This window comes from Tasmannia lanceolata, unplaced genomic scaffold (genome assembly GCF_043159265.1).
Source record: "Tasmannia lanceolata isolate RefF3 unplaced genomic scaffold, GAP_Taslan_0.1 ptg000003l, whole genome shotgun sequence".
In the NCBI taxonomy this organism is placed as follows: Eukaryota; Viridiplantae; Streptophyta; class Magnoliopsida; order Canellales; family Winteraceae; genus Tasmannia; species Tasmannia lanceolata.
In genome coordinates, this window is record NW_027518680.1 from 18935697 (window position 1) to 19079875 (window position 144179).

Genomic DNA, 144179 nt, shown 5'->3' on the forward strand with positions numbered 1-144179 from the left:
AAATACTCAAGAGGGGGGGTGAATTGAATTTAACTCAAAATTAGGCCTTTTGAAAATTACCTATGAACCCTAATTGGAATTTTCTTCACTTAGTTAAATATTTGGTTAGTGTAAATAATTAGAAACAAAAAGGAAATGTCAAACCAAAAGTTAATAATGGAAATGCAAGACAAGAAAGAACACACCGATGTATAGTGGTTCGGGCAAAGCCCTACTCCATTCTTCTTAAGATCGTCCTTAAGGATTTCCACTATTGGAGACCTCCACGATGCCCGGCTCCGAGGCGGTTACACTTCCAAGGGATATTAAATGAGGATGCCCTTACACCTTTACAAAGACTCTCCTTCTCCGCCGAGTTCTAAGCGGTTGCTCTCTAGGGAATTAAAATAAGGAATGCCCTAGCCACCTATACAAGGAATGAAGATTGAATAGCTTGGCTTCTTCTTGAAAGCTTGATGCTCTTTGTAGATCCTTGATTGCTCTTCAATGATGGTTGCAAGTGAAAGCTCTAAAATCCCAACTCAAATAGATTTGCAAGTTGCAAGGCAAGTTTGGGGAAAACAAAAATCTCAAGCAATAATAGGTTGCAAGTTTTCTTTGATGCTCAAGGATGTTTTCAAATGATCAAGAGAGTGAGAAAAACTTCTCTACATATTGTATTTATAGCCTCTCCAAAGAATATGACCGTTTGGGGGTGGAAATATCAAAATACAAGAATTAATTCAAATCCCAACGGCTATATTCTGAGCTGTCGCAGGGTTCTCGGAGTTCCGAGAATCATTCTCGGAGTTCCGAGAATTCTCGGAGTTCCGAGAAATATTCTCGGAGTTCCGAGACAACGGCCAGAAGAAATAAAATTTCTACTGGACCATTTCTCGGAGTTCCGAGAAAATGTCCAGACGCTACTGGACCTTTTCTCGGAGTTCCGAGGGAACTCTCGGAGTTCCGAGAAGCCTAAAAATCCGCAGATTTTGATTTTTATTGCTTGTTTGATTTTTAGCTTTTGGAACTCAACTCCTATGGTTATTTTGGAATGTTTATGAGGGTCCCAACATGTTGGTCCACCACATAACCATTCACTAATCCATTTTAAGTTCTTAAGTGTTCTTTGAAAAACAAATTGAAAACACTTTGAAAACGTTTTGCCTTGACTTGAAAATCTAAAGAGAAAGGATGTACAATGATACCTATGCAATCTTCGATCCCTCTTTAGCTTTGGTCTTCAAATGATCTTCCATCTTTGGATGCTTGCTTGAGTGATGATGTGAGCTATACTTAGCTCCTTTGGCTCTTGTTTGGTACACCTTTAAGCATGACCAAGTTGAGTGTTGGTTTCTTCAACGATCAATCCTATCTTAAACACAATACTTCAAAGCAAATTAATTAATATTCAAAAACACAATCAATTATGTTTAGAATCATCAAAACAAGATAGGAGAGTAGACCCTTGGGCTTACATTATCCTTCAAGCCGTATGGTGTATTAAAGAATCATGGGAACCACAAGTTCAAGAACATGTTTGAAGACAATCTCAAGACAAGGAGAAGCTCATGCAAGCACCAAAGAAGATTGAAGATCAAGAAGACTCAAGGTTCATATGTTTAGAATGCATAGGAGTACTCTTGGCATTTAATGTGTGCATGTTTTGATATTTTCAAATCATCTTTAAAACTATTTTTCTAAGGCATTAATGTTTTTGAAAACACATGTTTAAAGCCCAAAGACCAAGGCCCAAAGTCCCTTGCACAAATATTTTTTAAAAATAAGATTTTAAAGCAAGGCCGGTCGACCGGGCTAGGCTGAGCGACCGCAGGATGGAACCTAGAATTTCAGGACATCTCAAAATTTATCGGGTCGGTCGACCAGGCCAATCCGGTCGACCACGGAATGATTTCTCAATTATGAGAAATCATCCAGGTTGGTCTCGGCGGACGACCGTGACCCCCTCGGTTGACAGCGAAATGTTTTCGAGCCAAAACTTTCAAATCTTGAATTAGCCCAGGACGGGCGACCGCCATAGGTCGGTCGACCGCGCCAATGTTTTTGCGGGAAAACATTTTTAAACAGGTTGTCCTCGGCAGGCGACCCCGGTCGATCGCAGCGGTTTAAAGTTTTAAAAATAAAAAAGGGCGCCCAGTACGGACGGGCGATCGCCGTGGATCCGGTCGACCACGACGGTCTGGCGATAGAGCCGTTTGAATGTGATAGTGGTAGGTGTACCTACCCCACCTACCCAGTTTTATTATGGATTTTCCATTGAGGGTTTCAAAATCATCCATGGGTATTTTTACTTCATCGAAAACCCTATTTTATACCTTTTGAACATTTATCAAATCCTTGTGCTCTCTTCTTTGAAACTCAAAAGGATTCGTCTTCTTCATCTTGAGCATTAATCACTTGCATCCATTATTTGTCAAGATGTACTCCCCTAAGTACTTAGTTTCAATCCTTGGGAGTTTATTGTGAGCTTGAGAGTTGTATATGCCTTAAAGAGGCTTGAGTGCTTTTCATTCATTTTCTTCTTTCCTTATTTGTATTTGGAGTTGCAAAGAGGAGTTTCTTTCTTCAAGGTGATGGTGCAACGAAGAAGAACGTCCTCGGAGGCGGTTTGTATCCAATGGTGTGTCCCCTTGTTGAGGTGGTGATTGTTGTATACGCTTTGTGAGGCAGTGTTGAGGAGTCTCATTGTAGTGGAGAAAATTCCAAGGAAAGACTAAGTACTTAGGTAGTGGAGTAGGTCAAGTTGTGACCGAACCACTATAAATCATTGTGTGGTCTCCTTACTCTTCCCTCTCTATCTTGTGGTGTATGGTAATCTCTTTCCTCTTTCTATTTGAATATAATTTTGAACAAGGGTTAGAACTAACTAGGATTATTTCCCAAGCCCTAATCCTTTAAGTAGAAAATTTTTGAAACACCCAATTTACCCCCTCTCGTGTGTTGTCCTTCGGAATTTCATTAACATTGCTCGATATTAGGTTATAACCGAACTAACCTAAAAACCGGATTTTTTTCAGTTTCGGTTCAGTTCGATTATTGTAGAATTCGGTTGCGGTTTCGATTAATTTCAGCAAATTCGGTTCGGTTTTAACCGAATGAACAACCCTAGACGGAAGCCCCATCCACTGACCGAACACGATTTCAGGGGTTTAATTTGCTCTTGAGACCGATATTTTTCCAATTTTTCCTAATCATCAAACGACATAAACATACTCGTTTCTCGTCTGATCAAAGCGCGGTAGGGCACGCTGGAAAAGCTCGTGACGCAAGGTTTCCAAGGGGCACAATGAACTCGCTGAAGATCTTCTGAAAATGAAAAGAGGGGAAAATATCCATCTTAACTACCCTAATCTTTGTAAAATCATCATATTTGACACATCTTAAACAAAACTCACAATTTAAGTCTATTTCTTACATCAAATTAGTTCCTCTGATGGTTGGAATCATCTCTAGCAGCACTTGATTGCTCTCCTCTCTTTCACCACTTGTGTTTAGGTTTTCTATGAAGAAACTCAATATAAACTGAGTATTTATACTCAATTAAGGAGCCCTAATCCAGATTTTGAGTAAATTAACCAAAATACCAATTTTTAAAAAACTTAATTATGGTAGGGGTATTTCATTATCCCTTTGGCACAGGAACCACTAGTCGTAGCTTCCTTTGATTTCTAGGAGCAAAAAATACAAAATATGGAAACAGTAGGGGAAACTTTTCTTTTGGAAGAAGTACAAATTCTAAACTTTCATCTATTCATTTATTATGATTCCTCAAAACCGAACGAAACCGAAACGTTCTGAAACCGACATTCTCAAAATTTACCAAATTTCGGTCGAAATTTAGTTAATTTGGAGAATTTTGTCGAAAATTTGTTATAAAATATTTTTTTTATTTTATTAAATTTCAGTCGAAATTTCATCCTACAAAAAGGCATTTCGTGTGTTAGTACCAAATTTCGGCCTCAATTTCAGGATTTCGGCTGAAATTTCAGTTTCGGATAAGTATGAAATTTTAGCAGAAACCGAAATTTAAAACCATGCTAGAAACTAAAAGAGGAACATATTAGTCCAACACGTAAAAAAACCGCTTCACACAAGCTCTACAAAAAAAAAACTTAACTTGGGTGGGCCCTACTAGTTTGAATCATTCTAGCACTACCTTGACTTTGAATTAGCATTCTAATACTTCCTTCACTTGAGCCCCAGTTGGTGCAGCGAGTGCTGTCTTGGTCACGTGGGTGGAAATGTTACTTCTTTACCCAGAAAAGTTAATCAGATAAGACAAACTCACTTAGCATTAGAACACAATTTGCATTCTAACACTTTCTTGACTCGAGCCCCTGTTGGTCAAGGCAGGGACTGCTGTCTGGGTCACTTGGATAGAAATATTACGTCTTTATGCAGAAAAGTATATCAAATAAGACAAACTCACTTGGATAGAAATTGAAAAGTGCCGGGATAGAGCCTTTCGCTCAATGGTCAAGGCTCTGTCCTTTGACCTAGAGGTAGGGGGTTCAATCCCAGCTTACCTGCCCAAAAAAAAGTTGTCAAAAGCCCTACAACTGTCTGGAAGTATAAGCCAACTTACCTAAATTAATAAGTCATTTGAGCATTGTTAAAAATTAAATCCTAATAATTTTGATTCCATCTTGAAACACCATGGGAAAAATTAAATCCTAATAATCGTGATTTGATCTTGAAACACAAGGGAATTTTTGGATTATAATGCCTAAATGCTTAGTTATCCACTTACACATAACTTATGTACATGCATTTCCTTCTATTCCCTTCGAGCACAAGAGTTAAGTATTTCCTGGCGGTGCAACTTGGGTTGAGTGAGGTTGAGCTTTTTCTAAAAAATGAATTGGAATCAACGTGAACCCGACCCAACTTTAAGGTGAAAGCTCAACCTGAATTCCCAAAATATGACCCGAGTTGCACCCCTACCATTTCCCCAGCTTCCTTGACTTAAGTTGCCATCTGTGAGAAGGCACGTTGTGTTCTTTGGTCATGTTATTGTCGAAATCGGGCTCTGTACTAAAGCATTATTCATACTAATTTGGTAGCTAGTACAAATTCTAGCAGCCACTACCATGGGGGCCCAACAAATAAACGGTTTGGATCTTCCAACAAAATGGGTCCACCTTGTTCGAGGGACCAAACCGTCCATTTGCTGGGGCCCAATGTAGATAGGCCTTTGTCCAAAAACCATCTCCACATGATGATCCTAGGTCATGGTGAGAAAAGATAATTTATGACTTTAAATTGTTTTTTTATGGTTCAATTTTTTTTACACCTAGTCATTGTCATTTTACCCCTCTAAATTGCATTCTTAAAAACAAATAATACGCAATGTCATGAAAAGGGTAAATTTACCGCTCTAAAATAGTTCGTACCACTCTAAATCAATTACCACTTTAAAATGACTTCTTACCACACTAAAATGCATCTTAGAAATAAATGAATAAGTAATGTTGTAAAGGAAGCAAATTTACCGCTCAAAATTGACTCTTACCTATTCTAAATTGTTTCCATGCTAAACATGCAATTTAAAACAACTGTTGGGGCAAAATCTGACGCCCAATGGCAAGCCAACATATGGTGCTAGCCTTAACTTACTTTTCAATATTCTTTACTGACGTATGCATTCCAATTTAGCCCACCCCGTTTTAAGACAGAGTCTTGAACAACTAGTATTCCTCTCCAAAGAAAAACCTAACTATACTATGACAAATCAGCAAAGAATGTTCCAAAGAAAGAGAGAGGTGGTGTTACGAGCTTAGATAAGATGTAAAAATTCAGAGCAAGAGCAGAGATTTCTGAGGAAGAAGAAGAAAAATCTGTATTTCTTGAAAGGAAAGAAACTACATTGACTGGCTTCGAGGCACCAGAATATCCATAATACAAGAAAAGTAATATCACATACTCTGCTTTTCCCCTTTTTCTACATTTATAGCCATAGTAATACCCTCAACTGTCTCAACTACTTCCTAACTGAATTCTGTTAATGACAGCTAAGCCCTCAGCCTTGCTGGTAGTTCCCTCTTTCTACTACTACTAGCCCTCTTGCCTAACTCAGTAGTCCTTTGGCTTGTAACAGGTGACATTATCAAGAAAATGAAATGCTGATATCATTTACTGTGGCAAAATTGCTGGTGAGATATTTAGATTTAGAAAAGGAAGTGGTGGACGACTTTTCAAAGACTCTAAATGAAGAAACGACGGTCGTGAGTGGTAGGTTTGAAAGTGAATACACACTCTCTCATCACTATAAATACCCGTAAGAGGGTATTGCTCTAGCTATCCATCTCCACCCTCTTCTAGCTAGTAAAAAATGGCTTCCAAGACTATTATTGTTTTGGGTATTTTCTTGGCTGCTTTTTTGCTCATCTCCTCGGAGGTGAAAGGACAGGAAGGATATAGTGAACCTGACCCAACACAGGGAGGAGGTTACCCTGGTGGAACTTATGCAGTCGTAATCCCAGGATCTGGGGGAGGAGGTCACCCTGGGCCTGGTGGGGAGGTTCCCGCCGCCCCATAACTAAGAACCTAGTAGCATTTGTATTGTTCGCCTACGTATGTACTATATAGATTTATGTAATAAGGCTTGAATTTGAGGAGCACATCTTGGTGTTTCCCAAAAACTAGCTGGGTTTTTATTCTACAAATACTTTAATGGTTTTCTTTGCATAAACCGTGCTCTCTCTCTCTCTCTCTCTCTCTCTCTCTCTCTCTCTCTCTCTCTCTCTCTCACACACACACACACACACACCTGATATGCTTGTATTGGAAAAGAATAATGATTCCTTCCCCTTTCCAAGAGATGGTTTGGGTTAGGATAAAGAAAATGAAAAAGATCTACTACTTTATATTAGAATTTGGGGTACCAGCATAACCATGTTTTTAATAGCATGTATCTTAATGTGTAGGATATATTTGTAATATTGCCCTCATCTATGGGTATTAATGTAATGTTGTAACTATAAATGTGACATAAACAGAGACGACACTGAGATTGGCTTTTTCAAACTGATATTTCAGTTTTTTTTTTTTGAAATGGCAATAATTAAATATAGCAAATTTAGGAAGCTGAGATGGACCACCCATATCTACAATAGGAAGCAAGAAAGAAACAAGAACGAAGAAAAAAACAAAATACAGAGAAAACTCCTTCTCAGGTAGGAAGGTGGTCGAACCACATAATAGAACCACCGGAGACACCACGCTTAGCTAGCGCATCCGCCTTATCATTTGCCGATCTTCTAACATGTTGAAAGCCGATAGCGGACCCTGCAGTTAAGTCCTCAATCTCATCAAAAATGGAATGAAATCTCATCAAACTGATATTTCAGTGTCTTTATGGTATCAGAGCTTCAACGATCCTCTGACACTTCTTCACAACCGATCCTTCCAAATCTGCGAAATCTTTTATTCCAAATTCCCTAAAACTTTTTTACCATTTCACGCCAATTTTCTCTCTATCTCCATTTCACGCCAATTTTCTCTCTATCCTTCCAAATCTGCGAAATGTTTCCTGCCCTATTTTTTCTCCCAAATTTGCTAAATTTTTTCTGTGTCTTTTGCTAGATTTTTCTTCCATCTTCCTTCATTTTTTTAATGGCTTCTCCAACTCTTCCGACCGATGATTCTTCATCTCTTGATCAAACTAACCCTCCTCCAACTCTTTCTTCATCTTCTTCACAAAATTCTTCTCATCCTGTTTTCGACATCTCTAATATTAAATCTTTCATTCCTATAAATTTAGATCAAGAAAATTTTATTTTATGGCAAACTATTTTTCTCCCTATTCTCAACAGCCATAATGTTTTACACCATGTTGATGGAACTTCCCAACCTCCTTAATCAACAATTCTTAACGAAACTGGACTTCCAATTGCTAATCCTAAATATCTTCAGTGGAAACGAATTGACGATCGTGTTGTCTCCTGGCTTAATGCAACTCTCTCAACCGATGTCCTCAAACACATTCTCAAACCTTATCAATCTCTAACCACTCGTGAAACATGGACTTCCCTAGAAAAACTTTTCCATGATAAGGCCAATGCGTGATACCTTCAATTAAAAACCGACTTTCACGACCTTAAGAAAACAAACAAAACAATGGATTTCTTCCTTCAAGAAATAAAAAATATTTCTGACTCCCTTAGTGTAATAGGGCATCCTTTAGAGGATGAAGATCTTGTCATGCAAGCATTAAGCGGTTTAACTTCGGAATACGATAGTTTTGTATCTGCAGTAACTACTCATCCTCCCCTTCCCAAATTTGATCAAATTCGTCCTATTCTACTTGCTCAAGAACATCGAATGGTACAACATTCATCTTCTTCCACTCCTATAGATAAAGCATTCTTCGCAACTCGTGGTCGTGGAAATAGAGGATTTCGTGGTGGCCGTGGTCGAGGTGGACACGGAAACTTCATTCGCTTTAATGACCGTGGACGTGCCAATAATAATTTCAATTTCCCAAATCTAGAATTTCCTCAAAATTGATTTTTTTCTCCTATACGAAATCCTACTAGTAGTATTCTCGGTCGTCCTCCTATTAACCAACCAAAAATTGACATTTGTCAAATTTGCAAGAAAACAAATCACACTGCACTTGAGTGCAGAAATCGTTTTAATCAAGCTTATACTGCAGATCAACTCCCTCAATCCTTTATTGCCATCAACTTTAATGACTCTTTCAACGAGCCTTGGTATTCAGACACGGGTGCCACATCTCATATGACACCTTCAGAAGGTAATCTTTCAACAAAAACTCCTTATTTGGGTAGTGATCGAATTTATGTGGGGGAATGGAAATCTTTTACCCATTTCCCATATTGGTAATTCGATATTTCGGAGTAAAAATCATAATTTCAAATTGAATGATATTTTAGTTGTTCCAAATATTAAGAAAAATCTACTTTCAGTTAAAAAAAAATTTTACTAACAATAATGTTTATTTTGAATTTAACTCTTCTGGCTTCTGTATCAAGGACATGGCGACGAAGAAGTCTCTACTTCATTGCAGTAATCAAGACTCCTTGTATCCTATTTTTCAAACATTTACTATTTTTAAAGCAAAGATGGAAAATCTCCTACAACAAAGAATGAAATATTTACAATGTGACGGTGGAGGCGAATATATTAATGCTAACTTTAAAAAAATTTAGATCAAAATGGAATTCAATATCGTATTTCATCGCCCTACACTCCCCAACAGAATGGTGCTTCAGAATGCAAACATCGAACCCTCTTAAATATGGTTCGATCTATGTTATTTCAAGCAAATCTACCCCCTTCTTTCTGGGTAGAATCCTTGCTTATTGTTGTTCATGTAGTTAACATGTTACCTTCTACAACAATAAACCTTCAAATTCCATTTTTTTTATTTTTTTAATAAACTCCCTAATTATCATTTTCTAAAAGTATTTGGTTGCTTATGTTTCCCAAACCAATTTTCTACATCTACAAACAAGCTTTCTCCAAGATCTTCTAAATGTATTTTTATAGGCTATGCCGAGAATTATCATTCTTATCGATGCCTTGATATTTTAACAAATAAAGTTATTATCTCACGGCATGTAAAATTTTTTGAGGATATTTTTCCATTTTCTACATCATATCCAATGCCTTCTCATTTGACTTTTATTTCAAATTTTCATAATCCGTCTATTACTTCTCCATTTTTTTCTCCTACACAACTGTCTTCTCACGTCAACACTTCTAATTCAAAATCTCCAACTACTACACGATCTCGATCAAATCCTCAATTGTTATCAACTACCTCAACTTTCTCATGTCATTCTCAACCACGTCCATGTTCTAATATTTGGCCGCTTACCTTTCACTATCCTCAACAGTTAGACAACCAACTTTCCCCACGTTCCCAACAATCTACAATCCCATACTCCATCTCACCTTCCCCTTTAACCGTCCAACCACATATTCAAAAGAATATTTCAACCTTATCCAATAGAATAGAAAATCAAATCCAAACCGATTCTCCTTGTTGGAGAAATTTCCTCTATGGTGGTTATGACAAAAGAAAAATGAGAAGCTTCAAGGCGTGTATTCGCTTTCCATAGGACAATATTCGCCCCCACCAGTTGTGTGCAAACGGGATCTGCGAATTGCCTCCAAGATATAATGAAGCCTTGTAGGACAATCCTACAATTGTTTGATGACGCTTTGTACAATCGGAATCAAACCCAAAACACCTTTCAAGAAACTTCAAGCCTTAGAGAAAACTACTAAAACTTATTTCTGCAAAAAACAAATTTTAGTGCTGTTTTTATGAACAAACTAACTTGAAAAACAAGTGAGAGAGATTGTTTGAAAGAGAAGAAGAAAGTACAGCAATAATTGTTTTTTCTATATATTAAAAGACAGATTTTGTGCTCTTTTTATAGAGTACTAGATGTCTATTCACTAAGAGAAGCATATCTTCAAGACATCCATTGGATTGGTTTGAATAATGATCATTCGATCACAACTCTTTCTGATTTAAGTGTTTTGGATCATCCACAAAGTGTCCCTTGTGTTTGAAAAACATCCATGACTGTTGGGAAGCAAAAGACATGAAGAAAAGTTGAAAAACGTAAGTGAAAAGCCATGTCTATTTTCTCCCAACGGATAGTTTTTCGAACATCCGCGGTCGCCCGCTGACATGCTTCTGTTTCATTATTTTTTCTTGATCCAAAGAACTGCGGTCAACCTTCGATACCTTTCTGGAAATCAATCAAGTTTCCAGTAGCCAATCCATGGTCGCCAGGGAAACCCTGGTCGACCGGCCCTGTCTTAAAATTATTTTTATATTTAAAATTAAAACTTGTAAAATTTATCATTTTGAAAATCTCTAACAATCCCCCACCCATTTCGAAATGCAAATATCTTTCTCATTTGGCTTGGAAATTTTATGCATATATGAAGGTATCTTATGATTTGAACCTTCACTTAGTGATGACATATCAAAGTTAGCCAGAATTGAATAGTAGACATATCTTTGAACTAGCTATTATTTTCGACTAACCGGACACATCTTCACACATAAAATTTTGTCTTTATAGGTAGTTTTTAAGAGCCGACACGTCTATTGGCCTAGTATCTGTATCTCAGTGTCATGAGTGGTCTAGAGACTAGCCAAGCCTCATAGGAAGCGGCACCACTTCCACACTCATATAGGTAGGCTTAAGAGTGCCCCTGTAACTATAGCACTCTAACATCCTGTTACAAGCCTATTAAGAGCCAATTGCTCATCCTCCTCCATTACACATTACAAGTACCAAGCACTATCCTTTGCGATGAAAATAATGTATATTATAGTGCTTTTCAATCACTCCATATGATGTACTTGGGCTCATTGAACTCAAGACTTGATGTTTCTTCAAGTGTTGAGTTGAGTTTCCATCATTGGTGATCATTGGTTATTGGCTTTAGACTCATCCCCATTGATGTTTTTAACACCAAATCTCTTGCAAGACCTTTCGTTAATGGATCAGCCGAATTCTGGCTTGATCTCACATAATCTATAGTTACTACTCCATCAGTAAGTAGCTGCCTAATAACACTATGCCTAAGTCCAATATGCCTGAACTTATCATTGTACACATGGTTATATGTCCTTGATAGTGTGGCATGACTATCACAATACACATATATTGATGGCATAGGTTTAGGCTAAAAAGGAATTTCTATCAGCAAATTCCTCACCAAGAGTGAATTTTCATTCACTCGTTGATGAATGATCAACATGCTCAGTTAACCAAGTGGCATCTGTATATCCTTCTAATACAATTGGATACCCACTATAAGATAACCCATAGTCTATAGTGCCTTTTAGATATTTTAGTATCCTATTTATTGCATTCCAATGTAGATTATTAGGATTACTAGTGTGTCTACTTAGTTTTCCTACTGCAAATGCAATGTCAGGTCTAGTACATGTCATAGCATACATCAGACTTCCCATGACACTAGCATAACTTAGTTGAGATATAGATCTACTAGTGTTAGGATATATTCTTAAACTTGAATCAAAAGGTGTAGAAAGTGGTGTGCAATCAAAGTGATCAAATTTTCTAAGTACTTTTTCAATATAATGTGATTGGGTAAGAATAAGGTTACTACATTCCCTAATGATTCTAATACCCAGTATCACATCTACCACACCCATGTCTTTCATATCAAAGTTTAAAGACAAAAACTCTTTGGTTCTTGTGATACTATTAATATCACTACCAAAGATCAACATGTCATCTACATATAAACATATAATGACACATCTTCCGCCTTTGTACTTGCTATATATACATTTGTCTAATTCATGTATCTTAAAACCATTTGATACTAAAACCTTGTCAAATCTTTCATGCCATTGTTTAGGAGCTTGTTTAAGCCCATACAATGACTTAATTAACTTACATACTTTACGCTCTTGACCAGGTATAATAAAACCTTCAGGTTGATCCATATATCCTATGGCTTCTTTATTAACTTTTAATAATATCAAAAGCTCCTCCTCTTGTAGAGGAGTCAGGTTCGCAGAAATAATTACAGGTAAAATACAATTGTTTCCTAAAAAAACATAACGTAAAGAAGAGGGAAGCGGCTTCAAGTCCAGCTGTAGGACCTCCTCAATCAACGGCTTTGGCAATGACTTTGCTAGGGGTCCTGTGGGTTCCATGTCTTGAATGACATATGCATCGGCAAAAAAATCGCTTCCTCTATCACCACCTAGCTCCTCCAGGCAATTTTGGAAACCTGCATCAAAGTTAATTTCAAAATTAGTAAGAATATCATCTAGAAAAGAGTGCAACATATTGATTTCTTCATGAAAATTAGGTTGCTTACCTAAACAAAATACATTGAGATCAACTAAAGTGTTTCCAAAAGACAATTTCATTAACCCATTTCTACAATTAATGAGAGTATTACTAGTAGCAAGGAGCAGCCTACCAAGAATGATAGGGATTTGGTCCTTGTTATTAACAACCGGCTCCGTGTCCAAAACCACAAAATCCACAGGAAATACGAAATCACCTACTTTTACTATGACATCTTCAACCATACATTTTGGTGTTTTAATGGATCTATCCGCTAATTGGAGTATGACAGTGGTAGGTTTAAGGTCACCTAGAATTAATTGCTTGAAAACGGTATGAGATTTACACTAGCTCCCAAATCTAACAAGGCATGATCAATTTGAGTGTTTCCAATAGTACATGATATAGTGGGACATCCCGGGTCCTTATATTTTGCTATCATTTGATGGGACAAAATCGAACTAACGTTTGCGGCCAAGAAAGCTTTCTTGGGCACATTCATTGTTCTCTTTTGTGTACATAGATCTTTCAAAACTTTAGCATATGTGGGGACTTGAGAAATCGCATCAAGCAAAGGAATATTCACATTCACTTGTTTAAAAACATTCAAAACTTTATCAATTTGATCTACCTTTTTATTATTAGCAAGTCTCCTTGGAAAATGAGCTTTAGAAATGAAATCTCGTGCAGGGGGAGAAGTTACCTCTTCTGTACTTACCAGTTTGGGCTCCTCTTCTGAGCCAATGGAGGGAGGTTCTTCACTTACCTCCTTTGGAAGATCTTGCGCATTTTTAGAAGGTTCGGTGCTGACCTCCTCTTTGTGATATTCTTTTTCACTTCTCAAAGCATGAACCGATTGCATTGATTCGCAGGGTCCTGCTGCGGCAAACTAGGTTGCATGGCATTCAACTGATTCACCTGTGGTTGTTGATTCCCATTCATTGCCACATTCCTTGGGTTAGGAATGGGTTGACTTGGCATTTTTCCTTTTTCCCTTTCACTTAAGGCCGTAGCAAGTTGAGAAATTTTCTTTTCTAGGTTGTGTTGGCCCGTCATGAAGGTACTCATGAGAAGTTCAATGTTCTTCTCTAAAGATGCAATTCGTGCCGACTCCCCTTGTTTTTGAAAACCGGAGGGGGCTGATTTGAAACATTATTAATCATGAGGTTTTGAAAAGTAGGAGGTGGAGGGGGTGGCCGAACAAAAGTGGGAGGGAAGGTGGGCCTAGGTTGACCGAATTGGCCTTGGCCTTGGAAATTGGATGGCCCACCTTGACTCCATGAAAAGTTGGGATGATTTCTCCATCTCGGATTATTAGAATACAAAGCACTTACATTCTCATTAGAATTACCAAATTCAGCAAGAGTTGGACACTCTTCAATGACATGGTTCGTGGCTTGACACCAATTACACATGGGAACACTATGTGCAATTTGATTGACTTGTGAAGGTCATTTGACAACTATTGCTTCTAGCCTTTTGATTAGGCTATCAAGATGTGCGTCTTTTGCCACAGCACCCTCTATTAGAAATCCCTTTGCTTGAAGTGGCTCTCTCACCTTGAGTGGATTCCCACTCTCTTGTTTTTTTCGCCAAATCAAGTAAGAAGTTCCATGCCGCGGCGTCATCCGTGAAAGATGTAAAACCGTTATGACACATGGACTCAAGAAGTTGATTTGTTTGGTAATCTATGCCCTCATAAACAATTTGGCATAAGTGCCACAAATCAATTCCATGGTGAGGACACTCTTGGAGTAGGTCTTTGAACCTCTCCATGAACTTAGAAAATGACTCTAATGGCTTTTGTTTGAATTGTAAAATATCGTTCCTAAGCTTATTAGTTTTATGTAATAGAAAAAATCTTTTTAGGAAAGCGACGGCGAACTCCTCCCAAGTGGTGATGGAGTTCGTTGGTAAGCCATAGAGCCACTTTTTGGCTTCATCCTTGAGTGAAAACGTAATAAACCGCAACTTTACCACATCATCGGTAAGTTGTTACAACTTAATCAAAGCACATATATCTTCAAACTCACGCAAAAATAAATAAGCATCCTCCGAAGGGGGGCCATTAAAATGAGGAAGCAAAGAGATAAATTACAATTTTAGCTCAAAATTATTGCCCTGCGTAACCGGCAATCTAATGCAAGAAGGTTGCGCGGTTAGGGCCGGATAGAAGCGATCGCGCAAAGTCCTTTGCGGCTCTTGTTCTTCCGCCATGACTACTTGATTTGGTTCGATGTCGTCCGTCGTCTCTGACCGTTTAGCTCTTTCTAATCGATTGGCCGAGTTACGTACCCAATCTGCACTCATAAACAGAAAAGAGCCAAGTTAGAAAGAGAATGATAGGCAAGAAACCAAAAATAATTCTAAAAATAGCTACTAAACTAAAACACTTCGAATAATTAAGACTCTAATTGCAACTCTCTTCCCTGGTAACGACACTAAAAACTTGATTGTGATTTAAAAAGTAACCACAAGTGCACGGGTCGCGTGTAGTCACTGGTTGAACTGAGGGAAGAGAAATCTAGTTATCAATTCTATTCTTGTACCGATTAGAATATTAGCTATGATATAATGTTGCCTGGCAAAATCTCAGGATTTCCGTGGACTTGACCTCGGAGCCAACACTATATATAAGCGTATATTCTATTCAATCTAAGAATCAAATTCAACTATGATCTTTTTTATTTAAAATCCTAATTTAGGCAAAGTATAACAAATTGTAAGAGAATTGATTAATTATCTAAAATCTAAAGTCTAATTAGAAAAGCTAAACAAAACTAATTTGCAAAAGAAAATTGATTAGAAAGGGGTTTGATTCATTTCATCTCTCTCTCAACCAAGGCTCGATCCGACCGTCGAAAATCCGATCCAAGGCGACACCAAGGAAAAGAAGGAAGGCGATCAAGGATTCGACCATTGCACGAAGGAGAAAAGACTAAGTTCTTCTTTATTTGTTGTTTATTTCCATTTCAATTTGATGTACCATTGTTATTAATTTTCAATTAAAGAAGAGTGGATTGTTTTCTTTTTCTTTTCTTTAGATGGCCATGTGTTATATTGATTTCTTGATTCCTTTTCCTTTCTCCATGAGCAACAAAACTTCCTTGCTTGAGGTTTAGATGAAACCATGGGGAAGGGGAAAGAGTTTTGATAAAAATATTTTATGATGCAAATATAACGTATGTATATATAGGTTGTATAATTGCTCTATCCCAATCATTCATGCCATCAGCTTTCCTCGTTCGTATGATTGATTGTTGATGGGTAAATTATATATATATATATATATATATATATATATATATATATATATATATATATATATATATATATATATAGGGAAAGGTGTGCGTACTCGGTCGAGTAGATAAGCTTATCTACTCGGTCGGGGTTAAAAACAGTGGGGGCCCACATTTTTTGGGTGATCCAAACCATTCATTTGAAAGGCCCTTACCTAGATAGGGTGTCCACAAAAAATCAGCCCCATAGGATCATCCTAACCCATCCAACAGTGGAGGGAAAAATGGGCAGATTTGTGGACAAGCTGTGTTTGTCCATTTTTCCCTCCACTGTTGCATGGGTTAGGATGATCCTATGGGGCTGATTTTTTGTGGACACCCTATCTAGGTAAGGGCCTTTCAAATGAATGGTTTGGATCACCCAAAAAATGTGGGCCTCCACTGTTTTTAACTCGACCGAGTAGATAAGCTTATCTACTCGACCGAGTACGCACACCTTTCCCTATATATATATATATATATACAAGATACAACTTGATTGTATAATTAATGAACTGTCATGGGGAATGAAATCCTTCGATCTTAGAGTTTTATTTAATTTTTAGTGTTATTTAAATCTTTTAAGTCTTCCATCAAAATCACTTAAGTTCTTTGAGTTATGAGCGTTTTAAATAGCCCCTACACATGTATTATGGGAATTTTAAGTTGGGAGCATGTCTTTAAGTCATTCAAGGATATTTTGGCCCAAAAGTGTCAGGTTTATGTTTAGGGGTTCATAACTTTGTAGTTCTCTTCTTCTATATGTATGTACGTATGTATGTGTGTATAAGAGCCTGGGCACATTTCTCTTAATAATGATGATGTGACATTGGATGCGATGGATGGTTGACTATATGAAAATGATTGTTGTTTGCTGCTTGGCAAAATTGTGGGTGTGAAACTTTCATCCTCAAGGTCTGATGCCTTGATTTTATCCAAGGTGCGAAGCCTGGAACTTGAAAGCGATGCCTAAGGTATTCCTAGTGTGATTTGAGCGTAATCTTTATCTTTATTGAGATTCAAAGAAAACTCTTGATTGGCTTCCTTGATATAAGTACCCTGTTTTTTCTTTACTTGAAATCTACTTTTCTCCTATTTTATCTCCTTTTTCCTTGGTTTTTCTATGCCAAAATAATATGTCGGGAACCAGAAATATTCTTTCCCTTTGCCTAAAAGCTTAAAACGTTAATTTGCCTTTTGTTTTACTTTTGCCCATACCATGTCAGACTAGAGCTTGCGCCCCTTAATCTTGCCCACAACCGTTGCCTTCACATTCCCGGCATATGACTGCACTTTGCTGGTACATGTCTGCACTTTCCCAGCATATGTCTACAACTTCTAAATATACCCTAGACCTAGTAGAAATATTTTTTCGATCTTTTTTAAGAATCAAAATCCTAATTTTCACCCCAAACGTTCCTTACATATATCTGTCCTACATCATATCTGGTATCAAAGAGTATTGGTTTGAACAATTTTAATAGACTACGTTTGATTGTTGTTTTTGGGTAGATGGAGAGAGAGAAAGAGAGAGAGGTTGACTCTTTGATTCATGCATGAGCTTAGATATTACTTTAAAATTAATTCCCTTTGATGGACCTGATATTGTTTTCTAGCCTTGTATACTTGTAGAATTTACTTTGCAGGTGTACAACATTGTTATGTCCTGGGCCGTAGGTATGGTTTGGGGCATGACATTCTATTTATCTAGAACCTTATTTTAGTAAGAGTTTGTTTTTATCTAAAAGTAACTACTACTATGTGCTGTAAAGGAAAGTGGACATGTGAAACAATGTGATAGAGATTGCTTCCATGGTTTTGAATTTTTATTTTGTTTCTCAAGTGTTTTGTTTAGCAAATCCTATTCCTCTCTTCTTTACTTCAATTTTCTCTTTTTTCTGAAAAAACACCAAAGAAAGTTAATTAGATCAATTGATCTTCTATTTGGTCGAAAATTTCCATAGTGATCGGTCAGTGCGACTTGTGTGGATGTGCTCGTGGGGTCTTCGCTCCGATAGGGATGGTAAGTACCTCTCGATTGAGTTTGGGGACTACCTATGGCCGAGTGGGAGCATCTCTCAGTGGACTCCACCGAGCTCAGCACCAACTGCCCCTCCTCGCTCTAGTCCAGATTTCAGTATCAACAACAAGCATAGAAATAATAAAAGGGAGAATATTCTCGTTAGAGAAAAACTAGACTCTGATCTATATTGTGAAACTACTAGATGGAAGATTAATAATGTACAAGTCTCTAAGCACCGTTGGATCCAACAGAGAGAAACTCCTACCCGGCTAAGACTTCCACATTATATCATTATCCTAGATAAAAGATTTCTTCTTAGCTTCCTGAGTGCTTGTGAAGTCTAATATTTTTCAAAAAATACAGTTCGGCCCACTTCACAGGATGATCCAAACCATTCATTTGTTGTACCCCGAAAATCATCTCTATAGGATGATCCTAACACTCGGATCTCTAGAGGTTCTCTAATGTGCAGTCCCTCTACAGAACAGACGGTTAAGATTATCCAATGGTAATGATTTTCAGGGTACGTAAGGAGTTGTCAAACAACTTAACAGTTTGGATCATCCTATGAAGTGGGCCCCACTATAATTTTTTGCATATAAAATCTCCATAAAAATACTCTTTTTTTTTGTACGATTTTTTTCACTTTCATCCTATAAAACCCAAGCAGTGTGAGATTTGTGGAATGGGCGGTGATAAATTCACCCTCTCCGTCTGGTTGCCAGTAAACAATTTATCCTAGGAAGTTTTAGTAAAATTTTGGTCCCAGCCCATATTTGGTTGCCTCTTGTAATGACTAGGAAAAATGCATGCACGTGTGTTGCACGTGAGACCCAAATATCAGCTCAAATAGTGCAAAATGAAGTGGCAATCTAATATTGGAGTTGATTAAAAGGAACAACTACTTAGGATCTATTCATATAATAGGGAAAACAGTATTACTTTACCTTTTACCGAAATTTTCATCTAAAACCGAAAAGTCCACATTTCCAAGACGATCGAAACTTAAATTGAAATTTAAAATCTTGGTCTTAAGCATGGTTTGAAATTTCGACCGAAATCCAAATCCGGTCAACCCAAAATGGTCGTTTTGCCTCAAAATTTTGTTCCGAAATTTAACCGAATGTTTAAAATTTCGATCGAAATTTCATTTCCCCCCGAAATCCCGTCCCGAAATTTAAGGAATATCCCAAAAAAATATGAATTTTATCCCTTATTTAATATTATCCTGAAATTTCAGTCAAAATTACTGAAATTTTGACCGAGTTAAATTATCTTTTAAAATGATTTTTATGGATTTCGCGGATTTCGCCTAAATCCGACTAAATCAATGAACGACTATTTTTCTCATATAGAATTTTGACAGAAATTTCGGTAAATAGTGCAAAATGAAGTGGCAATCTAATATTGGAGTTGATTAAAAGGAACAACTACCTAGGATCTATTCATATAATAGGGAAAACAGTATTACTTTACCTTTTATCAAAATTTTCATTTGAAACCGAAACGTCCACATTTCCAAGACAATCAAAACTTAAATTGAAATTTAAAATCTTGGTCTTAAGCATGGTTTGAAATTTCGACCGAAATCCAAATCCGGTCAACCCGACATGGTATGAAATTTCTAACGAAATTTCGTTTTGCCTCGAAATTTTGTTCCGAAATTTAACCGAATTTTTAAATTTTCGATCGAAATTTCATTTCCCCCCGAAATCCCGTCCCAAAATTTAAGGAATATCCCAAAAAAATATGGATTTTATCCCTTATTTAATATTATCCTGAAATTTCGGCCAAAATTACTGAAAATTTGACCGAGTTAAAGTATCTTTTAAAATGATTTTTATGGATTTCGCGGATTTCGCCTGAAATCCGACTAAATCAATGAACGACTATTTTTCTCGTATAGAATTTTGACCGAAATTTCAGTAATTTCGGCTGAAATTTCGGGATCATATTGAATAATTATTAATATTATTTAATATTATCTTAGCCCTCCAATCGATAGAGGTTTCCATAATTGTTGTTCCTCTTGAGGTGCTCGGAATCCGTCAATATTTTGCTAGTGTCCTGGATGAGTAATATAAAGTAGTTGTTTCGTCATTGTCATATGTCTTTATCTCCTCTTGGTATTTTTTTCATAATTGTCATAGACAGGTACCTTGTGTCTGTACTTTTCGTATGTAGATTACGATTTTACCCTAAAGAAAGTAGTTAATATCATAACTTATTATTAAAGAGAATAGGCATGATACAGCTCGGCTATAGATGAGATTTTTGGCAAAGGGTGGAAGAACTTAACCCACGATTCCGCCTTTATACATAGTAGTTAGATTAGATTAGATTAGATTAGATTAGATTGCTTGTGTGGTGAATTTTTTTAATCCCACTCTTATAATGATTGCTTTTTCATCCCATCCCAAAATAATCCCACAAACCAAAATAATCCCAGGAACCAAAAATAAGCTTGAGAAGATTTTTTTTTCTTCCCAACAGTTCAAGCAACCAAACAAAGTTTTTTTTTTTCCACCATAGTCCGGTCAACCAAACATGGGATTTTTATTTTACCGGAATACTTCTAGGACTTTTTTTTTCCCCCACAAATCTCCTTGGATGTTTTTTTTCCCACATAAATCCCAGGAACCAAAATAAACCCGGCAACCAAACATTCAAATTGACTGTAAAGCCCACCCCACAGGATGATCCAAACCATCCATTTGATGGGCCCCAATTTCAATAGGTTGTGCCCCAAAAATCATTTCCATAGGATGATCCCAACCGACTGATCTAAAGAGGGACTCACATTATGGAAACTTATATAGATCTGATGGTTGGGATAATCCTATGGAAACGATTTTTGGGGCACAGCCTATTTACATTGTGGCCCACCAAATGGACGGTTTGGATCATCATGTGGGGTTAGATGTACAGTCCATTTTGAAAAATAAGTGGTGAATTCATCCTAGAAGGGGGTGAATTTGTAACTGCGAATCTGGATCTTGACAAATCTTCGTGTTCTTTACCGAATCTTACGTATTTTTAAAAAAAATCGCCGGTTTTTTTGCCGATTTACTCGTCAGGTGAACCATTCATTGCGAATTTGAATATTGATCCATTCAAAGTACAAATAACCCCGTTGTCCTTGGAAATACCAAAACACCAATCGTCTTTAAGTTGTGTAAAAGGACAAAACTACCCCTTCGTTGCCATAAACAAATACATGATGCCTAACCGAGCATCTTGGCCCCACATGGAATCTGACCCACCGATTCTAATCGTCCAATCAATGAAAAGTTTACACAATTGCTTATAAAGTGGAATTCTTAATATAAAAAATTTCTTATATAATAGAAATCTTGAAATTTTTACTTAATTTTTTGATGGAATGGTCTTAATCAAGGTTTTAAATTTTGGTTTCGGTACCTATTTCGGGCCCCACCGAAATTTGGTATTAAGCTTCGAAATTTGGGACTGAAGTTTTGGAAATTCCGAAATTTCGGCCGAAATTCTGTAACATTTTTTTTTTAAAATGCCATTTTCTCGAAATTTCGGACCGAAATTTGGTATTTGCCGAAATATCAAATTTTGGGAAATTTCGGATTTCGGTCGAAATTTAAATCCATGGTCTTAATCAATGATTTCACCTCATGCATTGAAAGAAAGCTTGATAATTTTTTTCTTGTACTAATAAATTTAGGGCATGTTGGGCTACACCGAAATATTTTTCATTGCAAACCAATTTTTCAAACTTTGAGAACCTATTTTTCTTGGCTAAAGATTTTTATGCAAAATTCTTTCATAAAAAAGCCTAGGAAAAACCATAAGTTAAGCTAAGCTCTTTTTTGTTTTTTTTTTTGGTAATCAGTAAAAACTTTATCTGAAAGCATATTCAATTTTTTTCTAACTTAACTATGCTTACGTAAGGCGAACTCCACCTATTTTTGAGCTATTGAATTAGGCAATCCCAAAAATCAATCTTTTTCTTATGTGGCTCTAAAATAATATTAATTTGTATGTATTTATGTAGAAGTACTTCCTCGAGACTTATGAGTATAAAGGAATTTCAAGAAAATTATTGTTCAGTGAAAGAAAAAGAGTATATGGTCTAGTGGTTTGTAATTTTCCATAAAAATAGAAGAAAATTTCAATTTTGGAAAAAAATCCATAGAAAATGAGTTTACGATAGGAGCAGTTGTCTGAATTAATGGAGAAGGGATTTATCAGGCCCAGTTCTTCGCCATAGGGTGCACTCGTATTGTTTGTTAAGAAGAAGGATGATAGCCTTAGACTATGCATCGATTATCGGCAACTAAACAAGGTTACTATTAAGAATCGTTATCCTCTGCCTAGGATTGACGATCTCTTCAATCAGCTGCAGGGAGCTTGCCACTAGAAATTTCAATTTTCATGGATTTTTTTTTCAATAAAAAAGTTCCACGCATCCCAAAATCTGTGATTAATTCATAGAATATGACTTACCTCTAGGGGTGTAAATGGATATTCGAAAATTCGATTACCGTCCGCATCCGAATCCGTTTAAAGCGAATATTATCCGAATCCGTTTCAAGCGGATATTATCCGAATCCGTTTATGAGATATCCGGCTCTTAGCGAATGCGAATCTGGTAAATGGTATATCCGATCCGTTTAACATCCGAATCCGAGAAGTAAATCCTTTTTATTTATTATTAATAATATCATTAATATTTATTTTTAGTAATGACACACTATCTTTTGTTTCTATAAGAAAAGTGAATATTCTTTTTAGAAAAATAAACATATAAACAAAAATAGTCCAAACCCATTCCATCAAAATAACCCAAACCCATTCCATCATATACAAAAAAAAAAGAAGGAAAAACCCAAAGACCACTACCAACACTATCATCCATCCCCATCGCCTCCCTCTCTCTCTCTCTCTCTTTCTCTCTCTGCCTTTGTTTTAAAAGGAAGAAGAGGATCTCATATATTTTAGGGTTTGAGAGTTAATTTTGTGAAGAGAATGTAGAGGTCTAGTTTTAGGGTTTGAAAAATTCATTCGAGTAAATAGGAGAAAAAAGATAAAGTGCTGCAATAAAATGTTCGAATTTACCGGATAAACGGATACGGATAATATCCGAATTCGAACAATATCCGACGGATACGAATTCGGTAATAGATATTAAATATCCGTCGAATCCGAATCCGAATTCGGATAGTGTATACTGTAATCGAATTCGGATATAGCCATATCCGCTCCGAATTCGATCCGTTTACACCCCTACTTACCTCACAGGTAAAAAAGACAAGAAAAGTTGGTAACTAAATTTTATGTATTCCTAAATCCGGTCGACCATTCCAAGTTTATGCTTATTTCGACTGCACTGAAATTGTAGGAACGATTTATCCCAGGTATTCAATTGTTCCAAAATTAAGTGGTACGTGAGTTGGGTTTATAAAATTATGAGATAGTTCGGTTCCTTTCTACCTTCAATGTTAAAGGGAGAACTGTAAGAGCCAACCCAGCCAAGTACGAGAGGAATGGGTTGGAGCAACCTGTACCGTTTGTTATGCCAATAGCAGTGTCAGGCATCTAATTTAGTACGGAAGAAATGTTATGTAATGGGAAATCCTTCTCTATACAAGTTCTCGTAAGGGGTTTTTTTGTTAGAAATTCGGTATGCGTGAGGTGTAAGTTGCGGCAAGTATGAAGCAATATCTGCATTATCAATAGAATGTACGTATTCAGAATTTCACCTTCAATCCTAGTATGTATGTGAGAGAGTATGCCCATTCATTCCCCAGGTAGTCCTCTACGGACAAGAGGAACCCATGAGTTGTATTTTCATTGAAAATACTTTATTCCACGATTCAAACATTCACTCATTAGGCCTAAGAATGACTCAAAATTTTCAATCACGAAATGATCCTAAATCCTAATTGTTCGACGGTGATGTGCCCTTTAGATAGATAGGAAATGAAAATGAAGGGAATTCTAAGTCGATCCATCCAATGTCTAGCAGATGAATGGCTTGGATTGTCTAAAAGGTGGGCTCCCACTGGTACATTTACTTGAAAATGTATATCCAACCGAATAAAAAATACTATGGGCCTGTTTGGATACCTCCCATTTTGTATTTGGATTTGGAATTGAGTTTTGAATACAAATTGATTAGATCCGGCAGCTCATGTAGAGGGAGACTGAGAGGGAAGGGGTACTTCCTAGTGGAGGGGAGAGGCTGAGGAGCAAAGACGGTGAAGGAAACTGCAACATCTGTGGATTTCTAATTTCTTATTTCCACAGTAAATTTAGAAATCTGATTATTTTCACTGCCAACTGCTGAATTGGAAATCCAAGAATTTGATAAGATCCAAATTACAATGTAAAAAGGGTTGCAAATGTGAGAAATCCAAATCAAAATCTTCTCCGCATCCAAACAGGCCCTAATAGATACTAGAGGATACAAACCAAAGCCTCCAAAATGAGCGGTTCAGATCAATCTTAGGTGGGTCCACTATGACGTAGTGAGAGTGCCTCTTTGATTTACATGTGGATTACTTGGTAACTTAAGGGGTAATTTGGTCATTTCATATAATAAATAATTACTTGGTCCAGAATATGTTCCGTAAATTAACATCAAACGAGGGGTATTTGAGACTTTTAGTGTCCTTTGAAAAAGGAAACTAGTTGGATCCCAGCGGGCAGAGGGAGAGCCGTTTGAGATGTGGGTCCCACTGTTTTGCCTTCCGCATTTCAAAAAAGAAAAGTGATATATTCTCCTCCTTTTCTTCCCGGATACCCCCTTGTAGTGTAAAAAGAGTACTCATTAATACAGTACAGGGGGTGAATCAGGTAAGCAAAAGGGGGCAAAAATTTCACTTCCCTTCGAAAAAATTTCTGTTAGATTTGAAATTTATTGAGAGGGACGAAAGTTCCAGTACGAGCGCAAGACACTTGGAGCCTTTTGACTCTCTCTCACTCTCTCTCTCTCTCTGAGTGCAAGACACTTGGAGCCTTTTGACTCTCTCTCTCTCTCTCTCTCTCTCTCTCTAATTTTTTATCTTTCTCTGGAAACCCAAGATAGAAAACTCAAATATTAGCTCTCTGCTCTATATTTGTTCTTAGCAATTCTTCATCTTCTTCTTGTGTCTTTTTTCTTTGAACCAACCAGGCCAAAAAGGTAGCCCTTCATTGAGATTTCTGTGACCCTGTTTCTTCTCATCTTCTTGTAGTGAGAATGAGTGGTTCAAAGTTCATTAAATGTGTGACTGTTGGAGATGGAGCAGTTGGGAAAACCTGCATGCTCATTTGTTATACCAGCAACAAGTTCCCAACAGTAAGATTATTTTAGACCCACTTCATAAAAACTATTGTTTTTTTTTTTCTTGATTTTCCTTTTCCCATCTTCATTTGTTTGTTCTGGTGGGTTCTGCTGATGGGTTTTCTCTGTCCTGTTTTTTGAGTTATTTAGGTTATTTTTCTTCTTTTTTTCTTGGGTTTGTTGGGTTTCAAATCTTAGGGTACCATATGAATGTTTTTATTGTATGTATCTTGTCTTGAGTTCTTCTTAAAACTTCCTTATCTAATTTTTTTTCTGGTTTTTGCTTTTTTTTTTCTTTCTCTCTCTAATTAGTATTCTATTTTGTGTTACTTTGTTTTGTCTCAAACTTTAATTTCTCTTTCACTTTTTTTTTTTCTTTAGATTCCTGTATGCTTAAAACCCCACATAAGCACCGATAGCCTTTGGATTTTATTCTCAATTTTTTGTTTTGTTTTATGTGCAGGATTATGTACCTACTGTTTTTGATAACTTCAGTGCTAATGTATCTGTGGATGGGAGCATTGTCAACTTAGGGCTGTGGGATACTGCAGGTATAGGGTTTTGTTTCAATGGTTTCTAGGCCTTTGTTCCTTTTTTCTCTTAACTTGTTATACCTTCCATTTAATTATTTTTCTATGTTCAATTTACAGGCCAAGAAGATTATAGCAGATTAAGGCCACTGAGTTATAGAGGAGCTGATGTATTTGTTTTGGCTTTCTCTTTACTCAGCAGAGCAAGCTATGAGAATGTTCTCAAGAAGGTACTCACCCAATATCTAGTTTTCTTTTTCTTCTATTAGGTTTTGCTTGTGTTTAGAGAATTTTTTAAACAAATGGATCATTTGCATTTTGAAATTAAAAGTTGTAAAACCACTTGATCTTTGGGTTGTCTGGTTTGTGCTTTTCTTGATTAATTTCTTAACAAGGTACTAAATACTAACCAGCCCAACTAATTCTTTCTGTTTTATTCCATTTAATATTTTCTTTGTGGCTATGTTTGTGTCATGTGTGAATAAATGACTCATTTTGTTGAAGGCTAAAATCTCAATGTATTTAGATGTATGGTTTGTGCTTTTCTTGATTAATTTCTTAACAAGGTACTAAATACTAACCAGCCCAACTAATTCTTTCTGTTTTATTCCATTTTATATTTTCTTTGTGGCTATGTTTGTGTCATGTGTGAATAAATGACTCATTTTGTTGAAGGCTAAAATCTCAATGTATTTAGATGTATGGTTTGTGCTTCTCTTATACTAGATTTAGTATTCTAATAACTGATTTATTCTTTTATTATTAATCAGTGGATGCCTGAACTACGAAGGTTTGCACCCAATGTTCCAATTGTTCTTGCTGGAACAAAGTTAGGTATGTTAACAATCTGATATATCTGCATTCTGATACTAGCTCATGATATGGGGCAAAAGAAATATATTTGTTATTGGTGAAGCATGATCTCAGTCTAATATGGAAAGTACTGTACACTCTACCTCGACTGCGGCGGTCCCGTATAAAACGCCTTTGGGTATTTTTATACTGGGGGTAGTTTCGTACTTTCATGAATTAGGGTTTTTTCTCTTTATTGTAACGCGTCTTAGAACGCCATATAAAAGGGATGTTCTTATCAGGTGACGCCCTAGAGAGGTGTGAGGGTTTGTAATCTTTTCTTCAGAATAGTGGAATCGTTGGCTTGTCGCTCTGCCGTGGACGTAGCCCATACCAAACTGATTGGGTGAACCATGTAAATCTGTGTGTTCTGTGTGTGATCTTTCGTTTTATCTTTGCATCGTTATTCTGCTGCGTTGTTAATTCCTAACAATATTGTAGGTATATATTGTAATCTACACTTTTAAAAGTTGTAATAATTTCTTAATCTCAGATCTTCGCGACGACAAGGGATATATGGCTGACCATATGGGTTTTGATTCAATAACGTCTGCTCAAGTAAGCAGTGTTTATTTTTATCCTTTGCTCATTATCTCGTGAACTTATCTGCCCTCTAGAATTGGAGAAATTGAACTGATTCAAAATTATGAATCCATATGATATGCATCTTAAGGGAGAGGAGCTTAGGAAACAAATTGGTGCTGCAGCTTATATCGAATGCAGTTCTAAAACTCAACAGGTAAATTTCTTTCAACTACTGAGTGTTTTGAAACAACAAAAGCCTTTGGAGCTCTTTTTCTGTTTCTTCTTTAGGCCCTGTTTGTTGTGGATTTTGAGAACAGATTCTGAGTCGAAAATTGATTATTTGACTCAAAATTAAATTTAAATTTGTGTCCAATAATCAATTTTGGACTCACATTCGGTTCTCAAAATGCAAAACATTCAGGGCCTTAGGTTTTTAACATAGAAATTGTCAACAAAAACTGATTATTTGACTCAAAATTAAACTTAAATTTGTGTCCAATATCAGTTTTGGACTCACATGCGGTTCTCAAAATCCAAAACAGACAGGGCAGTAGGTTTTTAACATAGAAATTGTCAACGAAAACTGATTATTTGACTCAAAATTAAACTTAAATTTGTGTCCAATATGCCACTTTTTGTTTGAATAGAATGTCAAAGCTGTTTTTGATACTGCAATCAAGGTTGTTCTTCAACCTGCTAGAAGGAAGGAGATGACCAAGAAGAAAAGCCGAAGAAATTCTGCTTGCTCAATTATGTAAGTGATGAACTCAATTACAACTCATGGTTATGATTGCTTTTTCTTTCATTCCTTTATGTTCATTGTTCTAAGTTATAAATCATTCCACACATATCAACACACCTTGATGACTTCCCGTAAACAATGACATATATCGGATGGCATCGCCTCCTCTGTTTTTTCAAGTAACATCAGCCTAGATCTCAAGTAAGGAGATGATACCTGCAGGAACAGACTAACATCAATTCACATATTAAGGCGAATTTTTTTAACCATCATTCTAGCCTGAATGTTTTAAACAGCGCCTTACAACTTGTTTAAATGTAGGTTGTTGCGAACAAAACACTGGAGAATACAATTTAATGTTTGTCTAAGTTTGCCTTTTATACTCATGTACTGTGATGTTATTACATTGCTGTGTTTTAGATTTGGGCTATCTTATATATATTTTTTTTCAAGCCCTTAGCGGCTTGAATCTTGTACATTACCTTTGACTATTTACCTAATGTAGAAAATGTGATACAATACTGATTTATATTTCTTTTCATGCTCGCATTTTTTTACGCTCTCTGATCATCAGAGTATCCATGTCAGACTTCCAATCCTCCCCCTTGAGAGGAGTGCCCTTGACTATTTATTAATGTATAAAATGTGATTATGTTTCTTTTCCCACTCACATTTTTTTTACCCTTCTGATCCTTTAATGGATGTATCAAGTTGCAATCCATAACATAATATGAGTTTCTTTTAAAACGGGTATCTAAGAACAAACCATTTAAATTAAGCTCAGTGTATTTAGTCCCCTATTGCAAACTTTATGACAAATAGAAAAGGCCGTAGTTATCTTTTTCTCTACCAAAGCAGATGCCAATTCCTGTGGACATTCAAGAAAAACAGTACTGCAGTAGCACTGTGTGTCTAGTCACATATTTATGGTGAAGAAAAAGGCAGTAAGAATCCGTTTTTGTCTTCCAAAACCGAGATCACAACTCCTGCTATTCAGTAGTTCGTGCTGTCTAGTGGTTCATCGGCCTATGTAGAGATCAAATCCTCACAAATCTTGAGTGCCTCATTAACTCTAGTTGGGAATGGACTTATTTTGGTACAACCAATGGTTGGTAGGATATAACCTATGATATCTGGACACAAATTCATGTGTCAAGTGTCGATGTGGATATGTGGTGTACAACAAAATAAATGTAGTATTCATTTAACAAACTAATAAATCTTAGGATTAACAAACTGATAGTTCCAAAAAAAAAAAAAAAGAGATAATCAAATACAGCGCATTCATCAATCTAATCTAGTTATTTTCAGTCTCCAATATGCATCAAACAAGATCCTAATAGGATACAAGGAATATAAAGCTGAAAGAGTGCTCAATGTTTGAACTTTGAAGTTTTGTTGTGGGCCGTGGTCTCACCACCAACCAGTTGGTTGAACTTGAAATTCAACTTTGATGAAGTGCAAAAGAAACCATTCAAAAAAAAAATGCCAAAGAAAATCAAGGACAAGTAGAGATTGGTGGTATTATTAGAGATCACAACGGGAGAGTAATAATGTCTTTCTCGGGTCCGGCTAGAACGCATGATGCAAATGAGGCTAAGGCAAAAGCACTTCTTTGGGGTTTGAAATGGTACACGAATTCTGGCTTGGTACAACTAATCATTGAAGGAGACAAGGCAAACATTGTGGCTTGGGCCACAAACAAAGCGAATAGGCCTTTAGAAGACAGGATAGGCCCTTAGAAGACCGGGACATCTCATATTATTACAGAAAATAAAGACCTTGCTCGGAGGATTGGCATACAGTTTCGACACAAATTACGCTCAGCCAACGATGCAGCGGATAAGTTGGAGGGATAAAGGAGGGAATACAGTTAGTTATCGGAAGCATTGAGGTAGATGAAGGGGCAGATATCTAAAATTCAGCTTCTTTTATTCTCCAATACAGAAAACGGCATGCTGTGGCAGTAATTCTGCTGGTGATTCCTGGGTAGGTAGGTGGCCAATCCATATAAGGTTCTCGAGGGTAAGAAGTCATATGTGGATTTTTTCATTCAAGAAAAACAGGATTGAGGGAGGTTGTTACTATAAGTTGCTTTGGGAGAGAATTGCTGTATATTGGGTTGATGTAATCGGTTTTAGAGGGTTGGGTGGCCTGAATTTTCATTTTTGAGACGTCTTGTCCCTTGTATTTTGTTTTCTATAATGACTAAATGTCACATTCAAAAATAAGAAAAAAGAGTTAATGATAAAAGATGAGGTAAACATCATATTCGATGATAATGTATATAGATACAATTACTTCTCGACACAAGCCCTCATTAATCCCCACAGTTCTAATAGTACGTTTACAGGTGCCAGAAGGAATGTTGATGCGTATCTCCTGAAAATTCAAAGTGTAGGATAGAAATCATAGGATATAATCTATATAGATTTTGATAACTAGAACCCAAACAAGCTGGAAATCTCTAATCTATACGTCGTGCCAACAGAAACTCCTATTAGGGGTAATGATCTGGTGCAAGACTCCGACACATGGATTTCTTTACTTGTAAAGGATCTTGTGCATTTGAAAGTGCAGGCCACTGACACATGGATTTCTTTACTTGTAAAGGATCTTGTGCATTTGAAAGTGCAGGCCACTGTTTGGTAATCACCATTATTGTACTACCATTTGTTAGTCCAATAAGATTATGCTATGGTTCTCCAACTATCTTTCTTGTAATCTTTTCGAGGCATTCTACTTCTCCAACTTTAAAATTCTTCTGACTCATCTTTTCAAGTGGCCCTTTTGAAATTTCTACTGACTCAGCATTTCAAATTCTGCAGGAATATCATGTGTGGATCCAATGCTTGTGTTGCTTAGGCTCGTGGCCCTTTTGATTTGGATTGCCTGCCCTTTGTGAATGCTTGTGTGGTAGCTGGCACATTTTCACTTCATGGCAACTGTGAAGAATTTGTTTTTTTTTTCTAGTGGGGGGGAATTTTTCTTTCTCTTCTGCAAGAAGTTGTTTCTATTGTTTATTTCTGCAAGTAGTGAGACCTCCACTTAATTATCTTCTGTTTCTCATTAGCCACTTGTGTTTAAATGTAAACATTCCATATTCCCACTCCATTTTTTTACCCTTTTCCTAGAGGCTCCATTTTCATGGAAATTGGTATTTCCACCTGCCTTTTTTTGTTCTGTCCAGAAAATGGAGTCACTTTAGGAAAAGGGAGAAAATATGGCGTATCATGATAATAGGGAAACGATAGATATATCCATGCATTTATATGCCTCGTGTAAAGATGGATGTTTTAACTAACACATTCATGTATTTACAGACCAAGGGTGATGCCACCAAAATTGGTCCTTACATGCAAATAAGTTTCTTTAACACATCTTGATGATCATGTTTTAAGAGAGAGAGAAAGAGAGAGGGTGAGGGAGGGAGGGATGCCTTGCTGCTGCAGGAGCAATGCCTAGGAGGAGCGATGGTGACGGAAGTTGCCACACGTTGATTTCCAAATAATGTCTCGCAGAAAAGATTTGAAAATCAGAATTTTTTGCACTGTTGTAACTGATTTGGAAATTCGAAGGATCTGATCTAGTTCAAAATATCAACTAAATCCAAATCTAAATCTTGCTGGTATCCAAACGTGGCCTTAATTTAATCCTATTACCAAAATTGGCCCTTACTTGCCAAATGAGATTCTTAATTTAATTTTATTGGCAGATGAATGGAAGAAATAGAAACTTTGTCATTCCTAGAGCGATTACAAACTCTTTTTCCGAAGTAATTTTAATTGGACCCTTGATAAATTTTGCCCCGCTAGTCCCAGTTGGGTTCTTCTAACAAATGTGAAAGCTACAAAAGGTACACACACACTCACAACCAGGACAGACTCTCCTCATACAACTGGTACTCTCAACACAAACCCTTGTGGGGGCCAACAATTGAATGGTTTAGACTTTTGAAGAAGGTGGTCTCAGTCTATTTTATGTGCACCTATGTGGGGTACCATGGAAAGTGCAGTTTTAAACTAAATCAATTGAGCCCACATTATTTGAAGATCCAAACTGTTCATTTGTTGGGCCCCAACATAAATAGTCCTTGCCTAAAAAATCATCTCCATTGGATGATCCTAACCCTCGGATTGAGAGATAGAGAACACCTTATACCTCTACAAATTGGAGAGTGAAGATCAACCTATGGAGATGATTTTTGGGTAAAAGCTTATTTATACTGAGACACCCAAGAAATGAACGGTTGGGATCTTCAAACAAAGTAAACCCTCAGATCTGAAGAGGAAATTCACATTATGGAAACCTCTATAGATATAGGAGGGCTAAGATCATCCTATGGAAATGATTTATGGGGCTTAATCTAGTGGCCAAACAAAATGGACGGTTTGGATAATCCTATTGAGTGGGCCATACAGTGCTTTCTAAAAAATACTGGAATATACGGCCACACACCATATAAAGACTCCTTAATTATGTTAGAAAAAATAATAAAATAATCCTATACTAAATAATTAAAAAAAACATGCATGGCGGATAGCTAGGGTTCAGTGGCAAGCTTATTGGCTATGGCGAGAAGCCAGGGACTGAGAGCATAGAAGAAGATCAGCTAATGAGAGAGCAGACAACTTAACAAAGGAAAGAGTAATTAGGGTGAGCATGTTGATCGTTGCTTCCGAAAACTAACTAATGTGGCAGATTTTGTAAATTGCTTTACTTTCCACTAATGTACTTGGTATGGGACATCTTGTCCCCACCCTGATTATTAATAAAATTGCCATTTTCCGAAAAATCTCGGTCAAAAAATTGGAGAATGAGAAGTGTTGAAGAACAAGCCCAAATAAGTCTTCATTGTTTCAAAATAGCAAATAAGGGAATGTAAGGGCTGCTTTCAAAATAAAGAGTTGCCAAATCTCAAGCTAAATTGTTTCTGTTAGTAGGGCATCACAATCAGCTGAATTGTATCCTTGGAAATGCATGTCTATTTCTGCTTATAGAATTTGGCAAAGATGAACAATTCTATAATCTAGCAAATGAAAAACCCAACATAACATTTCTTATTTTTTTTGAAACGTAACAGCAAATTTTATTCCAAATCAAAGCAGTACAAAGGGGACAAGCTGTCCCCCGAAACAGTCCCTGGGTTCAGTGAACGTCCCCCAATTGAAAAACGAAAAATACAAAGATAGAAGGCACAATGAAGAACCCAACATAACATAATCTCTGGGGCTTCAAAAAATATGATAGAAAACCCACAGATGCATTTGCTAAGCTTTCAAAATCAGACAGAGAACCCCCAAAAGACATTATATTATACACCAATAGAAACCCAGAAAAAATTATACTGTTAGGGACTCAAATCTGGAGGAATAAAGAAATTCTTTAGCTAGGTCTTGGTAACTTCAAAGAGGACCAATACAATATTCTGCAAGCAATTCACGCGCATTGTAAAGGTGGCACCCAGTCAACAATAAATGATCGACAATGCCTTGTTCTGATAATGGCAGTACACTCACTCTATTGAACATTTTCTGGATTGATTGTGAACAGCTTTTCAAGTGTTGTAACATGAATTAGTATATAAAAAGAGTTGTGTAAATAAAGAAGTGCAATTAGTATAACAAGGAAGTGCAGATACAAGTATCAACTGTTCCAAATCAAAAGACCAATAATAACATTAAACTTCTTAATCATGAAATCATATGAGTTGTGCCGAGAGAGAGAGAGAGAGAGGCGCCAGAGCCCAAGCAGAGTATAGGAGGAGACCTGTATCATCGGCCCCACCTCCTCCATTGTGGTGGAAGTGAAGGGGGTGTGAGAAGCTCAAGCATGGTTTGCTTTTCCTTGGGCGTCAAGGGAACACCTCTCACCAGGTTCAATGCCATTATGTGCACATTTGTCTTCTGCCTGTGCTTTTGATAAGCCCATACGCCCACAGCCGCCCCCGCAACCAGAAACTGTTGCCAAACAAATGAAGAATTATCACCTTCTGATTAAATGAACTGCATATTACGAATGAAAAGGATCAAACCAATTGATTCTCAACTATACAACATACTTAATAGCATTGTCCCTTGGGTGAATTTCTTGACTTCAAACTCTGACCAACATGATAGACAATGATCTTGGATAAACTAACCTAACGCCATATTGACAAATGTCATTATTGTTAAGCCGACGAGCCAACCCATATTTCTTTGGTAAAAAAGGTTTTAGAAGGGCGAGGATGAGCATTAGGGATTACTACAGGCATTGCCGGGATATCCCCCTGGCGGCTTTAGGCTTTAATAATAATTTGGTGCAGGTCATCTGTAGCTGTGCACTCAACCTGGAGTGCCTAGCGAGCAGAACAATTCCTCGCCTGTGTGAACGATGGATATTCTGCACTGGAGGTGTTTCAATCTCTTGGGGTTCTCAATATTTGCTTTCGGAGATCGCTAATCTCGATTAGTCAAGGCAAAGGTCCGGTAAGATCATCCCCCCCCCCCCCCCCCCAGATCCCACTCTAGATCTTTGGGGAGTATTGAGGAGTGAGATACTAGAGCAAGACGGCTGGATTTTGGAGCCCGAAAGGTCCCTGGGTCAAAGAGCCCCACTGAGTTTAACAGGCATGGGCCATCAAATGGAAGCGACTGGATGTGTCTGAACAGCTGGTATAAATATTTTGGGTCGTGTAGCTCCTGTAGAAAGTGCTTCGAGCCAAAGAGTAAATCTGCTCCAGCCAAGGTATGGAGGCCAAAGCCAGCCAAACCTCAAGGTGTTGAAATTCTGAACGGTCACTCGATGATCGAAGTACCGTTTGAGTTGGTTGTAGAGCGAAAGAGGATTCTCAAAAGCTGCCTTATTGGAATTATGAAGAATAATGCATGGCTTTTTGGAAGATATCTGGGACTGGGCTAAACATTGTTGGGGCCTTCCTCACTTGAATAAACTTTTTTCCATCAGCTCATCGGCTATTTTGTTTTGTTTTGAATCTAACTCCCAGGCCACATCTATCCTTAGGCGTGGCAAGGATGCTTTGGGAGGGTTTCTTTCATCCCTCCAGGCTTGGCTTCCTCTTTTAATACTGGCGCTAGAACTGTTAGAATCAGGTTTTATGATATCCTTCTTCATGCTTGGTCCATACCTACCGTTGAGGCCCTAGGTCAGCATTTGGGTCAGGTCTCACAGATCCAATTATTTGGCAACCATGACCATTGTTTGGCTTATGCTTCTGCACTGGTTCTCACGCGGCTTTGGAAATCTTTACCCCCATTTATCAACCTTCACGTTGATTCTAGCATTTACTCTGTGAAAGTTAAGACGGTTGACGTGGAATGCCATAATAGCATGGACTTGTTGGTGGTGGGAGACTTTAGTGTTAAGAATTCTGTGTTTTTTGATGTGCCTGAAATCCATGCCGCTGGTGAGGGGTCACCGGAGTTGGCCAATCCGATGGAAAACGCTAGAAGTTCTTTTGTTAATCCCAAAGGTAATATTGTCAGTGGCAGAGAGCCGTTGGTGGGACCCTCTGTGGTTTTTGAATTGCCCCTTGTAGTGCCTTCTGAATCGCCCCTTAAAAATTCGTCTGGGAAGTCAGGTAGTAGAAAAGCGTCATTGCGTGGATCGATGGGATGCTGTGGAAAAGAGGCATCTCAGAGATCCTTAAATGCTGAAACACTTGGCGTTCAGGGTAAGGCCAATCGTAAAGATCTCGCTGACAGCTTTATGCTGAAGTCGGCAAAAAACAAGAGGGTGATCAAAATAAAAAATATGTTTTCCAATGAGAATAAACGCAATAAAAGGCGAGGAATTCGAAAACTAATGTCGGACATGGGAAGGTGGATCGCGCCAATTCATCTCGGCCTCACAAATACCTTCAGATTGAGAAGGGTGGGCCAACGCGTAGAAATTCTAAATCTGAAGCTCGTTTTTTGGCCACCAGAGGTGGTCTCTTTTTTTTTCAAAGAAGTCTCCTTGGTCGCATCAGAAAAGAGAAGATCAGGAAGAGTAGCTTTGTAGCTGAAGTTCAAAATTTTTTACAAGAAGTTGATAATCCCTCCTCTCTAGTTATGTCGGACGACGATGAAGGGAACCAGGATAGGAAAAGAAAGTGTAGTCAGGATCTTACCTTTGAAGTAGGTGACTTAGATCTATTGAAGGAATTGGAATACAATGAGAAATTGGCCAGAAAAGAATCCCATAGTCCGAGAGAAATTTCTCTGAGTATTTTAAAGAAACAATGGAAGCAGTTCAATTCGGATGCTAGGGGTAATAATAAGGAGGACTCCATCAGTTTATTAGAAAAGAATGATGTCCACAACGCTTGTGCGCCTCTCTTCAATCTTCCCCATTTCAAGGAAGCCCTGGAAGATGAAAGACGGTCCCGCCAATTTCGTTGGGAAGAGGAGAAGGCGGCGAAAATTCGGAGGTTGGAAAAATTGAAGGCGGGGTCACATGAGGAACCAATTTCTCGTGACACGCTGAATCTGGAGGTTAGACAACTAGTCCGAGAGTGTTTGCGTCCGGAGGAGGACATCAAAGGAACAGGAAAAATGGTGGAAGATAGTTCAGGGTTACTGGAGGATTGAGGATACCTATCAGAAGAGTTCGATGACATGTTATCTATTGGGAACGTTTTTGGGATAGGGGATGAGGAGAATTTAGGAGCAACGAAGGCAATGTTGGAGTCTATGACTGCAAGGGATTTGAAAGAGAAAAAGGAGAAAGAGGCTACTAGGAAGAATGGGGAAGGGGACCTGAGTAATTAGGGGGCTATCTTTATGGATATGTACAAGAGTTTTTAGGTCTTTGAGGTTAGTTCAGTTTGTGAGTCTTTTTAAACCGATTTCATGGATCAGTACCTTTCACTAGAATTTGGGCATTTGGAGTGGTTGGGGTAAAAGTTTGGCGTTTGGGGAGACTACCTTAGGTGCTGAAGTAGAAGTAGGTAGCAATCCTTGTGGTTTTGGTTGTCACCTGTTCTTTATTAGACTGTTCAAGGGTAATACTTTGTGGTGGTACTTGTATAGGAGGTAGGTCAGGTTTTGGAAAATGACAGGATCCATTACAAGGAAAGAATTATAGACAGTAAGGGGGATGGATAGGAGAGAAAGGAGTCCTTCTAAAATTATTGGTCGCTTTCTAATACGCTCCGTTCTAAAAGGCGGCCGCCTAGGCTCTAGGCGCAGAAAAAACGCACCGCCCAGGCTCTGGGCATTTAAAAAAGCGGTCTCACCGCCTGAGCGTTATTAGGCGGGCGGCGCCTGAGCGCTGAGCGTGGGCCTGGACAGGGCGAGTTTGAAAACTCAGATGAAGATAGAGTCTTGATCTTGGAGGGAGAGGATAATGATTGGTGAAGAGTGAAGAAGTGCTTGGATTTTAATCTTTTTTTTTGTCATGGATTTGTGTTGTATTGTTAAATACTTAAATTATTAAGTACTTTATGCTTAATTTCTTATTATGTTATTGACTTTTTGTTATTATTTAATGCTAAGTGCTTATGCATAAAATGGTTTGGATTGTTATGTATTCAAATATTTATATTTTATATAAAAAAAATCCAAGATATTATTAAAATATATTAATATCTAAAAAAAAATGAACAACGCCTAAAAAAACCTGGGCGCCGCCGGGGCGCTGGGAGGTCAGTCAGCCGCCCAGCTCCGCCCAACGCTTTTTAGAACACTGCTAATAAGTGAAGTATGGTTTAGTGAGTAAAATTTAGTTTGCAGATTGAAACAATAGCAGTAGTCCAGCTTGGCTATGTATGATTTCGACCAAATTACAGGCTTGAGAGACCATGATCTCTCGCTTAGTTTTGGTTCTCTTGTTTGGATCCTTCTACTATGCTATTAGTAAAAGAATGTGGAGGTGTTGCTGCTAAGGAAGTCTTGGTTTTTTTGAGGAAGACAATGGATGTAGCTTGGAATGATCGTAGTGTAGGGCAGACGACTGGGCATGATCGGGGAAAGTTTTCTTTTCGAATTGATCGTAGACACAGGAAAAAAGGATCCACATTTTTGCTTTTTTGGTTCAGTCTCTCTGACCCAGGGTATGCCCTGGCCAGTTTATTCGATAGTATGTAATGCCAGTTGGGACTCCTGGTCCCCAATGTATTCTTCGTAGTATCAATGAAAATTTGTCATTTAAAAAAAAAAAAATATATATATATATATATTGTTAAGCGGACCACCAAGCCGTGAGACTTTCCAAGGGGGCTCACACATTCATACATTATAATATGAACTGATATGTTTTATGATATATAATATAAAAAGGCAAGTGTTGGTATGTTTCAAATTTTAGGAAAGGTTTTATTTAAAACCTAGGTTTATATTTGGTTCAAAAAAATGTGGGATACAAAGATTTGTTTTGAAATATCAATTTTCCTTATGGTTTCACTTTTAAGCATTTCAGTGTTTAGAATTTAACCCCACATCAAAAAATTTCAAGAATGGAGAGAAGGTTATAAAGCATTCTCCTTACCCTACTGCCCATACTTGCGTCCCAAACATAGGAAACCAAGCTTGGGCAGAGTGACTCGCACCAAACCGCATGCACGAGAATGCATGGGTGCAAGAGTCCCTTTTTCTTTTGCCCGCAAGCCACTCCCTTCTCTTTTCCCATGTAGATGGTTCAAGGTTCTACTAACCAAGCTCAAAAGCCAAGGCTTAATAAACCAGGACTTAGATGAACCTATACCACACCTAATCCGTGTGCATGATGGGTGTGTGGAAGGTGATGCAGAGCCCTAGCCATGCAACCCTGTGGCAACTTGAGTGTCGGACACCCACACCTCTTCTTGGGTTGGCCATATAAGACATCCAAGGCAAGGGCCAGGGCATTGGAACGCTAGGACAAAAGAAGGGAACCCACATAAAAGAACTACACTAGCCAGTTGCAACTAGTAGAGGGCCATCCTAGGGCCAATGTAGCAAGACAAAACCAGGGCCGAGCCAACCACCTAAACCAGTAGAATACGACCTAGCCATGGATGGACCCGAGTGACCATAATAATCAAGCAGAATAACCTGATTCTCGGACTAGTAGCTGTTTTTCAAAGATATTTGATAATTGGTCTGGTGACCTTGAGTTTGCTTTCGCAAGAAAGGCAGAGAACCTTTTGGTTCTTTCTGTTCTTTTTATCAATAAACCTATATTTCACCAACTATTCTATTCTCACCAATTATTCTGTTTTATCAATGTTAATTTTGAGGATATCAGAACTGATCTAAATAAGGCTACTTCTGATAGTTCCTGATCCAAAATCGGATTTGGATTTCAAAGAATTAAAGTGAAATTGGTTATCAAAGAATCAAAGTAGCTCAATAGCCTTTCCGATTTTATTTTGTGACCCTGCTGTTCAAAGGATCAAAAATACAAATTTCCAACTATTTTTACACTTTTATTGGTTTACTATAAACAAAAGAAAAGAGAAGATAGAGGGAGCCACTTCACCGTCTCCTCTCCTCTACATTCCAGCTATTTCTACATAGCAAAGCAACCCTTCCTAATATTAGGAGTCCTATTCCTAATCAACCTAGAAGATGATGATCTCATCTAAAATATAGGAGAAAACTCTCCTTGTTTCTCTCTTCTATCATACCTGCCGATCCCACTTGTAGTTATCCTCTTGTTGACATGGCAGCCATGCCACTTGCACAATGTGCAAAAATCACGCCACCTCAGTGTGGCCAAAAAGACACTTGCTGCTATGTGTGATACTTCACAATTGAGCCCACGATCCACCTGGATCATGGCTCCCCCTTTTTTGGGGATTTTGCTCCTGCAAAATCAACATTTGAGATGCACAAAGGGTATTGGTCCCCCGCCTTTATATGTCCATTTTGATTGGCTTGGCATGAGTCTGCCTTTTACAATTGAACGGTGCTCAATCCGACCCATCTTGGATTCTATCATGGCTCGTTCAAGGCTTTTTCCTCGTCTCGTCCGACAAGCCTTTGGGATACGCCTTCGCTTCTTTTGCTTTGGACTTCTTTTCGGTTGGATGGGCCGGGTCTTTGGTGTGTCCGTCATTTGCGAACTACTAGACTTTGGCCCTATCATGAGCATCACAAATTTGCCGCTAGCATTCACCAATCGTTTGGCTTGAGTGACAGAGATGAGTGATTTGGCACCTTCTGTTGGCTGATTCGCCTTGATGATATAATCTTTCCCATCCTTGAAGAGGCGGTACTTCCCTTCTTTACGATTGAAGATCGCATCGCGATCCCATAGATACGGACTACCAAGAATTACTTGGCAAACATCTAACGGTACCACCTCACAGGTGACTTCATCAACGTCCTTGTCGGTAATGGCGAATTTGAACGTATATTGACGCGTGATCTTCCTTTCCACGTCTTTTTGGATCCATCCAAGTGGATACGGCCGTGGATGTGGAGTGGTCGTCAATCCCATCTTGGTGACTAGTCCTAAGGAGATTAAATTCTTTTGACTTCCTGGATCGATGATCGCACTGACCAAGTTCTGTTTGACTTGGATCCGAACATGGAAAAGCTCCTCACGTTCATCTTGAACTGAAGGTGCTTCATCAGATCTGGCCATGAGTGTCAGCTTCTCATCTACGGCTGTCATCTCCTGGAGTTCCTCGACTTCTACGGCATGAAGGGTAGCCTTAGATTCTTCCTCCGTGTTTGACGTGTTCCGGAATCTTGTCTGTCGTAGCTCAGGGTGTAATATCCAACACTCCTCGCTTGTGTGCCCTGGCCGTTTGCAATGATCACACCATGCCTTAGGAACTAAGTTGGTGTACTTGCTCGGCTTTGGATCTGACTTGGATTTGTCTCTTATCCGATCATCTCTTTTCTTGTGCCTCCGATCACGTTTCTCAATCGCTATGGCTTTGATGCTTGCCTCCTCAATATCGGCGATGTGGAAGAGATTTAACTCTTCTCGAATGTACTCATGTAGTCCACCTAGGTATTTCATAAAGGTTTCTCGCTCCTCTAGGGAGATCCCAAGCACTATGGCTTGTTTGTGAAACTTTGCGGTGTACTCTTCCACCGTTTGCTCGAATCGTTGACGTAGGTATTGCCATCGTACCCATCGGTCTTTCTCGTATCCGAGGGGGTAGAACTGCTTCCGAATCAGTGTCTGGAACTGCTGCCATGTCACATTTGCTAATCCCTTGCTTCTCGCGTAGGAATTCCACCACGTGAGAGCGTGACTAGTCAGTTTTAGTCTAGCGAAATTTACCTTCTGCGTGTTTGTGTACTGGTAGATTGAGAAATACGATTCGAGCCTGTCAATCCAGTCGTCCAATATTTCCGCGTCAACTTTGCCATCGTACACTGGCATGTCGATCCTTGCCTCCACCTTGAAGGGTGGAAGTTGGATTCTCTCTTGCACGTCGGATGTCTGCGATGCCGGATCTCCTTTTTCCTCTTCTCAGTCATTCTCGACCTCCACCTATTTCGCACGGGTGGTGATTTCAGGATTCGGCTGCGAGGTTGACGCCTCCTTGGCAGACATCAGTTGCGACATCATCGACATCATGATCGCCAACTAGCTCTCGATTTGTGAAAGTCTTTGATCTACTCCATGATCTTCCCCCATATCACTTTGCTCAATGGGTACAGGTAATAGGCCTTCTTCTTCATGTTGTTGTTGTCGTGAAGCGCAGACGTTCACCATTGTTTTGCGGTCCCGGGACGATGGCGGAACCGGAGATCTGATACCACCTGATCCAAAATCGGATTTGGATTTCAAAGAACTATAGTGAAATTGGTTTTCAAAGAGTCAGCAATGTGACCCTGCTGTTCAAAGGATCAAAAATACAAATTTCCAACTATTTTTGCACTTTTATTGGTTTATTATAAACAAAAGAAAAACAGAAGATAGAGGGAGCCACTTCACCGTCTCCTTTCCTCTACATTCCAGCTATTTCTATATAGCAAAACAACCCTTCCTAATATTATGAGTCCTATTCCTAATCAACCTAGAAGATGATAATCTCATCTAAAATATAGGAGAAAACTCTCCTTGTTTCTCTCTTCTATCATAGCTACCGATCCCACTTGTAGTTATCCTCTTGTTGACATGGCAGCCATGCCACTTGCACAATGTGCCAAAACACGCCACCTCAGTGTGCCAAAACATGCCAAAAAGACACTTGCTGCTATGTGTGATACTTCACGATTGAGCCCACGATCCACCTAGATCAGTTCCCGTTTTGAATATTTGAGTATCGATAGGATTAATTGTCCTCGATTGGCTACACTAGAAGATTGAGTTTCAAATTAAGACTTAAGAACGGTAACAGACTTAAAACTGATTAGCCTGGTTGGGTGTCTATACAAGGTGCCAAGGTTTTAGTTGAAAGAATTAAGGTGTTGCCGAAGATTATTTCCCCCAATCAGTGTGCCTTTGTCCATGAGAGGCAGATTGTGGACTGCTCACTAATAGCAAACGAAACAATAGATTTCTACTCTAAAATGGGAAGGAAAGGAATTGTTTGTAAGCTAGATATGGAAAGCATATGGCGGGGTGGAATAAGACTGTTTAGACTTTAGACTATGTGCTTGAGCCTATGAGCTTTGGTATCAAATGGAGATCGTGGATAAGGAATTGTATCTCTTCGGCTTAGTTCTCAGTGCTAATTAATGGGACACCAAAAGGCTTCTTTAAATCTTCAAGAGGTTTAAGACAAGGAGACCCTCTCTCTCCCTTCTTGTTTGTACTGGCATCGGAAATCCTAAGTAGATTATTAAACAAAGGCAAAGAAGAAGGGCTGATCAAGGGGTTCGTATTGGGTGAAGGGCATCTAGAGGTATCTCATTTGCAATTTGTGGATGACACTCTTGTTTAGCTCCCCATTTGTACTTAAAGTGGCAAAAAGCAGTTTTGAGATGTTATGAAATGATCACGGTTCAAAGAACAAACTTTTACAAATCTAGAGTGTTCGGTATCAATCTTAGGCCAAAAGAGATTTCTGGTTTAGCCGGAGTGGTGGGGTGCATGGTGGATACCCTACGATCTACATACTTGGGTTTACCCCTTGGAGCAGGCAAACCAAAGAAAGAAAGTTGGGAACCTATAGTGGACAGAGTAGAGAAGAGGCTTGAGACCTCGAAAAGAAATTTGGTGTCCAGAGGGGGAAGACTTACTCTCATAAAGGCGGTCCTAGCCAATATCCCCATTTATCATCTTTCTGTTTCCAAGTGCCCCATGAGCATCATTCATAGACTGGAAAAGATACATAGGCGCGTTCTTTGGGGAGGAACCAATGCTAAGAAAAGAATACCTATAGTCGGTTGGGTAGTACATGTATGCAAGCCTGTTAAAGCTAGAGGAATAAGAAGAATAAAAGAAACTAATCAAGCGCTTCTAGGCAAGTGGTTATGGAGATTTGGAGAAGAGGGATCTCAATTGTGGGCGAAAGTGATTGATATAAAATACAGGTCTAGGGACATTGGGAACTAGGCAGAACTATATGGAGGGATGTCATGTGCTTCAAAGAGAAATTCGACGAAGGGGTGGATTCAGAGTTCGTGCAGGAGATAGAGTGAGATTTTGGTGAGGTAAATGGTGTACAACCACTCCCCTAAAGGAGGTTTTCCCACAGTTGTTTGCTCTAGCTTCAAACAAAGTAGTAATGGTTAAAGATTGTTTTTGTCGCACAGGAAATGGCATAGTATGGTCTCCTTCCTTTCGTAGGAATTTTTCCAAGAGGGAATTAGATTTGGTAGGAAGATTATTGCAGACATTGGAGAAGTGTTATATAAAGATAAATAGGGAGGACAAAAGACTTTGGGTCTGGAACTCAGATGGGGAATTTTCAGTAAAATCATTCTACCATCTGCTTCTACCTTTCCCCGGTTCCTCCAAAGTAGCCCAAATGTGGGACATTCAAGCACCCCCCAGAGTCTGTCTTTTTGGATGGGTAGTAGGGCTTGAAAGGATTCTATTGACTTTCTGAGACATAGGAGATGTGGGTTTATAGACTATTGTGCTCTTTGCATTGAGGCGGGAGAGACAGTGGACCATCTACTCGTACATTGCAGACTGGCTAGAGAAGAATGGGGTGGACTATTGAACAGATTTGGTAGTCTTTCCAAAAAAAATCATGGAGTTATTTGAAAGTTGGACGGCGGCCCCGTTGAAGAAAAAAGAGAGAATACTATGGCAAGTTGCCTTCCTAGATACTATTTGGGTGCTATGGTAAGAAAGAAATGCAAGGATTTTCAAGGGCTTTACAAAGGGGGCATAGTTTCTCTTTCATAAAGTTATTGCTCTAACTTTTTTTTTGAATAAGGCAGTTTTTATTAAAAACAGAACCGAGATGGTCCTGAAGAGAAACAAAGAGAAAGGAAAAATTACAATAAATCAAGGAGGAAGATAATCAAAAAACTCTAAACCTGCCCTAAAAACACCTCCCCTGGCTAGGGAATCTGCTTCAGCATTGGCTGATCTCCTAACATGGTCAAACACCAAAGAAGAACCCTGAACCAGATCCTCAATTTCCTCGAAAAGGGCAAAAATCTCCAAGGAGGAATCGCTTTACCCGAAAGCCAGCGAATTACATTTAGGGAATCCCCTTCCACTATAATTTTGTCTAAAGCCGATCTATCCAAATACTTGATCCCGCTATGAACAGCTCTGACCTCTGCTTCATTTGAATCTGCTACTCCTATAGGACCCGAGTAAGCCCAAAGAACTTCCCCTTTTTCATTTCTACATAAACCCCCAATTCCTGCTTCTCCAGGGTTACCAAGGGACGAACCGTTGAAGTTAAGCTTCATTAGCCCATCTGAAGGAGGATGCCAGGATTGGATGATTTTCACTTTGCTGACCCCTTCCTTACAGATGTGTGCCCATCCTTCCCAAAGGTCAAAAGCTGAAACAAAACGAAACAAAGGGAGGCTCCGGGCCCAAGAGATGACAGCAGCTATCAGCTTTATATAAATCCAATAGGGAGACCTAGCCTCTCCTTCAAAGACCCGCGCATTCCTCTCTTTCCACAAGAACCACCACGTCGCCAAAAGGCACATCTTCCAGAGTATCCTGCCTTTCTTTTTCCAAGGATTCCACTCCCAACTCCTGATGAAGTCAGCCATAGATTTGGATGGAACCCAACAGACCCCAAAACGAGTGAAAATGAGACCCCAAATGATTCTAGCTACCTTGCAATGGATGAAAAGGTGATCTATTGATTCGCCATCAGATAAGCAGAGAGGACAATGATCTACCAACCACAAGCCACGCTTCCTCAAAAAATCCATTGTCTGAATACGACCACTGCAAACTGACCACCCAAAGAAAGCAACTCGCGGCGGACAATAGAACTTCCATATTGAGGAAGATAAAGGCTCCGCTATACTAAAATTCATGTGTTGATAAAAAGTTTTAACTGAAAAGAAGCCACAAGAGCTCCAAATCCATACGCGTCTATCTGCACCTGCTTTCTTGATGTAGCAAGCTTCTAATAGAGATAGGAATCCTCGAAGATAGATTAATTCTCGATCAAAAAAAGCTCTTCTAAACTTAGGAGTCCAAACCACTTTCGCATTCACTCTTTCAAAGCAGTCCTTAACCCATGCCCCTTTCTGAGACGACACCATAAATAACTCAGGAAAGAGCTCTTTGAGAGGCACAGCCGAACACCAAGGATCCAGCCAGAAACGAATCCTATCCCCCACGTAGACCTTGAAACGAATGCCTTTCGAAAAAAGAACCTCCACCTTCAAAATATCCCTCCAGACCAAGACACCTTTGAATTTATAAGTGTCAGCAGAGCACCAGTTTCCTTTCGATAACCCATACTTACTTCCAATTACTCTCACCCACAAAGAAGACTGTTCTTCGCCAAACCTCCAAAGCCACTTTCCCAATAGGGCCTTGTTAAAACCTTGAATCCTCCTAAGACCCAATCCTCCATTTTTGATAGGGAGACAAATCGCACTCCATTTAATCAAAGGAATCCCTTTTGATGAGCCTGATCCTCCCCACAAAAATCTTCTCTGGATTTGTTCAATTCTCTGAGCTACACTCGCAGGACATTTAAAAAGCGAGAGAAAATAGATCGGAATATTTGATAAAACTGCCTTTATGAGAACCAACCTACCACCTTTGGATACCAAGTTACGCTTCCAGGTGTCCAATCTCCGCTCAATTCTGTGAATAATGGGGAGCCATAAATTTTTGTTTGGTCTTCCCACTCTTAGGGGAAGGCCAAGATAAGAGGCTGGAAGAAAATCGAAGGCACATCCCAAGATACCTGCAAAGGAGGAAGCGTCGCATTCGGGAACGTTGATCGCATACAGCCTGGATTTCGTAAAGTTAGATCTTTGGCCCGAGACCATCTCATAACACCTTAAGATTGCTTTAAGATTTAGAATCTGGGAGACAACCGGAGAGCAAAACAGGAGAGTATCGTCCGAAAATTGAAGAATCGATACTTCTACCTTATTGTTGCCTATTAGAAACCCTTCAAAGAGACCCAACTCACTTCCTTTCTTCATCAATCTGCATAGGGATTCTGCTACTATCACAAAAAGAAATGGAGACAATGGGTCCCCCTGCCTCAAACCTCGAGTCGATTTGAAGAAACCTTTGGCAGAGCCGTTGATTAAAACAGAGAACCAAGCAGAAGCTAAGCAATTTCGGATCCACCATCTCCACCGGCCACCAAAGCCCATTCGACCCAACAGATAATCTAAAGCTCCCCAGTCTACCCTGTCATAGGCCTTCTCCATATCAATCTTGTATAGAATCCCTCCTTCCCCATTCCTTCTATAATAATCGATAGCTTCATTAGCTATCAAAGAACAATCAAGAATTTGTCTTTTGCTTATGAAGGCGCTTTGACAGTTCGAAATAATTGATGGTAAAACCACTTTGAGACGATCCGCCAAAACCTTGGCAAGAACTTTGTACAGGCTACCCACCAAACTAATCGGACGAAAATCCGAAACTTTTGACGCCCCTTCTATCTTTGGAATTAGGGAAATAAAAGCAGCACCTGTCCCTTTGTCAAGAACTAATCCCTCAAAGAATTCATGGAAGAATTTTAGTAAGTCAGATTTAACAGCTTCCCAACATAGTTGGAAAGGCCAAACAGAAACCATCTGGACCAGGAGCTTTATCTTTCGCTAGAGAAAGGAGATTCCTCCAAGCTTAAACTATGAAACGGAGTCTCTTGAGGAATAGGGCGAAGCATCCCATCAGCTGTGTACAAAGACCGGTAAAAATCAATAATTTCCGCTATAATCTTCTCCTTGTCCGACACACATACCCCCTCCACTTCTAAAGATTCAATTCTATTTCTTCTCCTGCGGACGCTAGCCATGGCATAAAAGTAGGCTGTATTTTTATCGCCCTCAGACAGCCACTTGACGCGGGATTTTTGACGCCAAGATATTTCTTCGAGCAGCAGCAGCCCTTTATGCTCTTGGCTTAACCTTCCTCGTTCCTCATAGTCTTCTTCTGACGCCAGACCACACTCTTCTAGAGCATTTAGCTCCAGCATTCTATCCTCCAGGATCCGCTTCCTGCCGTGGTCAAGCTCTTTTTTCTCCTTTGCCCACTCTTTTAAATTTGACTTGAGGAATCTTAATTTTTTGCCAATGATTACATCAGCTGGACCTTCAAAGACGCAATCAGACCACCATCTTACTAATCGAGCCTCCATAAGGGAATCTTCCAACCATGCTAACTCAAATCTAAAAGGAGCCGGTCCCCACGATTCCATTTTAGGATCTAAAAGAACAGGGCAGTGATCAGAAACTGAATGAGCTAGAACTTTCTGAGAGACCTCCGGAATTATTGCCAACCATTCTCCCGAAATTAAGAATCTGTCGAGCCTGCTTCTGATCGATCCTCTGGCCCAAGTTAAAGATGCACCGCCCAACGGCAGATCCACCAACTCATTGATCGCGATGAAGTCAGAAAAATCTCTCATACCAGTAGTGAGTCGCTGGCACCCTAACCGATCCCCTATTTCTAAAATTTCATTGAAATCTCCCCCGATGCACCAAGGGTATGAGCATAGATTTCTCATCTTTGACAATTCTTCCCAAAAAAAACTCTTGTCAGCAGATAATGTCGGACCGTAGACTCCGGAGAATAACCAAACAGAGTTGTCATTCGACTTTCGGAAAGCTATTGAAAGAGAAAAAACTCCACGCCATATATCCTTACTGACCCATTTAACCTTGTCCCAAGCCATCAGAATGCCCCCCGAAGCTCCTTTAGAAGCTAAGAAAGCAAAGTCCCACTCATTTTTGAACCCCATGCTTTTCATGTCGATTCTATTAATATGCTCTAACTTTGTTTCCTGAAGGCACACAACTTCAGGTCTCCAAAGTTTAACCAATTCTTTAAGTTGGAGTCTTTTCTCCAGGAAACCCAAACCATTAATGTTCCACGATAAAATCTTCATTAACAACCTTAAACAGAGGTAGTCTTCCCCGCCTTGACACCGAAGGCTCTTCCTTTTTTTTTGGATTTAGGGCCTTTACTAAGTGACCCTGAATCATAATTGATATTAGATTGTAATCTTACCAGCTCTCTTTCCTTCATTTTCAAATTTGCTTCAGAAAGGGTATTTGAGCTTGGAATACCCCTAACCTCCCTGAGCTCAGCCTCCATGATACTAGATCTGTATTCCTCTTCAGGTCCCGTAAAAACTAAGCCCAATTTAGTACTAATTTGCAAAGTGTGATCCACCATCAGATCAACCACATCCTGATGAGAGCCAGCCCCAAAATCATTCTCAGACAAAGCAGGAGAAAACTCTGAAACTAAAGGCAGTAAAAAAGACCCCGCCTTGCTACACCACCTCCGAGAAGAGAGATGGGAGAAACTTCCGAGCGATATCCTTACGAGAAAGCGAGGAGGATGCTCCCTAGCTTAACCTAATAGACAAGACACCAGCCCTCCAAAACCACTGAAATCAATCAATACCTTTTTGAAACCCAAAGAGCAAAGAAGGAATGAACTGCTAGTAGGGAAAATAACATTTGAAGTCCTAATTTCGCAATGATTCTCCACCAGACTACTCCCCCTCGGACCTTCCTGCTCAAGCGCCTCTTCCATCTCGAAGTTCAGTCTGGTTCGAAGACCCCCCAGTAGAATTAGATCATGAAAATCCCTCTGAGCCATGGAACCCTTCAAGGAAGTAGAATGAGAACCATATGAAAATTCCCCCTCACAGACAGGTAGCTGCGAATGTTCTGCTGGAGAGCCAAAGGTTCGATCCCAGAGTCTATCGAGAATAATAGCCCGGTAAGGGCTCTAACCTTTTTCAAAGCTAAAAGGAGATAGAATATTAGGCCCACTTGCACCCTCTGGATGACACCGATCGCGAGGCCCATCAAGAACGGCAGGAGAAACAGAGGCCCAAGGCTCCTCTGGACTTTTAGGGCCCACAGTTGAAAAAACGAGAGGGCCTGCTGATGAAAAATCGTCTCTTCTAGGAATATTTTGATGGCCCACGAAAGACACCTCAAAGACCGAAACTCGAGCTGCGTCTCGATTAGGCGATGGGGATAAGACAGAGATAATGTCGAAAAAACTGTTGACCAGAAAAGAAGTCCCCTTCCCTGATGCGACATCTCTGACAGGACCACACATACTCCTCCATCTGTAGCTTTCTGAGGAAACGGAATTTTGAAATTCAAAATTTGCGCCAGCTGTAGCACTACTAATCTGCGCCCCATGCAGCGCACGATAGTCTAGATTCGAAAGAACCGCCGGTTCCACCTCCCCTTCCTCCCTATCGGTGATCGCCGGCTCAACCGTCGAGGGAGACTCTTCTTGACTTGCATTGAATACTGCCTTATCCAAGTTAAGAGGATTTTCACCTACTCCATCTGCATAAAACTCTTCATTAGCAGGGTTAAAGGAGACCCACTTCTCGTTACTTCTTTCCAATCGATCAACCTCGGAAATTTCAGAGACCTTGATAATATTCTCTTCTTCTTCTTCCTTTCTTTCTCTTGTCGCTAGAATCCACCTGAGAGCTCCATCAATATAACTTTGGATGGACAGCTCTTTACCAGGAATGCCTTCTGACAAAATCAGTATCCATCCCGCCTCATAACCATACCCCGCATAGCAAGACGAATCAACCTCCACCACCTTACCTATTTTTCCCCCTATTCGACGAAAGTTGTCTACGCACCAGGCTTCAGGCGGAACTCCTTCTATCTTCCACCAGTGAGGATTCCCAGCCTTAGGAAATTTTGCATCCCACAACAAAAGATCCTCAAGAGGAGAGTTAATGGCAAGGTTCCAATCCCTAATTAATTGAAATCTGTTAATGCCCGAGGGTATGGAGATTTGAATTTCGAGAGGTGCAATTTTATAAACCACTACCTCTACCCCAATACTACTATTTCGAGAAAGCCAGGCCTCCATCGCCTCCAAATCACCTTCCCATCCCTCCCTCATCTTCCCCCAAAAGCCTAGATCTACATTGCTAATAGACTTCAAAGGAACCACTTTGAGACTAAATGCTACACCTTCCAAGGTAGCATGGAGTAATTTCTCCACTCTAGCTTTCCCTTCTTCAGGCGCTTTTGGAATAGAAGCAGGCACCCTTCTCACCATCACTTCTGATTGTACTTGGAAGTTGAAATCCAAACTGGACCAAAACTTGTTACATTTCCAGCATCTGAAGGCACATTTACAACACCTCCAGTCTCCAAGATCCCCAGCCTTTCTTCTTTTGGAAACACTTTCCACTCTTCGCCCAGATTTGCTTTTTACTGGAATCCAATCCGCCCCCTCATCTTTTTGGGACCTATTTCCCAACCCAGAAGTAGAGGCAAGGCCAAGCTGTTTCATTTTGGCGCCAGAGACTACAGAGATTCCTCCTTCTGCAGAACTTCTTCGACCCCCTAGAGGAATCAAGTTTGCCCCACTAGCCCATCGAGGTCGAAAACCCACTGCTCCACTTACACCGGTTGAGGCCCACAGAGGGGCTCTCTTGGCTCCACTCAGAGAGAGCAAAACACACTAAAGCCACCTCCTTTCAGGAAGAAATGTGCAGGCCACTAGATAGGATTAGTCCACCAGACTCCGATTCTGATACCCACGAGGACACCGAAATGGAAAATGACACCGAATCGGAAGATACAGAAGTAGAAGAAGCAGAAGAAACAGAAGAGGAGTACGATGAGCCCTACGTGTACAACGTAGAAACCTCTACATCGGAAACTTCAGTTACAGGGTCGGAGAGGGAAGAGTTCGAGCAACAATTTTTTTGTTCATTTCCAATAGTTCCCAAAAAACAGAAAACAGGCAGATTCTAAAAGAGAGTTGTTTCGAGCAATTTTCATGGCAACCAAAAAAGCTGTGATACATTAGTACCTATGTAGCTTGCTTTCTACATCTGTTGCTTGGGAAGCATCTTACACTCATATGCAATTGAGCTAGGTGTAAACTAGAAGACATTCTATTATTGCTCTAACTATATCGTGAAAACATTATCGTGCTTCAGATTTGTATCTGTGTATGATCTATGGCATGGTTGGAGAGTTAATGTGGGGGAGCAACTAATGAACCCAAATTGGTTGAAGCTTGGGCGACTCCACATCACAGGATTCTAAAGTTCAACTTTGACAAATCAAGCATGGGTAATCATGGACCATCATGTATTGGAGGCCTATTTAGAAATGAAGAGGGGGAGTTGATTTGGGCCTTTAGAGGTCCTATTGGTGTAGCAGATGCAAACGAGGCGAAGGTACGGGCCGTCCATCAAGGCATTAAGATGCTCCATAATGTGGATCTGAATAAGGTGGTGGTGGAAGGGGACTCCCTCAATGTTATTTGATGGCTTCGAGGACCAAAGCCAATGCCTTGGAGATTTGTCGCCTTTTTTTATGAAATCCATAATAGAATTGGGGCGGCATCAGTCTCCTACTCTCCTTTAGGCATGTGAGGAGAACAGCCAATGGTGAAGAAAATAAATTAGTATGAGAAAGGGTTTCCAAAGAAAGTCTGGAGCTTCTCGACTTTATTCCTCCCTAGTGTTCTTATATGTATATTGGCTGCTGTTTATTGCTTGTACATCTTTAGCATGTTCCAGGACCTCCTCGGTCTTGGTTCTTATTTAATGAAATCTACTCTTGCCTTTCAATTTTCAAAAAAAAATTGAGACTTGAGTACGTGTTTAATTAAGGGCATTCCTACAGAGACTACGTACTCCTTCAGATTGAGCTCGGCTTCGTTGAATTGTGCGGACATGTTGCCTAATGCATTGTACATTAGAAGTTCCTATCTTCAAAAATCAGCATTGATGTGTACCTCCAAGGCATGATTCAGTTATCAGTGGTGTATCTATGGCCCAGCAATAGCCATTCAAAAAAGAAAGAAAAAAGAAAAAAAAAGCCTATGGCACAGCCACGGCAGCAGAGGGAACACATATTCCCTCCTGTGTGAACACATCGCTGATCCTCTTAAGTAGAATATTAGCTCATAAAAGCAATAGTGAAATGGATTATAACTGTGAAACAACCAGTTACTCCAAAAGCTTAAGCTAGTGGAGAATTTCGTTTTTAATCCTTTTATACTTTAACACTCCGCCTCATGTGTGGCCCCCTCTTTCTTGGGTTGCCTACACGTGGCACATGTGGGCCCTCTTTTGGGTTTGGCCATTGCATGTGGAATTTTGCTATCCGGGAGGTTTGAACTCAGGACCTTTGCTCTGATACCATGTGAAACAACCAGTTGCTCCAAAAGCTTAAACTGTTGGGGAAAGGTGTTTTTAGTCTTTTTATACTTTAACAATAACCAATGAACAAGGATACTCCATTTAGGTCCCCAAAACATTGCAAAGCTAGTAATACTTCTTATTTCAATGTGCTATTTACATATTTACATAGTTCTAATGACTTCCTATTTATTTAAATATATTTCCTATATATTATGTGTCAATGAACATGTATGTATATAAACTATCACTTTTGATAGAATCATATGATTGTACAGACATGTCAGCATGTCAGGTTTTCCAAGGTTTCCATGATTGACACCTACTGTCTGTCATGACACCAGCAGATGCGTCCGTGTCTACGTAACATAAATTACAGCTGCATAGATGATTTTTAGTGGTAGTAACCATGGTTTGAAATTTCGAATTTCGGCCAGGACTGACACCGAAAGTACCTGAATCTGAAATTTCCAAGATTTCCACCGAAATCACTGAAATTTCCGACATTTCCACAGAAATCTTGTAAAATACCGAAATTATTTTCCGAAATTTTACATGATTTCGGCCCGACATTTAAAACCTTGGTAGACACTACACATTTCTGATTCATGCATCTGACCCACCCCCAGTATCTTTATGGGAAATGGTGTGGTATTGTATAAAAGTTCTAAGATAGAAAAGATTAAGAGAGATTTATTTCCATGAACTCACTGGTGATAACCATAAAGCTGCAGTCTGCAGATCAAAACGTGGAACATAGAGAACAGTCTCTCCGAAATCCTCCTCAAGCTTTTTATATATGTCTTTATCACTTCTGCCAGCCCAAATTTCGTCGCGAATCAGCTGTGACAATAATATAAAATATCAGTACAAATATGAAAATAGCCATATTTCAAGTTAATGATGAAGATTTTATGAAGAAAAGAAGAAAATGCCGTAATGCCTCGAGCCCTCAAGTATACTCCTAATCTAGATGTCATGCTAATAAGGCAATCAATGAACCTTGTTGCTCATTCACTACAGATAAACCACAAGAAGAAGAATAAGCAAGAAAATGCCCACATGGCATATTAATAGTAGAGTTCATGGATTATTCTAATAGATAGTATAGGCCCATGCTGCGTCACAAATATCGTTGACGGGAATTTCTCTGCAAGGGAAAATCTCGGGATACATTAAATTTTTTTTTTTTTTCAGGTTTATATCAGGAAAAAAATGATAAAAATAAAATTATTTAAAAAATATATAAATTTAGTAAATTTAAGAAAAAAATATAATAAAAATATCGTAAAAATATCGGGATAATATCGTGACATTATCTCGACATTTTATGATAAAATATGAAGTATCACTATATTTTTAAAATCTCAAGATTATTTTGTGATTTTGTCGTTTTATCAAAATGTCGTGATAAAAAAGCAATATTTTGAAAATATCGAAGATATTTGTGACATAGGTCCCATGGTCTTTTCTTGTATTATTCCATTGAGTTATGTTGTGGTATGGTGCAATACTAATTATATGTCTCAACACTTAGATTGAAACATGTTATTTCCCACTCCATTAGGCTATGGAGATGGCTAAAAAAACTTTCATGACTCCCAGTTGAGAAACTTATATTCAAGATGGAGCAAGGTCATCCAGCGATTAAAAACCTTCATAAAGTGCTTACAAACTCGCCAATTCAACTTGACTCCAAGAATTGGGTCAATTTAAAGGGTGTAACTTAGTTTTCATAACACGAAAATTCCTGATCAAGAGGGAAAAAAAAAAAGAAAAAAGAAAAACTACACTGGGTACCTGAAAATCTCATTTCAGTACTCCAAAAGACTCAACTAATCGAAGAAACAGAGTGCAGAATGCGCTTTTAAACTTGAGAAACTGGGTAGGTACCTGATATGGAGTGGAGACAGAAGCATTCGAAAAAAAAATCTCAGATATGATCTAGATCTGGAAATGTAAGATAAGATCTGAAAATTTCACGAAATTGTGCAGGATTTGAACCAGAGTAAAGAATAAGCTTTTATACTTGAGAAAGTAGGTAGGTAACTGATGCAGAGTGGAGATGGGAGCATTCAACAAAGAAAAAAAAATCTCGGATCTTATCTAGATCTGGAAATGCAAATATCATATCTGAAAATTTCATGAAAGTCTGCAGGATTTTCATTGAAAATCGGACTGATTTGCAAGGATGTGTGGACTGGTTTATTAATTGTGTTAAAGACTGTGTGAGGGTAATTTAGTGATTACTTGTAGTATGATGGGTATTGTAGCCTTTGTACAAGGTTGCCCTACTTTGGGCCTATATATGCATCATTTACATGGGAGAACTGACGCACGGAGCGTGAGAGCGGCAACACAAAGATGAAGATCGGCACAAGAAGCCACTAAAATAATCTCGTGGGGGTTTGAAAACCCATGCCACGGTTTGGAGGAAAACTCCAATATACTACGTGAAAGGAGCAAAGCTCCTTCACCCACGTGAAAGAGTCAATGCTCTCTTCACAAGTGATGTCCCAAAAATCAACTTTATTCAATTCTTCATATTACTCTCACATAGATGCACATGCTATTAAAGTGAAAAGTGTACTAAATATGAGAGATTGCATGCTAGATATGAGAGGTTGCTTGGTCGTACGAGATCTAATTGTGGGCCCTCTTTTGGGATGATCGATCCACGCCAACCATGTGTCCGCCACGTAAGCATGTGCTCCTGCATCAATCGCCCCCTCTAGAAGAAAACTCGAACTCGAGTTTGGTTCAATGTTGTTGACTATTTGGGGAGTGAGGATCAAGGTGGTCGCGACATATTTATGTCTCACTCCAAGTTTGAACTGAAGTCCTTTCCAATTCATTAGGTACTTCCATCAGGCTAGTAATCTAGCTCTTTTTGGCATGCGTTGGGATACCATTCGAATGAAAAGTAAGCCTTCAATATACTCATCGAATTTGAGAAGTTGAGGTAGAAAGAAGCCTTCATTAATCTCCAAATTAATAGTGGGACAATCATCGAGGTGGGGCCAATCTTTATCTTTCAAGTAATAGCTCTTCTCGTCTTCACAATTCTCCAACTCTCGCTCATTAGTTAAGAGTTCTGTCGTAGCCCCGAACTTCCATTGAAGCTCTTGCAATGCTGGCTCCATTTCTAAGCTCAGTTTTTGTTGGGCCAAGGGCTCCTCCTTACTAATCAATGTATACACCTCTCCCTTCTCATCTACTTCCTCCATGGAATTATTAATGGAGCGCAAGTTGCTAGCCTCCCTCGTCGTGGGTTTGATCGGGTTGTTCTCTCCCATAGGAACTAGAGTAATCTGCACATTATCTTTATGAAAGGTGTACGTATTTTTCCTTCCGTCGTGGGTAACACTACCATCAAATTGCCACGGTCTACCCAATAAAAGATGACATGCATCCATGGCAACTATATCACACCAAATGTTAACGAAGTACCGTTTTCCAATTGAAAAAGAGACCAAACAATGAGTGGATACAGTTAACTCATTCCCTTTCTTAACCCAAGAAAGCATGTAGGGCATGGGGTGTTGTTCCGGCTAGAGCTTTAACTTTGTTACCGCCTCTTGCGAGATAATATTCTCACTGCACCCTCCGTCGATGATCAACTTGCACACCTTTCCACCAATGGTACAAGTTGTGCGAAATATGTTGCTACGGAGCCAATCTTCATCGCTTTCGTATTTAGGCACCAAGAGGGTCTTTCGAATCATCAAGGCCTCTCCCGTATCTCCATAGACAAGCTCATCTTCATCAGGCTCATCTCCTTCTTCGCCATAAATAGCATCGCCAACGTCACCAAAGTTTGCACTTCATGCGTCCCCAATCATCAATTGTTTGGCTTTGGCGCGATATTCTAATACGTGATGGCCTGGCTCATTGCATCGAAAACATCGACCCGATCTCGCCGTTTGACAACAATTGCTTAGGCCAAAATTATTCCACTTACTTCCAGAATCGGTTGTAGCGCCTTGGGAGGGGTGTGTAGTTTGTTGTCTCATGTCACCATTCGGCGCTTGGGTTGCAGATTGAATGAGATCACCTCTCGGGGGTGATCGCGGCTTACTGTCCCATGATCCTCCAAACCCAATTCCTCTTCTGGCTAATTGCTTTTCTGCTGCAATAGCCCGCGGATAGGCTTCCTCTACCGTCCAAAGTGAATGGAGGGAAAGCAGGTCTTGGATGTTTTGTCGCAAGCCGCCAATGTAGCGTGAGGCTTGTTGTTCTTCAGTCTCCATCAAATCAGCCCTAGTGATGAGTTCATAGAACTCATTCGTATAATCCACCACAGAACGACTCCCTTGTTTCAAATTTCGAAGGCTATCATAGATCGTCTGCATGTAGTTGAAGGGGAGGGTCTTCTTCATCTCCTCCCACTCGACAATTTTAGGCTTTCCTCGTTGTTCGGGATTCACTTTGAGTTGTTCCCACCAGGAAGATGCTCGGCCACGCAATTTGATTGCGACTAGCTTTATCTTTCGATCTTCAGGAACATCTTTTAAATCAAAGATCCGCTCCACAGTTTGCAACCAATCGATGAAATCTTAAGGCTGAATGCCGCCATAGAATTCGGGCATCTCAATCTTGAAACCCATCTCCCATCGGCGATAATCCATACTCCTATCTTCATATTGTGCCTGTGGTCCTCTCTGCGGAACTTGGTCATGAAGTGGATTCTCGAAGACACCCTCGGATCCAGAGGCTTCATCCTCCTGGATGCAGGCTTTGAGTAGCATAATCCTTTGCGTCAAATCTTCTACTTGCAGTCGAAGTTGATCGTTCTCCATAGTTAGATCCGGTTCGGATCCTGGAGGGGTGGCGATCTCCTCCAAACGTCATGTACGGCGTTGCAGCGGCATCCTTAGCTCTGATACAAACTAACGCAGGGAGCGTGAGAGTGGCAACACAAAGATGAAGATCGACACAAGAAGCCACTAAAATAATCTCGTGGGGGCTTGAAAACCCATGCCACGGTTTGGAGGAAAACTCCAATATATTATGTGAAAGGAGAGAAGCTCCTTCACCCACGTGAAAGAGTCAATGCTCTCTTCACAAGTGATGTCCCAAAAATCAACTTTATTCAATTCTTCATATTACTCTCACACAGATGCACATACTATTAAAGTGAGAAGTGTACTAAATATGAGAGATTGCATGCTAGATATGAGAGGTTGCTTAGTTGTATGAGATGTAATTGTGGACCCTCTTTTGGGATGATCAATCCACACCAAGCATGTGTCCGCCACGTAAGCATGTGCTCCTGCATCAAGAACTCCTGAGTGGAGAATCCTCATCTTCTCCCTCACTTTCTCCTTGTTCTCCTCATTATCCTCAATTCTCTAACATGGTATCAGAACAAAGATCCTAAGGAAGGAAGAAAGGAAAGACTTCCTCTCACCATCTCCCATTCACGTTCTTCTCTTCTCTACTCTTCATCTTCTCAATCCTGAAGACGAGAGAACACCCCCCACCCCCCCGCACAAGATGAGACGAGACTCCCTCCTCCTTGGTTTTCCCTAGATCTATTACCCTAAACCCTAACTTAAACCCTATTCTCTAACCCTAGCTCTCCCTAAACCCTGACCCCTTCTTGTGAGTCCCTAACCCCCCCCCCCCCCCCCCCCACCCCCTCTCTTGTAAATACCATTTGTACATCCATCCACTACAAAAAAAAATAAAAATAAAAAAAATACCCTTTTGTGAATCCCTCCCTCCCTTTCCCAAATCCACATTTCCCCTTTTTCTTCTCCATCCCTATATCCTTTCTTGTTCCTTTTTTTTTCTAAATCCTTAAATCTCTTTCTCTTCTAAATCTATACCCTTGTCGGGTTCTTTCTAGTTCTTTAAACCCCCTTCTTTATGGTTTAAATCCCACTTTCCTTTTTTGAACCCTCCTCCCCCTCACTCCATCTATCTTTGTCATTTCCTTCTTCATTATAGTTGTGTTCTATGACGTTTGTGTTGATCTCAAAGGCGCACACCAAATGTTTGATGAAATACCTAAGCAAGATGTGGTGCCTTGAGAGTATTCTTTTCGTTGCACCCTTCAACTTGAGGGGCAGTGTCGAAGGTTCCATGGATGGAGTATTGTCTTGTTGTAGTCGTATTGTCTTGTTGTCATGGTGTATTGTTGTCGTTTCCGCATGTAGTTTCGTCATCTTTGTTAGTATAATTCCCTGAAGTTGTTCATCCTTCTTTGTTGGTGATTTGTTGGTCGGTTGCTTGCTTCTTCGCATTGTTAGTTGCTTCTTTGGATTTTTAATTGTTTCCTTCCGCTTGGTGTTTGTTTGTGTGTTGTTGGCGGTTCCTTTTATGCTGTTCATCATTCTTTTGTTGGTAGTTCGTTGGTGACTTATTTGTGCATTGATGGTGGTTAGTTGTTGGTGGTGATTGGTTGTTGGTGGCAGTTATAGTGGGTTTGTAGTTGGTATTAGTGATGGTGCGCTGTTGGTGGATGGTTGGTGTTGTCGGTATTGGACGTTGTTGGTGATTTCTTGAAGATGTGTTGTTTGGTTGGTTGGTTGTGGTTGTTTTGGTTAGCGGTTGGTTATGGTTTGTTTGTGATCATCTTTAGTTGGGTTGGATTGTTGGTTGGTTGATTGTGGTTGGTTAATTGTGGTTGGTTGTTGGTGGACTCGCTTTACGAGTCGTGTTTGTTGATGCTTCTACATGGTGAGTGTAGTCGCTTGGCGTAGTTTTCCACCTTTGTTGTTGTAGACGTTTGCGTTACAATCCACCCCGTTGGTACTTCTACACATGTATAGTTGCCTTGCGTGGTTTTACGCATTTGTTGTCGTTGAAGTGGTTTGCATTGCAATCCACGTTGTTGGTGGCTATATACACGGTCGTTAGCGTTTCATTCGGCCTTGTTGTTGTTGGTGGCTATATGCCCGGTCGTTAGCGTTGCTTCCGGCCTTGTTGTTACTGGTGGCTATATGCCTGGTCATTAGCATTGCTTTCGGCCCCATTGTTGTCCGGTCGACATGCTGTTTGGCCGTCGTTCGTTGATAGCGCTAGTTGTTGATCGTTGTTGTGATGGGATGATTTTCTATCACCCTGTTTGTTAGTCGGTTGTAGGCTCTTCTCACATTTCTGGTGGTTGGAGTTAGTTCTTCTATTGGTGATGAGTTGTTCCGCTGATGTCTACATGTGGTGATTCGCTGCTGTTCGTTGTGCACGTCTTTAGTGTGCCTCGTTGGATTGTTGGTGGCACCTCCATTGCTCGTTGGTTTGCGGATTTGTTCGTCGTGCTCTCATTCAGGTGGAGACCCTGTTGTGATCGTTGTCGCCGTAGTGGCAGTTGCTCTCGCCATTACACTCATTGTGGCCGTTGCTCTTTACCAAGCTGGAGTTCCATAGTATATATACTCCAGCTTGAGGGGGAGTGTTAAAGAGTGTGTGAGGTTTAGTTTAGTCATTACTTGTAGTATGAGGGGTATTGTAGTCTTTGTCTGCACGTCGCTCGGCACGAGGAGCATGCAACCTCCATTGGAGGACTTCTCTTCCTCTCTCGGAATCCTCTCCAATAAACTCCTCTCAAAAAATTACAATCTCAAAAACTAAAAAAAACTAACTAATCTCTATCCCCTAGCCCCTATTTATAAAAAATTGTAGCCCCTTAAGTGGGGTAGCAAATAAGAATGAGTTGTCATGCCACCTCAATAGTGGGCCACACCTTAGTGATCCACACACATGTGCTACATGTTAAATGTAAGTAGTTAGTGATGCATATTTGCAAAAGTACACTCCCTATGGCTACTATGAGGATGCATGTTTACGGTGGATAGATGCTAATGATGCAGATTGTAGGCCCAATAAGATGCATCGTTTTTTTTAGAAAATTTAAAAAAAAAAGAGGCATCTTTACCCATTGGGATTTATAGGATTTTTCTTTCCATGTTATTTAGTTTCTAGGATTTTATTTTCCTGATTTTAGTTTTTAAGGCTTTTATTTTCCACGTTATTTAAATTTCGGGAGTTTATTTATTTTCCATGGAATTTTAGTTCAATTGCCTATAAATAGGCCTCATGTATTAGAGATTAGTAGTTTTTTATGAACTGAATATTGATTGAGATCCTCACTTCTTCTCCCCCAAGACTTCTTCTCCTCTTTCTCCTCTAGTCTTCTCCTTCTCCTCTCTTCCTTTTTTCTACTTTTCTCCACCAAGTTCTCCTCTTCTTCTACTTCTAATCTATTCTTCTTCTCTTCTCTTCTCTTCTTATTCTTCTATTTCTCTTCCCTGGCCTACATCAATTTGATATCAAAGAGAAAGATCCAAGCTTCTAAGGAAAAAGTCTGTGTTTTTGTCTTTCTCGCTCAATATTTCGTTGCGCTTCGATCTATGGAGGCTTGGATGGGAATTTTCTGCAGGTTATGGATGTGGAAAATTAAGGAAGCTGGTTGATGATATAGGTGGTGAGATTATGATAAATAAACAAACGGTGGTGACATTATCAGTAGATAAAGATACATGTCTTTTTGAGATAAAGCATAACGAAGGAGAATTCGTTCCCTTGGGCACACCCTTCGCAGATTTAGACCCCCTCCTTTTACCCCTAGGCACTGCCGAAAAAAATCAGAAAAAAAAAGAAAAGAAAAGAAAAGAAAAGGAGAGGAAAAAAATCAGAAGTTTCTCTCCTCTTTTCATCTGATTTTCCCTCTCTTCATTCGGGCCATTCCACTTGGAATTTGGTCTCGTCGTCAACACGAAAGTTGTTTGTAACAACTTAAAGCGTCTATTCAGCCCACTCTTAGCAGCCAGTAGTTAGCGCAAGCACTACTTCGAGCAACTTTCGTCGTCCGTCCATTTTGGTCTAACCGCTGATCTGACCCATCCGGGAGTCCGATCTAAGATGCATGGAAGGCTTTGTGTTCCATTCGACATGACAGACAGATCAGATGGTTGATTTCATTTTTCGACACCGATTCCAATGACTCCACCAGTTGTTCCATATTCTGAAGGATATGAGGATCGATATTTTTCTGCACCACGGGTTCGATATTTCTATAGTTATGATGATTACTACTATCCCTATGGAGATTTCGAGGAGCTATTTTTAGAATGGATCAGGGCACTTGATGCATACCATAAGTACTATGGATATGATCATCAAATAACCATTTGTCGAGTCAAAGATACAGTATACAACGACGCCGGGTTAAAATGGAGATTCTATATCGCAGTGACTTGGCAAGCCACTATTCCATCTATAGGAAGAAGTTTGTTATGAGTTTATGAGAATTTAAGCATATCAATATCAGCAGAGGTCAAAACGTGAGCGAGCAGCGTATAAACAAAGATTGAAGCGTGAAGAAGCCACTCGACATAAATAAGAAACCGAAATTGAAGCAGCAAACAAATGTCTAAAGCATCGCATCCGTGAGTGGGATTTGCAGAGCCACTTAGCCACTTCTTCTCCCCTACCACCTGTTGATGGTATTAGTTCTCAAGAAGGGGAGAAGGAATTTGCTAACAATAATTGAGGAGCCAGATGCTAATGTTGGTGAGACCATTATAGATGTTGAGCCCTTGCTTATATCAGATATAGAGTGGATGATGGCAGATACAGAATCAGAGATGGAAGATATAGAGACAGATAGTCCAGTGACTGATGAGGCATTGCCAGAGCATGGAGAGTACGAGCAATGCACTAAGAATGCCGATTCCATATCATTACGTGAGCACGGTGACAGTATTGATTCTCCAGTAGATGCTCTGATCGAGATGATCGTGGAGGTTGTGACAGAGGATTTCAGTGCATTCGACGATCATCAAGAGATTTGTCAGTCTGACATCACTGAGCCGCATCAGATATCCACAAATGAGCTTATTGGTGATGACCTTTTAGATGATGGTCATGGATTGGTACTGCCCATAGCTATCACGCAGATCCAGGAGGAGTACGTTTCTATCTTTCCAGCCAGTTTACTTCTCTGGAGCGGCTTGTGTTCTTATAATTCTACATGGGCGACTTCTTCCCTCACACTCCATCGGCATTTCAAACGCTTCTCACGGTTGTCACGATGTTACACATAAGGAGTACCTCTGACGGATTACGACTCCTACTCCTTCAGTAGGAGTTCTTTTCAAGCAGGGGAGAATGATACAGATTGTAGGCCCAATAAGAAGCATCTTTGCTCATTAAGATTTATAGGATTTTTATTTCCATGTAATTTATTTTCTAGGATTTTATTTCCCTGTTTTTAATTTTTAGGGATAGCGTAATGCGTAACCACTCATTTCCTCTCTCTTCTTATTTTAACAAGGGATTTTACTATTTTGCCCTTATTGTAAAATTTCGAGTCCAACATAAGGCTTTTATTTTTCATGGTATTTAAAATTAGGGAGTTTTATTTTCCAAGGAATTTTAGTTCAATTGCCTATAAATAGGTCTCATGTACTAGAGATTAGTAGTTTTTAATGAAGTGAATACTGATTGAGATTCTCCCCTCTAATTTCCTCTCTTCTTCTCCCCCAAGACTTCTTCTCCTCTTTTCTCACCCTTCTCCTCTCTTCTTTTTCTCTTCTTTTCTCCCCCAAGTTCTCCTCTTCTTCTACTTCTAACCTATTCTTCTCCTCTTCTTATTCTTCTATTTCTCTTCCCTGGCCTACATCAATGACATTTCCTACAACTCTTGACACACGCCCAAGCCGCTACTTAGGCTCCTCGTTTTTCTTGTCTTGTCTTGAATCTCAGGCCGCTTAGATGGGGCCGTGTCCACATCAGGACCTACCAAGTCCAAGTTGAATTCTGACTTTTAAAATCTTTTTTAAAAAATCAGTAACAAATTTTACTGAAGAAAACTGAAATTTCATCACAGCAGGGGCAAATGAAGAGATTTCCGGGCTAAAATAGCGCGCGCGCCCGCGCACACACACACACACTCATTACAGTCCTCTCTTACATAGGCTTCACCAATGGAAATGCTCTTCCTATCTTTAACTCTGATCTGTCAAGTCTCTCTTTGCCCACGCGTCGGCCATCTCGACTGCCGATCTTGGTTTATGCTCAAGCCTTGGAAAAAGTCTTTCCACTACAAATTTAATTTTAAGCTTTGACAATATTTACATAGAGAACTCTTTTTGCATAGATATCTGTGGACTCTTTTGCATATTTGTAAAGGAAAATTTATGAAACTATTTTTGAACCCATACATTAACCATTATCCATTGGAATTCTGGTTTCAGGAAAACCCATGCTTAGGGGGTATGTACATTCTACAATTGACTCAAGAAAATCCTGGGATATAGAGTCTTATCATATATGCTGTAATTAAAGTACTCTGGAGCGCAGGATTGAAGACTGAAATGCTTTCTTCACTAGCTAATAACTGCTGTATAGTGGTTTATACAAGATTCAACCTTTACAGAATAGAACTTACAGAAAGCTTTCAAACAAAATGGGTCTGTCACAATAAATTTGATCAAGTTGATTATGTTTTGACTTCCCTGCTTTGTTAACTTCAAATTTTACCTTTGTTAACTTTGAATTCTAATTTATTTAACCTAAACTGTTAACTTGGTTAATTTCAGATGAGAACTCATTGTGGAGCAAGGACTCAACAACAAACTAGCAATATGTATGCACTCTTGGTTAAGAAACCAACATTCTGTGACAATTTTTTAGTTCTTGAGGCTGCACTCTGCCAGCCACTACTGCCATTTCATAGGAAGGTGTGTATTCATTTATTAAAATTTGTTCAATATTGCACTAAAAGTTTAAACTGCAGAGACCTTTGAAGGAGATTCATTATTGGGGCCTCTTAGAATAGAGAAATATATGAAACGTAACTGTCATATTCAGTCAGAGGGAAAGTTCAGGTGTACCTTTCTGAGTAGAATGGCAACATCTGCTTGTGAATCTTCAATAGATTGGCTCCCGCATTCAGTGCAACGGACATTATGACTAATATTTCTGGCTCGAGCTTCCACTGTCTGAGCCTTCTTCCCTGCCTCCTCTTCAGGCTCCATTTCAAAACTTATCACGGTATCTTACAAAGACTACAAAAGAGATATCAGGAGGACAACTTAGATGGAATTTTTAAGTAGGACAATGAAAATTTAGAAAAAAACCCTTTGACATAATTCCTTTCCCTATAAAAAAATAATTAAAGTTGTAGCCTAAAAAAAAAACCTAACCCTAAAAAAATTGAAAAGAAAAAGGACTGATGAAGCTATGGAGACAGAGAGAGAGACGGGAGGGAGAGAGAGTTACCTCTGTGTATTTCTAGAGAGACAAGAAGAGAAGATTGATTGGAGGAGAAGAAAACTGAAAGGTAAATCCCGATTTTTAAGTTCGTTTCAGGGTTGGGCAATAGTTTTTGAGGTACTGATATCCGCAAAACCATAATTTGATAGTGACACTACTCATTTTGTTTAGGGAAATGATAACGGGTGATGATAAATTCAGCCCATCCGTAGGATAATTCGGACCCCCTTGAAATGTCAAAAAAAGGGGAAAACCTGCCACATATCCTCATTTACAGTGGTGCGAATTATCCTACAGGGGGTGCGAATGGGAGATGATAAATTTGAACCCCCTTTAACATGCAGACTTTAACCCCTTTTGACGGCCAATCACGTTAACAGAAGTGCGAATTATCGTACAGAGAGTGCGAATTTAACATCATCCATATATATAACCCTTGATTTTCAATTTCTCTGTAATCAGAAATGGTAACGGGTGATGGTGTTGTCAAGTTGGCGGATTTTGGGCAGGTAAATGTTCTGGGATCTCTTTTGGTGTTCTAGGGTTCTGTTTTGAGTAATCTAGGGTTTTGATGACTGTTCTAATGGCTTTAGATAAAATTGTTCTTCTTTTTCTTTTCTTATTTTCTTTTTCTTATTAAGAATCGGATTAAGAGTTTAAGGGCTTGTTTGGATTGCAAGAAAAAGATTTGTGTACAGAATTTAGGAGGAAATGATATGATTATGGTTAATTTAGATGGATATCATTCATAATTCGAGGTTTATCTACATAAAAATTGAATAAGTTTGATTCAAGTTATCTTTTCTCATGTGTAAAAAAAAAAAGTAGATATTTTCTCAAATATTTTACCTTTCCTAACTTTTCCAGTAAATTCTTGCAATCCAAATGGGGCATAAATGAAGCAAAGAATAAAGCATGCTTAGGATACAGAATCTCTCTCTCGCCGAACCATCCACCATCTCATTATATTCATGGATTTGATTAGCCAAGCTTTAAGGTCCTGCCTTGAGTTTCTTGTTGCTAATTAAGTTGGAGAAAAAGTTCCACTGCTTATTTTATAAAATTCTAGGGTTCCCTTGTTGGTAAGTACCATAGTTACCAGTTCGGGAAACGGAAACGGGAAACGGTACGTGAAACGGAAACGTGAAAGTGTGAAACGCGTGAAAAAAATCAAAGGGGAAACGTGAAACGGGAAACGATAGAGAAACGCATGTGAAACGCATTGGAAACGTCTTGGGAAACGTCTTGGGAAACGCTAGGGAAACATTTGGGAAACGCAAGGGAAACGCGTAAAACTTTTTCTAGAAAATTCATTTCCTAAAACATAGAAATTACAGATGCTTTAACTTAAAAACAGGGGAAACGCGTTTCTCTTTTTCCGGAAACACGTTTCACATGAGTTTCACATACGTTTCACACGAGTTTCACATACGTTTCACGTGCGTTTCACAGGCGTTTCCCCGACGTTTCACAGGCGTTTCACAACTTTTTAATATCCGTATCGTATCCGTTTCGGAAACGCGTTTCCCATTCCCCAGGGACGTTTCCTGCTTCAATGGTAAGTACATTGTATGAACTGTTTACTTTGGGGTCTTGGATTGGACTGGAAATTTTGTTTATATATTTGGAATTTTGAATTAGTAGGAAATGGTTTTTCATCTTCAAGAATCATTATTCGAGCATATTCAACACAGCCAAGCAATGTTACCTAAACAATAGGGCCCATACTCAATCATGTCTGATGCAAGCCAGTCACATCAAATACTTATGCTCTGTTGTCTAGGTAATGCTTTTTTTTTTTAAAGGTTTTTGTCTAGGTAATGTTGCTCTCATGTTGCTTTTATTCGATTGGTGTGTAAGTTGTAGCCCTTATCACTAGGGGATTCTAATCATAGAGTACAGAAAAGGCCTGAGCTACTTTGAGTCTTTGAAGGTGGCTAGAAAATGAAGTTAAATTAGTTGAAAATTTTGAAGGATGAAAATTTTCTATTCCCATAACCAGTCCTATAGAAAGATATGCATCTGGATCTCTGTTACGAGGACGAAAGGTATTAGTCTGTAGTGAGCCTGCCCTACTCATGATGGCATGGCCTCTACTCTGTCCTAGGCAAGAAGTAGACTATGATGTAGAGAGACTGCATAGAATGCCAGGGTTGTAACAGGTGCTCTGCCAAAACTTGGTGGGCATATTATCATTTTCGCCATTGGAGGATCTTCTTCACGCACTAAATTCGAGGTAAGGCATGACTAGTGAGCAATGGAGACAAGGAAAAACTATGAGATGTGTATTTAGAGATCTACACTCAATATCCATGTCAAATCGGCACATTGTATCTATTGGTCGCGGTTTCATGGGAAATTTAATATCTTAGGCTCTTTTGCTTTTTCGAAGTGGTGTTTTCCTAGGGAAAATTTACATTCGGTGCCAGCCATGTGTATGTTCAATTGTTTTGGTCATGACAAGATGCTCCAGCTGTGGAATTTGGTGATCTTGGTATGGTTTTGAAGCTCCTTCAAATACCTAATCAATGGTACAACTTTCATCCATTTAACTCCATAAAGGACTAATTTTAAAATTGTCCAAATCAGGTTTCTACTATGGATTGTTTGTGGTTGTTGGGTTCCTATCCTGTTAAGGGCATGTTTTGATAGGTTGGGTTTTGTTTGGTCTTCTAGAGGGCTCTGCAAGGTTAAGGGTTGTTTCCAGCTTTGGTGGGTTATGATGGAACATTTTTATTCCATTTTGATTGTATGGGGTCAATTTTGTTAGAAATATTCTGGTGGCATGGATTTTCTAGGTGTTTGGTCGCTTCCCTACATTAAGGTACTCCGATCATTTTTCAATCTATGTAAGTCGATGTATACTTTATATGATGCTTAGTAAAAAGATGGTGTATGAGCCCGCCATTTACTTACACAATCACTTCATATGATTCAAGATTTTTTCCACATGGAATCAGATCATCAGGATCAAGAATAAGGGATAGAACCTGATTTCTTGATAAAGGTACATGCACTCTTTGCATATCTTATATTTCTTTCTCTTTCTCATATTTCCAAAACCCTAAGATCTCCTTTTCTCTTTAATTTACCCATCTTAAATTTCGTATGAACCAAACCAAAGAAACCTCATTTCTTCCTTTCTTTTCAATGTTAATCTCTTGTACCATCAATTTTCTACCTTATTGTCACTTCCTGGAGCTTTTAGGATTTTTGTCATTCTTTTTTGCTCACTCTTCCCACCCTCAAAGTTGACTTTTCCTTCCTTCATTGCTAATGCGGGCATCACTTAAGTTTCTTATTAGCTCATAACTTAAGTGAGGCTCTAATACACAAAGAGGACTCTCTATCATAACTTAGCTGCATTTTAGCACTCTGCTTAAAATAGGTGCACATTAGCACCCTACACTCGAAAAAGAAAGGTATTCTCACGACTAGGTCTTTGGCTCCCACTGCTTGGGAGATTTTCTCTTCTTATGAGGGTTCATTTCAGTATGAACTAAAATGTTTAAGGAATCTCCCCTCTCCCACTAGGGGTGCAACTCGGGTCAGGTTCAACCCGAACATGACAGGTTCAACTCAAAAAAAACTTAGGTCGGGTCGGGTTCGGGTTCGGGTTGAGTTTTCCCAACCCAGTTCGGGTTCGGGTTGAGTTTTCCCAACCCAGGTCGGGTTCGGGTTCGGGTTGAGTTTTCCCAACCCAGGTTGAGTTCAGGTCGGGTTCAGGTTGTGGGTTTCGGCAACTCGACCTGAGTGAAACCCGACATTTTTTATGAAATTGTTTTTTAAAGCATAAAAACTCAGGTCAGGTCGGATTGGGTCGGGTTGAACTCGGGTCGAGTTGGAAAAAAAAAAAGTTTCCTTGGGTTGGGTTGGGTCGGGTTGAACCTCGTCCAGTTGGAAATCGGACCGGGCAACATTTTTTTATGATTTCGTAAGCTTAAAAACTCGGGTCGGGTTCGGATTGGACAAAAAGGTTCCTCGGGTCTGGTCAGGTTGAACCTTGTCAGGTTTGAAATCGGGTCGTTTCAGGTTGTAAAAAAGGGTTCCTCGGTCGGGTCGACCTGACCCAAGTTGCACCCCTATCTCCCACACACACACAAATACCATTTTCTCAATGCTAAAACCCTAATCCTAACTTCTCATTTTATGGCTAGGGTTTTTCTTCCAATCTTGTATGTTTTCTTCATGTTGCTTTAATCTCTCCTATCTCTTCTAATAGCCTTTCAAACCTTACATTTTCTGATTTTTCTTTCCTTCCAAATCTTCCAATATCTCTACTAAACCCATTTTTGTAAGGTAGGATTTTCATCTATGCTTCCCTCTTTCATTATTGCTACTTTATTCTTTCCAGTTGATTCTCCTTATTTATCTCACTTATTTTCCTTTCTCAATGGCTGTTCTTTCTTTGGGCAAGGAACAATAGAGGGATTAATTCACTAGCCATGGTAGATGTGATTAGAAATTGGAAAACAGACATTTGGGATAGATTGCCTAATCCCAAACTAAAGTCTTGGTGATTGCATAAAGATAACTTGATTTTATTGAAAAGTGAAGAACTCATCTGAAGAATATAGGGGCAAAGATTGCCCTAGAGCTAAAATAATCGTACTCCATCCTTCAGCAATTGATCTGCTAATTGCGCTTGAGCTAAAAGAATCTTATACACTCCCTTTAGCAATCAATCCATTTCACTGTTGGTCTTTCACAATGTTCCAATTCGCCAATCTTCATGGCGTTGAGCTTTTGTAATGCATCCACAATATGCCATTTGGAAGAACCCCTTTAGCAATCAATCCATTTCACTGTTGGTCTTTCACAATGTTCCAATTCGCCAATCTTCATGGCGTTGAGCTTTTGTAATGCATCCACAATATGCCATTTGGAAGAACCGCTTTGACCCCAAGACTCCACTCATCTCATTGACAAAAATATTTATTCTAATAGAAAGCCCACGTAGTTCACCTTCATTAGTCTACCCATCCAATTGGGCAAAAGACTCATCACCTGACCCTTCTCACCTTAAAGATTCCATGGATACCAGTTGGGCCCAGATTTCCTAAAGAGCAGCCTTCAAAGTTCAATCTAATAGTAGAAGGTGGACGTGGTCTTTATTGTAAAACCTTCTTCTTTTTGGGTTTTCAGCCAAAAATAATCTCATTCCTCTGTCATTTCAAAAAAAATAAATTCATTCCTCTTTGTATAGGGATCAAGGGTCGTATCCCCCAATACTCACCACACACCAACGCCCAAGAAAAGACCTAAGCTTGATGCTAGAAATAATTTTCCTCACCGAAGATGACTTACCGGAGATTCTTTCCCACCATAAAAGGAATCATGTCCCTAAGAACATGTGCTCCCTCTTCAAGGTGCTAACTCCTACATTCATCTACAATAAGACAAAATGAATCCTAAAAACATAGTAAACACCAAACCTACCAAGAATTAATCCCCAAAGCAGAACCTTTGATTGCAACTAGTGACAAGACACATAGCAGAACCTTCCTGTTCACTGGGTTTAAACCAGTCACAATAGTTATTGGCTGGGATCTTCTCCTTGTGTTTGATATCATCACTTGAAAACCATTTATGCTGGGTTATTGGTGGCAGACTTGGGAATTCTGCCAGTGTCCAATTCAGAGCTGAGACCTAAAGAGGTTTGGGCTACATGGAAGCCAAACTTTCTTGCTGAGTTTGGTGCAGATTTGTATGGAAGATCTATGGTAGTTCTTGATTGATTTCAGAAGCTACAAGACATTCTTAGAACTTAGCTATCTGCCATTGCAACCAGTAACCTGTTTAAATTTGCGTCATTTACTGTTTCCCCGAGTTCAGTTGGGTACCCACAAGATTTAGATTTGGATTTCTCACCTTTAGCAGTTGAGATTGGATCTGGATCAAATCCTTAAATTTCCAAATCAGCTACAACAATGAAAAAGATCTGATTTTCAAACCTGTTCTTGAAGACATTATTTGGAAATCCATATTTGTGGCAAGTACCTTCACCCTCGCTGCTCCTCGACCTTGCTGCATCAGCAGCAAGACGTCTCTCTCTCTCTCTCTCTCTCTCTCTCTCTCTCTCTCTCTCTCTCTCTCTCTCTCTCTCTCTCTCTCTCTCTCTCTCTCTCTCTCTCTCTCTCTCTCTCGGCATGAGCATGAAGATGATTGATGTATTTTGTATCCAAAACTCAAATCCAAATCCAAATACAAAAACATGAGGTATCCAAACGTGGCCTTTGTGTCAATCACGAGCTATTACCATTTGATGGATTCTATGCTCTTGAGAGACAGCCAGATGCCTTAGTTTGATCCCGTGCAACACTCAAGTTTGCTTCCACGCATTTAAACTTCATCAAAGTGGTAGAGAGCATCCCTGCAATACTAGCATCATAGCTTCCACGCATATACTGCATCAGAAAGACCATTTGGCCGTCCCTTGATCGTTCTGGAAACTCCTACACCTGCGGGCCCGGGAGGTATCCAAACGTGGCCTTTGTGTCAATCACAAGCTATTACCATTTGATGGATTCTATGCTCTTGAGAGACAGCCAGATACCTTAGATTGATCCCGTGCAACACTCAAGTTTGCTTCCACGCATTTACACTGCATCAAACTGGTATCAGAGCATCCCTGCAAGGCTGCAATACTAGCATCATCGCTTCCACGCATATACTGCATCATAAAGACCATTTGGCTGTCCCTTGATCCTTCCGGACAACTCCTACACCTGCGGGCCCAGGATTTCCTAAACTCAACCCGTCAAAGTTAAGCTTCAAAAGCCCTTGATCAGGAGGGGACCAATGAGACGTAGGGGATTCCTTGTTTTCGGAAAATCTCTCTCCAACACCTCCATAAGTCAGAGCTGGAGATAAACCTGAAGCTAGGAAGGATCTTTACCCAAGCAATGATTAGCGATATGATTTTAATAAATAAATACTGTGGGCTTTTAACCAAGCCTCTAAAGATTATATCTTTTCTTTCCTTCCAAGTTGGGAATTTTAGTTTTTTTACCACAACAGGATAAACATGTAGTAAGATAATTTTTTGCACTCTCTTCCCGTAAAATGGATTTCTGGAAACTTATGATTTGTTGTGCAGGTGCATAAACATGCTGTTTCAGTAAATACATGGGAACTCACAGGGAGTTCTTTCATGTATTTATTTAAAATACATTAAGGCCACGTTTGGATACCTCATATTTTTGTTATTGGATTTGGATTTGAGTTTTGGATACAAAATACATCAATCATCTTCATGTTCATGTTGTACGAGAGAGAGAGAGAGAGAGAGAGAGAGAGAGAGAGAGAGAGAGAGACGTCTAGCAGCTGCTGCTGCAAGGTCGAGTAGCAGCGAGGGTGAAGGTAATTGCCACAAATATTGATTTCCAAATAATGTCTTTCAGAACAGATTTGAAAATCGGATTTTTTTTTTCACTATTGTAGCTGTTTTAGAAATCTAAGGATCTGATCCAGTTCCAAATCTCAGCTGCAAATGTGAGAGATCCAAATCTAAATCTTGTGGGTATCCAAACGTGGCCTAATTGAAATGGTTGAATTTTCAACCTTTTCACAATGGAATAGATTTGAAAATCGGATTTTTTTTTCACTGTTGTAGCTGTTTTAGAAATCTAAGGATCTGATCCAGTTCCAAATCTCAACTGCAGATGTGAGAGATCCAAATCTAAATTTTGTGGGTATCCAAACGTGACCTAATTAAAATGGTTGAATTTTCAACCTTTTCACAATGGAATGGGGACTTGGCAACATTGGTTTGTTCTCATCTGGTTGGGATCAGTTGTGTCTGCCTGTAGAATCTATACAGTTCTCTGCCCTAATATCCAACTATCATCTGGGGTATGAGATCTAGATTTGAACACTAGGAGTGGAACCTGTTTGACAATGGCCAGATACCAGCTCTCCAAACATAGGTCAGGAAAGCAAGAATCGCTATCGTGGGTAGTGTTGGAATGTGAAGGTAACATCTTGGAATTTCTTAATCGTCCCAAATTTCACCAATCACCATCTTAATGCAATGCTTCATCAGTGCCGAATAGGAAATGTATGAGGGTTTCTTACATCCCAGTTATGTTCGAATTTTCTTGCTTGCTGCTGCCTTCGAATACCATGGCTTCTACATACTCTCTAATCTTGTCCGAAGGTGGTCATTATTATAGATTTGTGTTTCTTAGGATGTCTTTTTTTGTATTACTGCAAATGTTGATATACCCAACTGCATCAAGTCATTTTTTAGTACAACAAAGGTTTGAAATTGTGAAATTTGGTTTCTTTGATTTGCCAGTTAAGGGTACTTTTTCCAGAGCCTAGAATAATCTCTGCAAACAACTACCCAAAACGGGAATATTATCAAGACGAGAAATTGATACCCCACCAGCCTGAAATTATTCAAGAGGCAGAAAGTTCATGTCCAGAAGGTTCTGAAAACCAGGTGAATGTACTCCAAGACCCAACAGCTATTCATGAAGAAGATTATTTGCAAGAGGTAAACTTCCTCAAGTATAAATACTTGGTGGATGAAACCGAAAAGGAAACAAGATTTCACGATGGTGAAGCGTCCTGCCTCGCTACTTGCACTACGAGCGACATGGAAAATGACCCACTAAAAACCTCTGACTATTTTGAAGTGGACGAGGGTGCCGAAGATGAGTCGGGTGCATTCACTTCCTGTGTTGGAACTTGATGGTTCAGGGCTCCTGAGTTACTCTATGGATCCACTAATTACGGACAAGAAATCAACCTTTGGTCATTGGGTTGCATTTTCGCCGAGCATCTTACTCTTCAGCCTCTCTTTCCCGGGACTTCAGATATTGATCAACTAGGTAGAATCATCAATGTCTTAGGCAACTTAAATGAAGAAACCTTTCCCAGTTGTTCGAAACTTCCCGATTATGGTAAGATTTTGTTCAACAACGTTGAAAATTCACTTGGTCTGGAGGCATGCTTGCCAAATTGTGCCTCAGCTGAGATCAATCTTGTTAAGAGACTCATTTGCTATGATCCTATGAGTAGAGCTACTGCAATGGAACTGCTAAGTGACAAGTATTTCTCTGAAGACCCTCTACCCGTGCCATTAAATGAGCTTAGAGTTCCTTTTAAAAGTGATGGGCAGGATGAGAGCTCCTCAGACTGGTTTAACTATGAGGATCTTGGATCAGATTCTGATCTCGAATTCGGAGAAGGCATTGGTGTCTCCACAACTGATACTGGCTTCTCTATTCGATTTTCTTGACCCTGATCCAGCAAAGAGAGCTCATTTCCTTCTCTATAGAGAGCTTCCACCCTGCACATAAAAAGCTGTTATTTTTATCACTCTCTGCTCTGTAGAGTGCTTCTACTCTGCGCATAAAAGTTGTTATATGTATCAAAGCAAAGCTTTTGTTCATTTCATAGAAAAATAAAGCTTTTGTGCACTCTCTCCCCTGTATTGTGTGGGCATCTGTGATTCTATCATTCTGCTAACTGACACTGAATGAGGATATTCATGTATTTGTATTTTTTACTGTTCATATATGGGGCTTGGTCTCAGCATACTAACATAAACAAGTTTGATTGAGGGCCTCTTTTGATGGCACAAAAAATTATTTATAATTTTCTAATTTTCTATGCATGTAATCTTATATGCAAATAATGGTTATAAGGGATTTGCTAGCGTCCATCGCAAAAGGCATTTTGCAGATGGTCTGTCGCATGTCAGAGAAGCTACCCAGGCTCACTTTTCAGCATATTTGTCTTCATTCATGAGGTGAGGTGGCTGCTCCGACATGCAACAGACCATTTGCGAAATGCCTTTTGCGATGGATGCTAGCAATTCCCTAGTTATTAGTAGTTTTATGTCTTAGTTAATGGCTAAAAATCATGAAAAAGTAGATCATATTTTGAGTAGAGTTTTTTGTTTCCTGTGTTTTTTTTTCAGGCTTTTTTTGTCCTATCCTCACTCAGTCCCTCTAGTCACTCGTGCCCATTGGAACAATGGTCCCGATTATCTATAGCACATCATTGTCAGTCATTTTTGTTATTCAAGAGTCAAGACAAGATCATATTGTTAGTCTCTTTCAAATCAGATAAACTTTTAAGGGATTTGCTAGGGACAATCACCCAAAGCATTATGCGGATGGGCTATTGCATGTGAGAACAGCCACAATGGCTTAGATTTTGTCTTATTCATTTAATTCACCTGAGGTGGCTGCTCTCACATGCAACAGCCCATCCGCAAAATGCCTTATACAATTGTCCCTAGCAAATCCCAACTTTTTATAATCTTCGGGTGATGGTTTTTTCACCCCCCGTAGGATTATGCGCGGCAGACTTTAACGCTTTTTTGACATCAAATCACTTTAAAAGCGGGGGCGCATAATCCTACATGGGGGCCAAAAAATCATCACCCTAAATCTTATTTATTAATAATAGCCAATTTTGCTGGTATCCAAAGGTTGGGATCAAAGTGGCCACCGGATCAACAGTTCTGATCACCCCCACTTGCCACTTGTACGGTTCAATTTCATGTCAATTTCCTTTGTATAATTTATCATCTAAATATTTTTCTGAATCTCCCCGAAACGACAAATCAAGTACATTATGTTTTAAAAAACCTGTTACCACGTCTATGTAACACATCATCAGAACATTAAAGAGAAAACGGTTCCTACACATATGTGTAGAGAGTTCTCTACACACTAGCTTAAAATACAGTGGCGGTCCACATTGTTTGGGTGATCCAAGCCATCCATTTTAAAGGCCCTCACATAGATAGGGTGTCTACAAAAAATCAGATCCATAGGATCATCCCAACCCTACGATTTGTGGAGGTAAAATGGATGTCTTTAAACCTTCACAAATTAGTCAATTTTTTGCCTCCACAGTTCGAATGGTTAGGATGATCCTATGGATCTGATTTTTTGTGGACACCCTATCTATGTGAGGGCCTTAAAAATGAATGGTTTGGATCACCCAAATAATGTGGCCCCCCACTGTATTTTAAGCTAGTGTGTAGATAACTTATGTGTAGAGAGTTCTCTACACACTAGCTTAAAATACAGTGGGGGCCCACATTTTGAAGGAAAAAAATTACTAACAAAAAAAAAAACTCAAAAAGTTGACTAATTTTTTGCCCCTTTCCCCGGCAAAAACCCCGGGAAAAAAAGAAAAAGAAAAGAACAACCATGATGGCTTTTGAAGTGCAATACACTCACCGCCATGGTTTCAAAGTTCGGTTTCGGAATGCATTTCGGTCCTCACCCAAACTGAAATTTCGGCCGAAATCAGACGAAACATTTAAAAACAATATTTTATTTAATACATAATTTCGGCTGAAATTTAGGGAAAATATTATTTAATTAAAGAAATCTAGACTTTTTGGGGTTAATTTTCCTTAAATTTCGTATTTAATACATAATTTCTGCCGAAATTTTGGGAAAATATTATTTAATTAAAGAAATCTAGGCTTTTGGGTTGATTTTTTTTTAAATTTCGGCTGAAAAATGTAACGTTTCGGGTAGGTGTAATTTTGATTTCAGGTTTGACAGAATTCCAAAATTTCAGATTTCGGTTGAAATTTAAAACCATGCTCAGCACTAGCCATTTAGAACAGCGCCATGGGACATCCAACACACGATATGTTAATCATCAAAGCTATCACGCTCTCAAGGTTCTGTTACGTGCTTGGTCCTTAGACCGAGTGTAACAGGCTGCAGCGTCAAAGTGGCTTAGAATATTCTCTTGTGACAAATGCCTAAGCTCTCTGTTGTCACCCTTTTGCTTATTCTTGCCTATTTTGACAGAGTAGATTCAAAAGAAGCAGAAGAAACAATTAAGGGAATAGTTCTTTCGAGGGAACCAACCTCCAAATGCTAAGCATACATTCCAATAATCATGATCAGTTCTTCTGTTTACAACATGAACTCATAAAGACAGAGCATAAGAGAAATAACTGACTCCTGGAGAAAACTACCTACTTCTCCACAACTTAGGGATAAACAACCCCATGACTCTCACACACTCCACTTCCCTACAAGTTAGGCATAACTACCTCCATACACATTGTGAGAACAATCCCACACACAAGGACTCTTCTAGACTTAATATAAGCAAACCTACTTAGACCACTAAGACACTGCCACATAATTATTAGCTTTTACAAAGAACATAACAGGTTCATGGACCTTACAGGTTGATCCAGGCGGATCTTGGCTAGGAAAGGGCTTGACTGGAGGACCCACACATAACGGCAAAACCCACAAGCCCACGGGTCTTTTTGGCCATTGATGTGGTGTGTTTTGGCATGATGGCAAGATGGCATGGCATGGCCATTAGCATGCACATATGCATGCTTTACATGGTTTCTGGGTGGAACGGATGCATTAGGAAAAGGAGTTTATGAGATATGCATTATCTCAGCTCTCCAATATCTTCAAATGGAAAGAAAAGGAGTCCCCAACGTTGGAGACTCTCCATGAGAACGGCACATATAAATGCTGTTGGATTTTTTAATAATTTAATGTCTTTTAAGTCTTTTGACTGTTGAATCAAATTTCAAAAAGTGTACAACAGTTTTTCTATTCTTAATTAGCGTTTATTTCATTTTCAATGTTTCATACGTTTTAGGCATTTGCCTCTTTGTATTATTTTAGTAACTTTTAAAGCCTTTTATCTTTTGCACATTTTTCCACTCTTGGATGCACGTTTTGCAAGCTTTTACTTGCAAACGTTCCAGTGACTTTACATAAAGAGACGTTGGGAGTTGCGGCTTACATACACATCCATAGTATATAAAAAGCATTCTTCTTCCTCTTGTTGGAGAAAAAAATAAACAAAAGGCTCTCACCCATCTCTCTAGTATATACTTGTCCTTTGTCCTTTACAAGTTCTTTTTTTTTTCCCCAATTTCATAAAATTTTCAAGAGCATTTCAAGTGGGCAATTTGTTCGGCATCAATTGTGTTCGCAAGGTCCCAGCCAGTGCGTGCACACCGTCAAAGACAAGTATAGTGGTGTTGTATCCTGGAGATAGGTCGCAAGAGAACCCGATTGCATACCATTCATGGAGGGGGCGATAATCTATCTTAAGGGTAGCGTTAATCCGTAACATGCCTCTACCACTCATCTCTATTTGAAATTTCATTTCATTTTTATTATTATTTTTAGTTTGGTTCTTGCTAACGGGTTTGAGGTTTACATTCAAGATCATCAAAGGTAATTTCAATTTCATTTTTTTCGGAATACATATTGAATAGATTGTTGAACTAATCTATTTACCCAAGATTATTTCTAACAATCTTAAGATAAGTTATTGGATTAGTTCAACATGGCCGGTGAAGATTACACTCGTCCAGAGAAGTTTGACGGATTGAACTTCAAGCGTTGGCAACAACGCTTATTCTTTTGGCTTTCAACTCTTAAAATTGCCTATGTCTTGACCACACCCAAGCCTAGTCCCGAAGAGCATGAGCCCGCTCAATCCGAGATTACTCAAAAATGGGAAAATGATGACTTTTTGTATCGTGGTTATATACTTAGTGCCATGACGAATTCCTTGTATGACGTGTATTGTGAAATGAAGACCGCCAAAGAAATGTGGGAAGCTTTAGATAAAAGTATAAGACCGAAGATGCCGGAGTGAAAAAATATGTAGTTGGAAACTATCTTAGATTTGAGATGGTAGATGGAAAACCCGTCTTAGGACAAGTTCATGAATTCCAACTCCTATTGAATGAGATCCTAGCGGAAGGAATCAAAATGGATGACCGTTTCCATTCGGCGGCCATTATTGATAAACTTCCACCTTCATGAAAGGAATTCGGAAAAAGTCTTAAACATAAAAAAGAGGAATTATCTTTAGAAGATCTCCTAGTAACACTCCGAATAGAAGAAGAACATAGGAATCGTGATCAAAATGACAAAGAATCGGAACTCCTTTCTAAGGCCAATCTTGTTGAGACTACTGAGAAGAAAACAAATAAAAACTTTAGGTCTCATCAAAACAAGAAGAAGATGGAGAACCGAAACCACTTCAAAAGTAACAAAAATAAGAAGAAAGAGGGTTGTTTCAATTGCGGAAAACTTGGACATTATACTAGACAATGTCGACATAGAAAGGGGAAAGACACTTCCCAAAATGTCTGAAACTCTCAAGCGAAACCCGCTTCTCAAGCCAATATGGTGGAATCCGGAACTGTTATTCACGGAACCGAAGTGAAGAAGCTTATAACCGTAGACTCTGAAGTGAACATGGTATTCAATGTGAGTGATTGGTGGGTAGACTCTGGAGCCACTGTACATGTCTGTTGTGACAGAAGTGCGTTCGTCACCTATCATCAAGTAGATGAAAGCGAAATGCTTTTCATAGGTAACTCCTCAACGGCTAAGGTCATAGGGAAATGGAAGGTTGATCTCAAACTCACTTCCGGCAAGGTTCTCACACTGCACCAAGTTCTCTATGTTCTAGAAGTCAGGAAGAACTTAATTTCTGGCTACTTGTTGAACAAGCACGGTTACAAGCTTGTCTTCGAATCTGATAAGTTTATTCTCACCAAGGGTGGGATGTTTGTGGGAAAGGGTTATGCTTGTGGAGGTTTATTCAAGCTCAATGTATCCATCAATGAAATCAATAAAATTTATGATTTTTCTGCTTATATTATTGAATCGTATGATATGTGGCATGGTAGATTAGGACATGTAAATTCACAATCTATAAAAAGAATGGTGAACTTAAGTATGATTCCAAATGTTTCTATTGAACAAAAACCAAAGTATCAAATATGTGTTCAATCAAAAGTTAGAAAAAAACCATTTAAATCATTAGAAAGAAATTCAGAAATTCTAGGACTAGTACATAGTGATGTTTGCAACCTAAAGAACACTATTACTAGAGGAGAAAATAAATATTTTATTACCTTCATAGATGATAAATCAAAATTTGCATTGGTATATCTTCTTAAATCTAAAGATGAAGCTTTAGAAAAAATTTATAACTTATAAAACTGAAGTGGAAAATCAGTTAGAAAAAAGAATTAAAATACTTAGATCAGATCGAGGTGGTGAATACACCTCAAATGAATTTTCTGAATATTGTAGAAAATATGGAATTATTCATGAGGTGACGGCACCTTATTCTCCACAACAAAATGGAGTTGCAGAAAGAAAAAATAGGACTCTAATTGACATGGTAAATGCCATGTTAACTAGTTCAGGGCTACCACTTAACATGTGAGGGGAAGCCTTATTATCGGCTTGTCATATACTAAACAAAATACCTTATAAAAATGAAAATGGAACTCCATTCGAGTTATGGAAAGGTAGAAAACCAAGTCTTAAATACCTTAAATTATGGGGGTGTTTAGCTAAAGTAAGCTTGCCTCCCCCTAAGAAAACAAAGTTAGGATCTAAAACATTGGATTGTGTATTCATAGGGTATGCACAAAATAGTGCAGCTTATAGATTTCTGGTGGTAAAATCTGAACATAATTCCATAGATGTAAACACTATATTAGAATCCAGAGATGCAGAATTTTTTGAGGAGGTGTTTCCTCTTAAACAAACTAGTGTGAGTCAATCTCTAACACCTCAAACAGAAGTTGCATCTAGTAGTCGTGGTATTCCTCATATAAAAAACCAAGAACCTAAAGGAAGAAAAAGATGTAGAGAAGAAGGTAACCTAGAGATAGAACCTAGAAGAAGTCTAAGAGCAAAGAAAGCTACTAACTTTGGCTCTAACTTTTATACCTTCTTGGTGGAGGATGATCCATCTACTTTTAAGGAAGCTATGTCTTCTTTAGATGCAAACTTCTGGAAAGAAGCTATAAATAGTGAAATAGAATCCATTATGTCAAATAACACATGGGAGTTAACTGATTTACCTCCAGGGTGTAAACCAATAAGTTGTAAATGGATTTTTAAAAAGAAACTTAAAATCGATGGATCCATAGAAAAATTTAAGGCTAGATTAGTAGCCAAAGATTTTAAACAGAAAGAAGGGATAGACTTTTTTGACACCTATTCTCCCGTGACTAAGATTACAACTATAAGAATGTTGATAGCTATAGCAGCTATCTATAACTTAGAAATACATCAAATGGATGTTAAAACAGCTTTCCTGAATGGAGAATTAGAAGAAGAAATTTACATGGAACAACCTGAGGGATTTGCAGTTCCTGGTCAAGATCATAAAGTGTGTAAACTTATAAAATCTCTTTATGGTTTAAAACAAGCACCAAAACAATGGCATGAGAAATTTGATAAAGTAGTGTTATCAAATGGTTTTACCATAAATGATTCTGATAAATGTGTATACAGTAGTGTCGCAACAGATAACCAGAGATATAAAAGGTCCGTGCCTGATGACGAATGGGGAAGGGATTAGGCGCCCCCGATTCGCCCAAGTGCGAGCACCTGGTCTCTTATGCCATTTATTATTAACTTTGAAGAGTTTTGGGCAAAAATCATGTCAAATGGGAACGAATATCCCCGAGATAACGTCTAGCTAATCATGCATATCTCGGAAATGAATAAGAAGCACACACAAAAAGAAATGAAAGATATGACACCTAAGAATAGCTAGGTTATGAGTGTCATGCCTAATTGGTGTCTATGTTCTGATGGGCAAACGCATGCATGCTACAGCTAAAGGTATAGGATCTGTACAGGAAAGTAAGAAAACACAGCAAAAACATACAATATGACAAACCCTAGACTCTAATGCGATAATTGACTCGGACCAAGATGGCCATCCATCTTAGCTGCACTCGGACCAAGATGGCCATCCATCTCTGCTGATAGACAGGGATCCCCTCATTCTTCTTGAACTCAAGTGCTTCCAGGAACCCTACACCTAACCGTGTTGCACCTCCTACACCAACCATGGGAACCATTTCACCCACTCAACCCTTCTTCTTCTTCTTCTTTTCCTTTTATACAACCCAAGCCCTAACAAATCAGCCCCTTTCTTTTTCACGGAAGCCCTAACTTGAGGTCCAATTGCAGAAGAGCCTGAAAATCCGAAAATGCCCGCTTGAAAATCATTTCTGGAAATATTCTGAAAGCCTGAGTGATCCCGAAGCCCCATCGATATTCTCTGTTCTGTTGCCCCGACCTTCCCTTTTATTTTTTTTATTTTTTTTCGGAATTTACAAAAATTGCAAAATACTATGAGTTCTGGTATTGGCACCTCTCTATACAAACCTTGGTATTGGCACACCTCTACAGGGACCCTTTAAAAGAGAACTGGCTAGGGTTTCAAGAGAGGAGGGGAGATCGTTCATTTTCTGGTCCCCAACAGGAGACCTCATCTTGCAGCCACCGAGAGGAGAAATTGCAGAGGGAGCCTGAGCTCCACCCGCAAACCGCCGGCTTCTACGCCCCGCCCCCCTGCTACCTCCACCATCTTCCCCATCCCACTGACACCACCATTTTAAAAAAAAAAACAACAGAGGAGCTACAGAGAGGAGCTACAGAGAGGGAGGAGCAGAGAGAGGGAAGAGGGATCCTCATCTTGCCGCCGCCTCCATCTACGCCGTCCACCGTCTCCACCACTCCCTCGCCACCATTTCCCCACCGCCAAACCCACTTCGAGTCCAAACCAAAACCCATCTCCAACCTCCACCACAACCCACGTTCTTCTACCTCCAACCCACTCCACCGAGCCACCACCTCCATCGGCCGCGACCTCCACCATTGCAGCCACCCAAAACCCATTTTACCCAAACCCACCTTCTTCCACCTCCAACCCACTCCACCGAGCCACCACGCCCATCGACCACCTCAGCCACCACCACCATCTATTTCCCATCTCTGCAAACCCACCTTCGTTTTCACTATTAAAACCCACCTCATTCCCAAACCCATCTGTTCATCTTCCCCGACGATCCTGGCCGGAATCCGGCCAAAATCTCATTAAAACCGACCCTCCACAACCATCTACCAACCTCCATCCAAAGCCTCCTCCATTAAACCCCAACTCCTTTAATCTCCCAAACCCTTCTTCCTTTCTTCTCCACCTTCCCAGCCGCTTCCCACCACCATTTGTTTCACCCCAAAACCCACACACAAACCCACCTAGATCTAAACCCACTTGGATTCTCCTCCGTTTTCAGCCACCATCACCACTACCATCCCAGCCACCCACCGAAATCCTAGCCACCACCAAACCCATTTCCGAAAATCCACTCCCGCCCCATCTCCGGTCGTGCCTCCACCATTAATAGCCACGCCCATCTTCCTCTCCCAAGCTGCTGCCCAAACCACCATCTCCAACTCCCCCAAGATTTAAACCCTTTTCTTCTTCAAAACCATCTAAATTCCGATCACCCTAACCTTCACCCCATTCGGTTCTTGTTTCCACGTTCTCTGCCCTTGCCAAGTTCCTCCAATTTTCCATGTTTTAGATGTTGGAAGCTAGGGCTTCCGTGAAAAAGAAAGGGGCTGATTTGTTAGGGCTTGGGTTGTATAAAAGGAAAAGAAGAAGAAGAAGAAGGGATTGAGTTGGAATTGCCGGAGTCAATATCATCCGATCTTGTCATAGGTAATACCTTCCCCTTTTATTTAAAGATATGCTTCAAATGGTGTTAAGCAATTCATGGTAATTTGGTGTGTGGAGCCTGATCGCACCCATTTATATGGTTTCGTGAGAATCAAGTGTCTGCCTTCATAATTTTGGTTTAGTTTCTTAGCTCTTGATTAATATGCGAGTGCAGCTCTCTTTAAAAAAAATGATAATATCAGTACAGCCATGTTTAATAATAGCAAGAACTCAATTTATGTTTGTTTTCATTGATCATGCCCTGAGATTAATATGTTTTTCTTTGGCCTTTGTGGCTACAAGGCCTTTGTGGATACAAATGGTCCATGGAAATAGTATTCTGGCAAAGTTTAATTTCCTTCCTAATACACTGATACATATATATATATATATACATATATATATATATATATATACATATATATATATATATACATATATATATATATATATATATATATATATATATTTTAGTCAGCTTATGAATTAAGCAACAAGGATTACTGGAATAATGTGAAGCAGATTTTCATGTATAAAATTTTGCTGCAAACAACATTTTAGTAGTCTTCACGATTCAATTGAATATTTTGATTAAAGCCCAAACAGGTTCTCTTCGTGGTTCAGATCGCTCATTAACAAAGGTCTCAGTTGAATTGTTGTTGCAAAAGAGAAAATTTCTTGTACAGGGGCAACATGAATCAGTCTTTTTCGGGGTTTTAGAACTCTTTGCTTCTAGGAATTTGTCTTTTTCGGGCGCAGGCTATGACGGAATGTATCTTGAGCCAACCCCTTCCCTTCCTGCCTTAGAGTTTTCGCAGGTTAAGGGATTTCTTCCTCTTTAGAGACAGTCCTAGAGAGTTTAGGAGTCAGTCTTACCATCCTAGGGTTTAGGTGTCTGTCCTACCCCTGTAGAGTTTAGGATTCTGTCATATCCCTTCATAAAATTTAGGATTCCGTCCTTCCATCTTTCAGAGTCAGTCTTCAGCATAGGAGTCAGTCCTTCAGTCTTTCAGGAGTCTGTCCTATCATCGTTGGGGTTAGGATTCTGTCCATCCCCTCATCAAGTCATGTGATTTTGTCCGCTCCTGCAAGGTATAGGATGCTGTCCAACCCTTGCAGAGTCGTGATTCTGTTCATTCCCCCGCAAAGCATAGGATGCTGTCCAACCTTTGCGGGATATCAGGAGTCTGTCCTCCCCTTGTGATGATAGGATTCTGTCCTCTTGTGTCGAAAAAATCAAAAACATCTGAAAAATCAAAAATCTCAAAAATCTCGAGTCATTAGGAGTAGTCAGGTCCGAACTACGGATGGCTTGATCCTTAGCTGAGGGGTACGTAGGCAGCTCAGGCGTGCTGCTGGCATCCTGAGTCCAGTCACCCTTTCTTTTTACACCATTTTTTTTAAATCACCATTTTTGCAAATATCCTTCACAACTTCGAAAACTTCCATAAGCTTCAAGACCTTTCAAGTCTTCTCAAAATACAAAAATCCTTCAAAATAACCTTGCAAACAATTTTCAAAAGATCTTCCCATAGGTTAGGAGGCTGTCCTAGGCGTTTGGGGTGTCATAGAGTGAGAAGTCTGTCCTGATTGTGTTGCTTTGTGTGTCTGGTCGTGTGAGTGTCCCTAGAGTTAGGAGGCCTCGAGTCGTGGTCGGTTAGACACTTAGTCGAGCCGATGACTAGACTAGAATGCGCTTAGATAGCCCATGGTTTTCCTTAGGACACGCAGCCTAGTCACGCTTAGGGTGTAGGTCCACCTGCATTAGTTAGGGCATATAGGGAGTCCTAAAAATTACCATTCACTTGAACTTAAGCAATGGCGCAAGAAGCTTTAAAAACTAGTCAGGTCTAGTTGATCGAGTCTAGGATAGCGGTCTTAGAAGGTTAGGCATTGTAGTTTAGCATAGGTCGCCGAACTACGTTGGCTCTGATTCTTCCCGAGGCGGGATACGTAGTGCAGCTAAGATGGATGGCCATCTTGGTCCGAGTCAATTATCGCATTAGAGTCTAGGGTTTGTCATATTGTATGTTTTTGCTGTGTTTTCTTACTTTCCTGTACAGATCCTATACCTTTAGCTGTAGCATGCATGCGTTTGCCCATCAGAACATAGACACCAATTAGGCATGACACTCATAACCTAGCTATTCTTAGGTGTCATATCTTTCATTTCTTTTTGTGTGTGCTTCTTATTCATTTTCGAGATATGCATGATTAGCTAGACGTTATCTCGGGGATATTCGTTCCCATTTGACATGATTTTTGCCCAAAACTCTTCAAAGTTAATAATAAATGGCATAAGAGACCAGGTGCTCGCACTTGGGCGAATCGGGGGCGCCTAATCCCTTCCCCATTCGTCATCAGGCACGGACCTTTTATATCTCTGGTTATCTGTTGCGACAGAGCACAGCATGGGATCCAGGGCCCACTTCCTTGGATGGCGACTCTTTCTTTGTTTAAGGTGCGTCTCGAATCCGGGCTAGTCCCCGAATCGAGAGGTATCTCACTTCACATCGCCGCTCATGCTGTGAGGGGCACTCTTTCGAGAGTTCTTTGGTGGGGCTCTCCTTCACGTGGATGATCACGAGACGCGCGTGGGGGCACGTCCCCCCGCCCCTCTCGGATCGGGTTCCACAGATTGGCGACTCTGCTGGGGAGTTTTTGAAACATTGCCTAACTCTGTAAAAATGCCATTTTAATTAATTTTGAAGAAATTTGGGTCAAAACCAAGTTAAATATGGGAACTTTATCGTTAGAAATCCGGGGGCACTAAGTAGGTGCGTAAATAAAACAAGGGATTCACACACTGCACATCATGCATTGTCATATTCTTTATTTCTTTCATTATTTTCATTATTGGCCTCAGGGAATAGATATGACGCGTACCAGATGGGTTATTATGACCTTGAGGGAACCGTTGTATCTATTTCCGAGCTATGCGCCGGAGCTGCAGCCGTAGACACTGTGTGTGCTGGTGTTCTACAGCAGCCGATGAGCAATGAACATACTCTGTATAATGCTGGGTGTGCTGGCGTTATTCATCAAGGGTATGGTCATAAGCATAGTACCCTGCAGAGATGCCTGGGCCCTACTTTTACTTCATTATATTATGTATATATATATTAGTTGCTCCCTTTAGAACCAAAATTAGGGAACCCTTGCTAGGACACTATATATATGTACTCATATAGGACGAACATATGTTGCTTACACATGTGAAGCCTAGAGTTAGGAGCCTTGTCCAATTTGTAGACTAGGGTAGCTCACCTTGCGTGGCTACAGCGCGGTCCTAGTACACTCATCAGTCTGTCACGAGTCGAGACCTCCTTGGCTCCGCTAGATTAGACTAGGGTTGGTGCCCCTGGTTAGGATGTATATATATATGTATATATTTATTATTAGATTAGGGCTTGCTTCTTAGTTAGGTTTCCTTCTAATCTAATCAATTTTTGCCCATCTATCCATTCTGTGGATTATCATCAGATTCTTGGCTTTTTTAGTCATGATCTGTCTTCCGTGAGCTTAATCATTTGATTGATCCTGATCAGATGTACTTCGCATGTCGATTATGAGTCTATCTTGCCATTATCATTACCGGAGTGTGTTCTTACTGAGAGCCCTGCTTTATCTTGACCATGACGGCATACTCTTCATGTTTAGTTGCTGAGGCCCTCCTGGTATAGCTGTCATGCTGTCGATTTTTTTTCAGAACCCTTGAGCGTAATCATTATCCTTTTGGGTTCGTTGACAAACCATGTGCTTACCTTACCACGTCTCCTGGTATTGCCGTTATGCTGCCGAATCTTCTCCAAATACCTTGAGTGTGGTCATCATCCTTTTAGGCTTGTTGACAAATCATGTACTTGCCTTACCACATCTTCATGTACAGTTGTTATGCTGTTGGATTTTTATCCAAGGGAAGGATGTCTTTGTGCTGCCTTTTGTTTCAACTTGCGCATTACATTGCCATGCGATTTCTTCTCATTGAACCTAGTGTTTGTGATGTCCATGATAGGAATCTTGCCCGGTTGGTTAATCATAGCTCTCGAAAGATTCACCTTTTCAAAACCCATTTGGCCTCGCCCAGCTTCAAGGCTTAACCGCAATTCTGCTTCACCCATTGCACCTCTCACATTGTCCAGATGGCTGAGTATACTGAAAATCTCGTCTTGACAGAAATGAGAGAGTTGATGATGATATCCATGACCTGATAGACAGGGATCCCCTCATTCTTCTTGAACTCAAGTGCTTCCAGGAACCCTACACCTAACCGTGTTGCACCTCCTACACCCACCATGGGAACCATTTCACCCACTCAACCCTTCTTCTTCTTCTTCTTTTCCTTTTATACAACCCAAGCCCTAACAAATCAGCCCCTTTCTTTTTCACGGAAGCCCTAGCTTGGTCCGAGTCAATGATTTTCAAGCAGACAACACATTTTGACAGAGCACAGCATGGGATCCAGGGCCCACTTCCTTGGATGGCGACTCTTTCTTTGTTTAAGGTGCGTCTCGAATCCGGGCTAGTCCCCGAATCGAGAGGTATCTCACTTCACATCGCCGCTCATGCTGTGAGGGGCACTCTTTCGAGAGTTCTTTGGTGGGGCTCTCCTTCACGTGGATGATCATGAGACGCGCGTGGGGGCACGTCCCCCCGCCCCTCTCGGATCGGGTTCCACAGATTGGCGACTCTACTGGGGAAGATGGTGGAGGTAGCAGGGGGGCGGGGCGTAGAAGCCGGCGGTTTGCGGGTGGAGCTCAGGCTCCCTCTGCAATTTCTCATCTCGGTGGCTGCAAGATGAGGTCTCCTGTTGGGGACCAGAAAATGAACGATCTCCCCTCCTCTCTTGAAACCCTAGCCAGTTCTCTTTTAAAGGGTCCCTGTAGAGGTGTGCCAATACCAAGGTTTGTATAGAGAGGTGCCAATACCAGAACTCATAGTATTTTGCAATTTTTGTAAATTCCGAAAAAAAATAAAAAAATAAAAGGGAAGGTCGGGGCAACAGAACAGAGAATATCGATGGGGCTTCGGGATCACTCAGGCTTTCAGAATATTTCCAGAAATGATTTTCAAGCGGGCATTTTCGGATTTTCAGGCTCTTCTGCAATTAGACCTCAAGTTCTAGAATTTCGGGAATCGGTTTCAGGGACTTGAAAATTGAGTTTGGGGAATTTTGAATTCGATTTCGGAGATCGATTTCGGGATTTATTTGATTTTTCTTTTTTTCTTTTTTGGAATAATGGGGTCAGGTCAAAATGGGGTGTCTACAAGTAGATTTAAAGGTAATTCTGGAGTTTTAATCTGCCTGTATGTCGATGATATGTTAATCATTGGTACGAGTCTAGATGTTATAAATGACACCAAGAATCTTTTGTCAGAGAACTTTGACATGAAAGATCTTGGATTGGCAGATGTAATCTTAGGGATTAAGATAATTAGAAATTCAGAAGGGATTGTTTTAACACAATCTCATTATGTTGAAAAGATCCTTAGAAAATTTAACAAATTTGATTGTTCTCCCTTGAGTGTACCATATGATCATAGTTCAAAACTTAAGAAAAATACTGGAAAAAGTATATCCCAATTAGAATACTCCAGAATTATAGGCAGTTTAATGTATCTAATGAATTGCACTAGATCAGATATAGCTTACGCAGTTGGTAGGCTAAGTAGATACACTAGTAACCCTAGTCAAGAACATTGGGATGCACTTATCAGAATTTTAAGATATCTGAAAGGCACAATGGAGTTTGGACTCCACTATGGTTGTTATCCTGCTGTATTAGAAGCATATAGCGATGCAAATTGGATTTCAGATTCAGAAGAAACTAAATCCACAAGTGGATATGTTTTCACTTTGGGTGGTGGTGCTGTCGCTTGGAAATCTACCAAGCAGACCTGTAGAGCACGTTCCACCATGGAATCTGAATTTATTGCTTTAGATAAAGCAGGTGAAGAAGCGGAATGGATTAGGAATCTGTTAGCAGATATTCCTCTATGATGCAAGCCAATTCCAGCTATATCTATTCATTGTGATAGCCAAGCTACAATAGCAAGGGCTAAGAGTAGAACATATAATGGTAAATCCAGACACATACGTCTGAGGCATAATAATGTGAGGCAATTGCTTTTAGATGGAGTGATTGCAATTGACTTTATAAGGTCAGAGAGAAACTTGGCAGATCCACTGACCAAAGGACTAGCTAAAAAGCTAGTGGCTGAAACATCAAGAGGGATGGGGCTAAAGCCTATCAAATAGAATCACCAATAAGAACAACCCAACCTATATGACTGGAGATCCCAAGAACTAGGTTCAATGGGAAAAACAAGTTATTCGAGTGATCGATGAAAGCACTATACTTAAATTTTTAAGAGAATGAAAGACTTCTCTTGGCCTCTCCCTAAGATGTAAATAGTGTAATCCGTAACGATATGGAGGAAGAGCTTTGCTCTGAATGGGTCTATAGTTGTTTATAAGCGGGGTGCATAGTTACAGGTACCCTTGATGGACTCACTTATATGAGTGTGGAAGTGGGGCCGCTTCCTATGAGAATTAAGGCTTGTTCTCTAGAGCGCTCATGAAACAGGATCAACGCATGGCCGAAATGTGCTAACCCGATAGAACACGGTTACATTGCCGGTATCGTGTGTGTAATATGTGAAGGTCTATTACTCAAGGTTCTTTGTTTAAGACGTAGTTCACTTGGAATCTTTATAGACTGGAATATATGAACACTAAGTGAAGGTTCAAGTCCACAAGACACCTTCGCCCATTGCACGATACTTCAAAGTTGCTCATAATTTTTATTTGAATTTTGATTCATGTGGGGGATTGTTGGATTTTTTAATAATTTAATGTCTTTTTAAGTCTTTTGACTGTTGAATCAAATTCCAAATCCAATTTTGGATCAAGTGGTATCAGAACGCTGGTTCTGCCATCATCCCGGGACCGCAAAACAATGGTGAACACCCGCACTTCGCGATAACAACAACGTGAAGAAGAAGGCCTAGTACCCGTAACTGTTGAGCAAAGAGATATGGTGGATGATCATAGAGTAGATCAGAGACTTTCACAGATCGAGAGCCGGATGGCAACTGTCACCCCCTTAAAATGTTGGTTCACACATTGGCTTGTGATGGCACCTTGCACCCTTGCCAATGTGCACTTGGAAAATCAAGGTGGGAAGAAGGCCATGGGACCAAGGCTTTGGCATGGCATAAGGGGCATAGGCATGGGCTATGCTCATCTTGTACTAGACTGGTTTTGGGCACTGGACTGGTCGGGCATTGAACTGGTTATGCACTGGACTGGTGTTGGGCACTGGACTGGTCGGGCATTGAACTGGTTAGGCACTGGACTGGTTGTGGGCACTGGTTAGGCACTGGACTAGTTGTGGGCACTGGTTGGTTGGGCACCATTCGTAAGCACCAGATTTGGTGTGCACTCATTGATGGGTGCAAGCAAAACCAAGGCACCAGTGGGCACCTGGCATTTGGCAACACATTGGCTTAGTTGCAAATGGCGGAAACGGTTAAGACAAACCTGGGCGCTCTTGGGCGTCACTTGGGCAACACTTGGGTGTTTTTGAAAAAGAGTGGGAACTGTTATATTCAAATGAAGGTTGTTGTTTGTGGCTATTATGCTCACATTGTGGGTAGTTGTTTGTGCCACATGGTGGCTTTGTATTGGTTTGTAACTAAGCACATGGATTGTGCAAAGTTTGAATGTAATATAGGCACTCATAGGCAAAAAAGCCCAAGGCATAGGCAATCTTAGGCAACTGTTGGAGTTTCTTTGTAATTGTACTATGGCAATGGTGAAATCCGTGGAGTAGTGTGGGACCCGATCCCGCGAGAGGGGTGGGGCGCGCGCCGCCACGCTCTCTCTTGGTCTCTCGTACCCACTCGAATGGCGCGTGCTTTTTATTATTGATTTTAATTACCAAAGCAAGCAGGCAGCAACCAAGCCATAGGGTGCAAACAAACGTGCAACCCAGTACCCATAAGGGCAGGGGAAAGCCACCGAGCCTAGCAAGGTGTGATTTAATTCATCTTTTCCGTGAACTTGGGATCACTAAGGCAATCCGAATTCCACGCAAAAGAGAGTGACAGAGTCGCCACCTAGATGAGAGATCTAGGACCCATAATTGACCAGAAATCTAAACTCGTTACCTGGTTACGAGAATGGAAGGTATGGGGAGTTACCACCACATGCATCATTCCTGCCCGATAATCGGTCTTCAATTCCAAAAGTTAACTCTTTTGAATTTCTTTTAAATGGCTCATTTAACTCTATATTAATGTGCGAACTACGTGACATGCATCATAAGATCTAATTTCAGTGTAATTCCTAAATGTGCATCTTGATTTTCTTGATTTGTTTGAATTCAATCTAAGTGAAAGTTCTCCTAAAATTCTAATTTCATGGAAAGTCCTAAGTGATTTAATTTCTTTTAATTTAAGAAATAATGTACAAAACCCCACCACTTATGTGTGGAGCCGACTCGTGATTGGTATGCCATCAAGCATCCAAGCTACCTGCGTACCCAAGCCTCACTGGGATCAGAGTCGACGTAGTTCGGTGCACCTGTACCAAGCTACTTATGCCTAACTCATCTAGGACACCGATCTAGACTGGATTGACTGTTTTAACAGTTTAAGAGAAATTATTTTATTCAAGTTGAAGATTTTATTATCCTAGGACTTCATCTAAGATGCTATATGATCCTATCTAAATGCAAGACGCCCCTTAGACTAATGCAGGTGAACCTACCTCCTAAGTAACTAGGCTTGTCCTATGAGAAAAGTGAGGTGACTAGTATTACTAGATCTATTGGCACGGTTGCTATCCATAACAAACGACCGTTATGAGGCTAGACTCCTAACTCTAGGACTCCTTAAAACCTATGACACAACATGACGTAAGTGTTCCTAAGGGGCCCTAAAGGTTCCTAAAGGAATTTTGAATCCAAAAGCTCTAAGGAATTTCGAATTCTTCTGAGCTTGTTGAGACTTTTATGAGTTTTCTTGAAGCTTTTAATTATCTGAAGGTATTTAGTGTGTTTGGTAACTTTTAAAGTTGTTTATTTAGAAGGTTTTAGTTTCACTTGAGATTTTTAGTGGTCTTTTGGTTAATGGCTTTTAACGGATTTAAAGCGATGATTTTTTACATGGGTAAATTCTAGATTTGTGACTTTTAGGTTGGGTATATTTTAAATTAATGTCTTTTAATTTTGGTTTAGAGAATAATATTAACACAACCATGTCTTGACAATTGCACAAACTCAAAATCTTGACCATTTGAAAATCTAATGAACACAGCTCACTAAAATTATCATAACTCTTTAACCGCTTAGGAAAATTGAAAGTACAAATATGCGTTGGAAAGATCTTTCAAAGGGCTAAAACTTTGTAGTTTACCATTTTTCGTGAATCTGTAGTTTAGAAGTTCAAAATCTATTCACAAGACGAGCAGCCAGCATTATGACGGAAATGATGTTGGCACTACCACGTTTTGATAATTGTACAAACTCACCTTGTGGCTTCCTTTTTTTTATTATTATTTATTATGCCATGGTTGTCATCTTGTCTTGTTATACTGTACCTATGGATTTTTGTCTCATTATGCTGTCTTTCTTAATTGTTAATTTTGTTTTATTTGTTAACTTTGTTTTATTTTTGTTTGTATGCTATATATTTTTTTTGAGTAGTTTTTTATATTACAGTTGAGATTCGGATGATATAGGTTTGATGGTATGGGTAATATGATTATGCGAATAAGGTGGGCTTGTGTAAACTTTAGACAAAAGAGGTCTATAGGTGCTGTTGGACATTACATGGGATGCATGGCTTTATGGAGTGGTTGTGAATATCAATAAAATAAATAAAAAAAGTGGGTTTTCTCTATCAATATGGAATGGGCTGTTATTATTGGGTTCTTGAGATTGAGTGGGGGCTATTGTTATCTACTTGGAAGTGGAGCTGTTGTTATCAACATGGAATGGGGGCTGTTATTATCAATTTGGAGTGGGGGCTGTTGCTATCAATATGGAATGGGCTTTCCAGTTTATGATCTTTCAAGTTAAAAAATCATTTTTTTATTTTATTTTTAATGGCTTTGTGCAAAAGATTCGAAAATCCCTAGAGCTAATAAATCCAAAAATCCTAAGCAAACTGGGAATCCTAATGGTTTTTCGATTTGGGTTTTGATTAAACAATCTTTTAATCATGCAACGATTAACACTAGAACATGTAAGCAAGGGACAGAAATTGAATTGAAGCATATGAAAATTATGACTAAAAAAAAAACAACCCTAATCATGCAACAAAATTCATTAAATTTGGTACTTACCTTGAGATAGAGATTCAATGATCCAGAGAAAGGAGATGAATCCGGCCACAAGAGATCTAACTACTACGAGCTTTTGATAGCCAAGATTTCAATCACCAAGCCCTTTAATGGAATTCAGCCAAAATGGGTTTTTGATCACCAAGAGATTTTGTCCTCCAAGAGATTAACCACCAAGTCAATATTACGTCGAGAACGACTCGGCCTAAAACTTTGGTGGTTCGGTCACAAAACAAAAGTGATAAGGAAGATTAGAGATGATGAGAGGTGAGATGAGATATGAGAGGGCTGATGAGAGATGGGATTTGTTTAGAGGAGAGAGGGCTGAGGGAATCTTCTGAAGAGAGAGAGAGAGCTCCAAGAAACGTGAGATGGGAAGAGAAAGCCACAAGCGTGTAAAAAAATTCCGGCCCCTTGGAGAAAACCCGCTGTCCTTTTTAAAAAAAAAACTTGCTTCAAGTGAGGTGCTTCCCACTTTAGAAAGCCACAACGAGATTCTTAAAAAAAACTCTCCTCTTCCTAAATTACCGAGTACCATGAGCTTCTCCAAAATAGAAAGGAGATCAACCTACTTTCTTTACTTTGCACCGATAGATGCCCTTTCTTAATCGAAGGGACTAAGGATAGAATTACGTTGATCATAACTCATGTATCCCTAAGTGGACATTTTCACTAATGGATTAATTCAATTTTTCTACCGTTCCTTGTGGAGCTAATTATTAGTCCTATTTAGCAATAATGATTGTAGTCGGTGAATGTTTCCCACAAATGATCTTCAACATGTCCTGTTGACCAAGAAATAGCAACGTATCCCTCCTTCAAAATAGAAATATCCAATCCCATACGTCCAAAATTAGGAGTTGTACTGGCTGCCCATAATAGCAATGCAATCAACACCTCTACTTTGACATATCTACATATTTTTAGAATTTCCCAATTGAGCCACCCTAGCAGCTTGTTGCGGCATCTAAATCTGGCCGCTCATCTTGCCATGCGTGCTCACCCATTGTGTGGGCATTTGTTCCCCACAAGTTGGTACCCATTCTAACTTTGCCAAAATCCCATGCAAAATAGAATTTAATTTCTTTAAAGCTTTAGTGGGTCCATTTTGGACAAAATTCAAAATCATGGACAACCCCTAAATATTGGCCGAATCCTTCTTGGACCAAAGTTCAAAACTCCATGCGATCCGAACCGTTCATTTAATGGGGTAATTTGAACCACTCAATCGATGGGTCACAATGGGAATGGGTGGCTCACTTAAAACAGCCTTAATATCACTGTACTACCCTCACCATAGATTATCTAAAATTGCACATTTGATTGGGCCACAATGTAAATTGATGTATCCCATAAATCATATTCGTGGGATGATCCAAACCGTTCATTTGGTGGACCATGATATAAATTGGGTGCACCCCTTCCTAAATCAGTCCAATGAGATAATCCAAACGATCCAATTGATGAGCTTTGATGTAAATTGACGGTGCCCGCCAAACCATTTACATAGGTTGATCCGAAGTACTCAATTAATGGGTGGCCACCTTAATCTTGAATTACAACAATAATGAGCCCATGCAAGATTGGCCGAAATACACTACGCCCGCCATGAAAAAATGACTTTGCTCATTAAATCCAAATAAGTTTAAAAATTCATGTTTTCATGAAAAACAATGTAGGGCACACTTGCTTGATCCAAATCTAATCAAAATATTCAATGCGGACCCACCAAATGGGTCCAAATTTTCCCTTCTTTGGATTCATATGAATAACCCTTCTTCACTCTTGGCGAAAGAAATGCAAAACATGGCGGAAAGGACCAGAAAAGTTTGAGAAAACATAAGAGACGGACACGGAAATGGAAAACATTAGAAGTGACCGATAAAAACATACTAACTTCTTTGTTGATTAAAGTGGAGCAAAATGGGGTGTCTACAAGTAGGCAGAGATTTGTCCGAACCACGTTAAAAAGTCTCTTGTGTTGTGATAGTGTGTGTATTCTTGTTGATTTGTGTTACTTTGTGTATGAGATTTTGTGTGGTTGACTAGCGTAGTGCTAGGCAATCACGGACAACCCCTTATATCAAACAAAATTTGATTTTTGGCGAGTTGCTTCGTGACAGCAACCATGATGTTGATGATGTTGCAACTGATGTCTACGAAGGAGGCATCAACTCGCAGCCAAATCCTGAACTCGCCACCCGTGGGAAAGAGGTGGTCAAGAATGACTGAGAGGAGGAAAAAGGACATCCGGTGTCGCAGACATCCAACTCCCAAGAGAGAATCCAAGTTCAACCCTTCAAGGTGGAGGCAAGGATCGACATGCCGGTGTACGATGACAATGACGATGCAGAAATATTGGATGATTGGATCGACAGGCATGAGACATATTTCTCGATCTACCAGTATACAAACATGCAGAAGGTAAATTTTGCTAGACTAAAACTGATCAGTCATGCTCTCACGTGGAGGAATTCCTATGCGAGAAGCAAGGGATTAGCAAACGTGACCTGGCAGCAGTTCCATACTTTGATTCGGAAGTAGTTCTACCCCCTCGGATACGAGAAAGACCGATGGGTACGATGGCAATACCTACGGCAATGATTTGAGCAAATGGTACAAGAGTGCACCACAGAGTTTCTCAAACAAGCCATAGTGCTTGGGATCTCCCTAGAGGAACGAGAAACCTTTATGAAATACCTAGGTGGACTACATGAGTATATCCGAGAAGAGTTGAATCTCTTCCACATCGCCAATATTGAGGAGGCAAGCATCAAAGCCATGGCGATCGAAAAACGAGATCGGAGAAACAAGAAGAAAGATGATCGAATAAGAGATAAATCAAAATCAGATCCAAAACCGAGCAAGTACACTAACACGGTTCGTAAAGCTTGGTGTGATCATTGCAAACGGCCAGGGAACACAAACGAGGAATGTTGGATACTACACCCCGAGCTACGACCGACGACGTCCCGAAACACAAACATGGAGGAAGAATCTAAGGCTACCCTTCATGCCGTGGAAGCCAAGGAACTCTAAGAGATGACAACCGTAGATGAGAAGCGGACACTCATGACCAGATCTGATGAACATCTTCAGTTCAAGACGAATGTGAGGAGCTTTTCCATGTTCGGATCCAAGTCAAACAGAACTTGGTGGGGGCGATCATCGATCCAAGAAACCAGAAAAATCAGATATCCAAATGACTAGTCGCCAAGATGGGATTGACAACCACTCCACAGCCACGACCGTATCCACTTGGATGGATCCAAAAAAAAAAAAAACCTGGAAAGGAAGATCACACGTCAATGTACGTTCAAGTTCGCCATTACCGACAAGTACGTTGACGAAGTCACCTGTGAGGTGGTACCATTAGATGTCTGCCAAGTAATTCTTGGTAGTCCGTATCTATGGGACCACGATGGTATTTTCTACCGTAAAGAGAGAAACTATTGCTTGGTCAAGGATGGGAAAGGTTACATCATCAAGGCGCATCAACTAGTGGAAGGTGCCAACTCAAGCCAAACGATTGGTGAATGCCAGCGGCAAATTTGTGACGCTCATGATAGAGCCAGAGTCTAGTAGTTCGTAAACGACAGACATGCCGAAGATCGGACCCATCCGACCCAAAGGAGGTCCTAAGCAGAAGAAGCGGAGACGCACTCGGAAGGCTCGTCAAACGAGACAAGACAGACCTCGTGAACGAGCCGTGACAAAATCAAAGGTGGGCAGGATGGAGCACCGTTCAGCTGGAAATGGTGGATCTAGGCTGATTGAGTGGATGTGTAAAGGTGGTGGACCCAATAGCCTTCCCCCATCTCGATCGTTAAATTTTGCGGGAGCAAACTACCCCAAAATGGGGGGAGCCATGATCCAGGCGGATCTTGGCTAGGAAAGGGCTTGATTGGATCGGTCCCACACATAACTGCAAAACCACAAGCCCACGTGTCTTTTTGGCCATTGATGTGGTGTGTTTTGGCATGATGGGAAGATGGCATGGCATGGCCATTAGCATGCACATATGCATGTTTTACATGGTTTCTAGGTGGAACCGATGCATTAAGAAAAGGAGTTTATGAGATATGCATCATCTCATGCTCCCCAATATATTCAAAGAGAAGGAGTCCCCAACGTTGGAGACTCTCCCTGAGAACGGCACATGCAGATGCTATGTTTTGAACCTATATATCTAATTAGCAGTAGAGTTCTTTTAGGATTTGTTTTGTTTCTCTTCTTAAAAAAAAAAGGACACTGTATGAGATGGCCATGATGGATGGATTGTTATTTTTTTTTTACGTTAATGAAAAATACAACGAGGAAGACCCGCTAAGGTTCGTTTCCAAAATTTCTGTTACTTTTTCGACTAAAAAATAGGATTTCTTAAAGCGATAAATAACCGTTTCTAAAGTTTCTCATCACTCCGTTTCCGCCCGATTCTTTAGGTGAGAATGAGAAATGTTGCCGAACATGCCCTTAGTGTTGCTGGAAAACAAAACCGGGTCGGGTTGAAGACCCAAAACTGGCAGATATTTACAGAGTGGGATCGGAGAGTGACAAAAGCTACCTTAATTCCTTTATAAATCTACAGAAAAAAAATACTTGTGTCTTTTACCTTTAGATGGGATAGATTGAAGATTCCTCGACGTCAGTACCATGGAAAATGATAAGAAGAACACCGCTAATTAGGCTCGTTTCTTAATAGCGACTTTTTCGGCCCTATGTGTGCCTTGTGGGTGTGATCAGATTCATTGATTCGACTGACGACCACAGGTCTGGCCAATTGTCGTTGAGGTCACCTTGATCGGATGATCCTGGCCTCTTAATCCATCAAGCCTAGTTTAGGCCATGTTTGGATTGTAGGAATATTATGGAAAAGTTTGGAAAGGAAAAATATTTCTAACTGTTCCTACTTTTTTACACACTAAAGAGAAAAACTTGAACCAACCCATATTCAATGTTTACTTAAGAGGGCCTACAATTTATGATAATATCCCTATAAATTAACCATAATCATATCATATTCCTCCAAATCATTGAAAAGAAAAATTTTTACTGTCAAGGAAAGATAAACTGCTAATCTTTGTTTAGGAATGGAAACAGCCCCTCTTGCTCTTGTTGCTGCTTCAATAATAATTTTGTTTTCAAATTAGAAAAATCATTTGATCCATGATTCATTGAGAGCCAAACAATGATCATTACTGTTGATCTAGCGACAATGTCAGTCTGCTTATCCTTCTCCAATACTGTACACAGTATTGCAACCGTTCTAAAAAAACAAACGATAGAAGGCCTTGTTTTTGGAAAATGGGTTTTCATGTTATGTATAAAGCTTGTAGAGGGTAAAAGTTTAGTCACACATAGAAAAGTAGAAGAGTTAATGGATATAAATAATCTGCTATGCTGACGAACTGACAAAGCATTGTAAGATACTCTACAATGAGTAGACAATCCTGTTTTATCTGCTAACGCATGTGTACAATATGGCTACCTAGATCGCTCAAGCCAAAAACCTTAGGGTCCACTTGTTTTGGATTCTGAGAACCGACTCCGAGTCCAAAAACTGATTATTGGACTCAAAATTTTAAATGTAAATTTGAGTCCCATAATCAGTTTTGGTCTCACAATCGGTTCTCAAGATCCAAAACAAACAGGGCCTTAATCATCAGGGTGGCTAGATTGAACATTGCATCCATACACATTGTGTATGCCTTACTCTGAACAACAAAATTCAAGGTCATGTCGTGCAAGTAGTGAACCCAGCCTTCCAATATTAAGTAACTTCCATACCATAAATGGTCTCAGTTCTTATATATATACAACATATGAACCTGAAAAGGCAATCATATAATAATCAAGGAGAATAATTGAAATGAATAGTTAAATACCCACAAAGAAGTAATAAGATCATGCTAAATGACTAAAAGGCTATGCCAAAGTCCAATTCTCACAATCAGTCAGAATGATGTTATGTGCAGAGATGAAAGCTTACAAGTAAAGTTCTATATCTAATAAAGTCCTTAGACCTATCAAAGAAATTACAAAGTAATAGGGATGAAATATATTAAACATAATACACAAATATATATCTAGAAGGAAGCTGTACTAGGATGGGTGACCTCCTGGGAAGTCCTCGGGTTGCATCCTTGTCACTTTTACATAACTTTCAAAAAACTATATCTGGAAGGAAGCATTGTTTACAGTTTCATATTCAACTGATGATATTCATCCTATGTACATACCGTCATAAAGAAAATACAACTAAACAGTCAACATTTTCACACATCTCTTTATTTCTACAGTTTGAAATTAAGCAGAAGATATATTTACAACTCAAATGTCCTGAAGGTTTGATATTAATGAATGCTGACAGAAATGCCACTTTGAGGTTTCACACATACATAGAACACAAGCCTGTATTTGCAAGTCTTTTACTTAAGGGTGCTAGTCTTTAATTTTCAGAATTGCAGGATTCATGAAAATTTCAGGGGTTTTAAAATAACTTCTCTAAGTTCTGCTGCCACTTTTGCTTCCACAGTCTCCCACATGATACCACTACAAGCCCACGAAAATTGAAATATATGCATATAAGGCCTATTTGTTCAAGACCAGAGCCTTTAAATGCATGTACAATCGATGTTCCCGGTCCAGCTCACATTTCACGGCTTCAAACTTGCAACTTTCCCTGTTGAAACAACAGTCAAAGATCCATATTCTTTAAGATGTCAGTTCACATGAATTACAAGATTGACAAATGTAATTCATAAACCTACATACAGGGTATGTGAGATAAGTAGATAAGTCATTAAATTAGTTGATGCAAACCTCATTGATGACTCATGCATGTGATGGCCTTGATGAAATGGAAAAGCATTCAACGCCCTTGTAAAGCAGTGAGCTTCATCATCCGCTTTCGCTTATGGCCATCCGGATTAATTGGGCTTACTCTGTCCTTAGATGAAAACATATTTATATGTTCAAGATCTTCACTTCCAATCATATATTCATTCCCTTCGTCCAGAACGCTAATCTCTGCTGGGTTTTGGTTAACAGTGCACATTCCCAGCTCAACATTTTCCATCAAATTTTCTCCTGTTTGGTAGTCCTTACAATGTGGAATGGAATCTGAAACAGACAGGAATTTTTTCTGTGTGTCATGGATGGGAACAGATTCACGACTTTTACCTGAATTTCCATCACGAGAAACATATCCGCTACTTTGTGGGAGAGAGGGATATATTTTAGTCTTCTCTTTCTGCGGACTTTTGGAAGGCAACATCCCATTGTTGGGAAATCCACCTGCAAGCGATTCGCTCCTAAAATATTTAGATTTGGCCGTAGTGTTTGGTAGTGAATGCCCAAGACCAATCTTTGAAAGTCGAGAAAATGCATATGTTGGAAGGGTACTTGAGGATGCCCCCTGGTCCATTAGTCTGAGCAATTGCATTGCTGGTATATTCTCATTCGAGTACAAGTCTAATGGACTCATCCCGCTCGGCTGATACCCATCTCCATTCTCTGCACAAGAAAATGCATATGTTGGAAGGGTCCCTTTGTTTGTTTCTGAGGCATTATCTTTCTGATTCTGACTCTGAGGACCAACAAAAGGGATCACTGATTTAAGGACATGATTCCCGTGAGTATCTGTGTTTGGATTTCTTTTAGGCAACGGATCTGTAGGGTGAGAGAACATGTTTGTGTGATACAACTCATCAACCTTATGAGTAGTGTTAATATCACACAGCCTGCTATTCAATTGTATCGAGGACCTATCCAACTGAGCTTCTCCACATAAATTCTTTTGTGAAATGGTCTGATTATCGGGGCATGCCTCTAAGAACTCTATAGAATTAAGAGACCGTCCATCACGGTTTCTGCCAGAATCAGTAACAGGAGGCTGAATTCCACTTGATGGCTTTCTCTGATATCGGGAAAATGAGGAAAATGGTGTAGGGATACAAGGTTGTTCTCGATGATTTATATTCATGTGGCTGTTGTCATATTCACTATTGATATGAGAAGGGCATCCATCCAGTGTCTTGTGAGCATTTTCGGTACTCATGCCAGTAGAACGTATGCCACTTACAGCATTGCTGGACTGAGACCTTTCAATGGAAAAGTTTTTCTTGGGAAGCACGGCTGAGACCTCTTTTTCAAGAACTTCAGTAAAATCCATTATACTAGCAGACATTGTGTTCTCTGTTTGTGACATGTTATACCTGCTCTCTTCTGTATCTTTGGCATTCGATAGACTTCTTTCATGCTGATTTTTCGCCATGAATCCGACAATATCCATTGGGATGTCATCAAAATCTGGATCTTCACATGGTTTAGTGGTTCTTTCACTTCTTTGAGCACTTCTTTTCTTTGTGATTTTCTGATTTCCGTGAAAATCTGTAATGCCCTTGTACTTGGTTTTAGCGGAGGAATCCTGGAATAAAAAATTCATTGTTTCGATCATATAAATCACTCTTTTCACCCAGTCAAGATAATTCATTTTATAGAAGCAATTCTACTCTGAAAAAACTACTGAAAAGAATGCAGCAGTTAAAAAAGTATTTAAGCCTAAAATGAAAATAGAAAGAAAGATATCCCATCCAAAACAAATACATGAACAGAGACAGGTACCATTGCCCATAAAAATTCCAATTCTGTGGCAAAATAATGTCCTATTAAATAATTGTCTGTTAGATGTCTGACAAATCAAGAGACATTCAACATATACATGCCCCAAAAGCATCAGAACTTTGTACCACATGGGTGTTGATGAGGAGAAACCCCTCAGAAAAGGTGCAAAAGCATAAAAGATACCCACAGATGGTCTGGATGCCTTCATGAATGTAAATAGATATACAGATGAAACCATATACTGGGACTCGGTGATTATCGTCATCTCTAAAAACTGTTTCCATTAATATTTCCTCTTCAATAATGATTTCCAGAATGTATCTGTCTGTCAGACTTGTTTGTCATTAGCCAATAATTATCTTAAAGAAAACACTTTATGAAAGTCCCTATATATTCACACTCGAATACAAAATGCACATAATTAAACATAAAAATGAAGAAATTCATGCAAAGATACACCAACACATCTTAATAAATTAATATAGATTATATAGATCATGAGCAAACAGGGATAACACAACCAAAACATGAGCAAACAGGGATATCATTTTGAGGGAGTGCATCTTGATGGGTACAATGAACTCATTTACCTCTTCCACGAAGAAAATTGAGGGAATTATAGATATTAGGGTTACATTTGGCTTTCATTATGTGCCTTAAATTATAAAAGCATCTAGATGAATCATCATCTTGCTGTCTTGGTCAAGCCCCCTATTCTGGAATGCAATTTGTTTAATATTATTAGGTGGCAGCTAAGGAGCCAATCCAACGGAGACTATGTGTCAGTCTTGTTGAGGTTAATGATTTGGCATCAGATTTAGATAATTCTTTCAAAGCTATTGCAGTCATCAGAAACCTTTAGTTGCAAATAATTTCCATTGTATGATACTAAGGATAGAAGATGTGAATTATTTAAATATTACTCTGAAGTCTGAAGCTGGTGATCCAAAATGCTTTTAATATTTACAGGCCATTTAGAAGTGAATGAAAGTAACATATATGGTATTGGTAGTCATTGATTCATAAATAAGAAAAAGAGAAGTAATAGGTAGAATTAAACAGTAATAGAAAATGGAGGCGAAAGCAAGCATTCTGAAATTAAAATATCATGTACCAATAAGCAGAAAATCCATACCTTCCGCGAAATGGAAATATCTTCAACTCGAGGCATCTTATTTCGCTTTTGTCTTGGAACAACCTTCCTATGAGTAGCCACAGGATCTGGATGTAGTTCTCTTTTGGTAAATGCACCCCATGATGATTTAGAGTGAATAGCAATTTCATCATTGTTAGTTTCTGAATCTCCAGTAGAAGTACAAACTTTTGCAGACACGTCCTTGCTATGAGGTGCCAAGGAAGACTCCCCATCTTCAAATCGGGTCATCTTATTTTGGTTCTTACTCATAATGGTCTTCCCACACCTTTTTTCTGTAGCCACATGACTTTTGAGACGTGGAGGTAGACCCACCCCAGCTTTAGAATTATCAGTTGCAGTCTCAATGTGTATCACTTCTGCCAATCCTTTATGAAATGTAGACACAACTTTTTCGGGCACAACCTTCGGCAAACACATGAGGGAAGAACCCTTATCTCCAAGTCCACACGCCCTCTTTCGCTTCTTACCCATTACAGTCTTTCTACAATTTTCTTGGCTACCAACACTACTTTTGAGGCCAGGTTGTAGACCTGTCCCCATGGATGCATCTGGTGATTCTTTAGAATGGATGACTGCCGCATCAAAATGACTTGTTTCTGCATCTTCATGAAGTATATGAACTTTTCTAGACGCATTCAATGCCTCGGATTTTATGATGTCAGATAACAAACGCACTTTCCGTGCCTTTTTCTGACACAAACCTCCATTTAGAGCACCATTTTGACTGGCACTGTGTTGATCACGACTTTCATTTCCAAATGAATTATCATTGTTTTCCAAAAATTCACAGTCACTCTCATCTAATCCAATGGAGTGAAGCTTACTTATAGGACTAGCGGCAGCATTTGGAGAATTATCCTTTTGAGTACCAATATCTATTTCATGTGGTTCAACTTCTGTAGCACCACCAATTGTTCCGCAAATCATCTTGTTAGCATTCTCTTCTGCACCGACATCACAGCGTTTAGATGTTTGGATATCTGAAGAGTACAGAAGGGATGTATTAGGAACATTGATTTCTTTAGTAGGATTATGTAAAGACTGGCACAAGAGATTGAGCAATATGCTCTGACATACCTTCTCTAGATGAGTAGACAATTGAGACATCCTTTTCCCTATCACCACCCATATTTCTAGCAATAACTTTACAAAATTCACTTCTGTCACAAATGTCCTCTTCAGATACAACTTGAAAACCAGAATTGTTACCCCACCACCTGAATTGCCTAACGTGTATAGGAGGGATCCAGTTGGGAGAATCTTCTAACTTGTTATGATCATCAAGCATAAAGAATGGCCAAGAAATCTTCCAATCTCTTTTACGTATTGCGGCAGTATACCCACTGTACTCACAACACAAACTACTCATTAGAGAAAATTCCACGACCTATGTATGTCAAAGTAGTTCAAACAGTAAATTCCAATAGAAATATTTTGGCTCTCTGTGATGTATGGTTGTGACTAACTAAGCAAAGATCTTTATTGGACCATGCATTGACTGAACCAATAAGTCTTGCATTTTCATTTATGAAGTCATATATAAAATTCATTTTATAAAAAATATAAAAGCAAGAAATGCATAACAGGTTGACCAAGAAACTGCCTTCAGAGCTCCACTTTTAGAATGCAAAGAAGGATAAATCAAAAACCAAAATGTTTAAGAAAGATAAACTTGGCCGATAGTGTTACTACTATTATTTTTTTTCTACATCATGGAAAAGAGAAGAGAAACCACTTCAGGCTATGATAAATCAGTTCATCACTGGTGTGTTGATGATACATATTAGCATTTGCCCATAATGTAGAATTTAAATTAAATTCATTGGGTTTTGGAAGATACAAAGTTCCTATGAAATAATTAAGTCTGCAGGCTCACCGAATTGAGAAACCCCCGCAGTTGACTGTGTCTTGCTTGTCAACCGCATCTATGAGCTCTATAGATCTTGATTCAGTTAGTGAACCGAAAGACTTGGGAACAGCAACGGGCTCACTTTTTTTGAAATTGCACTTCTCTATACCAGTCTCCTCCATGACCAACAGAATAACAACAGAGTCCACAAGGATAGCAATTCCTACATAGAAAATAAAAAGTGTTTCTTTTTCACATGAATTATGACAGAATCAACAATTGAACTATAACCACTCTACTAAAATTCACACACTGTCATAAAATCACAAGTCTGAGTCAAAAAATAAATAAATAAATAAAAATAAAAAATAAAAAATAAATACAGTACTATCTTCACAAGCCTGAGTAAAAAAAAAAGAAGAAAAAAAAGAAAAAAAGAAAAAAAAAGACAGTACTATCTTGATGGGGAAAAACAATGTTTTTTTATAGTAATGTGAAATAGAATCCACGATATATCCACTTCTGAAATAATGCAACTGCGTATATACATCAGTGTTTATTTGCAAAAGATACCATGTCCTATACTAGAAAGAAATTAATGCTTTCCTTTTCTGTCACGTTCAATGTAGTGCATAGCTGAGCTGAAAACTCACTTCTATTACACCATAAAACTACACATCCATGCCAAATAAAAATTCACATTAGAGTTTATTCACTAAAAGATAGGGGACCTTTTCTCTCCCAATAAAGAGGGAGGCCAAAAATGTGCTTCTAACATGAAAATGGAATTATTTTGGAAAGTTTTTTTGGTTTCTTTTTTTGGTCAATATGGACATTAGAAAAGGTTCCATTTATATTTTTGAATCCTAAACGGGTCAATGTATTTTTTGGATTTAAAGTATTGTAGATCCAAGAGTTCGTAGATAACTCACTTCTGAAAGATACCTCATGATGAAATAAAATCACATGCCCCACCATTAAATGATATACATATTTACTTATAATCGAAAGAGATTGTAAGATTATCGATCTACAAAAAACATGCAATAACTAGAAATCACATGATGATGTTTGAAAATAGACATATTTTATGGATTATCAGCAAGAGATAGCAATCCTACATGGGAAAGAAGATAGGAAAAAATTCATATTTTCATGAATTATGGAATAACAATTTAACTAAAAGATAACTTTTAAAAGTTTCTTACATAATAAAATCATATAAATATTCTGAAAAGAAACAAATTAGAGTTTATATACAAAAGTAGCAATTCCAAAATGAATAAAAGAACATTCTTTGTTTTTTAGATTTATTGTAGAATCAACTCAATTGACAGTTTAGATAGAAACACATTTCTAAAACATGCAAATTAAATCATAAAATCAGGAGTAAAAGTCAGAAAACAAAAATCCCAAACCTATTAGAATTTATTTTCAAACGATCAAACTTCTAACATGCAGAGAAAAAATGTTTCTTTGCATGATATTTAATAAAATCTATGGTTAAGCTAAATACCCACTTCTTGAAAAGTCCCAAAACTTTAACTGATATTAGTGTTCAATAGCAAAAGAGATCATTTCTAAGATGAAACAAGTGCTTCTTTTTCTCACAATGTATAATTATTTCCATCCTTCACCTGAAAACCCCACATCAAGAAATCACATTTGCATCCTAAAAAGCAAATGCCCAGTTCCAAAATCAAATATTTTTAAGTTTTATTCTAAAAAATCAGTAATTTATACATCAAAACGAAAAGGTTTTATTTCAGGAGATGCCTGATAGAATCAAGGTTAGCTGCAAAACCACTTCTAGCAATCCAAACATACTTCATAAAATCACAAATCATCAAATCCCGACAACAAACACAGTAGGGCTTAATTGCATGAAAAAATTAACACTTCCAACATGTAAAAGAGAACATTTCTTTTCCTCAAGTGCATGAACTCAATGATTTAGCATCACAACCACTTTTATGAAACCCTAATGACAACATAAAATCATGCTTGTAAGTCCATAAACCAAAACTAATGTATTCTTCAGAAAAGATGGAACTTCCTGCATGAGAAAAGGTTATCTCTCTTTCCGGCCCAAGATAGATGATAATATCAACAAATTAACCAAAAACCCATATCTAAAAAAACCCAATCGCATCATAAAATAACGGGTCACAAGTCCGGAAACAAACCCATATAGCTTCTACTGGCAAAAGGATTTGTCAGTATGAAACCCTAAACCCTATTTCTATCATAGGAAGGTTTTAAGAGAATGAAACTCTAAACCCTACTTCTACCATAGAAAACACAAGCAAACAAAAACCGCCTGCGTGAAGAACACACAATAAAAAACAAACAACAGCATAAATAATTAAAAACCGATCTAATCAAATAAAATGATAATCAGAAGCAAAAGAAAAAAAAAAAAAAAAGCTTGCACAGATTCAACACTTCAATTCAATTACAACGTTATTTAAACCAAATGGCAAAAAGATCTAAGAAGATAATTAAAATAGAATTTTTTTTTCTACCTTTCTAAAAAAAGAAGATAAATAGATTACCTTATTTTCAGGTGAAAGGATCTTCGATCAACTCAGCTTAAGATCGATATGGCACTGAGGGAAAATGGCGCGAAACGAAAGATCATTTTTTAACGAAGCGAGATGAAATTCGAGTAAAAATTTGAAGCAGAATGATAGAAATTAGGGTTCGAAAAAGAACGAAACCCTAGCTTTTTAGGGTACAGATGAGAGAGAGAGAGAGAGAGAGAGAGAGAGAGAGAGAGCATCTATCTATAAAACTTTTTTTCTACAACTTGGTATTAAAATCTTGCCATGCGTTTGTTTGTGAGTGTGTAAGGAAAAGTGAAACAAAGAGAGGAGGCGGAGACAAAACATGTCCCAAGTATTCGGTGATGCCCACATCACACCCACTATACTATAAAAACCCTAATTTCGTGGCAACAAACAAATCCAGGAACCCTAACCCTAACCCTAACCGTACAGTCCCACCACCTGACTTACTCATGTTTTATATGGCCAAATAAGTGATATATTGAATGGATGAGGTCTATGATGGATGGATAAAAAGTGGGCAGATATAATGTAATTAGACAATGAAGGATCCTATGTGTAGAATATATACGGAAGCTCGGTGTATAAACCATCTGTACTGTCTATAACGTAGGCAAATTCAACTTCAGATAAGCATTCAGTTGATGGGCCCACATGCTCTAGGCTTTTGGATGGCTTGTAAGAGGTTTTAGGACAATGGCCCACAAAAAGGTCGATTGCAGGAGCGCGATTTTAGAATCTTAAGATCGGACCGTCAAGATCAAACAGAATATGAAACAACCCAAAAGAGAAAAAAAACTAATGAATAATAAAAAATGAAAATAACATGGAAAAATTGATAATGGCACCCTTTTTTTTGTAAAACTAAAGGGTGCTAAACTGTGTGGTTGAAGTTAGAAAGCCTATATACAGATAGATATATGTATATCTATCCCTAATGGTACTTAAGGGCTTCTTTGGATATCATAATGCAAATGGTTTTGAAGTTAAAATATGATAATATGAAAATAATGAGTATAAAACAGTTCTGGGTACGTATTATATAGTTAAAGCCCTCTTTAGAGGCTTTAAACCCCATTTGCAAATCAGGATTAAACTAAAATAATCTCATTTTCAAATAACAAATACGGACCAGTTTTGGCCAGCTATGGTTTCTGGAAGCCCCATAATTTGTTGCCGACATGAAGAACAGATCATTTTTTTTTTCTAGTATGTGTTAAGGCATGCCTTGTGGGTGTTCCTTGACTGAAAATATGAAGAAACCCTAAAATTTTGCATGCTCAACCAAAGAAATTTTTTCTCTGTTACTTGCTCTCTTCACCGAAGAAAAGATCCTCTGAAACTATTAGCTGGTTAGAAGTACACTGAAAAAATATACATGCTTCCTCTAGAATTTCTATTTAGTTCTTCACATATCAAGAAACAAAGATATGGGTCTCTCAGGGTTGCTACTCACAACCTAGTTTTTCTGTTCTTAGAGGCTAATAGACTGGAGATTCAGCTACTTGTTTCTAGGATATAGAAAGGGAAAGTGATCGAGTGTATTTTGAAGAGTTCATTTCCTCTTATATCGACTTTCTATCACTCTCTATGATAATTTATGTTGTCACAAAGCCAATATAACAACAAAGGCAGCAAATCTATGATAATAAGAGGATGAGAAAATAGAAACTTCTCCAATTTTGTAATATTTCAGAAATATTCTGCAATTTTGTAACGTTTCTGGAATGATGAATTTAAGTAAATTTGTACTGATATGCATGTTGATATATCTCTTGTTTACTTTGTTACTTTTTTTTTCTTTCCATGGACTGTTCAATCTCATGATGGTGGAAGTACTCTTAAAAGCATCCACTAGTTTCTGAATGCTTTTCTGTAAGACTCATGATAGTCAAAGTAAGCTATCTTGAAAAGTATTATACTATAATAAGAGCAATACTATTAATTTTCTTGGCTGAAAAAAATCCACATGTCCTATGTAATTATAGAATATGACTTCTAAATACTGTGCATGCATGGACTTCTATAATCTAAGTTTCTGTAACTGTTACCTGAACTTTATTATTTTCCTTGTAGAAAGATAGATGGACATATACAAGTTTAATTTTCTAAAAATGCTACCGACAATCATTTGAACATATTATCACAGCTTTTTAAGTCATTATTTCATAGATTTATATTAAAAATGGATTGAAAGAGAGAAAGGAAAACATGCCACTGTCAAAACAATCAGATTCTGTGTAATTAAAACAAGTTATACAGTAGTTTTAGAAGGAATAGTTGGGCTTTTTGTTCTGAACTCTTTGTAAATCATTCTCTTAGGCTGATCAGAAACTTCACTTTAAACTACTGGATGAAAGCTTGATCAAGAACTCATATATTTTCAGCAAAAATCTAAAACTCAAAGAAAAACGATAGCATTTTATATCCCTAAAAAATAAATTTTGGTAAGACTTCTCAACAAATTTATTTCACATTGAGGATGAATCCCAAGGTTGGGGAGAAATATTTAGCTCTTCTTTTATCATCCATACAGCTCGAATCCGAAAGTTGGGGAGAAATATCAGTTCTGACACAGAAATTTCAAGTATGTATCTGACTTAGAACTAAAAGAATAATTCTTGTCTATGCGTGCTGGTGTTTTTTCCAAAGAAGCTGTTATTGTAGAAAATGACAACAAAATAGCATCATAGTGGGGAGTTCAGATCAGAATACATGGAGAGTCTGAACCTGATGCAACTGAAACTGTAGAGTGAAGAAAAAATTAATTATTAAGTGTTATCGTGCATAAGTTGTATTCTTCCCCTAATCCTGTAGAGATCATGCAGAAATAACTTTTAGGGAAAATGCATGTTCAATCAAGACCATTGATCTTGTAGAACATCAAGAGGCGACCGAAATGACCTTGGCTCTATGCTAAGCAGGAATTGTTGGAATGTGTAAATCAAAATCAATGTGCATTGTTGTGTGAAAAGTCATTGTGGAGTTCTAGGATAGTTTCTATGTATTGAAAATGGGAGAGTCCTTGTATATATGTATTGTTTTCCAGTGCCATTAGTGTTTAAGCTAGTTTATCCCAGAGTCTCTTTAGAATTTTTATAATGTTGCTTAGGTTACCAACAAAAATAACAGTTATGGCTTTCTTGGGAGAACCCTGAATGAGCCTCGAGAAATTGCATCCCTCATATAAACTACTATAAAAAGAAGTACTAGTTAAGTTTTCCTTGGCGGAATCCTAAATGAGGCTGGATGGACCAAGGGCCTAAGATAATCCGATCAAGGTGTTCTCAACAGTATTTGGTAGGGGTGCAACTCGGGTTGGGTTCGATCGGGTTGAGGCCAACCCTAACCCAACCTGAGATGGCATCCCCTCAACCCTAACTAGTACTTTTTTAAGGTTAAGGATGGTCAACCCTAACCCAACCTGGCTCCAAATCTCTCAATCCTAACCCAACCCATCTAACCCGAAATTGGGTTGAGTTGTCGGGTTGGGTTCGGGTTCAGCAATGGCCAAACAGAAAAATACAATAGCCCAAAGAAAATGATCAAAGATAAAATTAGACGGAAGTCGGGTTCTGGTTGCCAAGACCTCAACCGTAACCCAACCCAAAATTAAATCGGGTTGGCTTTTCCAACCCAACCCGAGGAATGCCAACCCATCCAGAGCCAAAATCAGGTTGAACCGTCGGGTTCAGGTTGAGCCCGACCCAAATTGCGACCCAAATTGCATCCGAAGCAGTTATCTGGACTTATGGTCTCCTTTTTGGATAAATGGATCCATCATTTAAACGTGTGCCACACTAAAAAACTGTTAACAAGTAGATCTTTCAAAATGAAGGAAAATTATATCAAGACACTTGTGTCAAGATTGTCCCAAACAACCCCCCTAAACAATGCCCATGTATATCATAAGACTTTTCAATAATCTCCATAAGATGATCAAAACCCTTCAATTTGTGAAAGCTTTTATAGTGTGTCATACATTACACCAGATATGGTGGAGGGTCAGGATCTTTCTATGGATAGGATTTTTGGGATATGGCCTACAATGGTGGACAGGCTAAAAACTGAACCGTTTAGATCATCTAATTGTGTTTTGACTCCACTTATACCTAAACGTAGTGTCATCGTATGTAAAATACTATATCCCTAAATATGAGACTTTTCTTAAAGATAAAGGACTTTTCTTCCTCATTTAAATGACCATTTGGGTAAGTGTCCTACGAAGTAAGGTCTTAGGAAGATCCCCAATAGGGGGCCAATAAGGGGGCTGTCCAGAAAGTAATATACAAATTTGGGATAGTTTATTTTGGGAAATGATATTTTTTCTAGTCAGAGTCTAATGGGTGCACCTAGACATAATTAATAAATCGTCCCTAAGTTGCTTCATATTTTTGCGTCCTCCTTTTAAAAAGTAAGGAAATATGAGGAATTCAAAAAGAAGAAGAAAATCTTTTGCAAACGGTGATCATGACCAGAGTTGATAACTTATATACAAGAGTCGTACTTGCAGGTAATATAATGGCCGGGCATCATCATGAAGAGCCAGAAATCAACCATTATAACCGGATTTGCTACCGTCCATCCGAGAAGGCATTTCGTGGGTCGTCTGTTGCATGAGAGAGAAGCCACATCATGAATAAGACAAAATCTGTTGAAAAGTGAGCCTCTGTGGCTGCCCTCTCATGGCCTTTCCAATGGACGCTAGGCAACAATACCCTTACTTAAATAGTAACTAGGGTTCTATATATGGAATCTATATGGACACATTTGCTTGGCATGGTTTGATATTGGCACTCCTTTATTTTAAAGATCTCAAATTGGTTATTCATAGCCTGGCCTGTGGTCATATGCACTGTGGCCCACATGCAGGGCACACATGTGGTCATAAGCAGTCTGAATACACATGCAAGGCACACAGCCACAGGCCATCCTAGATTGTACTCCTTGTAGGGTCCTCAAATCATTTTCCTTAAAATAAATAAATAGATCAAAATCAAAATTAGGACGTGCGAATATAGGATTTCTGTTTTTATTTTAATTGAAAATTAGAAGCCCTCTTTCTTAGTATTTTACATCTTTTCTTAAAATTGACTTTATTTTTAACAATAGAAAAATAAAAGAAGGTGGAAATTCAGTCATTTTCAGGATAAGACAAACAAAAAGGCTAGAAATATCATATATACAGACACACACACAGAAGTGTTCCTAAGATCTAGCTCAGATAAGCTTATCCGAGCTAGAGCTCAGAAACACAAGTGGCCCTACATTTTTGGGGTGATCCAAAGCATTCATTTGGAAGATCCTTCCATGGATAGGGTGTGTACCAAAAATCAGCCCTACAGGATCATCCTAACCCTGCCATTTGTGGAGGGAAAAATGGACAGAAACATGGACACACAATGTCTGTCCATTTTCCCCTCCACCTTTGATTGGGTTAGGATTATCTTATCGATCTGATTTTTTTTACACACCCTATCCGTGGAAGGGCCTTCCAAATGAATGCTTTGGATGCCCAAATATATGTGGGGCCAAATGTGTTTTTGAGTTGGAGCTCAAATAAGCTTACATATATAAAAGTATCAGGGCAGCAATCCTTGATATCTGATGTTAGATCAAATATCAAGGGGTTCATCCCTTGATTTTTTTATTTTTTTTTATTTTTTTTGAATAAGATAACTATATTCCAACCATAAAAAAGAATATTATAGATTCACATCAATGAGTAGAGAAGATCTGGAGTAAACAGAGTCCCTCAAAGCCCTGGATTTAGCCAATCGATCCGCTAGATCATTGGCACTCCTATTGATATGAGCAAAAGGGTTTCCCCTTGATATTTGATCCAAGGACTAGGATCAAATATCAAGGGCGTTCGTCCTGCATGTACGCTCGAACACCATAGAACACATATAAAAACTCGTATAGATAGATCGATAGCTACAAGAGAAGATAAACTTATCAATGACCAAAGCATCTATCTAAATATGTCGTTTGTGAGATGACATTACCCACCTCCCCATTTCGTAGTTTCGATATAAGAGGATATATAGCAGTTGCCTCCAAGAGATACAATGATCAAATCTTATCAATGGGGTGCTCAAAGCGCAGCGACACTCCAAACAAGAGTAACTTGACAAAAAAGATAAAAGAAGAGGGGAGGAGAAAGGGAGAAGCTCCTTCTATTCATTTTATGCATGGGCGAAGAAACCCCTCTTATAGACGCTTCCGCACCCTTTAACGGCGCTTAAAGGATTTGCTTCCGACCTAACACATTCACGCCGAAGAACCAAAAATAGAAATTAGTAAACAATAAAAGATTTTAAATCCTTCCAGTAATGGTTAATAAAGTAATCTCTCTGACACTTGAAAGCGAAAAAATCTATTAGCAAATCTATCTATACTATATATAAATTAGAGAAACGTCCTACTTTTTAGGGTGTTTATTAGTGAAGGGGATGATTGATTGATCCTCTCAGCCTTAGTAAGGGCCTGTTTGTTTTGGTTCATGTGGGTTTCAAATTTGTCAGCCACATGGGGGTGGGCTGCGTCAACATCACTTGAAATATACTTTTAGACTATGAAACTTGCATGAAAACATCACTTGAAATTCGTATGATATTTAATATCGTCAAAACCCAAAAGTAAACTTGCTAATCATTAATTAGATTAACTTTAAATATAATAAGGGAGTTTAATTCAAGAAATTTGTGACATTTGGACATAATTGTGCTTTTTAATAGGTCGTATAGAGACTTGAGGAAGAACTTGACAATAGTGAATATTGGTGTAGAGATTTAACCCTAAAACTCTTTTTTTTCTCTTCATTCTCTACATATTGTTTTGTGCTCTTCAGAAAATTTCAAAACCTTAGGTTTTTCTTTACCCTTCATCTTTTGTGAAGGTTTGAGAGTTTGAGACCCATATAAAGATTCTCCATTGCTTAGAATCGAAAATATCTTGTGGAAATAAAGTTTCACATCGGAAGTTTGATGGTTAAAGAAATCTAAAGAACGCTTGAACTCATGGTTAGGTAAGTGGTTATTGTTTTCTAAGAGTATAGGTCATATAAATCGCTTGATGTTTAATATTGGAAGTGAAGATCTTAATCAATTTTCCAACTTGTATAAAATGTTTAGAGGCCATTGGAGTTTTTAAAAAATAGATCTTAAAAGGTATTTTTGGAACTAGAATTTCTGGCAGATTCCTAGATCTCTGTTAGAATAGTTATATCTCCTTATCAAACCATTAGAATTGGCTAAATTTTTGTTAGGGAAAAATATAGATACACCCTGTCAACTTTATGACATTTTCAACTATAACCCTGACTTTTAAAAGTCACTAACTGCACTCGTTGAGGTGTCAATTTGTATAAGGTAGAACCCCTCAGTTGACAGTTCATCCACAGATCGAAGGGTTAGGATGATCCTATGGAGCTTATTTTTTGGGCACACCCTATCTATGTCGGGGCCAATCAAATGAACGCTTTGGATCATCCAATTCAAACAATATGAGCCCACTGTCTCTTTGGTAGTGTTTGGATTCGGGTATGGCGTTTGGAGCGGGGGTATGGGGTCTTCATTAGCATTGATAGTGTTTCAAAAGAGGGGGTCTACCTGATACAAAATGAAACCTTAGGGGGTGCAGTTGGTGACTTAGTCAGAGTTAGAGTTGAAAGTGTCAGAAAGTTGACTAGGTGTAACTGTATTTTTCCCTTTTTGTTATGTTTGCAATATACAAGATCTGTATATAATTTTTAATTTTCGATCCATCATATAAGAGTTACTATATGATTTGTCAACTTAAACATTATTATTTTGATATATTAAACCTAGAGTTTTCTATGAGGTGGATGAAATGCCGAGAGGAGTGGCGCATGAGAACATAGTTGAAGACGATGTATTACCTATGCCAAGAGGGCGGCCAACTCATCAACACTACATTGAGAAGCACCTCATCAGAATTATATATCTTATCGTAATTTTTATGTTCATGTTAATTCTGTTTTTCTCACTACTGACTGTAAAAGAAAATTGACAAGCAGATTGTCATTACATTCAGAAACTCTATGAACCTTTTAAGTATTTGAACTTTGTAAACAGAATCTTGTGGTTTGGACCTTTGAAAGTGGATCGATGTGTATTTTATTGACGAATCTTGTGGGCAGCGACCCTCTAATTGTAACCATTGGATTTGTTACTTCATTGTCCTCAGATTTTCATTGGATTTGTCAAGCCTTGAAGAGTTTAAGTAACAAACAGCTCAGAGTCTGTATTGTTCATTTGAAGGCCACGAATCTGTTCTAGATATACTTTAAGACAGCAGATTTTGAATGATATGAACCTTCCATTTGATAGGCATGTTTTGTTGATTTCCTATTCCCATAAAATCACATTTCTCATGCAATCCGTTGTACATTGTTGTTACAATACTCAAGATGTTATCAACATTGAATCAGAAAAGTGTAAAATAGTGAGCAGTGGCATTAACAAATATGGTAGTGTGAATAATAGTCTCTTAAAACGGTTACTTAATAGAATGGGCATGAATTAGAGTCTTTTGCAGATACACAAAGCAATGGTTTATTATTGGACTTTCACATTACCTTGTTAACAAATTGAGTAATTGGTCTCTAATATGGACTTGGTAATTGCTTGGTATGTTGATTCCGTAGAAGAATCCCAAAACACAAATTTACAAGCAACTGAACAAGTTGGAAAGTTGGACTGAGTGGACTTCAAAATGATGGTCCCAATTCTAGCAACCCTGTAGCACAACACATCAGGAATCATAAAATCCACATTATCTCCTACGGTACCTTGCAGCCCTATGCCCTCAAACAGTGAACTTGTACTCCCATCTTGTTGCCTATCACCACCACCTCCATTGTTGTTGTTGTAGGTGTTGTCATTGTTGTTGTTGTTGTTGTTGTTATTGTTATCATTGTTGTTGTTGTTCTTCTTCATGGACATTTGAGCCAAATTCTGCAAGACCGAATCTACTGACTTGTTGTTTTGATGGGCTGCAATTGGGGCCGTGTACAAAACCGGAGGAACATGAAATGGGGAAGGGATTGATCTTGCTTGTGATGACTGTAGTGTGTTTTGCCACTTCTGACTATAGTTACTCTATATTTCATTTTGAATCATTTGATTCGCAAGATGCCTCTGCCCCTGTATAATTGGCATGATTTGGGCCATGAAGTCTTTATGGTCCTGCAGAAGTTACATATATGTTTGCCATCACAAATCTGGCCTATTGCCCTTGGTCACTCTAATCAGATGATTCTAGACTTTTGATCAAGGAGTTTTGTAAAATGCTTTCGAGGCATTGTTATTTGTATCCTGGCCTACGAATGAGATCTTGGCTGTGTCGGACACTGACCCACTGAGTCTTTTTGTGATTGCCCATGAAAGCTTCTTGCAAAAAGGCATCTATTAGGACCCAGATATATATGTACCAGATTATATCCGTTAATCCATAAGCAAGGTATCAGAATGTAGGATTAAATCAGAGAGATAATATCAGCACACTACTTCTCAATGCACATTATATTCTGTTATCCATTTTTATAACATTCTTCCCATCAATTGAAATGAGAAAACAAACATAACAGGTAGCACTTAATGCCCAAATCACAGAAACTGAGTAGAGTACACTTGGCATTGAGATAGAGTTTGGCCATTATAATCCAAAATTCCACCTATAATCCAGAAACTTGGTAGATACACTTGACATTGAGATAGTGTTTGGCCATTAAAATCCAAAATTGCAACTAAATTCCAAATGGATGAGTACATCTAAAATCCAAATAGATGAGTACACTTAAAAAATTCACAATGAAGACTCCACCACATCAACACAACTTCAACAAATGTGCTTTAATAACAAATCCAAATCCAGTTTTATATAGTTGTCATCTCCACAACTTCAACAGCAAAGCATAATACGAGATTTCGAAATCTCCACCACATCAACTGCAAAAAAAAAACTGGAAAGAGATTTCCACAAGGGCTTTAATAAACATAATGAGCAGTTACTGAATGTATCAAAAGATATTGCTAGAATGTAAACAGAACTATACAAAAATACATGGGCAAGAAAAATGTGTAGCTATAAACAAATATTAACTATTAAGGAACTACCACATACCTAAGCAAAGGAACCATATCAAGAAGCAATATCCTGCTCTTCCTCTTTCTCCTCCTCCACCTCCTCATCCATTTCTTGCTCCTGTTAGCACAGATAAATATTAATTCACATGGTAAGCTTAATTTGCAATCTTTACGTATGTATGTAAATGAACGGAAATCCAAAGAATTCAAACATTGTCTTTCTTTTGTTTCTTTCCTTGGTTTTGTCAATCCTTACAAGTTGTCATATAATGTCCAACTTTCCCGCAGTATGAGCACTTCCGTTTCTTTGATTGGTCTTGGGAGGTCTCTATCGAAGATTTGATCCTTAAAGCAACCTTCGGGCGACCCTTGGTTTTCACAACAGGAGGGTCTCGAATAGTTATCTCCGGAATTTGACTGCAAACAATGTTTGCCGGCACTTGGCTGCCAATGTTTTATAAGTGATTTTCCTTCACTTTCTTCTTTTCCTCAACTTCAGCTTAATAAGTTGTCGTAAATTTCATCCATCTTGTTGAGAAGATCCTCATCATCAATAGATTCCTCGTCCAGTCTTCGTTGTTTTGCCGTATAGCACAACCTCGTAAACGGAGTTACTCTTTCATTACGTTCTTCACTTGTTGGAACCCTAGAACATCAAGAGACAACTGAAATGACCTTGGCTCTATGCCAAGCAGGAATTGTTGGAATGTGAAAATCAAAACCAATGTTCGTTGTTGTGTGAAAAGTCATTGTGGAGTTCTAGAATAGTTTCTATGTGTTGAAAATGGAAGCGTCCTTGTATGTTTTTTTCCAGTGCCATTTGTGCGTAAGCTAGTTTACTCGAGAGTCTCTTTAGAATTTCTATAATTTTGCTTAGGTTACCTACAAAAATAACAGTTATGGCTTTCTTGGCAGAACCCTAAATGAGCCTCGAGAAATTGCATTCCCCATATACACTGCTACAAAAATATACTAGTTAAGCTTTCCTTGGCGGAATCCTAAATGAGGCTGGATGGACCAAGGGCGTAAGATAATCTGATCAAGGTCTTCTCAATAGCATTTAGTAACGGTGCAACTAGGTTGGGTTGGATCGGGATGAGGCCAACCGTAACCCAACCTAACCCAAGCCTCGGGTTGAGGATGGTCAACCCTAACCCAACCAGCCTCCAAATCTCTCAACCCTTACCCAACCCATCTAACCCGAAATTGGGTTGGGTTGTCGGGTTGGGTTCGCGTTCAATAACCCAAAGAAAATGAAGATAAAATTAGAGGAAGGTCGGATTGGGGTTGCCAAGGTCTCAACCCTAACCCAACCCGAAATTAAATCGAGTTGGCTTTTCCCAACCCTAGTCCAACCCAACCTGAGGAAATGCCAACCCAACCCGAGCCAAAATCTGGCTGAACCCATCGGGTTCCGGTTGAGCCCGGCCCAAGTCGCACCCCTAGCATTTAGCTGGACTTGTGGTCGCCTTTTTGATCAACGAATCGATCTTTTAAACGTGTGCCACACTAAAAAACTGTTAAGAAGTAGATCTTTCAAAATGCAGGAAAATTATATCAAGACACTTGTGTCAAGATTGTCCCGAACAACCCTCTAAACAATGCCCATGTGTATCATAAGACTTTTCAATAATCTCCATAAGATGATCAAAACCATTCAATTTTTGAAAGTTTTTAAAGTGTGTCATTCATTTTACACCAGATATAGTAGAGGGTTAGGATCATTCTATGGATAAGATTTTTGGGATAAGGCCTAACAACGGTGGAAAGGGTAAAAAATGAACCGTTTAGATCATCTAATTGTGTGAGCCTTGCTGTACTTTTGAGTTTTGACTCCACTTATACCTAAACGTAGTTTCACCGTATGTTAAAAAACTATATGCCTAAATAGTAAATATGGGTAAATTTGTAAGTTTACCAAAGATAAAGGGTAAGTACCCTACGAAGGAAACTCTTAGGAAGATCCCCAATAAGGGGGCTTTCAAAAAAGTAATATACTACCATGGGATAGTTTATTTTTTCTATAATACGTCGTCCCCAAGTTGCTTCATTTTTTTGCGTCCTCCTGTCATCTTCTTGAAAACCTTTTAAAAAATTATACGAGGAATTCAAAAAAGCATCACGAAGAACCATAAATCAAAATCTTAAATCAATTATAAAAGAAAAACCCATATGAATAATAAATGTTTCTATTATTTATGCCAAGATTACCCTTTTTATAAAATGATAGGTATACCCTTACTTAAATAGTAACAAGGGTTCTACATATGGAATCTATATGGACACATTTGCTGGCATTGTTTGATATTGGCACTCCTCTATTTTAAAGATCTCTAATTGGTTATTCATAGCCTGTGGCCTGTGGGCTGTGGTCATATTCAGTCTGGCCCACATGCAGGGCCCACATGTTTGGCATATGCAGTATGGCACACATGCAAGGCACACAGCCACATGCCGTCCTAGATTGTACCCCTTGTAGGGTCCCCAAATCATTTTCCTTAAAATAAATTGGTAGATCAAAATCAAAATTAGGACGTGCGAATATAGGTTTTCTTTCTTTTCTTTTTTTTAATTGAAAATTATAAGCCCCCTTTCTTAGTATTTTCATATCTTTTTTCTTAAAATTGACTTTATTTTTAATAATAGAGAAATAAAAGAAAGCAAAAATTCAGTCATTTACGGGAAAAGACAAACAAAAGAGGCTAGAAATGCTTGCAAACAGGTAAATGTGATATATATATATATATATATATATATATATATATATATATATATATATATAGAGAGAGAGAGAGAGAATAGAGTTCCTAAGGTGTCACCTCATATAGCTTATATGAGGTGGCGCTCACAAAACATAAGGGGCCCACATTTTTGGGGTGATCCAAACCACTCATTTGAAAGGCCCTTAGATGGATATGGTGCCTACAAAAAATCAGGTCCATAGGATCATCCTAACCCTTCCATTTATGGAGGTTAAAAATGGGCAGATTTATGGAGGTTTATACCCATCCATTTCAACCTCCACAAATGGAAGGGTTAGGATGATCCTATGAAGTTAATTTTTTGGGCACACCCTATCTATGTGAGGGCCTATCAAATGAATGGTTTGGATCATCCAAACAAAATGGGCCCCTTATGTTTTTAAGCGCCACCTCATATAAGCTATATGAGGTGACACCTTAGGAACTCTATTCTCATATATATATATATATATATATATATACTAGTAAAAAAACCCGTGCATGATCATAGGTTGATGCAAACCGTCCATGTGATGGAACACAACATCAATAGATTGTGCCCGTAAAATCATTTCCATAGGCTGATCTTAGCCCTCCAATCTATAGAGGTTTCCATAATTAAAAAAACATAAAAGAGGGGGGTAGGATTGAAATTATGTGGCTTTAATGGGTGCCTTTGTTAAAAAGCATAAAGGAGGGGTAGGATTGAAAATATGTGGGTTGAATGAATGTTAAAAAGAGTAAAAAAAAAGTGATGTGTAATTCTCATAGAATTTTGGGAGAAATTCAAATAATTCTCTCATTTTCTCTTCTGCTATATAGTATTTTGTTAAAAAGCATAAAGGAGGGGGTAGGATTGAAAATATGTGGGTTGAATGAGTGCCTTTGTTAAAAAAAAGTCAAAAAAAAGTTATGTGTAATTCTCATAGAATTTTGGGAGAAATTTAAATAATTCTCTCATTTTCTCTTCTGCTATATAGTATTTTGTTAAAAAGCATAAAGGAGGGGGTAGGATTGAAAATATGTGGGTTGAATGAGTGCCTTTGTTAAAAAAAGTAAAAAAAAGTGATGTGTAATTCTCATAGAATTTTGGGAGAAATTCAAATAATTCTCTCATTTTCTCTTCTGCTATAGAGGAAACTATTGGTGAGCTTAAGCTCACCAAACTTATGGTGAGCTAGCTTGCCCAATCACATGGGGGCCCACTTTGTTAGGATGATCCAAACCATTCATTTGAAAGTCCCTTACATAGATGGGGGGTGTACCAAAAATCAGCTCCATATGATCATCCTAACCCCTCCATTTGTGGAGGACAAAAATGGACAGACACAAATCTGCCCCATTTTTGTCCTCCACAAATGGAGGGGTTAGAATGATCCTATGGAGCTGATTTTTGGTACACCCCCTATCTATGATAAGGCCTTGCAAATGAATGGTTTGGATCACTCCCCAAAATGTGGGACCCATGTGATTGGGCAAGCTAGCTCACCATATATATATATATATATATATATATATGAGGAAACTGTTGGTGAGCTTAAGCTCACCAAACTTATGGTGAGCTAGCTTGCCCAATCACATGGGTCCCACATTTTGGGGAGTGATCCAAACCATTCATTTGCAAGGCCTTATCATAGATAGGGGGTGTACCAAAAATCAGCTCCATAGGATCATCCTAACCCCTCCATTTGTGGAGGACAAAAATGGGGCAAATTTGTGTCTGTCCATTTTTGTCCTCCACAAATGGAGGGGTTAGGATGATCCTATGGAGCTGATTTTTGGTACACCCCCCATCTATGTAAGGGACTTTCAAATGAATGGTTTGGATCATCCTAACAAAGTGGGCCCCCATGTGATTGGGCAAGCTAGCTCACCATAAGTTTCGTGAGCTTAAGCTCACCAACAGTTTCCTCTATATATATATATATAAGGCCATCGCAAAAGTCCATTGCAAAAGGCATTTCGTGGCTGGTTTGTCACATGTCAGACCAGCCACCTCATGAATGAAGACAACAGCTTGCTAGCAATTCATATATATATATATATATATATATATATATATATATATATATATATATATATATATAAGAGAGAGAGGTTAACCTCATATAAGCATATATGAGGTGGCGCTCACAAAACATAAGACGCCCACTTTGTTTGGATGATCCAAACCATTCATTTGCAAGGCCTCATCATAGATAGGGTGTGTAGAAAAAATCAGCTCCATTGGATCATCCTAACCACTACAAAAGTAGAGCAAAAAATGGGCAGATTTGTGGGCAAAAAGTGTCTATCCATGTTGCCCTCCACTTTTGGATGCGTTAGGATGATCCAATAGAGCTGATTTTTTGTACACACCCTATCTATGATGGGGCCTTTCAAATGAATGGTTTGGATCATCCTAACAATGTGGGCCCCTTATGTTTTGTGAGCGCCGCCTTATATAAGCTATATGAGGTTAACCTTTGGAACCCTTTTCTCATATATATATATATATATATATATATATATATACAGAGAGAGAGAGAGAGAGAGAGAGAGAGAGTAAAGGGTTCCTACGCTCGAGCGTAGATAAGCTCGAGCACAGAAACAGGGATGGGCCACTTTGGGGGGGATCCAAGGCATTCATTTGATGGGCCCTTTCTTGGATAGGGTGTCCACCAAAAATCAGCTCCATTGGATCACCATAGGGTGTCCATTTGTGGGGTGAAAATAGACAGATTTGTGGACAAACAGTATCTGTCCATTTTCTCCTCAACAAATGGACACCCTAAGAGGGTCCAATAGAGCTGATTTTTGGTACACCCCCCCCCCCGCGCGAATCCATGATGGGGCCTATCAAATGAATGCTTAGGATCACCCCCCAATGTGGCCCCACTCCTGTTTCCAGCACTCGACTCAGATAAGCCATCTGTGCTCGAGCGCATGAACCCTTTTCTTATATATATATAGCAGAAGAGAAAATGAGAGAATTATTTGAATTTCTCCCAAAATTCTATGAGAATTACACATCACTTTTTCAACTTTTTTAATAAAGGCACCCATTCAACCCACATATTTTCAATCCTACGCCCTCCTTTTTGCTTTTTAACAAAGACACCCATTAAAGCAATATAATTTCAATCCTACCCCCTCCTTTATGCTTTTTTAATTATGGAAACCTCTATAGATTGGACGGCTAGGATCAGCCTAATTTTACAGGCACAACCTATTGATGTTGTGTTCCATCACATGGATAGTTTGGGTCAACCTATGATGTGGTTTGTACAGTTCTTTGTCGGCCTGTGCATCGCACGAGATTTTTTTACCAGTGCAGCTACACATACGTGTAGCTAACTTAGCTACACCAACGGCTTAAAATACAGTGGGCCCCACAATGTTTGAAGGGTGGGGATGATCCTATGGAGCTGATTTTTTGGGCACACCCTATCAATGTGAGGGTCTATCAAATGAATGGTTTGGATCACCCAAACAATGTGGGCCCACTGTATTTTAAGCCGTTGGTGTAGCTAAGTTAGCTACACGTATGTGTAGCTTCACTTAACTATATATACATATATATATATATATATATATATATATAGAGAGAGAGAGAGAGAGAGAGGAAAGTGTTCCTGTGCTTTAGTGGCTTATAAAGCCTCCCATTCATCACTTTTTGTGGACCCGCAAAGGTGGACCCGCTATATGAACCAATGGGAGGCTTTATAAGCCACTAAAGCGTAGGGAAGCTCCTACCTGCGCTGCAGCGCAGGAACATTTTTCTCATATATATATATATATATATATATATATATATATATATATAGAGAGAGAGAGAGAGAGAGAGAGAGAGAAAAGTGTTTCTGCGCACGTTGTAGACACCCAATTTTAACGAGGCCCTAAACCCTCCATGTTTGAGTAAAACCCCATCAACTCAGTGATCTAGGGTCCCAAATTTAACCCTAGGGTAGCTTATGATCCCAGCTAGCTCCCTGCAAAATTTCGTCAAAATCCGAGCAACAATGCCTAATAAGACAAGCCGAATTAGAATTGTAGTTCGAAAGGGGAGTGAAATATCCTATAAGGCAGCCATTTTTTATACTAGGGCAGAAATGGGGGTGCATTATCCCTGTAATGTCGCCCATGAAGAGTTTTATTTGAAAATACCCCTCATTTAGTTCAAATACAAAATATACATGAATAGGGGGTTGTCCAAGGTAACTTAAGGGGCAAAAAGTTTCTTTTAGTTAATTTTTCATTAAACTTTTTTCAAATTGCCGCCCTTTTGCAACCAAAACCAAAGTAAAATTTATGAAAATGGGTTGTCCTATAAACTAATGGGGGGCAAAAATTAAGAGAAAACTCTATAAATAGAGCATTTGGGCTCTCATTTGAAAAAATTAGGGCTCTTAATCTAATTTTAGAGAAAGGGAGCTTTCTAGAGAGAGAGAAGATTCTAGAGAGAGAGAATTCTAGAGAAATAAGGAGATCTAGAGAGAGAAATGAGATCTAGATAGAGAAAGAATGAGATCTAGAAGGAGATCTAAAGAGAGAAAGAAGGAGATCTAGAGAAAGAAAGGGAGATTTAGAGAGAGAAAGAAGAAGATCTAAAGAAAGAAATGAGATCTAGAGAGAGAAAGAAGGAGATCTAGAGAGAGAAAGAAGCTTTCAAAGAGAGATCCAAGAGAAGAGCATAAGGTTAGTAGATTTTGAGTTTTATTTTGAGTTTTCTTTGAAAATCTAGCATAAAAATGGGAAATCTAAGTGAAAAATGCTTAAAATTTATTAGATCTAGTAACCTAGGGCTAAAATTTACTAAAATATGTTTAAAAACATGTCTTATTTAAAGATCTAAAGCAATTCACCTCAAAATTTGAGTTCTAATTGAATTTTGATGTAAAAATGGTAAAAAAAAGTGCTGTCCAGCGTCGCTTTTACTATTTTCATCAATATTTGGTTGAATTTGTGGAAATTTCTCACGTGAAAGTGTAGTACTCGTTGAGATCTTCGATTTAGCGTATAAATGCCCAAAATTGGCCAAGAAACGAAGAAGTTATGGCCGTTTTAAGATTTCAGCTCAAAATTCAGTGCAAAATGGTGAATCTATGTGTGTTTTGTGAAAATTCTTTAAAGATCTTCAAAACTGAAACTAACATGGCTAGATCTAAGCCTAATCAGCATGTATTATCATATATTTGTGTCAAATTCTCATAGATCTTGTGTTTGAATGAAGTTTTGATGTGAAATGTCATGAAATTGTGTTGAATTACATGCTGTCCAGATTTTATTTTCAATTTTTTAATAAAATTCGGTTAAATTTAGCGAAAGTGATACACATGGAAGTTGTGGGCCTCGTAACGATGAAAATGAAAAAGTTATGATAATTTTAAAATGTCAGCCAAAAACACTACATTTCCAGATTTAGACTTGATCTGAAATTGCCGTTTTACGGCCACTTCAGGCAAGATCCAATTGTCAACAGAGAAAAGTTTATTGGATCAATTTACTAAAACTTTGTAGTTGAACACTTTTCTTGAAAATATATTTTTGATCATCTGTTTTTCAAAACTAAATCAGAACTTTTGAAAAGCAAAATTACATAAATGAAATCTGAAATCAGCCAAAAGATGGCCGTTTTCTGGCTACTTCCGGCAAGATCCAGCCAAATTTGTCAACGGAGAAACGTTTATTTGATCAATTTTCTAAACTGTTGTAGTGGAGCACTTTTCTTGAAAATCTATGGTTGATCCTTTGTTTTGCAAAATCAAATCAAAACTTTTGAAAAGCAAAACTGCAGAATTGAAATCTGAAATTTGCCCTGAGATGGTCATTTTCCGGTCCCTTCCGGCAAAAATCGGCCGACGTACATAACTAATCAAATGTTTCCTGATGTGTCTCCTACAACTTTGATGTGTATCATGTTTGTTAGTTTTGCCATTTAGATGGTGTAATTTTAAATACAAAGTTTCAGCTTCCATGTAGAATGCAAATACGTGCTTTTGATGCTTGATTCATGCTTAGCTTAGTTGGCAATGAAGGCGTTAGCCCAAGCCAATCCTTAGAGGGACCTACTTAGATATGGTAGTACCCTCTTCCCTTTTCTTTTCCCTTTCTTTAGGAAGAAACCTTCTTAGCATTTTAGGTACCCTTAGACCTTAACCCCATTCATTGTGAAAGGGCGATGAAGGCGTTAGCCCAAGCCCATCCTTAGAAAACTTGCTCGGTCCTAGCAGCGCTCTTCTCTTTTATTTTTAGACTTACTCAGTCTTTAGAAACCCTTAGAATTTGTCCTCTCATTGTAGGGCAATGAAAGAGTCATCTAGAGCCCTTTTAGGGAGACAAGTTATGTCTCATCAGAAAACTTAAGTCAAACCTTTGGAGATAGGCATCGTCTCATTAGTGAGTCACTTTTAGGAGACTATCCAAGTCTCACAAGTTGTACCCTTACTAGTTAAAGACCCAATTGGTCAGTTAGTTGCCCTATTTTCTTTTTATCATTGCAAGGGCAATGATAAGGATACTTGGAGCCCTCCATAGTAGACACTCAGTGTCTCATTAGATGGTCATTCTCATTTAGGGAGACTCGTCTAGTCTCATCTTTTTCATTTAGGGAGACTCGCCCAGTTGATTCGCTCAGTCTCATTCTCTAGTCGATTATTCTCTTTTAGGAGACAGGCTATGTCTTATTGATCGTAATGACCATTTTTATTTGAGAGACAAGCTTTGTCTCATCTGCACACTCTTTTGGAGAAGAGCAGTGCAAGACTTCATTTCTGATTTAGTTTTTCTCCCTTCTTTTAGTGTCTAACTCAATCTTCTTAGGTTTTCACACCTTCTTGGGATCCCATTCATTCTATCATCTATTTGAGACACTGATTTGCTTGTTTAGGAAAACCCTTAGGCTAAAAGGGTTCCATCTTTTCATCTAACACCTCTCTAGGCTATAGATCACAGGAGTGTTCTTCTCCTTCTGATGGTCTCCGTGTTTCCCCTTTAGCTAGAAGGGAGAATCCTGTAAAAATCTCAGAAATTCAAAACTCAAAAATACTTGGAAACTTTAAAAATTTAAAAACAACAAAAATCCAAAACTTCAAAACATCAAGAGTATTTGAAATTGCAAAGCATCTGAAATTCTTGAGTCATTAGAGGAGTAGTTAGGAAAGTCTGTTTTGAACTACGTTGGCTTGATACTCTTCCATGAGGTACGTAGTGCAGCTTGGGATCTTTATCCCAACTCTAGCCAAACTTTGTAAATAGAACTTTATAAAATCTCTAAAAGATCATTCAAACAACTTTAAAATCTTATTTTTCAAAAATTCTTCTTCTAGAGTTAGGAGTTTGTCCTAGATAGAAAGTTTTTAGAGTTAGGAGTTTCTCCTTGATGTGTTGTGTGTCTTGTTTGTATTTGTCATAGAGTTAGGAGTCTGTCCTGGTTATGTTGATGCTTTGTGTGTCTTGTCTTGTGAGTGTCCCTAAAGTTAGGAGGCCCCGAGTCGTGGTCGGTTAGACACTTAGTCGAGCCGATGGCTAGATTATGATGCACTTAGTTAGCCTATTATTTTTCTTAGGACATACAGCCTAGTGCACTTAGGATGTAGGCCCTACCTGCATTAGACTAGGTTGACTTGCATTAGTTTAGGACCATATAGGTATGCCTAAAATACTTAAACAACTTAAACATGAGTCGTATTGTGTCATGTCGAGTCTAGTGTGGTCTAGGCACATTTAGGCATCGTAGCTTAGAATACGCCACCGAACTACGTCGACTCTGATTCTTCCCGAGGCCGGGATACATAGAGCAGCCGGGATGGATGGCCATCTTGGTCCGAGTCAAGTATCACATTAGAGTATAGGGTTTATCGTGTCGAGTCGTGTGTGGAGTCAAGTTGTGATGTGTGTTTTGTTGTGTTTTCTTACTTTCATGTACATACCTTATATATTTAGCTGTAGCATGCATGTGTTTGCCCATCAGAACTTAGACACCAATTAGGCATGACACTCATAACCTAGCTATTCTTAGGTGGCATTCCTTTCATTTCTTTTGTGCGTGCTTATTATTCATTTCCGAGACATGCATGATTAGATAGACGTCTTCTCAGAGATATATGTTCCCATTTCACATGATTTTTGCCCAAAACTCTTCAAAATTAATAAATAAATGGCATAAGAGACCAGGTGCTTGCACTTGGGCGGATGAGGTGCTCTTCAGACCTTCCAAATTCGTAATCAGGCACGAACCTTTTGTATCTTTGGTTATCCATTGCAACAGAGCATAGTATGAGATCCAAGGCCGACTTCCTTGGGTGGCGACTCTTCTTTTTTTAAGGTACATCTCGAATCTGGGCTAGTCCCCGAATCGAGAGGTATCTCACTTTACATCGCCACTCATGCTTTGAGAGGCACTTTTTTTAGAGTTCCTTGGTAGAGCTCTCCTTCACGTGGATGACCAAGAGACTTTCGGGGGCTTGTCCCCCGCCTCTCTCAGATCGGGGTCCACACACGTGCCTGCGCACGTGTGGCTTAAAAAGTCACCGATTGGTCACTTTTATGGACCCCGCAGAGGTGGACCCGCCATACGAACCAATCGGTGGCTTTTTAAGCCACTTGTGCGCAGGGAGCTCCCTGCGCACATGCGCATAAACACTTTCCTCATACACACACACACACACACACATATATATATATATATATATATATATATATATATATATATATATATATATATATATATATATATATGTATGAGGAAACTGTTTATGCGCACGTATATTAACCATAAAGTGCATTTTACAATCATATTGATGGATGTAAGGGTAAGAATCCAACATTAACATAATATTTCAGAACACAGGTATACCTTCATCAAAATTTATCTCCCAACTGTAAGGATCTCGGACCTATCTATTAAAGAAATGAAAATTTTTACTAACTAATAAGAATTACATCCTTTGAAGAAAAGGTTTCCAGTTAAAAACCTAATGCTCACAACCCATACACATTGTCAACAGAAGAAGAGAAAATCAAAGCTGCAAGCTCTTGGAACTAGCTGTTTCCATCAACAATTCCTTTCAAATTCCGGCATCTTCTCGTAATGAAAATTTATGGCAATCTTAAAAGAATGGGAAAAGTATCTTATGTTTGGGGCAAGGATAGATTTAAATAGTAAGAAAAAATGATTTAATTGCCAAGGAAAATGATAGAGAAAAAGAGAAAAAAATGGATCAAACGGAAAAAATGAAACAAAAAGAACAGAAAATAACTAAAAAGAAAGATCGTTAGAAATGCAGAAGGGGAAAATGACAGAGAAATGGAGATTAAAGTGGGTCAAAAGTGAAGAGCCAATAAAAAAGTAAAAAGTAAAAAGACCAAAAATCAAATGTCCTTGTTACTATAAAAATTAAAGAGACCCACCAACTAACAAAAAACTGCAAAAGAAGAAGAAGAAAACAAAAATTGCCTACTTTATTGGCTCCTAATTTCAAGATTTTTCGAAACCCATTCAACAAAAAAAAATATCCAACGAAAAAAAAACAATAAAAGCATCGATTCCTAAAACCTAAGATCCGTACGTGTATCCACATCCAAGATGACAAGAAATTTCAGAAACATGATGCAAGAACCCTAACCTCAAACCCAAATATGATGCAAGCACTTCCCAATCCAGGGAAAACCCCAAAAATAAGTAAGATGTTTTCGTGGATGCTATATGCTGAAGAAACCCCTCCATTACAGCAAGATATTTCTCAATTTGTTGGTAAAAGAACCCTAATCTCACGCTCCAATTTAACGTATGAAAACCTCACTGGGGTAAACGGAAAATGAAGGGGGTTTTTAGAATTGGAAGGAGAGGAGCAAGAGAGAGATCGCAATGGTTGTTATGGAAACCCAAAACCCCTTTCCTTTTGCATACAGAGAGAGTTGTAAATCGGTTTTGCATTTAAGATACGTGGCTAGAGAGGAGTGAAACGGAGAGAGAGACGTGTTAAAAGTTAAAACTACCGCTACTAAAGTACGACTTGACCCTCGCCTATGGATTTGGATAGATATCCATCGAAGGCACTAAAGAGTAAATATCAACAACTCTGACATGTTTAATTCATAGATTTTACGAATAAGACGTGTAAATAGGGATCAGGACGGAGGTAAATATCTCTGTTGAAGAGAGAGACGTGTAGATGGGGATGAGGATGATGAAAAAGCATCTTCTTGCTGTTTTCCTTTTTTTGCGCTTGAAAGGGCAAAATTACCCCTACAAAAGTGCCATTTTACCCTTACATATAGCACTAAATGGAAAATATCAACCACTTTGACATGTTAATTCCACAGAGTTTTCAAATCTTTTTCTCTTCTGCTATATAGTATATAGATATGTATTGTTGCGTGCGCGGGAGTACATGTGCATACAAGTATCAGGGTAGCCACCCTTGATATCGTATCCAAGATCTAATATCAAGATATGATATCAAGGGGATCACCCCCTTGATTTTTTTTATTTTTTATTTTTTAAAAAAGATAACTATATTCCAAGCATAAAATAGATTATAGATTTACATCAATGAGTAGAGAGGATCCGGAGTAAACAAAGTCCTCAAAGCCCCGGATTTAGCCAATCGATCCGCTAGATCATTGGCAGTCCTAGTGGAATGAGCAAAAGGGGATGCCCCTTAATATTTGATCATAGGATCTTGGGTCAAATATCAAGGGCATATGCCCTGCCTGCACGCTCGAACACCATAGAACATTATATAAAAGTTCGTATAGATAGATACAGATAAGGAGAAGATAAACTTATCAATGACCAAAGCATGCATCTATATGAATATGTCATTTGTGAGATGAGATTACCCACCTCTCCATATCGTAGTCTCGATATAATGAGATATATAGCGATTGCCTCCAAGATACAATGATCAAATGTTATCAATGGGTTGCTCAAAGCGCAGCGACACTCCAGACAACAGTAACTTGACAAAAAAGATACAAGAAGAGGGGAGGAGAAAAGGAGAAGCTCCTTCTGTTCATTTGATGCAAGGGCAAAGAAACCTCTCTTATAGACAATTGCGCACCCTTTAGCGGTGTTTAAAGGATATGCTTCTAACCTAACGCATTCACGCCGAAGAACCATTAATAGAAATTAGTAAACGATAAAAGATTTTAAAGCCTTCCAGTAATGGTTAATAAAGTAATCTCTCTGACACTTAAAAGCAAAAAAAGCTATTAGCAAAATCTATCTATACTATACATAAATTAGCGACACGGCCTACTTTTTAGGGTGTTTATTAGTGAAGGGGATGACTAATTGGCTCTCTTAGCCTTAGTAATGGCCTATTTGTTTTGGATTTTTAGAACAGATTACTCCACTGTGTAAATATTTTCTAATTCTTAGTCTTGTACCCTCCATGGTTTTGTTTTTCAGCAGCACTAATTGTGCTCGACCCACTCTGTAGGGCCCGCCCCTTGCAGATTCTGAAAACGCATCTACACAGGGAGGAGAGTTCACATATATAGCCCAGGAACTTTCTGTCTCTTTCCGATGTGGGATCCTGCAATCTACCCCCTTAGGGCCCAGCGTCCTCACTGGCATACCGTACTACAGGAGAACGGCTTTGATACCATTTTGCCATGCCTCAACCCCACTTTGTAAATATTGTCTAATTCTAGGTTTTCTACACTCCCCGGTTTTGTTTTTCAGCGGCACTAATCGTGCCCGACCCACTCTGTCTGACCTGCCCCTTGAAGATGCTAAAAACACATATACACTAGGAGAAGGAGAGTTCACATATATAGCGCATGAACTTTCTCTCCCTTTCAGATGTGGGATCTTGTGAGTCAAAAACTTATTATTAGAATTTGAGAGCTGATTGTGAGTCCAAAACTGATTATTAGACTCAAAATTAATGTGGAGTCTTATAATTAGTTTTAGTCAATTGTAAAAAATAAAAAAAAATATCTAGCTTTGGTATGTCTCTAGGTTTTGAATGCACATTATGGAAGCACTTTATACTATTTTGACATCCCTATCTTATAAAATCATAACTCCAATAAACAAAATAATTTTATGGAAGTAGATATGTAACTAAAAGTTTGTTTCTACTTTATTACTTCCAGGATATTTGGATAGAAGGCAAAAGTTTATTGAAAAATATTTCCTTGAAAATTGAGCTATTCAATCATTTCAATAACTTCATTTTGCATGGTTTTTTAAGACTCGGTTTTTTTTCAAAATTTATAGGAGAAATTCAACCTTATTAGACCACAATTTCTTGCCATACATTGAACCCATGTTTGATATGAAATTTTTTCTATGGAGTATTAATTTATAATATGGTGAGAGAGGGATAAGTAGGTTGGAAGAAGGGTAGAGTTGAGAGGACAAGAGTGAGGAGAGGGTGAGAAAATGCTAGAAAATAAGGAAAAAATAAATCACATTTTATGTATACTTTTTTTATCAGCTTCTGCTAACTAGTTCCCTCTTAGGTCTCTCTATTGGAAAGTTTCTAAAGATTAGAGTTTCTAATCTTTTTGTTTCCATGTTCTAGACTTTCCAAGATTAGTATGGCCTTGCATTCTTAGCAACCTTTTATATCTATAGGGCAATCCCTTAATTTTAGAAGTGTTTGGTGAAGGAAACTTACCTCAAATTCACTTTCTATTTTGGGTGTAAGTGACCAAACGAATTGGGCATTAAAATAGAAGCTCTATGGGAGGTTTAGCCTATGAAAGAAGACGCTTCGTCCCTCTTACAACACACCATTGATTTGAGAACTCATTGAGAGAGTGAGAGTTCACTTCGAGAGGTTTCCCATAGACCGTTTAGTGTGGAGGTAAGAGAAGAATTAAGAGGCGTTTCTGAGCCTCTTGACGTGCTAGGAAAAGCTGCAAGGATCGTCAGATTACACACGTTCAAGCATAGCCATGGCACAAGGTACTACAAACCCATCTCATTTAATATTAATTTTTCTTTGTTTTCAATGCCAAAGATCCAAGGGGATCATTCAAGTGATGTTAGAAAATAACATTTGGTATCAGAGCCATGGTTGTGGCTTTGAAATCAAAGAAAATTCATATTTTTGGGTTATTTAAGATTATTTAGAGGCTGCCGGAAAACCCATTGCCAGAAGTAAAAGGAAGAGTTTTCCGGCGATCGGCCATCAGCATATTATTCCTCTCCGACCATAAGTCATTGTCCTAAAATTTCATTGAAAACCAATGGCTGGATTATGAGATATATTTCTTCAAAGTTAGTGGCAGATTCTATAATTTATCAGAAAAGTTGCAGGTTTAAACATAAAGAAGACGACCTTCAACCGTAGTTTAATAGGAATTGGATACTCATTGGTTATTTCAATAGGTTTAAAGAACTAACCTTAATTGTAGTTTTCTGAAAAACGACATTAGATGGTAGTTTTTCAACAAGTACCATACTTCGGCAATTTTTTCAAAAAATAAAATAAAATTTGACCGATGTTTCTGTAAAGAATATTCTTTAAAGCAAAGGGGGTGAATTTATCCTCGAAGGATGTGGGAAACAAAAGGGGGTGAATTTATCCATCACAGGTCGAACCGGCCGGATATTGCACCGGCCAGTTCAACCATTTTTAGGTCGGTTCTGGAACCCTCTCCTCCACATCTATCATATGTGAAAATATCAGAGGCCTTCCCTCTCTAGTTTTATGGAATTTTGGCTTTTAAGGCTATGTGGGCCCCTTTTCTTCACCCTTTTGAACTTGTTTGAGTTCTTTCGCCTTGGGATATGTGCTGAACCCATGGATAACCATGATAAGAGTTTATTCTGATCATAAATCATACATGTGATATGTTTTAATTTTCTTTAAATAATTGATTTCTCTCATGTATATGTTGAAGAATGAAGTGATAACCATAGATTTTGTAAGATTAATTGATAATATATCAGATTGTTTAACAAAAGGACTAAATAAAAATTTGGTCATGAACACATCGAGGGGGATGGGGCAGAAGCCTACTATTTAGATCATCTATAACGGGATCCCAAACTATCTGACTGGAAATATCCAAGAAGTAGGTTCAATGGGAAAAACAAGTTATTTGAGTGATCTATATTGCATCAAGTTGTATGTGAATTAAGTTCACTAAGCTTATCCCTATGTTGTGGGTGCAACCTGTAACGATAAGAGGATGAGTTGTAAGACTCTTAATGTTATCTATAACTGACTAGCTCGCTAGCTGATTGTCAATGGGGTGCGTAGTTACAGGGTACTCCTGATAGATACACCTATATGAGTGTGGAAGTGTGGCCGCTTCCTATGGGAATTGAGCTAAATTCTCTAGAGCGCTCATGAAAGCAGGATATAGCACCGAAAAGTGCGACACCGTATGAACTTGCTTATGCCTTCTTTGTTGTGTGTGTGGTGTGTTGTTTCATTTTATCACTCAAAGTAATTGGTTCAAGACGTATGTTCACCAACTACTTGATAAACTCGATATACGTACACTTAGTAAAGGTTCAAGTCCAAAAGACACCTCTACTGATGCATAACATATTTTGCCTTGATCAAATCAGTTTATTTATGATTTCATTGTTTTCTTGCAATTTTGAATTAGTGGGGGATTGTTGACTTTTATTTCTTTAAAAGTTCTTTGTAATTCAAAATTACAAATAAGATTTTATTTGTCCTTTTGTGATTTGTCCTTTAGGACTTACTTTATGCTTTTGAAAGTCTCTTCCAAATTTTGAACTTCCCTCAAAATTTGAACTTCCCTCCAAATGGGCTAAAGTCATGTGGAAAACCTTTAGTCCTAGATGGGAAGATTGAGAGCAAGAGAGTGGGCATATATATACTTCCACTTTCCTTTGTCTTGTGAATGAGAAAGAGAAAAAAGGGAGTCCCTCGCGCATGAGCCGACGGGTGGCCCTACCAGGCTAGACCATACCACACGCGCGTTGCCCGGCCTGGCCGGGCCTGGTGCGCGCGTAGGTCCAAAGCCTTTTTTCTTTTGTCTTTTTTTTTCTTCCTCTTTTATTAATTATTTACACCTTTGGTTTTATCTGAACTCTTTATTACCGTTTAAGATACGGTGTAATCATGGTTTAGTGACCGTTTGGGAAACGTCTCTCACGCACTAAAAGAGTGCGACGTTTCACCCCAACGTGTCTTTTGACTTTCTTTAAAATCGGAATTGGAAAAACAGAAAAGGAATCCTTAGCGCACTCTTCTTCTATTTTCGTTCTTATCTTCCTGTTTTCTCTGGTTTCCATAAGTTTTGTGATTAAGGCGATTTGGCTCATATAAGCAAGTTCTAAGGCATCCAGGTTGTGTGACTACACATCCTTGGAGCGAGAGCTGTTGTATCCTGGAGGCATACGACGAGATGCCCATTTCCACCGTTGATTTGTCATAGTGGGGGCGAGATTTGCCATAAGGACAGCGAAGATCCTTCAAGCCTCATCTCGATAAGTGATCTAACGATTTCGTTTATTTGTTTACAATTAATTCTTGCAGAAAATAGTTACTGTTGATTTCTGTTTGGAGTTACAAGAATAATTCGGTACAAGGTATTCTCGAATCCTAAAGAACAAATTTGCACATCAAATTTCTAACATAAAGGCAAAAAGGATTTGACTACCAAGAAATACTTAGCAACAATTGAGGGGCAATTCAAGGGGACTTCCAAAGCACTTGCTAGCACCCTTATGTTGCGGATGCTGACCCTCAGGTATGACGGACAAAGTGGTGTGCGTGAGCACATAATGAAAATGAGCGACATGGCCTCTCAACTTAAAAAGATGGAAATGAAAATTTCTGAAGGTTTCCTTGTTCACTTCATAATGACTTCTCTTCCTATACAATTTGGACATCTTAAAATTAACTATAATACGCAGAAAGAGAAGTAGACCATGGGCGAGTTAATTGCCATGTGTATCCAAGAAAAGGAAAGGTTGAAAGCAGAAAGGCAAGATAGTGCTCACTATATCGCATTGAGTCCCAGAAAGGCCAATTTTAAGAAGAAGGGCAAGAAGGGTGGAAACAAAGGCAAGAAAGGTAAACCTGCAGATGGCACTACCCCTCAGGGCAAATTGGGTATCAAATGCCACTTTTGCAGGAAAAGAGGACACATAAAGATTGAATGTGCCAAGTACAAGGCATGACTTGAAAAGAAAGGTAATAATTTAGTTTTTATGTATTTTGAATCCAATTTGATTGACACACACGGTGGGTTGATACTGGAGCATCTATTCATATTACAAATTCTATGCAGGGCTACGTGCAAAGTTGGAAACTGAGCAAAGGACAGCGGACCATTAAAGTAGGGAATGGAATAGAGATTGATGTAGAAGCCGTAGGGACATTTCGTCTCATTTGGGATACGGGCTTCTGCTTAGATTTAGTAGATACTCCATATGTTCCGAGTATTAGTAGGAATTTAATTTCTGTTGCAAGACTTTATTTCTATGGTTTTGAATTTAAGTTTCGTAATGGACAATTTACTCTAGTTCCAAATCAAGGCAGGTTGGATTCATGTTGGCCCGAGGTGAAAATAGAAAAAAATAGAAAAAAATCCTATACCACTTGTTAGGACAGAGAATTTGAAGGATATAATATAGGCACTCCCTTGTTTTGATATTGGCACTCTCACTTAATTAAATACTTTTACTGGCTGTTGATAGGTTGTTCACTTGTTTGAGAATAATAACAGTTTCTTACAGCTATTAGAAACGTTTATTTAAAGACCATGAAAGTTGCTAAAAAGAAAGTTATTTTTATGCTCTTCCTAAAGTACAGTAATGGGGACTCACTTCAGCCTCATGTATGTGATCAGATCCGTTGATCCGAACAGAGATCAAAAGTCAGGCCAAATGTTATTAAGAACACACTTGATTGGATGATCTAGGCCCTTTATCCATCAAGCCTTGTTTAGGGATATGTCAAGAAAACCTATACCAATGTTTCTTTTTTCTTTTTTCTTTTTTCTTTTTTGTACTCCTACGCATTGTTGAGCTTTAATAGCATGGGATTTGTAAAGCATTGTACTCCTCGGTTGAGAGTTTCCTGTACAAGCCGCCTCTAGTCTCATTTCATGTTTCACCCTAAGATATGATCGTCCAAATAGACGTTAGAGTTGGCCTAAAATAGGTGGAATTTTAAAATCCCGTGCATCATGGAAAATGACCAAAAAAAAAATACATCTCATGGAAAATTAACAATACCATTCTCACATGGAAAATAACTAAATTAGCCCAATCTAATAAATAAAAAATGACAAGGATACACATTTCATGAAAAACTATCAAGTACCCATCTCATGGAAAATGATTAAAATACCTCTATCTGATACGTAATGACAAAAATAGGGGAATGATATCCCCCCTCGACGGATCAAATCCCCCCTTTAACATTATTCGTTAAGTTTTAAAGGCAAAGGAAAACGTTAAAGGGGGTGAATTTATCCTCAAGGAGTGAACCATTCTCACAGAAACTGTTAGAGGAGGGGGGAGGGGGAGGAGGAGGATATCATTTCCCCAAAAATATCCACATCTTATAAAATTACAAAAATACCCCATCTAAGTATAAAATGAGCAAAATACCTAAATCACATAAAATGACCAAAATATTCCTATCTCAAGAAATGATTAAAATACCCTATCCTCTAAAAATGACGAAATAACCTTGTGAAAAATAAAATTACCACTCATTAGATATGGGTACTTTTGTTATTTTCATTAGATATGGGTATTGTATCATTTTATTAGCTATCAATATAAAATGACCAAAATACTCTCTATTTCAAAAAATGATCAAAATATCTCTATCTCCTAAAATGATGAAAATACACTTACCTTATGAAAATAACAAAAATAGACCTCGTTAGATATGGGTTGTTATTTTCAAAACATAAGGGTATTTTATCATGTTTATGGGCTATCAATATGTTGATTATTTTATGAGATAGCTAGGGGTGTAAATGGATATTCGAAAATTCGATTACCGTCCGCATCCGAATCCGTTTAAAGCGAATATTATCTGGATCCGTTTCAAGCGGATATTATCCGAATCCGTTTATGAGATATCCGGCTCTAAGCGGATGCGAATCTGGTAAATGGTATATCCGATCCGTTTAACATCTGAATCCGAGAAGTAAATTCTTTTTATTTATTATTAATAATATCATTAATATTTATTTTTAGTAATGACACACTATCTTTTGTTTCTAAAAGAAAAGTGAATTTTCTTTTTAGAAAAAAAAAACAAAAAGTGTTTTGGGTAGGAAATGAAGTAATCTCTCATTTTAAGGGCATTCTTGGAGTTTGACATGGCGTCTTTAGGAAGCAACAAATGTGGGCTGTAGAATGAAAGAGACAAATGGGTGGTGGTGATTGAAAGAAGATGTCATAGTTTCTAGATAATTCTAAAGTAAAAAGGCCATCTAGGTCATTGATGGTAAATTGATGGCTCAGATCAATTTCCCAACTTATGGTTATATAAAAACCCAAAATACAATTAAAAGAGGGGACTTCTAAGGTTTACAAAGAGAAGCAAGAGAGAGGAGAAAGGAGGAGGCTGAGACACCATCTTCGGCATTCCTTGGTGCCTCCAACCCACCAAAATCCACCGCCGCCCCTCTCCACCTTCTCACAGTCACCTCCATCACCTCCAGTCACCTCAATCTTTAACCCAATCCCCATCTCCACCCCCATTTCTATTCATCTTCCACAATCAGCACTCCCACTTCCCCTGTTCAAAATAGCCCAAATCAATTCCATCATATACAAAAAAAAAAAAAAAAAAACCCAAAGACCACTACCAACACCATTATCCATCCCCATCGCCTCTCTCTCTGCCTTTGTTTTAGAAGGAAGAAGAGGATCTCATATATTTTAGTTTGAGAGTTAATTTTGTGAAGAGAAAGTAGAGGTCTGGTTTTAGGGTTTGGAAAATTCATTCGAGGGGTAAGAAGGAGAAGAAAGAAAGATAAAGTGCTGGAATAAAATGTTTGAATTTAACCATTTCAAAAAAAAAAAAAAAAGTTTGAATTTACCGGATAAACGGATACGGATAATATCCGAATTCGAATAATATCCGACGGATACGAATTCGGTAATAGATATTAAATATCCGTCAAATCCGAATCCGAATTCGGATAGTCTATATTGTAATCGAATTCGGATATAGCCATATCCGATTCGAATTCGGATATAGCCATATCCGATTCGAATTCGATCCGTTTACACCCCTAGAGATAGCGATACATTGGTTATTTTCCATGAGCTAAGAGTACTTTTTTTATTCGTATTCTGATGAGCTTCATTTGGTGATTCATCTTTTTTTGAAATCTTTATTAAAAGAAAACAACAGCCATTAGATAAGGGGCACCGATTGCCCCACATATAGTCACTATTCACACCCCTTTGCCTAAAATATCAGCCAACTCATTAGCACCATTGGGTGGGGGAACCCAATTGCCCTCAACCTCTTTTTCTACCCCTCGCCCAAAAGATGATCATCCTCTTTGTCATTGAATATTTTTTCTTTCCAACCAAAGGCCCCAAATAACCTCAAAGTGTTATGCTTTATAGGATTATCCATTTCTCTACTAGGTGCTTAAAACACCACCCCTCCAAAAATGAGATAAATGATGAGGGGAACACTCAAGAAACACCTAACCACCGAGAATGAAGCTCCTAACAACCTTCTCCACCTTACATTGGATAAAGAGATTATTACTACTCTATTGTTTAACTTTACGAAGGATTTATCAGTTGGCCAAAAAATACAATTTTCTTTTAAGAAAGTCACAAGTAATCATCTTTTGTGAGCCTTCGTCCACCACTCTAAACATTGATATTTTGGGTGAATTGTCGCCAACCAAATCTTAATTAGATCACTTAAAAGGGTTTGGGCCCCCACCAACCTATAGAAAAAACGCTGGATGTTAAACTTAGGGTCACAACTATGGCCGGGTTTGGACAGGTTGAAGCTAACTCGTGCCCAACTTGAGGGAGCATTATTTGGACCCTAACCCGTCTGACCTTAATCAGCACCATTCCAAGGAGGTTCAACCCGACTCTAAGCCACTCAACCCTAAATATTGCAAAATGGGTCGGGTTGGGTTCGAGTTGGTTTGCTAATAAGCCTAGAATTATCAAAGCCTAAAGTTCAAAATATAGATTTCCTAATATTTTTTTAGTATGTAAGAGATACATAACAGGAAAAAACAAAGAATCATTAATAGCACATAATTTGTCGTTCGGGGTGTTTCACTCTCCATAAGGAAATTGAATCCCTACTACAGTATGCAAACTGAAGAAAAAGAAAGAATCTCCTTCAAGGACAAAAAAGAACTCAGTTTCTGGATCTCAAAGATCATTGGTCTTTCAACAGTCACATGCATCAAAACTAAAACCTACATTTCAATAAACCGAGTCAGTGATTATAACATAGTTGAAACACTTAATGCCTGATTGGACCCAATCACTTTATAGCCGATCGATCGGTGAGATCGGCTATGTACTTTATGGATGACATAAGTTAGAAATACAAACATTATCATGATATCTGTCACTACGTACTTTCCTCTCTTCAATTTCTTCTTCTCTCTTCTTTCTTCTTCTTCGGTTTTCTTCTTTCAACTTCTTCTCCTCTTTCTTTCTTCTTTCACTGGGGAGAGAGAAAGAAAAGAATGCATGGGAGAGAATGAGAGAAAGGAAGAAACAACGAAATAGGGGAGAAAGATTGAAGGAGTGTGTAGTATGTCCTAAATTCTAGTATTTGTACATGAGTGTTTTTTTTTGACATATATCATGTCAGATTATTAAAAAATATATTATATGATTAAATTTATCTAAGCACATAAATTTATCTAAACACATATTTCTAGCATTGGAGGAAGATCATGCTAAGGATTCACAGATCCTAAGGGGCTGTTTGTATACGTGGATTTTAGAATCCAGGTTTTAGTTTGATAGCAGTGTAAAAGAGGGGCGAGAAATCAGAAAATGGACAGTCTCCTTTAAAATCTTGGATATCAATTGTTTTCTTGGATTTTAACTAAGAAATCCATGTTTTAGAAATCTCTCCCCCATCCTAAGATTTCTAAAACCTGGAAACATTGGATGATCTCCTACTCTCTCGCTCGATGAAAAGAAGGGCGAGAAATTAGAAAACGACTGACGATCTCCTTCTTCTGTCGTCTCCCATCCAGGATTTTGAGGAAATCCAAGATTTTAAAATCCTTGTATCCAAAAAGGCCTCCCCAAGGTTAGGGAGATATGATATTCCAGTTCCTTATAAACCTAAAGAAGTTTAGAATTGGGAATGAGACTGGACATTTTATCTTCTATAAAGCCTTGCCTATAAAATGGAGTGGGTTGGCTTATATCAGTCACCGGATTGGAGACCTTAAGCTGACAATTGAGTGTGATAGAGGTGTTTACACATTAAACAGGATCGCAGTAAGTAGAATAACTTGTTGAAAAAATTTAAAGATACTAAGGTTATTCTAACTATAAGGGATTATGTATCCCTAAACCTGAGGGGTCATATCACCTTTTGGGCCTGATCTGCAACCTTGATGTTACCAATTGGTGATATCTAAAAAAAAGCTATGAATAGGTACATTAGATTGTATATGTAACCATGAGTTGGTATGTATAGATGCCTAGCATAGAATTCACGATCTAATTAGAGGAAGATATTTAAGAATCCCACTCCAACTAGGACTATGAAACTAGTCAGCTGATTTGGTAAAACTGTTTGATACTGTGTGTGTGTGTGTTATCTTGCAAAAGAATTTATTCACAAATTCAATTGGCAGTCTTAAGTTGAGAACGGAGTGCACTTACCACTTCGTAGGGTAGCCATGGGCTATTCCAAATCCACACCCATAATGGCGCCCTAGTAAATATGGACATGTGGAGGGGAAATTATATTACTAATGAGGAAGGGGCATAATAGTCAAAATTCAAATTCTAGCATGAATAATAATGTCCCGGTGGGTCCTCTTATCTACTGTAGAAGTCCATCCTCTTTCATTGAACTCCTTTTACATAAGAGTTATAAAGAAAGTAGGAATTCTATGAACAATGGTTGTTCGGTTGCATTGAACTCCTTTAAGAGTTTTAAAGAAATTAGGAATGCCATAACAATGGTTGTTCACTTGTTGGAGATCCAACTCATAACCTTGGTTAATTTAGGGCATTTTTGGCTACCATGAATTTTTTTCCCTTGAATCTTAATTAGCTTAGCCAATGGGGAGGGAAGCTAGGTGAGGGAAAGATAAGAGAGAGACTGAGTGAGGAGAGTGTAAGAAAAGAGAAAAATGATGAAACCAAAAACTCCACAAAAAATAGGAATGATTGATTTTTTCCTTGTTTATTAGCCACTTCTCACCCTCTACTCATTCGTGCCCTCTCAAGCATGGTTTAAAATTTCGACCGAAATCCGACCGAAACCGAAATTTTCTGAAATTCAATTTTTCGCCATTTACCAAATTTCGGACCAAATTTCAGTAATTTCAGTCCGAAATTTCGATTTAATAACATTATTTATTAAAAAAAGAAGTGTTACAAAATTTCGGTCCGAAATTTCGGAATTTCGGCCCGGAATTTGGAACCAAATTACCAAATTTCAGACCGCCGAAGTTTTGGTTTTTGGTGGGGTCCGAAAAGGTTACCGAAACCCAAATTTTAAACCATGCTCTCAAGTCACTTCTTGATTTTCAAAATTAGCTGGTTGTTGCAATAAAATTCAACTCACTTCTTGATTTTCAAAAATCCTTCATCTCTCCTCTTACTGAAAAATCAAGTTGGTGAAAGGAGAACTTGAGAAAAGTAGAAGTTTGAAAGGGAGACCCTGCTTCAATTTCATTGAACTTATACCTTGGAGAAGATGAGAGTTCAAAGGGAGTAGATCAACCAAAGAGATTACATTTGAGTAAATGTATTTTTTGCAGAAAAATCATGGCAAGTCTATCGGATGATCTTGGGTTTTCATATTAGAAAAGGAAATTTTATTAAAATTGGTTGTTTCCGCAAATCCCTTTTCTAACAATGCAGAGGAACCGAACAAATCACTACACGCCACATGGCATAGGAGGGGTAGTTTTACCATTTTAAGGAAAAAGGCCAAAAAAAAAGACCTAACATTGCTAACATGTTGAGGCTATTTTCTTCAGTTCCATTCTCGATTACCATATCCTTATTCTTAAGGTTGCAACTTGAGTCGGGTTGGCCTGCATCGGCCCGACCTGAAAATATCCTGGGTCAGGTTTAGAAATCATGGGTCTTGGGTTGGGTCGGGTTTTAGGTATAAAGACCCCACCCAATCTTGGGTTGGGTTGGGTT

The 144179-nt window shown here is 38.8% G+C and overlaps 3 protein-coding genes, 1 long non-coding RNA gene, 1 other non-coding gene and 1 pseudogene across 7 annotated transcripts; 3 read left to right on the forward strand and 3 right to left on the reverse strand.

Annotated features, from left to right (window-relative positions):
• The first annotated feature begins 14553 nt into the window (after positions 1-14553).
• On the forward strand, positions 14554-14660 carry LOC143870172 (small nucleolar RNA R71). Its single transcript, XR_013244965.1, has one exon. It is a non-coding gene; the product is annotated as a small nucleolar RNA R71 (small nucleolar RNA).
• Positions 14661-25083: 10423 nt separating this feature from the next.
• LOC143861791 (rac-like GTP-binding protein 2) lies at positions 25084-31146 on the forward strand. The gene is made up of 8 exons (XM_077372722.1): positions 25084-25440; positions 25889-25976; positions 26076-26185; positions 26726-26789; positions 27301-27365; positions 27481-27546; positions 27980-28086; positions 30903-31146. The coding sequence occupies exons 1-8, from the start codon at positions 25342-25344 to the stop codon at positions 30937-30939; spliced, it is 636 nt and encodes a 211-aa protein (XP_077228837.1). The 5' UTR covers positions 25084-25341; the 3' UTR covers positions 30940-31146.
• Positions 31147-33595: 2449 nt separating this feature from the next.
• On the reverse strand, positions 33596-65121 carry CCMH (cytochrome c biogenesis protein family). The gene is made up of 4 exons (XM_077363071.1): positions 64964-65121; positions 64576-64749; positions 53447-53578; positions 33596-34034 (listed from the first exon to the last, which is right to left on the reverse strand). Exons 2-4 carry the CDS (start codon positions 64717-64719, stop codon positions 33849-33851), a joined length of 462 nt encoding a protein of 153 aa, XP_077219186.1. The 5' UTR covers positions 64720-64749; positions 64964-65121; the 3' UTR covers positions 33596-33848.
• Positions 65028-74533, forward strand: LOC143853326 (cyclin-dependent kinase F-1-like; annotated as a pseudogene). The gene is made up of 2 exons (XR_013237074.1): positions 65028-65466; positions 73257-74533. The product of XR_013237074.1 is annotated as a cyclin-dependent kinase F-1-like (transcript).
• Positions 74534-99913: 25380 nt separating this feature from the next.
• On the reverse strand, positions 99914-108469 carry LOC143853341 (protein EMBRYONIC FLOWER 1-like). 2 transcript variants are annotated; one of them, XM_077363089.1, is made up of 6 exons: positions 108016-108469; positions 105488-105683; positions 104689-104954; positions 103591-104555; positions 100653-102258; positions 99914-100512 (listed from the first exon to the last, which is right to left on the reverse strand). In XM_077363089.1, exons 2-5 carry the CDS (start codon positions 105640-105642, stop codon positions 100702-100704), a joined length of 2943 nt encoding a protein of 980 aa, XP_077219204.1. In that variant the 5' UTR covers positions 105643-105683; positions 108016-108469; the 3' UTR covers positions 99914-100512; positions 100653-100701. The 2 variants fall into 2 exon arrangements, with proteins under 2 accessions (XP_077219204.1, XP_077219200.1); XM_077363085.1 differs by having other exon boundaries at positions 103591-104591; positions 108016-108468.
• A 9311-nt stretch (positions 108470-117780) lies between these two features.
• Positions 117781-130748, reverse strand: LOC143861800 (uncharacterized). Its single transcript, XR_013240024.1, has 3 exons — positions 130486-130748; positions 118177-118257; positions 117781-118015 (listed from the first exon to the last, which is right to left on the reverse strand). It is a non-coding gene; the product is annotated as an uncharacterized LOC143861800 (long non-coding RNA).
• Between the last annotated feature and the right edge of the window lie 13431 nt (positions 130749-144179).

Bases quoted from the DNA above. Each gene is read 5' to 3' on its own strand.
- LOC143853341 (XM_077363085.1), bottom strand. From the start codon at position 105,642: ATGGAGGAGACTGGTATAGAGAAGTGCAATTTCAAAAAAAGTGAGCCC. The intron at 104,955-105,487 runs GTGAGCCTGCAG...TTGTGAGTACAG, and splicing joins TGCGGGGGTTTCTCAATTCG to TGGGTATACTGCCGCAATAC. The intron at 102,259-103,590 runs GTATGGATTTTC...TTTTTATTCCAG, and splicing joins ATATTTCCATTTCGCGGAAG to GATTCCTCCGCTAAAACCAA.
- CCMH (XM_077363071.1), bottom strand. From the start codon at position 64,719: ATGGAGCCTGAAGAGGAGGCAGGGAAGAAGGCTCAGACAGTGGAAGCT. The intron at 53,579-64,575 runs GTACACCTGAAC...TTATTGTCACAG, and splicing joins TTGCCATTCTACTCAGAAAG to CTGATTCGCGACGAAATTTG. The intron at 34,035-53,446 runs GTGAGTTCATGG...GTTTGGCAACAG, and splicing joins CAGCTTTATGGTTATCACCA to TTTCTGGTTGCGGGGGCGGC.
- LOC143861791 (XM_077372722.1), top strand. From the start codon at position 25,342: ATGAGTGGTTCAAAGTTCATTAAATGTGTGACTGTTGGAGATGGAGCA. The intron at 26,186-26,725 runs GTACTCACCCAA...ATTATTAATCAG, and splicing joins ATGAGAATGTTCTCAAGAAG to TGGATGCCTGAACTACGAAG. The intron at 27,547-27,979 runs GTAAATTTCTTT...TTGTTTGAATAG, and splicing joins GCAGTTCTAAAACTCAACAG to AATGTCAAAGCTGTTTTTGA.